Source organism: Phragmites australis, chromosome 23 (assembly GCF_958298935.1).
Source record: "Phragmites australis chromosome 23, lpPhrAust1.1, whole genome shotgun sequence".
In the NCBI taxonomy this organism is placed as follows: domain Eukaryota; kingdom Viridiplantae; phylum Streptophyta; class Magnoliopsida; order Poales; family Poaceae; genus Phragmites; species Phragmites australis.
The window spans coordinates 20,755,342-20,899,520 of record NC_084943.1 but is presented as its reverse complement, the minus strand read 5'-3'; the positions used below and the strand labels follow the sequence as shown (position 1 = coordinate 20,899,520).

Genomic DNA, 144,179 nt, shown 5'->3' with positions numbered 1-144,179 from the left:
CAATTATCCTCTACATTCTCTTTAAACCCAAAATTCCTTATTGTCTGATCAAACTTCAAGTACCACTGTCTTGAAGCTTGTTTCAATCCATAAATGGATTTCTTTAGGCGGCATCCCATTCGTTCTTTTCCTTCCATGACAAATCCTTTCGGTTGTGCCATATAAACATTTTCCTCCAAGTCCCCGTTGAGAAATGCCGTCTTTACATCCATCTGATGTAATTCTAAATCGTAATGTGCCACTAACGCCACTATGATTCTGAAGGAATCCTTACATGAGACTGGAGAAAAGGTCTCATTGTAATCAATCCCTTCTCTTTGCGTAAAGCCTTTTGCCACAAGTCGCGCTTTATATCTCTCTATATTCCCTTGGGAGTCAAGCTTGGTTTTGTAGACCCATTTACAGCCTACTGTTTTGGCTCCTTTAGGAATTATTTCTAAGTCCCAAACTTTATTGGCATTCATAGATTTCATTTCATCTTCCATGGCCTCAAGCCACTTTGATGAATGATCACTTCTCATGGCTTCTTCAAATGAGGTGGGATCATCCTCCATTTGAAATTCTTCAGTGTTGTACACTTCATAATCAGCAGGAATAGCTGATCTTCTAACTCTTTGAGACCTTCTAGGGGCCTCCACATTTGGCACATCTTCTGTTTGAGGCTGTTGTTGCTCCCCCTCATGTGTGGCAATAGGTTCTACAGAATCCTGAAGAACAGGTTCCTCATCGTCATTCATTATTGCCACAGGTGGAATAACAACAGGTGCTGGCACCACAGTATCTTGCACTGTCGGTGCAGTGACAGCAGGTAGTGAGAAAAATGGCTCATGAATCATCGGAGTGGGTGCATACACCCGCTTCTCTTCAAGGTCAATTTCTCGAGCTACCATGCTCCCCCTCATCATTTCATCCTCTAGGAAGACAGCGTGTCTCGTTTCTACAAACTTTGTATGTCTGTCTGGACAGTAGAAACGAAAACCTTTTGACTTTTCTGGGTAGCCAATGAAATGGCAACTTGCTGTTTTGGGATCTAGTTTTCCAATGTTTGGGTTAAATACTTTAGCCTCAGCAGGACTCCCCCACACACGTAAGTGGTTTAGTGAGGGTGCTCTTCCTGTCCACAACTCATACGGTGTTTTGGGCACCGACTTACTTGGTACTCTATTGAGAATATGAATGGCGGTTTTTAACGCCTCCATCCACAGGCTCAACGGTAAGGTGGAGTAACTTATCATACTGCGCACCATATCCATCAGGGTACGATTGCGCCTTTCAGCTACTCCATTCTGCTGAGGTTCGCCCGGTGTAGAATACTGGGCAACTATGCCATTCTCCTGTAAGAACCTTGCAAAAGGTCCAGGAACTTGGCCATATGGGGTATGCCGACCATAGTACTCCCCCCCACGGTCGGACCTGACTATCTTAATCTTTAAATTGTGTTGGTTTTCAACTTCTGCCTTAAATATCTTAAATTTATCCAATGCTTCTGTTCTTTCTTTGATTGGATAAATATAGCCATAACGGGAGTAATCATCTGTGAATGTTATGAACGAATCATAACCATCCACACTCTTTACAGGAAACGGACCACAGATGTCTGTATGAATAATCTGTAGAATTCCTGTGCTTCGTTTGGCATCTTTCTTAATTTTCTTTACATATTTTCCTTTTATGCATTCTCTGCATTGTTCTAAATCTGAGAACTCTAATGAAGGAAGAATATCATTCTTAACTAGTCTTTCTATTCTCCCCCTCGAAATATGGCCTAAACGACAGTGCCATAATTTCGACGACGCATCGTGAGTTCTCTTTCGTTTTCTGTTTACATCCGCAGACGAGGATACATTGTCGCACGCAACGTTCCCATCATCGCATACAACATTCACATCATCACGTAGTGATAATAAATAAAGCTCATTTTGTAAGATAGCAAGACCAACACATGCATTATTAAATGTTATCTTACATTTGCCATTTCCAAAATGGCAATCATATCCATCATTGTCCAAGCATGAAACACTAATCAAGTTTCTCTGTAAAGAGGGAACATAAAGTACATCTCTAAGTAAAAGTGTGAAACCATCAGCAAGCTCTAGAGAAAGATCGCCAATAGCTTCAACATCTGCTCGGAGTCCATTTGCAACTTTAATGTGTCTTTCTCTTCTTTGCGTAGTCCTCGTCGAACGGAATCCCTGTAAAGAATTAGCAACATGAACAGTTGCACCTGAGTCAATCCACCAAGTAGATTTCGAATACTGTATATACAGGGATTCATTTATGAACGTAATAATGTTCTCACCTTTCTTTGCCATGATCATCTTTAAGAAATCGGGACAATCTTTCTTATAATGTCCCGTCTTCTTGCAATGGAGACACTGGTTTTTCTCCACTGTGAATTTATTCTGCTGAGGCTGATGTGGACCTTTTCCCTTTGACTTTGAGGAGGAGTTAGCATTATAATTCTTTTTCTTGTTGTCTTTTATATAATTGATAGTGCCACCATTGGAAGCTTTTATTCTCTCCTCCTCTTGCACACACATAGCCATGAGCCTCTCTAAGTCCCACTTCTCGGGCTGTATATTGTAGTTGACAACAAAGGTGTCAAACTCTTTTGGCAAAGAAGCAAAAATCAGATGGATAAGGAACTCTTCCTTGAGAGTCAGATCCATTGGTTTCAGCTTGGATGCCAAATTGCTCATCCTTAGTATGTGCTCTCTTATGCCACCATTTCCAGAGTACCTCTCTGTCACCAGCTGCTTTATTAGCTGGGTAGCATATGTCTTTGAAGAGCCAGTGAACTGACTCTTTATTCTATCGAGGTACTCGGTGACCGTGTGATACTCTGGGATTGAGCCCAAAATTGCAGGCTCAATCGTGTTCTTTATCACAGCCAAACATTTCTTGTTGGCAGTGAACCACTTCCTATGCTCAAGGTGATAGGACATCTTTTGGTATTCAAAATCCCTTTCTTTAGTTGCCCAAGCGGCATCAGCCTCGTTTGTCTCCCTCACCGGTGCCACAGGTTCAGTGGGACACGGTGAGGTGACTACCCAGTCCACCTCAGCCAAGATGAAGGCCAGGTCTATCTTTTTCTTCCACTCCGTGTAGTTGTCACCTTTGAGAGTGGGGATCTCTTTGATACAACTCATCAAATTGTATCCGCCTGAAAACACAATTCATATACAGTGAGAACATAAATAATAACAACGATTGCATGCCTTGATTCCAACGTTGGTCAAAATTAAAACATACAGTTGTTTATACATTAAATCTACATCACCGTTGGGCAGAAATAGAATTAATGCATGATTAATCTCATTATAATATTGCCATTAATCAACGTTGGTCAGAATAATAACAACATTATAATAAACATATCCATTTTTCAAAATTAAATTCTCCCGTTGGTTCGAATTTAATAATGAAAATAAAAACTTTAAATACGCAGCGGAAAAATGAACTGTTTTCATGAATTTTACCCACAGGGAAAAATTATTATTATTATTATTAATATTATTATTACTATTTTTTTTTTTTTTTTTTTTATTATTATTATCTTTTTGAGCCAATTTGAAATTCCAATACCTTTTCGGCCCAACCGGCTCGGCCCATCTCGGTCGCGCGCGCGCACTGCCTGCCCAGGCCGCAACGTGGGCCTGGGCCGGCAAAGTGCCGCAGCCGCGCGCCCCGCCTGGGCCGCGAAGCGGCCCGTTCAATCTCGGCCGTCCGCGCCGATCCGACGGCCGTCCGTCAGAGTCGCGCGAACAAAAACGGCGCTCGGCCGGCTGCGGTCGAAACCCTAGCTCATTCGCCCCTCTCTCTTCTCTCTCTCTCAGCCGCAGCGGAGCACGAGCGAGCGAGCGAAGTCCGAGGACTTGGCGCCGTCGCCGGCCCTCTCGCCGGCGAGCGCGCTCCCCAGCGGGTGAGCGCGCCGCCGTCGAGCGGCCTGGCTGCGGCGCCCCTTTTGGCCAAAGCCCGACGGGCAGCGCCCCGGCTCGGCCTTCTTCTCCCCGCGCGCCGGCGAGCCGCGCTACGGCGGTGTCAGCAACGGCGAGGTAAGCCTCCCCTTCCCCTTCTTCCCCTTCTATTTGCTTCTCTGCTGCTCGGATTTAACCGTTTGGGAAATTTAGGTTTAGGGTTTCACTGTGCTAGGGTTTGGGATCTCACTGTTCTTCTTCCCCAGAGAGTGTCTGCGGATTCTAGGGTTCGGCCTTGCGTGCCGAGCCCTCCTTCTCTTCTTTCTTTTACCCAATTAGGGTTAAGGTTAGGCCGAAACCCTCTGTTCTTCTTAGACCCGCACTGGATCTAACCTTCCACTTCCTTTTCTAATCGATTCTAGCCCTTGTCGAGATCTACACTAGCAACCGAGGCTCTGATACCATTGTTGACACTATAGAAACTATCTAGGGTAGGCCCGAGAGGCTACAAGTTTCTCAATTGAATCAAAGACCTACTGAGAGACTGAGAGGAGAGGTGGAGGGACGAACCTGACAGCTCCGGAGTAGATGATCCAGATGCCTCCATCACGTTCGTTGATGGAGTCTGCGCACGGGCAGCGACGGTCGGGGACGGCGTTGGTGTAGCCGTCGACGTGGTGGAGCAGGGCGGCGTGGCTGGTGGCTTCCCGTCACTGGCTGCGCCCCTCTTAGATCGGATTAGGGTTAGGGTTTCGGTGGGGTGTACGGCTCAGTCAAACCTCGTAAAAGGAGCCGCCGGCCCCCACCTCTTTATATAGCGCAGGGTGACAGGGGCCCTCCAGCCATAGTGGGCTGGGCGCCCCCGATCAGGGCGCTGATCAAGGGCCCAACTGGGCCGTTGGGTCCAGTTAGGGTTAGAGATCAATCTAACAGGAACTACTTACCAAGATGGAAAATGCAAGACCACATGCAGGTGTGCACACACCACTTATCTGAGTTGTCTATCCTATAGGATCAAATATGCGCAAATAGATGGGTGAATGACCACGGAAGCTAATTTTAAAATTTAAATTACCCTAATCAAATATATAATTTAATCATGAAATTCAGTTCGGGACAAACAACTATCACGTCACTAAGAATCTTCAAGTTTGCAAAGCCGCAACTTGAAATGCACAGAAAAATCCAACCATTAGATTACCTTAAAACTTTTACTATAGACACTAGACAATCATGCAAAACTATTCACATAAAAATCAAGTTAATCGGATTTTTTGGATTAAAAATATAAAATTCGCAAATAGATTGTGACAGACTATGACGAAAATAAATCAAAAGTAAATAACATAAGAATTATGAAAATTTGACCAACAATTTTTTTAAGAAAGTTAACTTGATGCTCTAGGATGATTTTAAATGAATCAAACCAATATAAATCGTGACGATCACACGATACACTGAAATTCACCACGAAAAAACGAATACAAACAAGCACGGTCAAAACTTACAAAATTTAATCTTTATTACATAGAAGAGTTCACAAGATACACATCAAAACATATCTAAAAGGATTCTCTCGTTCCCTCATAATCCCCAATTCTAGAGCTAGTACTCGCTCTATATATTTGCTGGTCGCCCATAATTACAACCGACACGATCTTTGTTATATATATAATATTTATAAAATTACATATCTATTTAAAAAATTACAATAGTAGGTTACAATAATACCTGAGGCCCAACCGGGGCTGGGGCAGGGGCGGCCTTTCCCTCTATCCGCCCTACTCGCATGTCCTCCGTCTCGCTATGAGATCAGGTGATTTTTTTAGCCTGGCTCGTCTCGTGAAGTTTTGATTTTGATCTTATCTATCTCGTTCCATCTTGATTAAAATTGTTAAAAGTTTTATATCAAATTTAATTATAAGGTAATAGCTGCTACAACATACAAATTAATAAAAAGTTATATTTAAAATTCACAAGATTTAACATAATATGATAATAGTTACGTATACGTATTAATTTACTAAAAATTTGATTAAAAAAGATAATAAATTTTTAAAAAAACTCATTAAACATGTATATAACATATACTTTAGAGTTAGACGGGACAAGACAGATCTTACCCCACTCTCGCTCCACTCCGAATAGTGCCCCGCACCATCTTAACCTATCCTAACCAGTATCTCACCCATCTTTTTCTAACCGGGACGGAACATATAAAGACCCGACGAGTCAGATAAGTACTTAGACCTTCACGTGGGACCTATGCATTCGCGCATGGTGCCACCGTGCTACCATGAGCAGCACCAAACCACACGGCAATTAAACGTACTATCATTGTCCTGTTCAAAACAGTAACATGCAACCTTTTTCTTCTTATTCCACAGCACGCACACAAGCATGCTTGCCTACAATAAAAGATCTTTCGCGTCATAACCAAGATTTACAAAACCATTTAGCACCTGAAAATCGGGAGCCAGTAATTTTCTAAAATTTACGAAACCCAGAAAATTTGGTTGAAATTCGATAAGAATTCAGACAAATTCACTCAGATAAATTTGTAAATTGAAGATAAAAACCGACTGAATCGAGTCAGCAAAAACCAATCGAATTCAAAAAAACAAAACGAGCAAATTCTCCAATTTACCGAGTGAATTCTCTGAATTCCGTATTTTCCGCATTTTGAACGAATTCATCAAAAACTGGATGAATTTCCCGATTTGCTAAGCGCATTTCCTGAATTTAGTGTAGTTCAACAAAAAATCAAAAAATAGTTCAACCTTGTAAAATCAATAACTAATTTATTTGAGCTTCAAATCAACTAAAACAAATTGTGTTGGTTTCTTTGTAACAAGATCTACATAATAAAAGTATTTATACTCATAAAAAAGTTGAATATTTTTTGTGAGAAAATGTATTTGCTAAACCTAGTTAAATGTATAGTTAATTATTTGCTAATCTAAAAATCATGAAACCACTTATGTTAGTCTTGCTACATGATCCTATGTGTTTTAAAAATACATGAACTTATGAAATAGTTATTTTAACATGAAAAATTAGTGAAAATATGTTGCAATTAGATTAATTCATAACTAACCCATCACACCTTCAAAATTAGTGAAACGACTTTTATTAGTTTACTTATATATGCTTTATGTAGGAAAAATAATGTTAGATATGAAAAGGTTGATTACAGTATTGTTTTTTAACTTGTTTTCTTTATGCTGGTAAACTTTGTAAAAATTATGAAGAAATTAATAAAAATCTAAATAAAGTGAAACTAATTTTAAAGATCCATTTTAGCATGTAAAGTAAAACTTTGCATGTTAGGATTTTACTTAATATGATGGGACAAACCATCATATTCATACGACCCATTTTATCATTTTTTTCAAACTTCCTCTCTATAAAATACATATTTCATGGAGTTAGGCTGTAAGCGAGAGATCATTGGCAGGTACTACATTACCATGGCAGTACTTTTTCTCTTCTTCTCCGTGTTGGAAGAAGTGTCTTCTTCGTTGCGACCAGTATTACTCTTCTTCTTCTTCGCATTGGCGAAAGCATCTTCATCCTCACCATCATCATTCCTCTTGTACCGACTCGTATTGCACACTAGGCATCTATCCAAGGCTTCAAACTCTTTACAGTAAAGGATAAAGTAGTTTGAACACGCATGTATTTTATGCACATCCAATAACAACGGACAGATAAGCTTCTTCGCCTGATAAGTGGTGGTGGGCAAGGAGTTAGGCTTCGGAAGCATGTTTGCCAAGAGGCTCAACAGATCCGATAAACTCTTGTCAGACTATCCATTGCTGACCTTCAACCTTAGAAGTTCAAGCACCGAATGCAACATCGTAAACTTCTTATCACAGCCTTTCGATTCCTCGTACAAAAGTTCCTTCGAAGCCTTCAGTAATGCCTCAAAATTATCTAAACCACTTGTGTCCCTTAAAACATGCGATTCTGCATAGCGCAACATTTCCTCCAGATCAAAATCGGTATCATCATCTATCATAACATCAGTGTCACCTTCGACTCACTCATCATCACCGTACACTTGATCAGCAGCGATGTCGTCGTTTGGTTCGCATGTACGTTGTTTGCCATGATTGAACTAACATATGTAATCTTCGATAAAACCTCTCAAGATCAAGTGTGATTTGATTATGCTTGATTTGTCCCATAATTTCTGGCTCTTGCAGTCAGAATATGGACAATATATTTTCTTTGTCTTCTTAGTAAAAACGTTCTTCTCAGTGGCTTCAATAAAAATAGAGAGTCCTTTGATGTATATTTCTTCATATCTTGGCGTATCGTACATCCATGATCTATCCATCTTTAATTTAAACCATAAAATTAGATAAATTAATTAATTAATTAATTAATTAATTAATAAGAAAATCATAATTAATTTTAAAAAAAAGAAAAATTGGGCGTGTTATGATTATAATACGTCTATGCAATTGAATCTACATTGGAGCAAATTTATGGTCAAAATAATGTGGATTCATTATTATCTCTCTCTACATCTAGATCTAGATCTAGATAAAAAATTCTCATTCATGATAAAAGATCCTAGAGGCTAAAAACATCAAATTGAAGCTATATTTTTTTTTAAATATAATGCTAGAATCATGTGAATCTACACAATTGAATCAACATTACCACAAATTGTAGCTAATTTGGGGATCTAAATGGCTAGAACCATGAGCATCTCTAGAACCTATTCAAACCCTAAATAAGCCATAAATCTAAATCTAGACTTCAAAAGATGCTAATTCGGTATGAGATACTCTTACTTTAGATGTCTCCTCCAAGAAATTCATAAACAAAACCTTCCCCTTTGTTTTCAAATTTCGCAGCCGCCTTTTAAGTTGTACTATTCGAACAACAGTGAGCTCGGTCTGAATTGAGCTCCCCTCGAGCAGGCACTATTTATGGAGCTATTATCACATGCGGTTCATATAACTAACCGTCCGTGAAAAGTTATTTTCACAGGCGGTTAACATAAGGAACCGCCTATAAAAATAGACTCCATTATCACAGACGACTCACATAAGGAATGTGAGTCGCCTGTGATAATGGAGTCTATTTTCATAGGCAGTTCATTATGTTAACCTCCCGTGGAAACGAAGTATTCCACAGGCGGTTTATTATGTGAACCGCCTATGATAATGAAACTATTTACACAGGCGATTTTTTACACAGGCGATTCACATAAGGAACCGCTTATGGAAATTAGTTTTTACAGACGGTCCATAACCGCACAGGGCCCCAGCCTACTACTCAGCCGGATTGTCATATGAACCACATATAGAAATGAACAATATGTGTCTCGAAAAATAGCTTTTGTAGTAGTGTATGATGCAAACGATATTATTTTTGAATTTTTTCACAGAAAGTCTTTTTGTCTATAGTATTTTTGTGATTTTTATTTTTATTTTATTTTATAATTATTTTGAATTCAAATCGAAAAAACCGGTCGATTTCTAAATGTAGTGCAAACTGAATTGGCAGATATTCGCGAATACTGAGCGATTTTCAATGATTTTTCAAACCTTGGTCACAACACGATCCAATCCTCCACACCATATACAATAAAAGATCTTTCATGTTAAAACATGATCCAATCCTACACACCATAGACCACGTATCTATCTTGATACGATCCATCTCCATAACACTTAGCTCGTATATCTTCTGTATACATCTCATGGTATGATCATCTTTATGAGTACCGCTCCTAGCCCAAACATCTCGCGTGATCTCTAATCGCCTTGACCTCAATTCCTCCCTGAACCTAGTCACAGTCTTATCACCTACTACGTCTACTCTCAGGATAACACCTACACATGAACATAGCCAACAAAGGATTCTAAGCACAAGTTTTATAAACTTGACTCATGTCAATCTGCACAACATCACTCACATGCATATCATCTATAAGTATGCTACACAAGCATATCAAGCATCACCATCACTGCTGTTGATGTTCATATCTGAAGTGTAGATGTTTTCTAGGGAAAGAAGGGAAATAATGGAGCAGAATTTCCATTGGGCACAAACAGGAAAGAACATATCTCTCCAGAGATCAGGAAGCCGGATGGCGCTCAGGGTCACCAACTATTAGAGCAGGCAAACTGAACCAGAAAACTTTGAGGCCTTTCTGCTCTTTTGAAGAGAACAAGGTAGAGGTGTAATAATTGAATTAGCCACGAAATATTTGAACCCGTATACCATAATATAAGATAGTTTCACAAAGCAGAGATGCTTACATTGTATGGTAAATGAAATATGCAGCATGTCTTAGACATATTTGAGGACAAAGATAGTACGTTTGTGCAGGGTACTTTGATACTTCAACTCCCCTCCAGTTTATGATGGTCTAGATACGTAGATACATCTGACTTAGTGTATTTTTCATACCTAATCATCTACTATGGTGACTTAATTCTTCAGCAAATCTGTCGGATGCTAGTTTTTACGGCTTCACAAAAAAGTCCGGTGGTTCAATGTCTCCGAGTTTTTTTTTTTTTGGAACATGGAACCCCGTTTCCATTACCATGTAACGGAACTACAAACATTGTTCTGCCTTTCATCCATCACAGATTGGATAGAACGAGAAACAGAAAATGTTTAGAGTATCAACACTAGGCTAGACAGAAAATGGCGCTGCAATCATAAACTACCAAAAGTACTACCAAGGAAGCTAGTTCAGTCAGGGTATCATCATCTAATAGAGGTTATGCTGAGCAGATAGAACAGAATATAAAGGACTTCATTGGTTCTCGTCTTCATCATCGGAAGGGTTCTGCTCTTCCTTGCCATCATGATCGTCAAAGATCGTCACACCAGTGCTAGGTAGAGCCCTCGAACAGGAAGATTATTGTTGTTGAGCAGCAAGCACATTCATCACAGTGGTCAACAAACCTTGATCTCTTTCATCAACTCCTCCTTAATCATGTCCTTCAAAAGATCTCCCAAAATTTTCAAGAAAAAGCAAACATAAAAGATTATTTCACTAGGTTCACATGTCAGTTTTGATGTCTCCCAGTTGGAACTCATCACTTCGTACGGTTACGGTTACCCCTGGGAACCAAGGCCGCTGGAATTGCCAACCCTGTTGTGAGTTGTGACTCTTGAATTCATTTGGTTTGTGTGAATCATCGCCACTGGATCCATCTGGTAGCTGTACCTAGATGCTTGGCAGAAACGAAACTCCCGATGCATCTCAAGCCAAACTTATAGGCCATGCGAACCGGCGGTTGCCATGGATCCATGAGCTGACTCTCACAACTCAGAGCTCTTGTCACCTCTTATTTGTAGAGCAACGGAGATCGTGTCCTGCTAAATACAAAAATGAGAGAAAAGAATGTGCTACCATGTTCCATGCAATTATTCAGCATCCAAAGTGTAGTTTTCAAGCTCAATGTGCAAGCCCTTTTGGATCATAATCCGGATGTTTAAGAAAGTATCCACATAGATCACTGCTCAGATAGGCTGGTGCTCTACTGGTCAGTGGACGCTCACTTATGTTACATGCGCCCAAAAGCTGACTGGGGTATGGCCTCATGTTTTGCAATCAATCTGTGGTGGCTGGTGCTAGTTGTGTCATGCAGGCCACAGTCTTCATTGGCATAGAAACTTGAGTCGGATGATAATAAGCAAAGAAACTAAGGAATTTATTAGTTGTTACAGCTGATAATTTGACCACACAACTTGGAAAAACCCAGTATGAGGGTCGCCCACGCATGCTTCTTATTCCCACAATTCCATTCGATATAGTTCTTGTTTTGTTGGAAGGCTTTCAGATATCATTCCTTCCTAATCTCTCAAAGGACAAGCACCCCGCGCATGCACTTTCGACTTACCAGCCAAAAATTGAATTGAATGACATGAACCAATAAATCCATGCTCGTGAGTGCAAAATTTGGATTAAGAAAACTTGGATAAATATAGAAAAGAATTTGAGTTTTTTTAAATAGGCAAATTGGCTACAAGATATCAAACTTTCGACTTTTGCGATTTTCACACCAAACTTTATTGAGCATTTGAAGGACATTTCAAATTCACGGTCATTTGCTATAACACACTTTGGGCATTAAAATATTATAAGACTTTTTATGTCCTTGGGAGGTACCAAGAATTATAACTAGTAAGTATCAAATTTTGGTACCTCCGAATATATAATTTGATGGTACCGCTCATGGACCGTAACAACACTCAAATATTATTTGTCTGAGTTTTGGAAAGAGACTCTAGGAAGAGACGTGAATTATCCAATATGGTATCCGAATGCATATAGAGAGTTTTCATCACGCGTGAGTACTTGCGTTGTATCTTTAGTGAAATACGCAGCGAGTCACAGAAACATTGTTTAAAGAGGAAGAGAGTATGTTCGTGTTTACTCTGTATATTCAACTCCTCTTCAGTTTACTAAGGTCTAAGGATACTAAGGTAGTCTCCTACTATCGTACCTTTACTCTTCAACGACTTACAATGATACTTATTTTTTATGGCTTCACCGGATTATCACAGTGCCTCAGCATCTCCATTCTCCATTCTCCTTTGGCACGATGGTAAGGCTCGGTTGGTGAGCCAAACCAGCCCGAGCTCGATGCTTGGGTAACGCACAGGTTCCGATTTATTTCGGATACCTCTAGTTCCTTTGGCGTGGCGCTACAGATAGGACTACGATGTGCTCGTCGTCTACGGGATTCTCGATGGGTTTCGGTGATCTCCAGATGGACGCTTTCTTCGAGCTGCGTGTAGGTGTAGAACTAGCATGTGCGTGCGTTAGGGGTGTGTGGGCTGCGTGCGTGCATGTGTGTGGGGTGAGTTCGCGCGTTCATGTTCAGATACTACAGCTGTATTCAGTGGTGAAGAGTCAAAAAAAAAACTCAACACTATGTAGGGTAACTTGATTTTTCGATAAAAAAACTTTTATTAACTATCATCTTAGAGCAATTCTAACAAAAATATCTATAATTCATTATCTATAAAAAAAATTCCTCCATATTACTCTATTACTTGAACAGCATATACATATTTCACTCTCTAAATTCTCTCTCATTATTTAACTGTATTGTATAATTAACAATATATTTGTAATAACTATATTTTTTTAACGGCTATATTTCTAATGGATATTTTTCTAATAGTTATTTTTGCAATAATTATTTTTCCAATAACTATTTTTTCAATGATTATTTTTTTCAACAGCTATTTTTCCATTTAACAGTAAGTGTATAATCCTCCTCGCTTTGATTTAATAAACAACATCACAATGTGTCTCTTGTCCAGAAAACACATCACGTTGCATATTTTTATTAATAAATCTTGAAAAAGAAAGCCACCCAACAAAAGCATGATCTTACCCTCTCAGCACCTCGCCAACCAATCATCAAAGCTTTCTCTCTCTGCCTCTCGATCGAGCGGTGATGAAAGCGGACGGCGGTCGAGCTCAAGCTGCGGCGGCGGCACGCGGAGGCGCGGGAGGCCGACGATGCTTGTGCTAAAAGGATAACGACTCGATCTGTAGCTCTGGGAGGGCGGCGGCCGGCAATGCGACCTTGAACGGCGGCGGCGGCACGAACCCGATCTCCGGTTATGGTGCTCCTCTGCTCGATCCACCGCCACCTTCGTGTTCCACTCGTCGAGGTGATTCCGTTTTTGTACTCCATCGAAACCCTCGACGCCGATTTGTTTGGTGATTTGGTTGTGATTTGACGACAACTCTCTTCCTCTTCTCTGTGATCTCTGTGATTTGGCTGGTGAACTACCTCGATCCTACGCTAGCGACGGAAAAAAGAGGTTGGAGCGTAGCAGCAACATCAACGGCGAGGGCTCCGGAAGGTGGCGCGAGTACACAGAGGAGAAGGCAGTTAAAATTACTGGTTTTGACGATTGACACGGATGGAGGGCGGTATAGTTAGTCTATTATAGTTGCTCTTATATCTAGATGATATAACTGTATAAAAATTTATTTTTAATATATGTGTGATTAATATGTACATAACCGAAACATCAAAAATAAAAAGACCGCAAACAAAAGTTTAAACAGAGTATGAAACTGAAATTGAGGAAAATTATGGTGATGGGTTTAAAATCCATAGTCTAAAACCCATCTATACTGAGTAAGCAGTATTGGGATCACCCACTCCAAACGCATACATATAGATGTAGCATCTCTCGATCCTCGCTCCTAGAGCACTGACCAAATACGAAGCTAACACGTATATATATAAATAATCTGCATCGAAGTGCAACCTTGTGAACCGCGATTGAGCGGCGATTGGGTAGCCAGAATTGCCCTCCCTGAAAAATGAGTGCCGTGATTGAGCCTGTGTCCTCGCCCATGGATTACACAGAGGCTCTAGGTCGACTGGTAGTTGAAGCAAAACTCCCGATGCCTCCGATGCCTATCCCAGCAAGACGGTAGGACACTTGAGTTTCACATCCATATGAACAAGCGCACTCACTGTCTCTCCCAACTCGGAACTCTGGTCACTTGGTCCGCTTTAATTAATTTATAGGCCAAAGGAGATGGTAAACTGGTACGGAAAAATAAGGAAAAAAGATATGTAATTGCGTACTATCTGATTACATGTAGTTATTTAGCATCTCCTTTAAGGAAAAAAAGAAATTTGGACGCCATGCAAATAATTTTACACTGATTTTGAGCGTCATTTCGATCAAATGGCAGATCAATTTCCAAAAGCCATACAATGGAATTAGAGCTAAATAAGCCAATGCATATACTTAAAGATCCTGAACATCACTAAGTAATTAACAAATGATTGATGAGCCACGAAAACTATCAGCGATTGTACCAAACTTGTAATTAGGGTCCTGATTTCTCTTTTTGCTCGGCCTCGGCCTGTAAAACCTTTTTCCTTCTATATTAACACAAGACTGGAAGACCTCTAAATTGCCAGCTTTAGGTGCAAAAGTAATCCTCCCCCAAAACATACAACTGGATGTGTACGACTCGCCAGAGTGTAGTGGGCAGGGGAAAAAATTTGCCTAGTATATCCGATATATGGTCTACTAATGAATCCAGTAGAAAAAAATACTATATTTATTGGAATTTTGTTTGAATTTATTCAATTTTTATTTAAATTTATTTAAATTTTATCTGATATATCTGATTAATCATGTTTACCGGTGACCTTCAATAAATTTTATTTTTCGGTAAAAGAACCGATAGTGAGCTAAGGCAGGGCAAATGAGTGAAAAGGAATTGCTGGAGGCTTGAATGATTTGTACAGCCATAGTAGGTCATCTCTCGCATCTCTCTTTCTCTTCTGCCTTCCCTCTGGTACACAGTTGCTCTACTGTGTGACGGCAACAACGTAGACACCTGCTCTCTTTGTCAATTGGTGCTACTGGATCTTTGCGAACCCAAGCGACATCGAACTGCGGCACTGTTAATCAGCTGTACAGTTCAGTTCGAAGTTCAGATGAAGAAGCAGAGGGCCGTGCCTTCAGTTGCTTCCTCTTCGAATCAACCAACTTATTAAGTTTACGAAACTTTTCAGCAAGCAATCAGAAACCTTAGGGCCTCTGCGTTTTATACAATTAAACATTCGACTCCATATTCCAAAATATAAGTAATCTTACTATTACTAATTGGAGATTGGAGGCTCCTTAGAAGCTTTACAGTAATCCTTAGACGAGGCATGCTAAGGAAATAGAGGAATATTAGAAAATCTCACAAAAAGCCAAACATCCGGCCTTGATTTTTTACGTCTCAATCATACACGGAAGATCTACAACAGATATCGCGCCTAGCCACCACGAATCTGCAGTCTGTCTGGTGGCCCAAGATATGTAATCGCAATTAAAAGATTATGACCTTGACTTTGAAAGAAAAAAATACAATACTCTGTCGGTTTGTTGATCATAAATGCCATGAATTTGGTGACCATAAATTCCGGATGGTTTCGCAGAATTGACCAATGCTCTGTCGGTTACCAGAATCAATGTTCATCACTAAGATGAGAAGAAACTTGTTTCGCACTACTAGAGTTTGCCTCAAACAATGAAATGTTAAACAAAAACAAGCTAAGATTTGCCACAGATTAACTGAACCAAGACATTCTGTTTCCACGATGATCTTCCTAACCCTAAACCGCAGATCTACAACATCCCATGGTTTATGACCCATAGCCATCAACTATCAAAGCATGAATAACAGCTATTATTTACAAGCCAATGCTTTCGCAGTCAACGCATCAGAAGCATACAGCCAATTTGTTGATACCGATCACCAAGCGCCCTTGGACATATTGGATGGTAACACAACAGCTCCCGACGCCTCCCAGCCCAGCTACCATAGCAAGCAAGCACTGTAGTACCCTCCACCAACAGTGTACCTCTGTTCCCAACTGAAGAAACGTTTTCCTCTTTCACATATTGCAACACCGATGTTGTGCACTTCAATCCTTTCGGCTACCCTTTTTGTGGACCGAAAAGAGAGCAAAATATTACGTCTAGATGTACTTTTCCATTCCATCACATTATAGCCTACGATTCATTTAAATGTGCACCTACTTAGCAAAATTAACTAGATACAGATATGGATATCGAACTCAATTTGAATTCAGATGTCTAATTCGATAAAAAAAATTAGACACATAAAATACAACTCGAAATTCGATATAGGTATCGGAATCCAACTCGGATTCTAAGTATCCGATTCGATAAAAAAAAATAAACATAAATATCTAGATAACACTGGCTAGCAGTGCATATTCAACAATGAGCGACGAATCACTTTCCTATGCTCCAAATATCAACCAAACGTTTCGAAGCACCAAAAAAAAAAAATCGTACACAAACAAATTCTTAAGAGGGAGAAGGAGAAAAGAGAAACTTTGATGGCGTGGGGTTGTTTCAAACTCTGACCATGGAATAAATTGTTTCCACTCAAAAATAACAATAATAGTTTCCCGGCAATACAAATCGCAATGAAAAATCGGAGGATTTTACAGAGACAAGCAATACAATATCAAAGCATCCCATAATTTCACACTAAAATTTTGCATTCGATGATGGCATGCTGCATGCATACAGAAATCAACTATTAGCAGCAGCAAGTAGCTTGATAGGTTGCTTCAGGTTAATCCCTCCGGTTCGTTTTAGTCAGCTAATCCTCCCCCGGTGCTACTGGCTTCGTTACTGCACGTTGCTTCATAACATGGCATGCGGCAGCTGATCCAAAGGCTGGGGATTTGTTAGATTGCATCGTAGGCTCATAGTTACTGATTTACTATGATGATTTCTCTTAATTAATAACTCGGATTCTTTTTAAGCTCACGGTAAGAGAGTTGCCGTGGATATATCAATAGAAGGAGAAAAGGGGGAAAAAATTACAAAACATGCCCCGAGATAGAGACCGGACGCAAAAATAATTATACCACGATCATGTAAAGGCAACACAAATAAAAAACACTCCCCAACTTTCTAGGAGTCTAGGAACATCAGCTCCATCTCCCACAACAAGTGAAACACTATGTTTTGAAAGGTAGCTAAGTCCACATGAGGTTTTTTGATGGATGTCTTCTTTAATTAATCTTGCAACCGAGTCCGGATCAAAGACTTTTCCTTGAAAAACCTGATGACAACAGTGCCCGACTTTCACATAATAGCTCGCAGGAATGGAGTCCCCGTGCTGGTTCAGACTGTGCTGCAAGGAACACTTCCAAAGAGCTGCAAGATGCAAAACAAGCTACATTTGTGCATACGTTTCTCTTCATAGAAACCTAGAGGTAAATAATTGTGAGTAGGAAGAAAGTTTTCCGATGGCTGGCCCAATGAAGATCTTATAGTAACTGCGAGATGCAGTAAGTTTTTGCCATTAAAATTGCACGACTGTTGTGTCCATCTCTTTTCGTCGGAACTCTTGAAGGATAGAAGGATCAGGCAAGAAATTACCATCGATGCATACGGTAACAGGAGATCCCCAGATGCCTCCCAAGTCCTTTTTTTTTTTTTGACGAAAAATGCCTCCCAAGCTTACCATAGCAGGCCACTGGAATGGCCTCCATGGACATGTCGTCTCTCTTTCCACCAAGAAGAAATGTTCATCTCTTAGCTTGCAGCACCGCACTGTTGATTAATATCCTAAGTGTACTATATGATTCCATTTTCATCGTTCAGTACTGCAGTTCAGTTAAATGCGCACCTACCAGTCATTTCAGTGTCTTCGAGTTTAGACCAGGAGGGAGATGGCCAAGATTTTTTTTTTTTATGCCTTCAAGGTCATTTGATCAAGACTTGGAAGGCTGATATCAAATTGCCGATTAAAAGGCAGATCATGTACCAACAGCGTACGGCAAAATAGCCTGGCAGAGACAGATTTCATGCCTTCTAGACACGGGTATACCCGTCTCTAGATAACCTAGAGACGGTCGTCTCAAAGCTAAGGCATTGCCATGGCTCCCGTCTCAAATGCTTAGAGATGGTTTGCATAACCGTGTCCAAATCATAGAGACAATTCTAAGAGAGAACAAAAAAAAACATCTCAAATTCATGGATTAGTATCATAATTAGGTGAAATACGTACAAGTGCAACCATCTTTTTTTAAAATCATCACGTGAGCGATTATATTAGAAAGAGCGACAGAGTGGCATCAAAGATGCCTATATTTAAGCTTACAGGCCATTAGGCTGGGCCCAATGCCGAATTATGAAAAAAAAGGAAAGGCGACATACAACCCCAGAGTCGGCGGATAATTATGAATTTTCTCGACTATCTCTGAGAGTTGTTAAAGCATGGCACCCACCATACCTCGGGATATTGCCTCCTCTTGTATCATGTACAACAATGCGTCGTCCATGGGTTCTTCACCCTGAAAGATCCAATGATTTTGTTCTTTTCACCACTCCCATAGTATCAAGATAGTCAGTGTCTTGATGCCTTTCTGCAAGCTTTTTGGTTGGTAGGCTTGTTCCTCCCACAAAGTTTTGGAGTCTGTGTTGGTCCATGAGGTTGGATGCAAGGAAGGTAGATGTAGCCACCCTACTATGTGTGATCAAATGCTTTTAGTGGTCGTGCAATCGATGAACAGGTGCACCAAGGTCTCTAGATTGCAAATACACATTGTGCAGAAATATTGGTTATTGCATTGCTAGAGCTACAAGCGTTGGGCTGTCCATGCATAAGGAGCCATGCAAAAAAAAAAATGTATTTTGGTGGCGCCCATACCTTCCAAATTAGTTTCTTGTATCCTCTGTTCGGCAAGTCCGTAACTAGGCTTCATATGTTGACTTTGTTGTGTAAGTTCCATGTGCAGTTAGCGTCCAAGTGATCGTGTCCTCCACTTGACTTAATTGCACTACACTGATCCTATCCCATAGTTATACAAATTCTTCAATTAAGGGCTAAAAGTGCATCTAGGCCCCTTAGCGGGTTTTGATGATTGACGACAAATGATTAAGGGATTAATGTATTCAATGTGTATTTGAATAGGTAAAAGTCTCATTGATGTAAACGACACAACGTTGACGACCCCTAAAAATTGAAGAAAGAAAACGGTGAACTATTTTACTCTTTAAAGTACTATTTTGTTTTTGAAATTAAGTATATGACCGTCGTACTATTAAGAGGGGTGCAACGCTGTGGTTTGATCATGAACTTAGTGCTCAAAAAGATCTACGCTCAGTCTAGAAAGCGACACAAGTTCACAACACAAACACCGAGTCAAAACCTTCTCAGTGACATCGGATGTTCCGATGTTTACATCAAAAGTTCTGATGTCATCGGATAGTCCGAAATTTCAGAACATGGGGTTCTTGGTTTTGGATTATATTTAATCATCGGATGTTCTAATGTAGGTCCGACAATCTGACTTTCTCAACTATGAAGGTCTCGGTCTTGAATTAAAAATCAACATCGGCTGTTATGATGGTTGGATCGAATGTTCCGATTAGAGTCAGAACATCCGATTTTTGTGAACATAGACCTTTTTGTTTTGATTTAATTCTCCACATCAAATGTTCCGATGTGTTGTTTTTACCACGTATGGGTTGGGATTTGAAGTTCGAATCTGTTATTTTGAACTGATCGGTTGTTTCGATCATGGGGATTGAAACTTTCGATGTGGGATGAAAAGGTGTCCAACGACTAGTTTTTTAAGGAGTCTATTTATACACCCCTTCCCCCACCCAACCATTTTACCCTGCCATTTTGAATCAAAACACTCTCCAAAGCCAAAAGTCATTCTTCTCTCCCAAGAAAATGTTCCATCTTTTGAGAGAGATTTGAAAAGAAAGCTGAAGTGCTAGAAAGCAAAAGTTGATCTTTGAGCATTAGGTATCATCTCTAAGATTTTGTGTTTGTATTTTTTTCTCTTGGAGTTTGAGGGCTTCTAGATGGCAAGGAGTCGCTCATGAGCCGTCAACCCGTTTGTGGTGTGCCATAACAAAGTTTGCAAATGCCGAATTTCGCATCCGCAAGAAAAGAAATACCACAAGGAAGCCGATTAGTGATTGGTGTGGAACCTTGAGAGGAAAATGGTTGAACGAGACTCGGCTCAAGTGTGATCGAGCCCTTCAACAGACACGTAGGATCCCCTTAAGGATCCGAACTTCGGGAACAACATCGACGTGTCTCCGTCTTTTGGTTATTTCACATATTTGCTTTAATTTATTGCAAGTCCATATATTACTTTGTGTTAATGCTAATTGTTTATATCTCATATAAGATTGTACCTTGTTACTTACTTTAGAGTAGTTTTAATTTTGCATTTACTTTCATTAAGGTGGAGTTTTAACTTGTTTAAAAAAAATTGGAAAAATACCTATTCACCTCCTCTAAGCCACCATCTCTATCCTTTAAGGGAGTGATCAGATTGTGGTGGAGATCATGAATCCAATTGTTGTCTTGTAAGACATTAGCTACTGTCTAATTCTTTCTTATTGAGTGTGAGTACAGCGTCAGACTATATACAAGTGCAACCATCTCATTGTCGAATTTATGTAAATACCATTTAAATTGTAGATACAATTATATTTAACTTGACACGGTGATGCATGTCTCTATGGAGTAGGTAGAGATGGTTTTGTCCATCAACCGTCTCTAGCATATGACATTGATATATGGCAAACCGTCGCTACATCATGTTACATATTTGTTTTGATAAATTATGAATGAAAAAAATAAAGGAAAAAGTATGACTCACACCCCTAAACTTATCAAGGAGTTTGAAACTTTGATTTTCACCGGTCCTTTCCTTTTACCTTGGTTTTGCGCCACGTCACCCAGATGGGACCCGCCCGTCAGCCTCTCAGCTTCGTCCTCCTCTCATGTCTCTGGCTCTCTCTCCCCATTCCTATTTCCATGGCCATCCACGAGGAGAACCTCGCCTGCGTGCAAGAACGCACATCTCAGGAGGATGACTCTACTCTGGAACTTTTAGGCCATACAATCAGATGGCAATATAATCAACAATAATGTGGCGATCATCCAAGAACATATAGATTTACCGCATGTATATTCCTGATGTGCATGTCCCTATGAACCAAACAATTGTGCTTGTGCCGCCGAAGCTAGCCTAGCCAACAGAGCCCCTCACTCTTCCTGGTGTCAAGCACGAAGGGACGGGATCCTCTCACGTACTGCACAGCCGCTGGCACGTAGAGTCTGAGCCTGCATATCAGCAGACGTGCAATGCGTCAGATGATCACACCTAGCACGAAGGGGGCGGATTGGTGGTCAGGCAGCTGGCGACAACGAGAGAATAATCTTGATTTATGATGGAGCTGTTGGAGCACTGTATATAGGTATGAGCAGCAAGACATGCTGTGGATCCCTGCGATGCCCAGCGTTAAGCAAGAGGTGGACCTCAAGTGCAAGGTCAGATAGCTAGATCGTTTCCCGGTAGGTTTGCTTAGTTGGTGTAATCTTGGCAATTTTAATTTTTTGTGACTCCTAAGCGTTTAGGGATAGAAATTGGATCTGTGGATTCGAGTATCTACAGGTTTGGCGCCATATGAATCTGAGTTTAGATTCTATTTTCTACCTACAGATCGGATTGAGTATCTGAATTGGGTTAGATCAGCCTTGGATTTCAATTTTCACCTGCAGGTGCCATCAGATCACCGAAACAGTAGATAGCCAGCTCACTTCCGAGTTTCGATGGCCTAGCCGCCAGATCGGCCTTCGGCCATGCACACCGGACACGCCCACACACCTGGCCAGCCGTTCCTCAGACCTCCTCCGGCCATACGCCCACACGCCGCTGCAAATCTGGCCTCCTCCGGCCACACGCCCACACGCCGCCGCAAATCAGGCCTCGCCGTCCGCAGATCCGTATGAGCAGGCGACCACGGCGAGGACTCGAGGTGGGGGTGGGGCGAGCGAGTGGCGGTCGGTGGGGCCTAGGCCCGGCCAGGTAGAGCACCGCGTTGCCCACGCGTGAGTCAATCGCAGAGGAGTTCGCGGCCAACCTGCTGCGTGCTGGTGACCAGCTGCTGCTGCTGCACGTGCTCAAGGAACCCGACTACAAGCAGAGCGAGGCCATCCTCTCGGAATCCACTTATGTGCTTGCTACTCCCGTACGTGCTTGCTGCTGTCTCCATCTCGATTCTCCTACTCCCCGTGCTTTCTTGTTTGATGTGAGATATGGAAACTCAACCAGAAGACATCGAGGTAGAGGAGGGATGGGTAGTGCGGGGAGAGGTGGGGGCGCCCGAGGATAGGAATCTCCTGACTTCATGGTGTGGTTACTGACATGTGGGATTATATCCACGCGTGAGTGACGACGTCACCGACATCATGACGTTAGGGATCCCGATCTGGCATCCGATGGGCACCCGAAGTCTAACGAATATTCGACGGTTGCGGATTCGGTACTAGTTTTCATGTTAGCTATTTTAAGTCCGAGTCGGGTTGAGACAGACAAATTTTGGATTACTGACTCAATCAATTGCCATCCTTACCCAAGTCCATCATCCTGATGTTAGTCCAGGAAACCATCTTCTCTACGGAACGAGAAGGTTGTTGTTCAGAAAACATACTGTGCAGATATAAAATACTAATGTAAAAGAGAGAACCATTACTTTCAATGGTACTGAGATTTATTTTGAAATAAAATTTGATGGACAATGACAGAATATACTCCCTCTAGTTATAAATAAATGTTATTTTAGATATCGGTACGATCCCTAAAACACATCTTGACTACTATTTTTTTGGTTTAATATGTTTATATAATATAGAAAAGTTATATTATTATGAAACTACTTTTAGAGATAAATCTATTCGTATCATTTTTAAATATCCAAACTCAATATATAAAGAATAGTTTGTAGCCAAAGTTTAAAAAATATTAATTGTATGTAACCTAAACGACATTTATTCATCACTGGAGTGAGTATTAGAACTAGCCCTACAAATGCATGGGCAATTTTGCTAGTTAATGCGTAACAACTAAAAGGAAAGAGCTTATGTGCATGTGTATTCTTTCTAAACTCAAACGTGCATGCAGCAATCAAGGGGTGCACGCCATGCAATCTACCAAAATGAAGGCAACTACAACCCACTAACTGAGCCTAAATATTTGAAATCAGAAATTTCAAAATGCAGAATAAAATTAATCCTATGAAAAGATATGTTGTAATTGGGTGAAAATATGTGTGATACTGAATCTCAAATATGTATTGCGCTCACTACGATTCTATATCCAACTGAGTTCAAAATTTCCATAATAGTCTTTGAGTCAAAACCAGCGTACTTTCTACTATGGTCTAAATATTGAAATTCCGTACCAATTCAAAAAAATTACTACCAAAATTTGATATTTATTTAATTCTTAATTTTAATTATTTTAGAGAATAGAGATACAACAAGTCAAGTTATTTCATTAGTTATTTCCCTAATTAACCGCCGTACTATTAATATCAAGTGCCCAAATTATTAGTTTCCTTATTTGCTATGATATAATTGAATGCAGTAGGTAGTAGTATTACCTATCAATCGTTGGATCAACTCAAAATGGACAAACAATATTAACTTGAAGTACCTTAAAGAAGTCTTTAATCTCACATATTCATCACATGATTACAAAGGCCTCAAAGACACTCCGACAAGAACATCGGGCATCATCAAGCCACATGCGAGTTTGGCTTCTCGAAGAAACTACCGATTTCGATGAGGATCTTCCTAAGACCAACTCCAATAACTCCCGTATCCATTTGCCGCTTCACTGTACCAACTAGTCTGGTGTCCTTTTGCCTCCTTCCAACGTCCGCAAAGCTCTCCAACAGATACAGTATCAAGCTCTACAGTGTTGCAGAGTGAGAAGATGTTGCTCCAAATTTACGGATTACTGCAGCAGCCCTCAATACTGTTTATATAGTATGACTGTGGGTCCAGAGAGAAGAGAAGAGTAATGTAAAGTAGGAAATAGGGTAGCTGTTGGAGATAAAAAAAATAGAAGATGTTATCATAATATTATAGGAAATAAATTTTTAAATATCTACTGAAGATAGCCTATGCCCACGCGGAAGAACTGGAACACACTTCCTTGCAAGCCAGCGCTGCTCATTCAAGTTACCAGGAACATGCTTGAGCCAATTTATTGATCCTGTGACGAAAAGCCCCCGGGCTTCCTGGATTATACGATGTAAAACCCGCGCTCCCCATGCATCCCAAGCCTACTAACATAGCAAGCCATTGCAGTGGCCTACACAAACTGTTCGTCCCTCTCTCCATCAAGAAGAAGCCTTCATCTCTCTGTCTGTTGTGCTGCTCCTCCAGCTAAATGTACTATTTGATTCCATATGCATTGTTCAGTACTCGCAATTCAGCTATACCTACCACTGCATGTTCAATAAGTGAGCTTTACTATCCTTGAAGAGCTGTCAAGAGGTACGAACTATTATAGCTTGAGAGGTACTAAAAATTGATATGTTATGTACCTAACTCAAGTATAATTTTGGTATCTCTTGGTACCTTTCTAAGGGCCGTAAAAAAGCTCAAATTAAAATAAATTAATCACTTCAGTGACTTTATAGTTCAAACCAGAAGGCTCATGGCCTTCAGGGCCATCTCAATATCTCATCAAGCCTTGGCAAGCTGATATCAAATTGGACGTCATTTCCAAGCAAAAGGCAGATCATGTACCAACAGCCATACGTTGAGTAAAATAAATCAATGCAAGCATTGAAAGTTCATCAACATCACTGACTTCGCAATTCACCAAGGAGGCACTATTCTTTAGTAATCCTTCCCAAAAAAAAATGCAACTCAATATAGAGATGTCTATGTATTCGCCACAGAAACTCGAGAGGCAAAAATGGTATGACAAAAGCATATGATTTGTCGCACCAGTAACACGTAAGTCTCCAGAAAAGTTGTCTCCCGACAGACTAGGTTCAATAGAGATGATCCTGCGAGATGCAGCAAGTAGTTTGAAGCAAAATTAATTTGCACAACTATAGGTCCATGTCTTTCCATTAAACTCTTGAGGAACACAAGGATCAGCAAGATATTACGCTGCATTCGGCTTGTGATAGAAGAGTTCCAGATTCCACCAAAGCCTAACATAGCAAAGACATTGGAATGGCATCCACGAACTGATAATCTCTCTTTCCATCAAGAAGAAATGTTTGTAAGGAAGCGTTCATCTCTCTCAGATTGCAGCTGTGTTGCTGCAAGATGGGATCGAAGTATCGAACTGGGGCTGCTTGACAGATTGAAGAGGCAAGTTCCCTCACTAGGCACGTAACAGAGTTTCATATTCAGCGTATTCTCCATTCAATCGGGGTCATGCTTGTTCGATCAATTGTACACTTAAGCTTGGAGTTAATATATGGATACAGGTGGCCATGCCTTAGTTGTTCTCTTTTGAAATCAGTCTACTAATCAAATTTACCGAACCTTTTAGCTGGCAATCGAAAATGGAGAATACAAAGCGACGCTCTGTTGTCTTATGTGTCAGAGAGATGCGATGTGGGAGCATGACTTCGCCGATCGAGTTGTGTTGTGGCAGCGTGGGAGCAGGACTCTGTCAGCCGAGTTGTGGCGGCGTGGGAGCAGGGCTCCACCGTCCGAGTTGTGTGAGATATAGTCGTTTGGTCGGTTAGCACGTGAGTTGAGTTGGGTTGGAACTATCTGTTGTCTGGTTGTGACTCTGGTATGGGTGTTCTGTTTCAAGTTCGTATTGTCGTCTCAGAGTTGTCTACCGACTCCTTTAAACCGTACAGTTGTAAAAATTTTGGACCTGTTTTCCCTTATAAACTGGATTAATTCTTCCCTTCTATTTAAAAAAACCGGCACTGCTCTTACCGCCCTTTCAGGAAAAAAAAAACTACCAATCGAAAAATCTTAGGGCCTGTATTCTTTATCCAATTGAATATTTGAATCCGTGTTCCAAAATAAAAGATTTTCATATATGAAGCAGGGGTGCTTACTATATGATAACTGAAATACACAACTAGTACGCTTCAGAAACATAACATGGTATGTTCCTGCAATTTACTAACTCTGCTGAAGCTAGATCATCGTAATCATGCCTACCACTCTGTTCCCAAGGCCCCAAGGTACACGGAGTATATACCTGGGGCGACCCCAAGACCTAGGACATCTAATACTTCTGCTCGGCACTGTCACTTCCCACTCAGAAGAATTGTAGGGTAACCCAACAACGAATGTATCTGGTTATGTTTAATCCATCCGTGAGCTCTATCTAAATAACCTAGCGGGAAAAAAAAGACTCCCAATGCCTCCCAGACCTACCATAGCATGATAACAAAGTTTTACGTCCATACGAGGTATAAACTAGCACTCCCCATGAATCCATGGGTTCTCTGTCTCTGCTAACTTAGAGCTGTCGACATCTCTTATTTATAGGCCAAAGGAGATAGCATCCTGCTAAAAAAGTAAGGAACAGAAATGTACATATAATTCCATGCAGGCATGCAATTATTGAGCATCCGTAGCATAGTACAATTTACAGCAACTACTTCATGCACAGCCATACTCTAGCCATTCAACAAGTGAAATCTGTATTTAAGTCTCCAGATGGTGAATTTGTCTCAAGGTGGAGTTTGTTGAAGATGTTCCAAATTCATTGCCCAAGACAAAGGCCGACTTCTGACGGAGCGAAGCGGAGGCCCGTCGCCGGGAGGCTTGGGCCGGAGCATATACCCGTCGCTAGGGTTCCACTGCGACCGATTCATTCATTCTCTTGTAAGCCGCCGCACGGCGTTGTAACCCGACTCTTGATAATAGTGAGGAGTGTTTGCTGGCTGGCGCCCGTGGTTTTTCCCCTTCGAATTGGAGGGGTTTTCCACGTTAAATCTTGTGTCTCCGCTGTGATTTGATCTTGTGTTCTTCGTCGTTTATTCGCCGTCATTCACAACAAGTGGTACCAGAGCTGTGGTTGCAGATCATGACGACGTCGATGAAGTTCGATCTACCGCCGCTGGATTACAAGACTCGGTTCTCGCTATGGCAAGTCAAGATGCGGGCCATCCTGGCGCAGAAGGATGATTATGATGAGGCGCTGGAGGGCTTCGGGAAGAAAACAAAGGCTGAGTGGACTCCTGAGGAAATCAGGAGGGATCGTAAGGCTATGTCTTTAATTCAGCTTCATCTCCATAATGATATTTTGCAAGAGGTGCTGCAGGAAAAGACTGCTGCAGAGCTCTGGTTGAAACTGGAATCGATCTGCATGTCCAAGGATCTAACCAGTAAGATGCATATGAAGATGAAGTTGTTCACTCTCAAGATGAAGGAGGGTGATTCGGTGATGAGCCATTTATCTGCCTTCAAGGAGATCGTGGCCGACCTAGTGTCGATGGAGGTTAAGTATGATGATGAGGACTTAGGTCTTTTACTGTTATGTTCACTGCCAAATTCGTATTCTCATTTCCGTGACACCATACTTTTGAGCCGTGATGAACTAACCCTTGCGGAAGTTGTTGAGGCACTCCAGTCCAGGGAGAAGATGAAAGGCATGGTGCAGTCTGACGGGCAGTCGTCCTCCAAGGGCGAAGCACTGCATGTGAGAGGCAGATCTGAGCATAGATCCTCCAATGACAACAACGGTCGTGACAAGAGCTACGATGGCAGAGGCCGTTCAAAGTCCAAGCCGCCTAAAAAGTTCTGTAAGTATTGCAAAAAGAAAAGCCATTTTATTGAGGATTGTCTGAAACTTAAGAATAAGGAGAAGAGGAAAGGCAATCATGATGGTAATGCTTCTGTTGTTTCTGGTGCTGAAAATTCCGAATCTGGAGATTGTCTGGTAGTTTTTGCTGGTTGTGTTTCTCGTCATGATGAATGGATACTTGATTCTGCATGTTCATTTCATATCTGCACTAACAGAAATTGGTTTAGTTCCTATAAGCCTGTGCAGAAAGGAGATGTTGTGCGTATGGGAGACGACAACCCGTGTGACATTGTGGGGATCGGCTCTGTTCAGATCAAGGCACATGATGGCATAACACGCACGCTGAAGAATGTGAGGTACATACCAGGGATGTCCAGAAATCTCATCTCACTCAGCACGCTTGATGCAGAAGGTTTTCATTATTCCGGTTCAGATGGTGTTCTAAAGGTATCAAAAGGTTCTCTTCTTTGTTTGAAAGGTGATCTTAATTCTGCAAAGTTATATGTCCTTAGAGGAAGTACTTTACATGGTTCTGTTTCCGCTGCTGCTGCTGTTACTAATGCTGAACCTAGTAAGACTAACCTTTGGCATATGCGTTTGGGACATATGAGTCAACTTGGTATGGCAGAATTGATGAAGAGAAACTTGCTGGATGGCTGCACTTCGAGTAGCATAAAGTTCTGTGAGCATTGTATTTTTGGGAAGCATAAAAGGGTAAAATTCAACACCTCAGTTCATACCACCAAAGGTACTCTTGATTATGTACATGCTGATTTATGGGGTCCTTCCCGTAAGCCTTCTCTTGGTGGTGCTCGTTACATGCTTACAATTATTGATGATTACTCTAGAAGAGTTTGGCCTTATTTTCTGAAAAATAAAGATGATACCTTTGCTGCATTTAAGAATTGGAAAGTTATGATAGAAAGACAAACTGAAAGAAAGGTGAAATTGCTTCGTACTGATAATGGTGGAGAGTTTTGTTCGGATGCTTTTGATGATTATTGCAGGCAAGAAGGCATTGTTAGGCATCACACCATACCGCACACTCCGCAGCAGAATGGTGTGGCCGAACGTATGAACAGAACCATCATTTCAAAGGCTCGTTGCATGCTGTCCAATGCAAGGATGAGCAAGCGTTTTTGGGCTGAAGCAGCTAACACCGCATGTTACTTGATAAACAGGTCGCCTTCTATTCCACTTATTAAGAAAACTCCCATTGAGGTATGGTCTGGTACACCTGCAGATTATTCACAGTTGAAAGTTTTTGGCTGCACTGCTTATGCTCATGTTGATAATGGAAAATTAGAGCCTAGAGCTATTAAGTGTCTTTTTCTTGGTTATGGTTCGGGAGTTAAAGGATATAAATTGTGGAATCCCGAAACAGGAAAGACTTTTATGAGTAGAAGTGTTGTTTTCAATGAATCTGTGATGTTTAATGACAGTTTGTCCTCAGATCATGTTCCAGAGAGTCCTGAAAGGGAGCTGCAGTTTACCAGTGTGCAGGTGGAGCATGTGGATGATGAGGAAGGTGTGCAGGTGGAGCCAGTTGATACTCATGATGATGAAGTTGCTGATGACGACACTCATGATGATGTTCAGCAGCACTCACCTCCTGTTTTGCAGTCAGAGGAGGAATTGCCTATTGCTCATCGCAGGTCAAAGAGGGGCTGTGGACCTCCAGCCCGTCTTATTGAAGAATGTAATTTGACTTATTATGCTTTGAGTTGTGCTGAACAGGTGGAGAATACTCATGAGCCAGCAACTTATCGTGAAGCCATTGGTTGTAGTGACCGTGAGAAGTGGATTTCAGCTATGCATGAGGAGATGCAGTCTCTTGAGAAGAATAGCACATGGGAGGTTGTTCCTTTGCCTAACAAGAAGAAGACCATCCGCTGCAAATGGATCTTCAAGAGAAAGGAGGGTTTAACTCCAAGTGAGCCTCCAAAGTTTAAGGCAAGGTTAGTAGCAAAAGGCTACAGTCAGATTCCCGATATTGACTATAATGATGTGTTCTCTCCAGTGGTAAAGCACAGTTCCATTCGTACTTTTTTTAGTATTGTTGCTTCACATGATCTTGAGCTTGAGCAGTTAGATGTGAAGACTGCGTTTTTGCATGGAGAGCTTGAGGAGGATATATACATGGACCAGCCTGAAGGGTTCATAGTGCCTGGCAAGGAGAAATTTGTTTGCAAGTTGAAGAGATCCTTGTATGGTTTGAAGCAGTCCCCTCGTCAGTGGAACAAGAGGTTTGATTCATTTATGCTGTTGCACGGTTTTAAGAGGTCTAAATATGATAGCTGTGTTTACATCATGCATGTTAATGGATCACCTATATACTTGCTGTTGTATGTTGATGATATGCTGATTGCTGCCAAGAGTAAGGTTGAAATCACTAAATTGAAGAAATTGTTGAGTAGTGAGTTTGACATGAAAGATCTTGGTGCTGCTAAGAAAATTCTCGGTATGGAAATTACTAGAGACAGAAAATCTGGTTTGTTATTTCTTAGTCAGCAAAATTATATTAAGAAAGTTCTTCAGCGTTTCAACATGCATAATGCAAAGCCTGTTAGTACTCCTATTGCACCTCACTTTAAATTGTCAGCTGCACAGTGTCCTAGTACAGATACAGATATTGAATACATGTCAAGAGTTCCTTATTCTAGTGCTGTTGGGTCTTTGATATATGCCATGGTTTGCTCTCGTCCAGATTTGTCATATGCTATGAGTTTGGTTAGTAGATATATGTCTAATCCTGGTAAAGAACATTGGAGGGCAGCTCAGTGGATTTTCAGGTACCTCAGAGGCACAGCAGATTCTTGTTTGAAATTTGGCAGAACTCAGAAGGGACTTATTGGTTATGTGGATTCAGATTATGCTGCTGATCTGGACAGGCGCAGGTCTCTCACTGGTTATGTGTTTACAGTTGGCAGTTGTGCTGTGAGTTGGAGGGCTACATTGCAGTCGGTTGTTGCTTTGTCTACTACTGAAGCAGAGTACATGGCTGTTTCTGAGGCGTGCAAGGAATTAATTTGGCTGAAAGGTTTGTACGCTGAGCTGTGTGGAGTTAATTCTTGCATTAATCTATTTTGTGACAGTCAAAGTGCCATTTATCTTACCAAAGATCAGATGTTTCATGAGAGGACTAAACATATTGACATCAAGTACCATTTTGTTCGTGATGTGATCGAAGATGGTAAGTTAAAGGTATGCAAGATCAGTACTCATGATAATCCTGCTGATATGATGACTAAACCTGTTCCTGTTGCTAAGTTTGAGCTGTGCTCAAGCTTAGTTGGTTTAGTGGATTAGCCCAAGAGGCTATTTGGCGCCAGTGGTATTTTCTTTGTTATGTTCAGGATGAAGGTGTTGATTTATGCTACAAGGTGAATTTGTCTCAAGGTGGAGTTTGTTGAAGATGTTCCAAATTCATTGCCCAAGACAAAGGCCGACTTCTGACGGAGCGAAGCGGAGGCCCGTCGCCGGGAGGCTTGGGCCGGAGCATATACCCGTCGCTAGGGTTCCACTGCGACCGATTCATTCATTCTCTTGTAAGCCGCCGCACGGCGTTGTAACCCGACTCTTGATAATAGTGAGGAGTGTTTGCTGGCTGGCGCCCGTGGTTTTTCCACTTCGAATTGGAGGGGTTTTCCACGTTAAATCTTGTGTCTCCGCTGTGATTTGATCTTGTGTTCTTCGTCGTTTATTCGCCGTCATTCACAACAAAAAGTTGTCCCCCGACAGACCAGGTTCAATAGAGATGACCCTGCGAGATGCAGCAAGTAGTTTGAAGCAAAATTAATTTGCACAACTATAGGTCCATGTCTTTCCATTAAACTCTTGAGGAGCACAAGGATCAGCAAGATATTACACTGCATTCGGCTTGTGATAGAAGAGTTCCAGATTCCACCAAAGCCTAACATAGCAAAGACATTGGAATGGCATCCACGAACTGATAATCTCTCTTTCCACCAAGAAGAAATGTTTGTAAGGAAGCGTTCATCTCTCTCAGATTGCAGCTGTGTTGCTGCAAGATGGGATCGAACAGGGGCTGCTTGACGGATTGAAGAGGCCAGTTCCCTCACTAGGCACGTAACAGAGTTTCATATTCAGCGTATTCTGCATTCAATCGGGGTCATGCGTGTTCGATCAATTGTACACTTCAGTTTGGAGTTAATATATGGATACAGGTGGCCATGCCTTAGTTGTTCTCTTTTGAAATCAGTCTACTAATCAAATTTACCGAACCTTTTAGCTGGCAATCGAAAATGGAGAATACAAAGCGACGCTCTGTTGTCTTATGTGTCAGAGAGATGCGATGTGGGAGCATGACTTCGCCGATCGAGTTGTGTTGTGGCAGCGTGGGAGCAGGACTCTGTCAGCCGAGTTGTGGCGGCGTGGGAGCAGGGCTCCACCGTCCGAGTTGTGTGAGATATAGTTGTTTGGTCGGTTAGCACGTGAGTTGAGTTGGGTTGGAACTATCTGTTGTCTGGTTGTGACTCTGGTATGGGTGTTCTGTTTCAAGTTCGTATTGTCGTCTCAGAGTTGTCTACCGACTCCTTTAAACCGTACAGTTGTAAAAATTTTGGACCTGTTTTCCCTTATAAACTGGATTAATTCTTCCCTTCTATTTAAAAAAACCGGCACTGCTCTTACCGCCCTTTCAGGAAAAAAAAAACTAGCAATCGAAAAATCTTAGGGCCTGTATTCTTTATCCAATTGAATATTTGAATCCGTGTTCCAAAATAAAAGATTTTCATATATGAAGCAGGGGTGCTTACTATATGATAACTGAAATACACAACTAGTACGCTTCAGAAACATAACATAGTATGTTCCTGCAATTTACTAACTCTGCTGAAGCTAGATCATCGTAATCATGCCTACCACTCCGTTCCCAAGGCCCCAAGGTACACGGAGTATGTACCTGGGGCGACCCCAAGACCTACGACATCTAATACTTCTGCTCGGCACTGTCACTTCCCACTCAGAAGAATTGTAGGGTAACCCAACAACGAATGTATCTGGTTATGTTTAATCCATCCGTGAGCTCTATCTAAATAACCTAGCGGGAAAAAAAAGACTCCCAATGCCTCCCAGACCTACCATAGCATGATAACAAAGTTTTACATCCATACGAGGTATAAACTAGCACTCCCCATGAATCCATGGGTTCTCTGTCTCTGCTAACTTAGAGCTGTCGACATCTCTTATTTATAGGCCAAAGGAGATAGCATCCTGCTAAAAAAGTAAGGAACAGAAATGTACATATAATTCCATGCGGGCATGCAATTATTCAGGATCCGTAGCATAGTACAATTTACAGCAACTACTTCATGCACAGCCATACTCTAGCCATTCAACAAGTGAAATCTGTATTTAAGGCTCTCGAACCATTTCTATCTATCCAACGGGGTGCCAAACAGGCTCTTATGTTTAATCTGTCATTCAGTCCACCAGTTCAGAGTTGTTAGAGGCAACGCCTTGTGGTGCCTTCATATCCATCTGATCGATAAATTGATCAGATCAGTACCTGCAGTTTAGCTAAATGTGCACTATTTGATTCATATCCTAAGTGTACTGTTTGATTCCATATCTCCATCTTTCAGTACCTGAAGTTCAGCTAAATGCGCACCTCCACTGCACATTCAATAAATTGATCAGTTCAGTGTCTTCGAGTTTAGACCAGGAGGCGGATGGCCAAGATTTCTTATGCCTTCAAGGCCATCTGATCAAGAATTGGAAGGCTGATATCAAATTGCCGATGAAAAGGCAGTTCATGTACCAACAGCGCCACTACGGCAAAATATCCTGGTAGAGAACAGATTTTATGCCTTCTAGACACGGGTATACCCGTCTCTAGATAACCTAGAGACGGTTTTAACAACGGCCCTGTCTTAAAGGCATTGCCATTGCTCCCATCTCAAAAGCTTAGAGATGGTTTGCATAACCGTGCCCAAATCATAGAGACGGTTTTAAGAGACAACAAAAAGAATCTCAAAATCATGAATTCAAATCATAATTAGGGCAAATACGTACAAGTGCAACCATCTCAATTTTGAATTAATGAAAATACAATGTCAATTATATTTAACTTGACATGGTGATGCATGTCTCTATGTACTCGTACTTTAATAGATATTGGTTGAGTGCCCGTGCATTGCAACGGATCCTAAAATACTTCCTTGCTTGATACAATTAGTAGCGATTTCAATAATTTAGCATCAGAATTTGATCAACTTCAGCTCAGTTTTGGGCTGTGGCGGTTTCAATAATTTAGCATCAGAATTTGATCAATTTTAGCTCAGTTTTGGGTTGTGATTCGTATAGTTATCTCCCTTGTATTGAGTTTCGCTATGCCTTCCGTTCCTTGCTCTGTTGACAACTGATCACGGACGAAGAGTAGAGAAGAAGATGGCAAGGCAAGGAACCAAACAACTTGTCTCCCTTCCTTTGCCTCTCCTTGCCTGGCACCTTGAAGGGTTCCAGTGTTTCCAGAGTGGCGGTCTAGCGGTCTAAAGGCTTTTGAATGTTTCCCGGTTATCAATCCAAGTGATTGCAACAGTATTTAGTCATACACAAACTATTTCAAATTCCATATATTCATGCATTACCTGATAGAGAACTTGACTTGGTGACTGTTGGGACAAATGTTCTTAAGAAATTTAATTTCTTATGCTATGCATTATCAGAAGTTTGGAATTAAGAACAAACTGAGTAATGCTTATCATTCACATGCTACAATTTATAGCCTAACTGAAAAGTATTAAACTGAGTAATGCTTATCATTCACATGCTACAATTTATAGCCTAACTGAAAAGTATCTGATGTCACCTAGAGAGGAGTGAATAGACGGAACTTAAAAATTTTACAAACTCTCCGTAGATTTTTCCGGAACTTCCGCAAATATATGGAGCGGATCATTTGATCTTTTAAGCTACCTCCATGTATAATATAGCTAAAACTTCCTACTCTATAAATTGTCTAGTTATGTATATGTTTCACTCTCATCATATGTGTGCACATATATAGAGGGGTTTAGATCACTCTCATCATATTTTTGGTGGTACAAGTCACTCCTGCCACTACTGTAGAAATCTTTGTTCAGACGGTTCAAAAACCCCGTGCAGGATACTTTTTTGAACCGTCTTTGAAAAAGAGTCTGTACAAATTAGATTTATATAGATAGTGTTCGAACCATCTGTACAAATAATTAGTACAGACGGCTCGGTGATTAAGCCGTCTAAACTAGTGAAATAGTATAGATGACTCGATATAGGAGCCGTCTGAACTAGCATAGTAAGTTCAGACGACTCATTATCTGAGCCATCTGAAATGGAAATTTAGCTCATCTAAAATTCATCCCCATTTGATGATCTACCTCTCACAGCACAAATCAATCCAAGATACAGTAACCTCACGAATAAGCGAGGCACTTGTGCAAGCAGAGCAAGACTGCAAGATCAGATTCAAAAACAAGAAAAAAAGCAAGGCACTTACCCTTCTTCTTATTAAATTATCAAACCATAGAAACCCCAGCACCAACAACTACAGCTAGAATTAGACTAGACCTTACCTAAATCCAACCATGACATACATGACGCAACACTAGATACACAGAAGACAAGAACACCACCGTTACATGACTAATCAAATCAGATCAGCGCTTGCTACTTCTTGGGGGACTTGGTGGTGACCTTCTTGGGCGCCTTGTACTCAAGGACCGATGGTGAGGTACTCGAGGACGGCGGTGAGGTATACGGGAGCGCCGGTGCCCACGTGCTGCGCGTATCGGCCCTTCTTGAGGTAGCGCCCGATGCGACCGATGGGGAACTGGAGCCCAGCCTTCACGGACCGCGACACCTCCCTCTTCTTTGGGTTGCACAACTTCCTCCCTGCTGCCACTGCCTTCTTCATCTTAACGCCGGCGCCGTCCATCTTGTGGGATCCGAGGGGATTTGGAGGTGGAGGAGGGATTAGATTGGTCTTTTTTTTTGTGCGATTTGATTTGGATGGGCTTCGTTTATAGGGTTTCAGGGGAGCGATCCGCGTGATGTGGGTGGTGGTCGTTCGATTTGATGCTAAGCTAACGGTGGGTATTGGATTTTGGGGGTGCGATCCGTGGGAGGATGCAACGGGCCAATCAGGAGCAAGGGAGCGGATAGTCGTCTGTACTAATGTAAAGCATCCCACCTCCTCCAGCCATTTTCTCAGACCATCATGTTTGGAGTCGTCTGTGATATTTGTTTTATCACGGACGGCTCCAAATACGAAGTCTGTATTAATATTATAGACGGTTCTAAATTAAAACCGTCTGTGCTAAAAACGTCTCACCACTTCCAAACACGTCTCATCATCTTTGCAGATAATTCTTATTTAGAGCCGTCTATAATAATCTTTACACATACATCTTTATAAAACTATCTGTTCTACTAAATCATTTTTTAGTGCGCACTACGTGTACATGCATGGCCAGGACATGCAGGACGTGCAACTGCAACTGATGTAGGTGTCTACTCCCATCATGCAGACTTGGTCATCTCTTTCACCTTTTTTCCTTCTTTTTTTATTTGCTAGCCAATCAAAAAGAGCAGCACGTCCTGTTTGCTTTGGCTGGAGTGTGGGCCTAAATTACGTAATTAAGGAAGCAAATAATCTATTCCACTCTGCATGCAGCCATGCCTCACGCGAGCGCCAGTTCTTGGCGACATGGCAGCAGGTGCTTTTCGTTCAGTTGAGCATTTGGTCATGCACTTTGGACTATATATGACTGACCCGGTCATCTCAGTTGGTTAATCAAAAGATAACTTGGCTAATTAGTTCTTGGGGAGAGTAATTAGGAGATGTAAGCCTCTTTCAATTATTGGCATATGCTGCCCATTCCTCACGCAATGAGAGAAAAGTACAGGAATGCCTGTACATGCATGCACGCAACCAATTTTCTTTTATAAAGAGAGTTTTAATTCATTAAGATAATAAAAATATTTCAGCCTCTACATCTTTCAATATATATGATCGATAATTATTACAAACGTTTTAACTATAATGTAGACATCTATCTACCATATAATCATCACTCACCCTCCAACAAAAAAAAATTAACATAGAAAGAACTCGTTCACGACACACTCCCAACAAACGAGGTTTAACAAACAAAGAAAGTTCTTCACTATTGCTCTATCCTGTTACTAAACCTTCACCCATGTGTCGTGAAGATTTCTATTATCATCGTCTCACTAACACTCGGCATGCCGCACGCACAGTATCTTGGTCCTCCATTGTTTGCATCATTATCTAAAATCTTATTCAATATATAGCCCTGAAGATAACTAGCATAGACGAATGTATTTGGGTTTTGTCAAAAAAAACCTAACCAGAATTTGTTTTTTCAACTTTGCTCCTATCCCCCTAAGCCATCCACCCATCATATGTCTAGTACTACGGGGAGGCTGTAAGCCAAACATCATCTCTACATATCTCCAAATGAACTTAGCAAAGCTACACTCAATGAAGAGATGTTATATGGTTTCTCTTATGTTACAGAAACAACAATTTTCATTGACATGCTAATTCTGTTTAACTAAATTGTCTTTGTGAGGACTACCCCTTTTACAAGAACCACATAAATATCTTGATTTTTAGATAAACTTTCAATTTTCACATATATCGATTATGTGCTATAATAACATCATTTATAACCACTTTTTATACATTGATTGGACTGAGAATTGCCCATTCTATTGTAATGACTGAGAATTGCTTGTTGGTTGGGTGACACGTTGACGTAGACGCTACATCGGCCAGGGTATTTAATTTCTAGCCGTTGCACCATCGTCCCCACAAGGTGTCGCCCGTTGAATAGGTGAAACCTTGTTGTCGCACTTACAACTAGCGATGGTAGGCTAGATGTGCAATATTTTGAAATAGGCGTATTGAAAAATAAAAATAAAAAAAAATTCCTAACTTTAGCGCACACATGGGCTTAGGCTCCTTGCAATTGGGTCGTGTCCATAGCCTCCCGCAGTCCACAACACCTGCTCGGAAGCCTCTAGCACTGGGCCGATTGCGCCCCGCATGGGACTGGGATCCGACGCACTTGGGCCTTTGCTCCAGGACTGCTGAGCCGCCCGCCCAACCTGAGCCATCTCCTTTGGTGCTAGGCTGTCCCAAGCCACGCGCTCGAAGCAAGGCTATCCTAGCCTCGCGCGCCCCATCCGAGCCAAGCCGCTCCCGCTCTCCTTGGCCTGTTCCGCCGCCACGCTGACCGCGACAGCACAGCCCACGCAGCGCACAGCCTGAATGCGCCTGAATTCTCGAGTTTTTTTTTATCTTTTTTATATTAAATATTTAATTAAATAGACTCCTGATGACAAGATTTACATAACTAGATGTTTACCACCCTCTAAAAAAGTTGTCCTTTCATAGGACGGTAAGGATATCATAGTGACACCGTCACCTCTTACCGCCCTCTCAAAAGACGAATAAGACCCACCCCACGCTCGCCGTACTAACCATCCTCTCAGAAAGTGGATATGGACCTTCCTCATGCCCGTTAACCTTAATGCCCTCTGAAAGGCTGATTCCTCGTGCCCGTTAACCTTAACGCCCTCTGAAAGGCTGAGAGGGCTGTTAGCCACCCTTACGGTATGAATGCGCTTGAATTCTCCGCACGTCGAGAAGAATCCCGAGTAGCGTTTGAATGCGATCGGACGTAGGTTTGACGCCTCGTGCCGTGTGAGAGTCGATCTCCCCGAGTCGAAAGCCTCCGATCCAAATCCAATCCACTTGGTCCACGCATCTTGAGCTCATCTACCAGAACACATCGGATCCTTCGCCCCACAACCACATCATCCGGCAGTCGTGCCCGATTGCCACCAATGACGGACCCGCACTACGCCTGGACGCCTGGATGACGTGGCTGTCGCATCTCACGACTCTCCTCGTCTGCGTCGCCCACAACGACGCCATTTCACTAGCAACCTTAGCCACCATTGACGCTCACATCGACCTGTCGTAGCCGTTACTTGCACCATTTGTGCACATCGGTCATCGCCATGTTTCACCTTGCGCCATGTTCATCTCTCGCACCGCCCGTATGTTGCATGACACCTTATAGAAGCATAATTTGCGTACCTTTATGTGATCTTTCACGCACTGCCTTTAGATCTAATCCAAGTATGGCTCAAATAACACTTGTTAGGAAATTAACTATCAACGGATGCAATGGATACATCTATCTAGATGATACACACGATCACAAATGACACCAGATATACGATACTTGTTAACGAAGTTTAGCCGAAGCCTATATCCCCTGCAGCATGGCTATGGGCGCTCCTCTTCAACTAGCAACACCAGCCGCTTCTTGGGATCCTGACAGAACCGCTGCCCCTGCAAACCTGTCTCTATATCGTCATGATTACAAACAGCGACTTTGCTATCATATTTATGAGGAGGGATGATTACATGAGTCATACTAGGATTCCACATGTACCGTTAATACAAATCCAAGTTCTATATATAATCAATTTTGTATGATTATTCGACACATATCAACGTCCATTACTAGTATAGTCAAGATATCTTAAATGTTCTCATGACTTCTTCGCGAAAGTGGCAAACTTTCAAAGAACAACCCTGAGATATTGAGCTCATTTCAGCATCTCTATTTTTTCCTCAAATACACACAAGAACTGTGTATCATTATATTATGAGAATAAAACCGCTCAATTACAAAGCTATGGCTACGACAAGGTTAGTTTTTAGGTGTACATGCATGCCACAGATACAGAAAGATGACCTAATGCTGCACAGCTACAAATCAAGGTAGTAGAGCTCCCATGGCCCTCGCACAGCCGAACGCCACACCTTGGACTCGTTAGCAATGTCTCGAAGGATGTCTTGCACCCGAGGCTGCACATCATCGAATACACACCGATTCCTGTGCTTCCACACAGACTTCAGTCTACCAAGATCACATAGGAGTTGAACCCTTTATGTGAGTCCTTAGCCACCCTGCGTTGAACTCTCTGCCACCACTCTGGGACGTGGACGATGAACCGCACTTCCCTGTCGAAGACATAATCGGTGCAAGCCTGCAAAGTACAACAACAAATTACACTTACATCTATCTTCCCCCATGGAAATTCTCAGGAGTCTCAACTAAAATTTGGTGAGGTCAAACTTACTATGCCTTGCAAGTGCCACAAGGAAGTTGTATGATGCCTCGGTAACTAGGGCCATCCAAATCCAAGTATCCCAACGCATCAAAGACCCCCATGAAGGAACTCGGCCGGTGACCTGGATGGGATGCGGTAAGAAGTTGCTAATAGCAAAGTTTGTATGTACCTATGTCTTTCCATTAAAACTTCAAAAGGGTTGGGTAATTAACAATTTATGATGTCGCGAAACAAGTGCTCCCAGTGCCTCTCAAGCCTACAACCACAGCGACGAATTGCGATTGCCTCCTCGAATAGTTCATCTCTCTTTCCACCAAGAAGAGGCATTCATCTCTCTCAGGTCGCAACAATGTGTTGTGCTCCTTCAGGTGCTCTTTTATGGAGCAAAAGAGAGGACATCACATAAGAAATGCACTAGCATTTTATTGCTTTGCATTATTCAGTGCCTGCAATTCAATTAAATGTGCACCCACTACTGATGCTCCATGGTAAACTTCTCGGTTCAGTACTTCAAAGCATCTTCATCGAGCATGGGAGGGCCGAGATAAGGTTAGGTGGTAACTCTGAACAACTCAACTCTTGTGAAGTTTCAGCACAAAACTTTAACTCTACTCCCTCTTTTCAATCAAATGGCAGATCAAGTACCAACAGACATACGTTGAGTAAAAGTAAACCAATGCATTGTATTGAAAGTGATCAATAAGTGAGGTTCTATTCTTTAGTAATCCTTCCCAAAAACATACATCTGGGCATAAAACTTCCATATGGCTCTTCTTTGTACATCTAGCAAATGATGAGCAGCTAGCACAGTCTTGCACGCACTTAGCAACAACATTGGCTGGTAGATTCTGTTCATTTGTGTGGAATAACCCGGTCTTCATGGTAAATGTGATTTTATCTTCAATTAAAGAATTTCCGGTTTGATTCTTTCTGTTGATTTTCCTGGAGCAAAAGGGACAAAGAAAAGACTTGAACACTTGATTTTTGTGTGAGTAGCACGTGAACTCCCAATGCTTCCCATCTCTACTACTACCATAGCAAGTAACCAGTCACCAGTGCATGACATCTCAGACACCTGCAGTCCTGCACCCGCCATGAGCACTCTTGTCTGTCTGAGCTGCTACTCTCATACCTTTTATAGACTGATCAAGAGAGTGTACTTTGTGCGCATCATGCCCGGAAATGTATTATCTGATTCCATGCAATCATTCGGGGCCTAATGTCAATGCACTATATATGCTGTTTAGTACTTACAAGGAGAACAGAAGAAATTAGCTCAACTGCTGAGCAATGTTCTCGCTAAATTTCTGAGATAATATTTAATCATGTCTAAATCAATTAGAAGAATTTTTTCATCGATCTAAATTTTTATGGAAATCCATAAAGGAACACATACATTTCTTCTGACTATATGTACAACTTCATTTCCGGCATGTTGCCTGCTGACTGAATTAAACCAATGTTTAGCCCCAAGGGTTGAAAAAGAAAAGCGAAGGGAAAGAGGAAGAGGAAGAGGAAGAGCAGCGATGGTGAAACAACATTATCGCCTTTGGAGCAGATTAATACACTATGTAACGCAAGAGCTCCTGATGTCTCCCAAGCCTACGGCAGCAAGTCGTTGGGGTTTGAGTCCATGAAATACTCGTCTCGTAGCACTTGTTTTCATTCCCAGCTCTTTTATAGACCAAACATACCACCAATACAACATGGGGACGTATACATTAGATTCCATGCAATTATTCGCTGCAAGCCCAATTATATTCATTGTGCACCGGCCACTGCATGGGCGCGTAAATATAATACGGGGAAAAGGACAAGGGCGTGATTTTCTGGAGAAATGTTTTCTGATATACAATTATATATGGTTTTGGTATTTGTAAGTGCCTGATTTTTTGGCAAGTCCAAGTGATTTTTTGGCCATTGCATTTGTTCTTTTAAATGAAACAGGGGGCGCATGCCCCTACTGATTTATCCTAAGATATAGGGAGATTTCATGATTTGCCACTGAATAATTTGTCATGTTCTTTATATGTCATTGTTGTGTCCGTAACAATATGAGTCTAAGTCTCACACGTTATACTCACAATTGATGATATATGAGGAATTAGATAGTTATTCGGTAGCATATTATGGAATAAGAGGATGTAACAAAGACAAAAAGATAAACTAAAGAAACTAAACAGGAGGAGATGGATTCCAGGCATTCTTTGATCTGAGGGAAGTAGCTTGCTTTTGATCTATGGAGAACCAGAACAAACTCATGAAAAGATCTTAGATCCAATTGTTTCTAGTTGTCCAAATACTCCATAACATAAAAAAAAAATAAGGAACTGCGCACGTGATTAAACATTACAGCTTCGCGTAGGTGGGAACGGAGACGCATCACCCAACAAAATTCAAATTTAGATACGTTTTGACGAGGGAGAAGCAAAAAGGAGAAAATTTCATGGTAGCTGGTCAGGAGTTTCAAACCCTGACCACAAGAAAACCGCTTACATGCGTTCACAATCACCACCTAAAATTCCTCAAAAATTGGAAGAGGCAGAGGGAGTGTGCTCGAGCATCATCCTGAAATTTCAAACTCAAATAAATTTGGAAGAGGGGGAGCAAAAAAGAGAAGTATTCAGCCCATGAAGGGGACACTGTGTAAAGTTTCATAGCACCCAAAAATATTTCAGACCCAAAAGGATTCGTAAGAGAGAGAAGAAAATAAAATTAATGAAATAGTAATGGTGCGGGGTCATCGTTTCAATCTCTGAACACGCAGTAAATCATTTTCCAATGGTCCAAATCGCTATCGAAGAAACTGAGAAAATTTACAGAGACAACGATTACAATATCGAAGCGTCCAGCAAAATTCCATACTCAAGATTTCACGTTCAATGCTGGGATGCATACTGAAATCCGTTCTGAACTGCAGAAGCAGCTAGGTAGGTTGCCTAAGGTTAATCTCTCTAGTTTGACCAAATCCGCTACTCTTCCCTCCGTGCTACTGGCCGTTGCCTCGAAAACCTAGCATGCAGGCAGCAGCTGATCCTTAGGAATCGGGATCTCTTACTTTAGGAATTAAAGTTATTGGGACTTCAAAACATTATGAACCGTGTTCGATCTCAAATTGATGAATAAGATTTGATGTTATAATACTCATGTAAACAGGAAAATCGCTATTGTTAGAGCGCGTCTCGTATATTGCTGTTCATCATCCAGATCGGATCCTTAGGTAGAGGCGCGTCTCGCATGTTATTGTTCATCATCCACGTCCCTTAGGTAGGGGCTTTGTTACATTGCGTCATAGCTAGTGTGATGAGTTATCTTATTGATTTGAACCTAAACTATTCTCACAGCTTCCTCGAAAATGGTGCCAGATCTTCGGATGACAGCTCGCTGGCAAGGACACGGGGTGCTGATCCAGACACCGCTGCAAGGAGCACTTCCTGTGGGCTGCAAGATGCAATAAATTGTTACTTACATTTTACCTGTGTGTGTTTTCTCTGAAGAAATTCTTCAGGGAAAAAAACCGGGAGGTAAGAACTTACGATCCGTCGCACCACTAACAAGAAAGTCTCCTCATGGCTCCCAACCTACACCCATCCGACGCACTGAAGACCTCATGAAGATCTTAATGACACTGCAAGATGCAGCTAGGAATTCCAATCAAAATTTGCACCACAATCTTGTCCTTTTTTCATTAGAACTCTCAAAGAGTAGAAAGAACAGGCAAGAAATTACGCGGGGTCGAAATCATATCCGGAGAGTTCCCGATGCCTCCTAAGCCTACCATAGAATGGCCTCCATGAATATGCCATCTCTCTTCAGCCTTTCCATCATGAAGAAATGTTCGTCTCTTTCTGCTTGCAACACTTCATCTCTTTCAGCTGCCCTTACATGGGCCAAAAGGAGAGCAAAATATAACATCTGGATGTACTACTTGATACTATCGCATTATTCAGTTTATACAGTTCAGAAATGTTGGGACAATTGTAAAGAAATTATTATTTCTAGTGTTATTGCAAGCTTACCACTAGAAAAATTCAAAAATAACATTAAAACTGTCATTCGAGTGACATCCTTGCAAAAAATAAAAAACCAGAGAGATATTTACAAATACCCCTTAAATGTTCACCTACCACTGTATGTTCAAGAATAAACTGCTCAGTACAGTTAAATGTGCACCAACGACAGCATGTCCAACAATAAACAGCTCAGTTCAGCGTCTTCAGGCTAAAAGTTATCTTTCGGTGCCTTCAGGGACATCTGATGGAGCACGTGAAAGCTGAGACCAAATCAGTGATCCTTCTCGGAATGTCTCAAGTCAAATTCCAGCGCAAAATTCTAGCATCTGCTTGGCAGATCAAGTACCAAAAGCTTTATGTTGGGTTGAAGTAAACCAATGCATGAAATAGAAGTTCATCAACATTTCTAGCATCGTGATTAACAAATGAGGTACTATTCTTTAGTAATCTTTCCCAAAACATTACAGCCGGGCAGAAAACTCTACATTATCATGTAATAGATTCTTAGCCCAAAATAAAGCAAAAGTCCTAAATATTCTTGTACCATATCCCACCAGAAAGTAGATGCCAATCACTACAGGTCACAGGAGATTTACATGCACAGAAGCAGAAACACTCATGAGGAGTCAGAGAAATCGGCTCGGGATGAAATCATGAACCCTGATCGGGTAGCTATAGAACTCCTCATTTCTCGGGTCTGAGTAACCTTTCCGCCGGTGCAGGAATGGCGTGAACCATGAGAGCCCTCGGTCAGACTCATAGCCCCTAGCTTCCAACGTGTTATCCAGAACAGATGCGACAATCAGCGCAACTGTTGGGCCAGACGCGAACACTGTGTTTATGATGTCATTGAACTGCAATCATACAGATAGATTTTGATGTCAAAGATCATGTATACAGAGTTCAAGATGCAACCTGACATAACTGAAGGCATCTAGTTACAGTGCACCAATGTGGCAATGAAAAAAAATGCAAACAATGCATGCAGATAGTATAAAGATGATGCGAGTATGAAGGATTGCGCATATAACAGATGTAAAAGGGAATGCAGAATATACCCATCCTGCATTTGTCCGGGCAGGCCCACGGCCAGCAGATGAAGTATATTCACTGAAGTATTGGGGGACTGAGATGCCAAGAAACAATGAAAGCCCAATGATGTAGATGTTCCTCATTGAATTCTTGTTGGCAAATTGCATGAACGAGACTCCCACAGCAGCTGACATCGACGAGAATTCACTGATTAGACTATTGAACGACGGATACAACAACAACAACAAAGCATTTGTCCCAAGCAAGTTGGGGTAGGCTATGAACGACGGATGCTTACCAAAATTTGACTCTAGAGTTCATCTAGAAAAGGACCCAAGGAGGAAATTCTGACTCACCTACGATGCCAAATAAGATGCAGTAAATTGCGGCAAAGATTGGCAATGGAATTGATGCAAAGAAGGCCCCAAACTTCCCTGGAAGAATAGAAGTTCACAAATTTGAGCAAAAGAGTTCCCCTTTTTTCTTTGGCAACCAAAGACAAGAACAATAGATTACCAAATATGGAGAAGAATATCATAAATCCAGTTGATATCTGGATCACTCTCCTACTTCCAACTTTCGTCAACCCAAGAAGGCCAATGTTTTCACTGCATTATAGACACAGAGAATGATTTCATTTCACAAAGGTGAAGAACAAGTAGTTACATGTAACTATGTCTTTAAGAATAATCCATTGATCTCATTCAGATGAATTGTAGTAGCAATGAAACTAGTATAGTATTATAATAAAGAACTTACACACATTTTTGGGAAGGAGGGTGGAAACTGCAAGTGCTTAAATATGTTCTAGAAAATAACCCCACAGACAGGCGATTAAAGCTAAGATTCTCTTACACGGATACAGATGAACCAGCTGGAGCACCAAAGATCCCTTCCAGGAACATCCCAATGCCCTGCATGGAAACATTTTAATAGGAGCCCGGAAAAATTTGTACTAGAGTCAAAGCAAGTATACAGCACAAGAAATGATCACATCACATTAGACTGTAAGGGCTTAAACTAGAAGCTATAAAACAGATCCACCAGTCAAAACATTTTGGTAAGTAAGATATGAAAATTCCGAATATTTGCAAAGAACCAAATCTGATGTGTATGGAAAGAGTCAAGTTAGTTTAGACAAGTTATCTAGCTGTTATGGGCAGGAGACAGAGTTTGATTAGTTTCCAATTCAGCTAGGGATAAATTAGGTAAGTTAAGATTTGGAGTTGGATTTGGATTATAATTTCCCCTCTCTATATAAAAGGACAACCGCGGATCCTTTGAAGCAAGCAAGAAGAATTTAGAAAAGGGTTTTTGCCCAGATGGTTAGATTAGAGCCTCTTCTCGGCGGGAGAAGCCCGACAATTAGAGGGCGACCTGTCATTGGCATCGATCAGAGCCTCGAGTCTACAGGAGAAGCCCGGGATTAGAAAATGACCTGCCCTATCTTACCCTTGTATCCAATGTTCCTAGTTGCCATATTATTTGGTATCAGAGACGGTGTTCCTGCCACCTATCTTGTGTCCACCGCCACCGCTCTGTTCCACGACCGTTGTTGCTCTGTTTTGCCGTCACCTCCTTCCACTACCACAAACCATGGCGCCAACTCCTGTGCTGCCCTACTCTGTTTTCCGCCATAAAGCAAAAAAATGAAATAAATTCGCCGCCGCTACTCCCTACGCCACTGTTGCTCCCACCTGCAACAACTGCTACTCTACTCCACGCTGTCCGCCGCCGCCGCCCTCCTACTCATCACGCCGCCATCAACCTGCTACGCCACGTCATCGCCGCTCTCCTATTGCACAACGCCGCCGCCACCCTCCTGCTACACCAAGCTGCCGCCATCAACTTGTTGCACCACACCGTCGCCGCTCTCCTACTGCACCATGCCGCCACTCATCAACATGAGGCCTTCACCAAGGACGACAACCATGGTCACCACCACAGCTCATCGGCGAGCGGTATAATGTTATGGAAAGAGTCAAGTTAGTTTAGACAAGTTATCTAGTTGTTATGGGCAGGAGATAAGCTGGATTTGATTAGGAGATAGAGTTTGATTAGTTTCCAATTCAACTTTAGATAAATTAGGTAAGTTAGAATTTGAATTGTAATTTTCCCTCTATATAAAGGGGCAGCCGTGGATCATTGGAAGCAAGCAAAAAGAATTTAGCAAAGGGCTTTTGCCTAGATGGTTAGATCAAAGCCTCTTCTCAGCAGGAGAAGCCCGGCAATTAGAGGGTGATCTGCCCTTGGCATCGATCAAAGCCTCGAGTCTACGGGAGAAGCCTGGGATTAGAGGGCGATCTGCCCTATCTTACCCTTGTATCCATTGTTCCTCTCTCGTTGCCATAATAGATGTCTCATTTATTACTTTTATAAGATAAATTAACAGAAACGCTTTTTTTCCTGAATCCATTTTCAGAATATTCTGAATGAATCCCTTTTCTGAATCCATATATAAACTGAGAGCTATACAGCAGATCCACGCACCAAAGCATTTTGGTAAGTAACAAAGGAAAATCATTCAGAATATTTTTCTAGAACAAAAATTGATGACTCATAATTACTTGTAAAACATATATTAACAGAAGAGCTTTTTTTTCCCAAATCCACTGTCAGACTAAAAAAACAGAGCTCTTATTTACAACAGCAATAAACAGTGTAACAACACTAGCCCGTTTAAGACAAACTCTGGAATAGGTTCAACCTGCAAGCCGACACTTCGACTAAGGACATGACCTGGAGGTGGTGTAGCACCGGCTAGACGAGCAGTTGCAAAGTGTGCTCCGGTTGACTACACAGAACATAACATCTAGAAATAAGAATACCAAACAAAAAAGATATGGCAAAGGATATAAAGAAATATGAGAAAACAATCAGGCCTTAGTCTTAACCTCAAAGGCTGAAACAAGTACAGCACCCATCATTCCAAATGAATGACCCGCGGTGAATATTGGTGTACCCCATTGGAAGGGGTATGGAATTTTGATCCTACAGGAATATGCATGCGAACAGTAGATTAAAAATGGCTTCTTAAAAAATACAGTTATTGAAATCTTTTTATAAGAATCATCTTTTTGAACCATACCATGGTGCAGATGACATTAGGTAAGACCTATCTGTGCGGCAGTGCTGCTGCGTCTTTAGTGAAACATGGTTGTATGCACCAGCAGCAGTAAGGATAGCCGCAAAGGCCCACACAATGCCGATACAAAGAAGCAAAGAATACCTCTCAAACAAGAAGGTTGTCCGTTCATGGATATAGCTGAAGTAATGTGGCACATACTGCAAACAGCATATTATAAAGTTGGTCTTCTAGCTAGTTTCATAACATAACATTGATATAGAGGGCTACAAACAGATGTTTCCCTCAAAATACATTGACAGAGTTTAAGCCATTACCTGTTGCACGACCACCGCAAGAATTAGCATTGGCAGCCCAATCTCCACACACTTCCCAACCTAAATTGACAATCAAACATTATAAGGTTCCTTTCCATTTCTCTTTTTTTTTCTAATAAGCTGCTTAGTTTTGATGTAATATTACAGGAATGATACCTGGGGAAAGCCAAGTTCAAATAGTCCAAGACCAACGACACAAACAACAGGGGTCATTATTACAGGACTGAATTTCCTGCAAATAAAATCATTTGAATGTCAATTTGACAAATATATCGTCAGAGGACTAGTATTTGCACTCTAAGAACAGGTACTATAAGATGCATACTTGGCATATGCCCCCCATGCTGTGCTGAATCCCAGAATCATGTTGAGGATAGAAGCAACAATCAGAGCCCCTTGTGTTGTTCTCATTGTGTGGACAAATCTCTGCAAACGCCCTAATAGGTTACAAATATTTATATTACAATGTCAAAAATATTTAATCAGTCAATCCTAAAGAATTGATCCTGCTCCAAACAAAGTTCCCCAAACTCTAAATAAGGAAACTGGATAAGCATCCACTTTAAACCCAAAAATGTAAGTTTGAGCAAATGAGCACCACTCTACCTGGTGATTATTTGCAAAGTCATTTGAATCAATTTCTCTGGCTATTGACAGTACTGGGACAACAAATGCAAAGGAGGCATTCATAATTGTTGGAAGTCTTGTTCCAATAAGTGTTTGCAGCAGTGTATTGATGCCACTCATAAAGAGGAACGTTTGAATAACACGAGCCTTGTCCCCCTGTCAGCAACAAGCAAAATGTGAAGAAAAAAAAAACTAAATCTTCACAAGGAAATTATACTTATGTGTGATTACATGCAACTAATAACCAAAGAAATGAACACTTACAGCGTTACCACCCATTGCAGGAACAATAGCTGATGCAAGCATGACGGTAGAGCCCAACATCACAAGATAGTGAAGGAATGCAAGTGCTGCCACCTGAACTGAAGACCATGGCAACAATAGCAATTTAGTAAGCACAAAATTTTCATATCCTAATCATGTCTAGAATCCACATGAGTCATTCGATTTCCAGCAGTGCAGTTCATACATAAATATCTAAGATAGTGTATGGCTGTGTGCATCTTGGTTATGCAGAGGCCGGGAGTATCAACTTGATGTGATTGTATGAGTTCAATAAAAGCTTCCTTAATCGAAAAATCTAAGATAGTGTATATGATATCTAAAAGGAAACTCTGAAAATACTGCAGCAAATGCAGCTTCGGAATGGCTAGGTACAAAATTAGCTCATCGGATTGTCTAAAAACTAGGAATTTAGGATACTTGATGTTTCCTTTTCAACAATTTATCGATGAAGCAAATAACAACCATTTCTTTCTATATCAATTGGTAGAATGATTCAAGTCATTAAGTTTCATGTCTAACTGAACATACTACTCTATTCCCATCAGAGGCTACATTATTCTGAGGGGGAAATTTGATTATATGTCTCAAAGTTGATCAACCTTTGATAATGTATCCGAAGTTGAACATCCTTTAATCATATGTCCCACATGGACTAGTTGGACATATGATCGAAGGATGATCAACTTCGGACTTTGGGACATGTAATCAATTTTCCCCTGAGCATATTCTGAGCATAGCTACTTGCAGAGAAGCAAAATATGCACGGGTAAACGACACTCTCTTAAACATAACAGGGGGCTTTCACAACATTAATACGTCAATGAACTCAATTATACCCGAGGGAAGTCGCAAAACGAATACATCAACAGGCTGGATTAGGAAAGTCTTGCAAGGAAACATTCAGCATCAAAATTTCGAAACCCAACAGGCGCCACTAAAAATCAAATCGTGCACCTGAAAGCATCGAATCTATTTTCCAGTTTTTTTAGGAGAATAAGAAAAATGACGTACAAGAACAGAACAAAAGTTACCAGTGTACACGCAAAAGCATTGAACTCCCCTGCTCTAGTACACCAAAACAAGCATGCACGCGAAGTAGGCAAGAAGAGGCAAGGGTGCCTTACTCCAAGACGGATTGGAGTGGACGCAGTACGCGAGATGGTGGAACTGCTCGTGGGGCGGGTGGATGGCGCCGGCGCCAACGGGCGGCCCCATCATGGGCTGCATCGGCATCGGCATCGCCATCGGCGGAGGGGCGACCACCGGCGGCGGCGGCGGCTGGTTCGTCTCCCCCATTGGATCAGCAATGGAGAACGCTCACGCCTTCTCCGACCAGACTGCTGCACACAAGAAAGAAGAAGCGAATTAGAAACCTAAAAGATTCACCTTTTCCTGGAAGCTTCCCATTAATCACTCGGATTTGTGTGACGTAGTGACAGCAATTAAAAAGAAGCAATTTTGAGCGATTGGTGGGAAGAGAAACGAGCAACGGAACCGATGGGCAGAGCAGCACTCCAAAGACTGCAACCTTTTCGTCTTCAGAAAGGAAAAAAATGGCAACTTTTTCTGAAGATTGCTCAGGAAAGAGGACACACGATTTCACCTTTGCTGCTTCTAGTGTCTCACCCTAGTTTGCAAGAATGAACATACACCTAGACCTTGATGGAGTGGCATGTAGCAAGGGTGGCCTCCATGGAAGCAAAAAGATTCAGATTTCTTGGAAGATTCATGGACAAATCTTAGGGAATAAAAGGGTATACCTTTGCTGATTCCTCTTTATTACCCCACGATTGGCAAGAAAGGGACGAGCAGAGGAACGAAACCAAGGAATGGTTGATGGGAGCTTCACTCCAAAGATTTGTGCATGGTTTTTCCAACAACAACCTCTAAACAAATGCAGTGAAAAGGATGCAAGGATTGAGAAACCAACACTTGCCATCATCACAATAAAATAAGGGCAAATTAGCTACCACTAGTACCACAAAACCAAATCAGCACTCCAGAAACAAATAGGAAAAACAAGCTTACAAAATTCAGAAACTCAGGCTGCTGGTAGCTCGTAGCTCTCCCTACTCCCACCAAGCAGAGAACGTTCCAGGGAATTGAGACAGAAGGAGGGGGGAGGGAAAAGATATGCAAGAAGCAGTCAGTATAAAAGTCTTCACCTTCTCCTTATTCTTATCTCCTTTCTATGGCCCTCTCTATATATCCAGCGGCAGCTGGAGCAACAGGACAAACAGGGGTTGTAATCTTGCGGGGACCAGAAAAAAATTAAAAGTAGATAATATACTCTATGTATTTATCAAAATAAATAATATATTGTTGTATTTATAAATTTAATATATGTATTTAGCACTCATTTACCAAAAATGATAAACAGTATTATATTCGGCATCTAATCACCTGAGGTACCGAATATCATCTGAATTCGGCACCTCACTCTCAGTTTACTCTGCATAAACAGTAGCCATGTTATTAGATTTAGTTTACGCTCTCTTTCTAAACGATGTTCTTCTATTATTTAAAATTTTAAAAAAAATTGTATGTATTCCATAATCTATATGCAACTCATTTTAATTGGATTAAAAAAATTATATTTTAAACTAAAATTTTAAAAAAATTCTACTCTGGTAACTTCTAACAATTTTTAGTACTCAAATAAATTCCCAAAATATCTGAAAATTCACTAATATTCTTCTTATGTAATAGACTAATTTCTAAAATTATTTTCAGCCCGTTGTAATGCTCTATTTATATGTATTTTTATCATTAATGTGATATTCTTCTTTTAATTCAATTTAAATTTAAATAAAATTTAACTATGTACAACCTATTTTAATTAGATTCATCAAAAAAAATATTTTAAACTAAAATTCTCAAAAAAAATCTACTTTTATAACTTCTAACAATTGTTAGTGCCTCAAATAAATTTCTAAAAAATCTAAAAATTTACTAATATTCTTCTTATGTGATGGACTAGTTTCTAAAATTATTTTCAGCCCTAAGTTATATGATGAAAAAATGAGTTCATTTATAATATTTCATTTATATGATTTTTATCGTTTCATGTGATATTCTTCTTTTAATTCAATTTGAATTCAAATAAAATTTAACTATCTCATTATTTTTATCCTATTGACATGCTAACCTTTTAACTATATTTCTGAAGAACGGTGAGCGAGCTGGCACGTCTCTTGAACGGTGCAAACTAGGGGATAAAAATAATGAGATAGTTCAACAGACGCGCCAGCTCGCCCACCGTTCTTCATAAATGTAGTTAAAATGTTAGCATATCAGCGGGATAAAAATAATGAGATGGTTGAATTTTGTTTGAATTCAAATTGAATTAAAAGAAGAGTATCACTTCAAATGATAAAAATACATATAAATATAGTATTATAAAGGAACTCATTTTTTTCATCCTATAACATAGGGCTGAAAATAATTTTATAATTTAGTTCATCACATAAGAAGAATATGAGTGAATTGTTTAAAACTTTTTGGGAAGTTATAGAAGTAGCATTTTTAAAAAATTTAGTTTAAAATATATAAATGATTTTTGCGTGAATCAAATTAAAATGTGTTGCACATGGATTATAGAACGCGTAAAAAAAATTTAAAAATTTTGGAGTAACAGAAGACTACCGTTTTAAATGTAAGTGGAAACGAAATTTAATCAAAGTGGCTATTGTTCATACACTGGAGTAGACGGAGAGATGTGATGTATTCGTGCCGAATATGACATTGTTCACCATATTCGACACATGAGGTACCGAATACAGTTGATATTTGGCACCTCTGAGGTGCCGAATATGACATTATTTATCATTTTCGGTAAATGATGTGTCGAATGCATGCTAAATTTGTAAATACGGTGATATGTTATCTATTTCAATAAATACGATCGAGTATGTTGTCTATTTTTGGAATTTTTCCAAAAAAGATCACAAACAAACTCGAATATTTCACCTTTATCGCCACACTTAAGAGTATCCAAGTGTATTCTCTTCGTTTTATTCTCTTTCTAATTCTTTTTCTCGTTTCTATTTTTTTATTTTAATAAATTTCATTCAAAGATATTTATAAAATGAAAAGAAAGAGAATCTCAGCTTGGAGTTAATGTTTTTAATAATCTTTTTATGATGAGACCGTAAAGAGAAATTATTAAAATGCTAAAAAAATAAAAATTTCTTCGTAAAATGATTTTCGTCGAGCCCTTGTACTCTTATCACCACTTTTTAATCGTGCTTCTTTCAAAGCACTCCACTAATTACAAGCAAGCTAAGCAAAGTGACGCTTGTGAGCGACGGAACGGGATCCTGACTTTACCGTGGAGCTAAGTCAGATTTGGTGCTATAGTGCCTACATTACAGCACATTTCCTATAGTACCTTATCCTGCGGTCGATTTGCTACCTGTAAATTACTCCTCATCCCCTCATGTATCACTGTTCCTCTGACTTCACCCCATGAAATCAGTGACTCGGATCCGTGAGCGACTAGTATGGTGATGAAAAATAGAGGGGTTCCACTATTGGAGGCAAACAGTATTGGCTGATGGGGGCTTGGATGGATCTGGCCAGGACTCAGGACTGCGTTGAAGATTTCTTGGTTTGCGATGAAAGATGTATTGAATGCAACAGATTCCGAGGATAGGGGAGTGCCGTCTTGGCATTAATCGCTCTGTGGGCAGGGTGGTGGTGACTGGTGAGAGCAACTGCAGCAGCATGGGCGATCTCGCGGCTCCAGCAGTATGGGCAAACGGATTGCCATCCCGTAGAGTGGCCATCTCTCCGTCTAGCGTCTACGTCATCTAATACTTAGAAATTTATATTTTATAGAACTATTATAGCATCTTTATTATTGTATTTTTTATTTTTTTTTATCTCTAACCGCTACCATATTTTCTACATTCTATTATTTTCCTCCTCTCATTGACTCATAATCAACCTCTATGAATGGTGTTACGGATGCTCTAACAGTGTAGCAACAAATTTGAAGTATTAGCTTCTCTCACCAACACTGTAACACTTGATATTGTACCTACTGGAGAACTTTTTCAACCACCCGATCTGCAAATTCGAGTGGCACAGTATTTTGCGGGAAATTGTATCATAGAAAAAAAAAATCATCTCTAACAGATACTTAAAAATTCATCTTCTATAATACTATTACAGTATCCCTTAATACTATTACAGCATCCTCTAATTTTTTTATCTTCAACAGCTACCATAGAAAACTAGCTAGCTTGTGTGCATATGTGTGTTTATTTTTCCACTTTATTTCATAATTCTGTTTGTTGATTTAAAAGCTGTCTACAGTTTAAACCAATTTTTTTTAAACAACCTAACTCGCATGAACCATTTTGACAAGTTACACGCAAAAAGATTGAGCTAAATTTGAACAAAAATTAGTTAAATGGACTGTTTTGGATTTTTAAAGGTTCAAATTGACTTCCTAAAATTTTGGAAAATTCACCATAAATCTTCATCTTGATTATAGTAATTTATACAATTATTTCTAACCCTGTGTTGCATAACTAATTTGTGAGTTTCTTTACAATGCACCATTCAATAATTTGAAAAAAATAGTTGTTACAGAAAATAGCCATTTGAAAAACTAGCCGTTACGAATAAAATATAGGTAATTAGAATATAAAAAATGAGATTTGATTAGTTTACTAAAGTATGTAAAAATATTGAGAGAAAATCTTTTAAAGTAAATAGCTAAATAGAGACGTAGATTATAAAATTTGACTAATTTACTGGAGATGCTTTGAGAACTGAGGAGTGAGGTCTCAAACTTCGTATCAGTTCCACGCTGTTTCCTCCTTGGTGCACTCCTCCTAGTTCGTACAGCTGATTGGAGATTTGGAGCACACCAGCGGTGTAATCGGATTAGATAAAAGAATATCACTCATCATATATTATATTTTATAATTCTTTATTAGAATTGAAGTCGGATACAAATAAGTATGGGATATAAATAAAGATGTGAATAGTCTCGGTCACGGATACGGATCAAACATGTGACAAATTAGATGCAGATAGTGTTGGTCAAGATATTGAGCAAAAGCAACAACCATATATATTACATATGTTATAATTATTTGACCGTTTTACATATATAAAACTTAACTATATTAGAGATACAACAAGTAAATAAGTAATATACTCATATAGAAGTAGTTATGTTAGAGTAAAATTAGATAAGTTACAAGTGTCTAATATACTGGCTGAGGTTTCTATTAATTATTAAACACATATTAATATTATCAAATGAAAAAATATCAACTATAAACTTGTAGATCTCGTCAAGAGTTATAATTTTTATATAAAGATTGTCTTCATCCAACTCCGTATAAAAAAGTTATAAGCTTCGAAAAATAAATTTGGATATTTATTACATAGTCTTCAGATATATCCGATTCTATTCTCGGATATCTGATATCCGATTGTACATCCGAATCTAATATAACTATTTGAGATCCAATCTTACATCTAAATTTCTTTTGAATAACTGATATTTAAGATCTGATTTAGTATCTAAATTGATTTGGCCGATCGGACATAGAGGAAAAATCCGATCTATTTTCACTCTAGAGCACAGAACATTCCACATGATCCACGAATGCAATTGCACAACGTCCTGACATATAACTGGAATTTATCCGGAGCTTCAACTTCAATTGGGATTAGTTTTTGTAGTGGAAAGCAGGAACTTTATTACTCAGACATAATCTTTAGGTACAACAGAAATACTCCTATCCGGCTGGTTTTAAAAAAAAAACATACACAACGACCCGATTCCAATGTTGAAGCCGCCTTGGTGTCTGGCCTTCTCAAGCCTTGAAGGGAATCTTCATGTACTTCACCCTTTTTTATCAAAAGGATCTCTGCCAGGATTCAAATGGGTCAGCCAAAACTCACTCCACTCGATTGCAAGTTTATTCTTTCACTGAATTGGCACCTCATTTCGTACATGTGAATTCAAATCCAAATTAACTAGAGAGGTCATTGGATCAGCTTGTGCTGACACAGTTGAATCTATAGTCTCTACGCACAACTATACGACATCGTACAAGGACACAACACCATCAAGCTTAGGGACTGTTGTCGTAGGAGATCAGGAGGGGGACTGGCGTTACCATTTCACTGACAAGTTAAGCATGATTCTTTCAGGTAGTCTTAACCCACTGCCCGCCCATTTCTTTAGAGTGTTTGACCTAAACCGGTTGTTGACAGGCAATTTCTGTTCGGGTGTATTCGCCGGATGAGTTCATCCAGCATCTTATAAACATACTTTTTTATATAGATATCATATTTAATTTGCTCTCTAACTAAACGTATTTAAAAATGAGATAGATATCTTCTATCTAAGAATATCCACCTGACTAAACACATATTTGATGCCGTGCTTAACGGTTCAAAAGGCTCACTTGCCAAAAAAAAAGAGTAACCAAGAATCAAGATCCCATGATCCTGTCACTACACTACGAATTCGTTACGCTTTCGATCATGGGGAGAGACCTAACCTAACATTGTGCTGTGCCAGATCAGGTGAGTTGTAAGATTTGGCCATTTGCTAGGTGTAAACTGAAGTGGCCATGGAAGGAGAGAGAAAGGAGAAGGCAAAAGGTGCAGCTGCTGCCACACCAGACAAGAGCATGCACGTTCCTTGCTAGCAAGTGCTGATTTGTAATGCATTTTTCATTTGAGAAATGATGTATTTTCTTAGGATTATAATTGGAGTGTTTGTTTGATGTAGAGGGAGCAGAGCACCAAATCTAGCTTACATTGTTAGCGGAGGTGATTATATCTCTTATCTATTAGTGATCAAACTTTATATTTATTTTTTATGTCTCAATAAATGAAAAAAAAAATAGTAATAGGCGATGTACCAGTTGATAACAAAATATTTGTAGTGATTTTACCGATCATCAAACTCTGTATTTTATATCTTCAATAAATATTATATAAGTACATATATAGTGATACTAGTGCATACATGAAGCTATAAATTGTACTTAAAAAATTATAGGGAGAGCAAAGTCGGCACCGACCAGTGGCGAGGTGAGCTGTATGCTATTGGGTGTCGGGCAGTCGACTTAGTAGTCGTTTATTTTACTCAGAAAGTGATTAAATAGTACCACTAATCCTTTTCTTGGAATCAATTATTCGGTTTAATTACTGACACATCGTACACCACACATCACATCGAAACCAAAATATACTATAGGACCCTTGCAATGCAATTTACACACGGTTCCCGTATTGGCAGCCTGACGGTGACATCAACAAACGATTATTTGGGTGTTCCACTGTTGATACAATACAGGACTAAAATTTTGGCCCTAGTATCATATCCTTTCTCGTGTAAATGGAATTTGGAAAACAAAAATGAATTTTTTATCGGATACCCTGAGCAAATCCGGGGGAAAACTAGTACAACTGATTGAATCCGCCTTGTCAATTTGCCATAGAAAACTTTTGCCAAACCGTGGGTGATGCACTCAGAATCCACACCTTCGTTTGCGTAAGGGCAGCTCTGCTAGCTGTAATACAGCATATTTTTTAAATTTATACGAGTCATATTGTTTATAATTTTTCATATCTTATAGAAAAGTGGTATTTGTAAATACCTTTTAGATTTTTTATTTTTTAGGATTTCACTCGAATGACAGTTCTAATAGTATTTTTTAACTTTTTAATGATAAGTTTATAATAACACAGGAATAGTGATTTTTTTTAATTGTTTCTATAAAAAAAAAAGAGGTACTAAGGTGAGACTCACTTTGTGCTTAGAGCTATTACTTTTTAAAATTTATACAATTTGGTAGCTCTAAACATTAAGCTGCCCTAAGAAAACATAATTTTCTTTCTAAAACGTAGAAACTGGAACCAAAGTGTAGCTTCGCTTGGAATACTGGCCCCGACAATGAAACAAAAGCTGGAATCCAAACGTGATTTTTTGGAGAAAATTGCTACGTTTCGAAATTTGGCATCCTGGCCTATCATTTACACATGTGACTTTACGTGTCAGTGAGGAAAAGATGTTATTTTATCGAAACACATCTAAATTAATATAGCTGGTTAAATCCCTCATTTTCTTGTGTTTTGCAGAAACAAATAGATGTCATCAATCAGCAAAGACTAACCGTTTGTTTGGTTGGGTGTTCTAGGTTGGTTCATTGAATCGAATTAAACCAGTTCACACCGAGTGATACAGATTTCAGAATATTATATTCAGATATTGAATAGTTTCGTATGGAAAAATTGGCCAACCGACTCCCTACAGATTTTATCAACTCCGCTAATTAATCTTTAAAAAAAAGATAAATCGAAATACTTTCAACCACAGAGATCAGCAATCTTCCCAAATAGTTCAAATGATCAGGGGCAGAGCCTCAGTCTAGGCGTTTGCAGGAGCATGCCACCTTAGGCAATTAATATTGCGAGAATAACATTTAGTTCCCGTATTAACATTGAACCCAACAGGTCCCTTCGTGAGGCAGATTTTCGTTCTCGTTACCTTCAACGCTCTAACAATTTTCCTTCACGATTTCTTTCACGATAGGATTCTCAGGGTCATTCCCTTCAAGACGGGATTATCTCTACTTTCACTTCGTGATTCCCCTCGAAGTGAAGCTGTTGGAGATGAGAGGAAATAAAGGGAATAAGAACGGGGAAAGGAATCGGAAAAGAAACGAAATGAATGGAATATGGTTAAGGTAGTCTAAGAATGATCGAGCGGTCTATGTGAGCTCCTCACTTCAATTTCCTGTCATAGCTCTAGAATTATCCTGTCGGACCTTTTATTCTAACTAATTATGTATACATATTTTACACGTAATGTAGCTACACGGTCACACACAGGAAGTAGGTCCATACAGGAGCAGGTGCGATAGCGCGTGGGAGTGTAGGCGGGAAGCAGGTCCACGTGGAAGCAGGCGCAAGAGCGTACACGACGGGTGGGCCCACACAAGAGCACGTGGGAGTGCGGGTGCATAACGTGGGTCCACGCGGGGAGCGAAGCATAACACAGACACCAAAAATATCGAAAACGAAATACATACAAGTGGAAACAAAACCACTACGTATTTTTTTAAGTAGTAAAGATTAATACAACAGACAACTCTTATAACTGTCACATAACCTCCTCCGGTAGCTTGTGCTATCCCCGTTGAGGAGCTACCGATCGAGCGCTTGTGAAACCGCGAGCTTATTAACGTCACGACACTAAGATTAAGAAAGGTTTCGTGAGAATAATCGCGAGATTATGATGCCCGTGCCGTGACGACCGATCGCTCTTAATCTTATCGCTGGGCAAGTTGGCCGGGATAGGATTGGGACAGGACTCCAGAGCGAGTGAAAGCATCATGGATGGACTCGTCATCCATAGCCTCTGCGAGTGAGTGGTGACGATCGGATCAGGCACGGAACTTTCAGGCAATCACTCCGACGTATATGATTTTTTACGATCTTATTTCCATTAAATTTTTAGCTACGAGTTAGGATGATGTAATAATATATAAAAGTTGTATGTATCACACAATATAAAAGATCAGATTTAAAAAAAAATACAAAAACTTTCCTAAAAGTCACTTGAATTTTGACTTTCCCCCAAAAGTTGTTTTGTTGCAAAAACCTCCCAAAGATTTAATTTTGTTGCAAAAACACCCCTAAAAATTCAATTTTTTAAAAAAAAATCACAAAATTTTTTGAGAAAAAACTAGAGACAATTCTAAGATCTTTTGTGAAATTTGTTTTCAAAAATAACATCTTTTGTATCATATTTCATAGAGAGTAAGTTTGAAAAAAAAAGAAAAACGTGCAACTCATTTATTAGGGAAAGTCAAAATCCAATTGAATTGGTTTTTGCAGTTTTCCCTTTTTTCATTATCTTAAAAAAAAGGGATAAATGCAAACCCCCCCCCAAAAGTCACTTGGATTTTGACTTTCCCCCCCAAAAGTTGTTTTGTTGCAAAAAAACCTCCCAAAGGTTTGATTTTGTTGCAAAAACACCTCTAAAAATTCAAAAAAATTTAAAACAAATCACAAAAAATTCTAAAAAAAACTAGAGACAATTATAAGACCTTTTGTGAAATTTGTTTTCAAAAATAATATCCTTTGCATCATATTTCATAGAGAGTAAGTTTGAAAAAAAAGAAAAACGTGCAACTCATTTATTAATTCGAGTTAAATGCATAGTTAATTATTTACTAATCCAAAAATCATGAAACAAAATTTTTTAGTCTTCTTACATGATCCTCTATCTTGTAAAAATACATGAAATCTTGAAATAGTTATTGTAACGTGCAGGATTCAGTAGATGGGTTGCAGATAGATTAATTCATAACTAATCCATAACACCCCCAAAATTAGTGAAACCACTTTTATTAGTTTACTTAAATAATTATTTGTGTAGGAAAAATAATGGTAGACATGACAAATTTAAAATAACATGAGTTAATAAATGAGCTGCATATTTTTCTTTTTTTTCCAAACTTCCTCTCCATGAAATATGATGCAAAGGATATTATTTTTGAAAACAAATTTCACAGAAGGTCTTAGAATTGTCTCTAGTTTTTTTTAGAATTTTTTTAATGATTTTTTTATTTTTTTGAATTTTTAGGGGGTTTTTTGCAACAAAGTCAAACTTTTGGGGGGCTTTTTGCAACAAAACAACTTTTGGGGGGGAAAGTCAAAATCCAAGTGACTTTTGGGGGGTTTTTTGCAGTTTTCCCTAAAAAAAAACACAGCGTCGCCTTCCTTTGCAGAAGAGCCAGCAGAGGATGGCCTGATGAAAACCCTGACGGCCCAGTCTGTCGGGTGTTGCCCGTTTTCACCGACTGTAATTCTGGCCACGAGGAAAACTGGGCCCAGCTTCCTGCTCACTCGTTTTGAGCCCAACACTCACAGTAGTTTGCTTTTGTTTTTTTTTTCCTTTTTCTCTTGTGCGTGCTGATTTTTTTAAATAATGGAATAAAAAATATTACATCATGTAGCGAAAATGATCCTATTAGTTTATGATTGTGATTTTGATGATTAATGATAATATAGTTATTAGGACTAACATGTTTGTCAAGAATATATGTTAGTAGATCTCATAGATACAATACATGAAGAAGCCACCGAAGCCGGGATAAAGTTTGTTTGAATTAAAAAAATCTTAGGAGAAATTACTACATCGGATGGTCCAGTGCTCAGGTATTTTCACTCACCGGAGTATCTCTGTCAAAGGGGGACAGAGACATAAAAACCTCACTGGATAGTCCGATGACGAAGCAAGATAATATCGGGCAATACACCGGATAATGAACAGTGCAAAAAATGAAAAAAAAAAAGCAAAAGAGCCCACCGGATAGTCTGGTGATTGATTTGAACACACTAGAGGAAATCACCAGAGAATTGTTGAAGAAGGAGAAAATGCAGTGACCTCACTGGATAGTTCGTTGATGATGTGATAAGCATCGGAGAAGCCACTAGAGCAATTTACACAGAGAAGATGTTGGTTCGGATGGCTAAGGTATACTCACCGGAAAGTCCAGTGTTGAAGATGGAGTATACAACGGAGTATCCGGTGTTTACAGAGGCTTGAGTGGGGTTTCAACATCTAGTTTTTGATGAAATACTCACCAGATGATCATGTGTTAGTACTATTGTTCTTACAGATCATCCGGTGTTAACAACTTTTTAGAGTCGTTGGTTAACAGCTAGTGCGTGAGTTTGAGACTATAAATACCTATCCACTTAATCATTTGAGTGTATTGGAGTCATGAGAAATTCATGTACACCTAAGAAAACATCCAAGCCACTAAAGTGCTTAAAGTGATCATCTAAGGCGATTAAACACCAGATTGATGAGTGATTAGTGCTTATAGGCCTAGAGAGTGAGTTGCTTAGTGATTGCTTCCTAGAGAGTGGATCAAGAAGTGATCCAACAGTGTACCTCTTAGTATGTTGGTAACTTGGAGTTTTAGTAACTCATCGGCAAGTTTGTTGACCTTTCGACTTGGTGTGGAGCAGCGGCAAAGCGATTGTACGGGGACGCGGAGACCCTTACCTTTGTGACTCAAGCTTCGAAGTGATCACGGCGACGATGAACTGGAAAAGAGGCTAGTGGTGAGACTTTGTCTTAGTAGTTTGGTGGCTCATCTAGGTGGAGATCTTGTCTTTGTGACTTGGTGGCTCAAAGGTCGTGACCGGATGTTAACCGGGAGCATATCCTTTGTGAAGCTCTAACGTAGACTATGGGTGACATTCATGGCATCGATACCACGAGAAAAAATCCTTATACCGAGTTTGTTTTTTCTACCTTATTTATATTTCCGCATTTACTTACTTGCAATTTACCTTCTTAAATAGGTTGTAAGCGCTTTGATCGGTTTAGTAGATACACTAGATAAATATAGAACATATTTAAATAGAAATTGATATAGGTTTATCTTATATTGTTTTTAGAGCCAAAATGGTTCTAAGTGTCCTAATTTACCTCCTTTTAGAACGTCACCGATCCCTACATATTCGTAGATGTATGAAACTGCTTGTGCCTGTTTCTTGCCATGTGGTGTGAATGTGTGATACATGCTTACTCTCTCCAATCATAAATATAAGTCCATTTAAATGTCATCCTAAGTCAAAGAAAAAAAGCTTTAACCATCAATAGCTAAAAGTCATCTAGATTGATCGATAATATAAGTTTGATTTTACTATATTCATTTTAAGAATATATTCACGATACATAACTCTTTGTATTTAAAATAATATATTTTTATAAATATTATCAATGAAAGTATTTTATTAAAAATCATATCAATACTCTAATAGATTTATATTTAAGATCAAGTGGAGTACTGATTACCAGCACCACCAGTAAACTAGTACAGTAATACTCTACTGTTGCAACTGTACCGGGCATTTTGTAAGGTAGTAGCACGCGTGATCACCATCGAGTCTTTGACCATGGACTCCTTGCATTGGTTGGATAGAAACACGCTTTCACGATTCAGCCGACACGCTTTGATTCGTCAACCGCCGCTTGTAGAAGAAAGGGAAAAAAGGAGAGAGGAAAAGGTCATCTTCTGACTTTCCGGATCAGGTTCCGGTTTCCACACTGTTCAACAACTGGTCACCAGGAGAAGGAGAGAGAGAGCAGGCAAAGCCACTGAGGCGAGGTAGCGTGGAGTGGCCACGCGGCTCGGCCTATCACCTCTGTCCACGTGGCGCCAAAGGAGCGGCCACACCTGGCGCATGCATGCAGCACCGGGTGCTCTGCTCTCCCTGCTGCTGCCGTCGCCATGTGTCGTCCAGCACCGGATGCTGAATTGCTCATGCCGTGGGCTCACGAGTCACCACTCACCACACGTTCCATCTCTGCCACCAGTCCGGCAATAATATACATATATATATAAGAAATAAATTTTATAGCATTCTGTCTAAATTTTTTTTTGTGAGATCTTATCTATATTATTTATTTTGTGATTTAATAACTAGACTGAAGAAAAGAGAGAATGAACATATATTATTACGTAGAGAAGATTTTTTGTAAAATAATATTCTATAAAAATTACTTTTATATATGCCTATAAACTTATGAATTACTACACTACAGTTAGTTAGGGCGCTTGCCTTCGGATATGCAGCCGGCCTACTCGTCAGTGGTCACCACACATGACACCTAATCGCTCTTGAGGCCATGACGTCACGCCACACACATGACAGACGTCATCTCCGTATCCATACAGTTGGCAGTTGGGCAGTTGACGCCGCCCCTCGTTCCCACACCAGTCCATGCCGAATTTTCCATCCTGTGGACTACACCTGGTCCTCTGCGATTCCCTTCTCCTCGTACGTAACCCCTGCAACCTGCTCAAGCAAGCAGTGTTGAGGCCAATGCAAGTTTCCTCCAGACAGTGCCCAAGCTAACCCAACTAATCCACCGCTCTTCTACAGCTACCTAGTCTTCTCTCTCCTCGATCAATCCTCTCATGATAGCTTAGGCATGTGTCATGCATGATCAAGACCTGGAATCGAGTTGGAAGCATCCCATCCCCATCCATTTGAGTGTTTGACACCAAGGCTCTCTTCTCCTCTTGGTCATCCACTCATCCCTCATATAAAGCCACTCCCTTGCCCTACTCTTCCACTCACTAGTTACTCTTCTAGCTCTTTGCTTCGTAGCAAAGGTAACCTTGCGCCTTACTTGTTCAAGTGTTCAAGAAGTGGCTGCCATGGCTGTGGAGGCGGTGCTCGACGCGGGGGCGCCGAGCAGGGAGGTAACGGCGACGACGAGCACCGAGGAGGGCGAGGCGTCGACGGCGCAGGAGGTGGAAGGGTGGGCGAAGAAGAGGCGATCCAGGCGGCGGCGGCAGTGCGCGCCGGAGCCCACCGAGGAGGAGTACCTCGCGCTGTGCCTCGTCATGCTGGCGCGCGGCCGCCGCGACGTCCCCGCCCCGGCACCCGCGCAGGAGCACACGTGCTCCGTCTGCGGCAAGGCGTTCCCGTCGTACCAGGCGCTAGGCGGCCACAAGGCCAGCCACCGTAAGCCTCCGGCGCTGGCGCCGGCCTCGGCCACCGGCGCGGATCACCAGGAGGAGAAGGTGCCGTCCTCGTCCGCCGTGTCCTCGTCCGCAGGCTCAGCAGGCGAGGGCTCCGGCAAGGTGCACGAGTGCCACGTGTGCGGGAAGGCGTTCCCGACGGGGCAGGCGCTGGGCGGGCACAAGCGGTGCCACTACGACGGCACCATCGGCAGCGCCGCCGCGCCCGCACCCTCGCGCGCCACGGCAGCTAGCGGACCTCCCTGTGTCGCGACTGGCGGCTTCGACCTGAACCTGCCGGCGCTGCCGGACGTCGCGGAGCGGTGCACGCAAGGGGCCGGGGCGGAGGAGGAGGAGGTGCTCAGCCCGCTCGCCTTCAAGAAGCCCAGGCTCATGATCCCGGCCTGAATTGGTCAAAAAATCCATTGTCCAAGCCAGTAGCCCCTGTTGATTAGTTCAGTAGCTGTACCTAGCTTGCTGGTAGTGATTAGCTTGTGTACATAGATATTGCATGCTCATTGTTCATCATTCTTCATTGCATATTCATCTTTTAGCTAGGCTAGAACTAGAATTATGGGTCAATTCTTTCATTGGTTCAATTGGAGTGTATGTGTATGCATGTATATATGATAAAAATAATAATAAAGGATATATCGATTAATTCTTTCTCTGTATAGAAGTATATATATATATATTGTATTGTAGTATCTTATAATTACTAATAAAGTATATTTAAAGTGATAAAGAAATATAACACACGTGTAAAAGTGGTATATGAGAGGTGGGAGTACATACACCCAGAGTACGTACTAGTTTTCCTATATATATATATATATATATATATATATATATATGCTTTCTTCTCTTTTTTGAGAATAGTATACGAGTATAGGTGGAATGTGTTAATTGTTGGAGTGAGATAAGCTAGGCTGTTGCTTACCGTGTCAGCCTGGCAATCAAGAGATGTATCTCAGCAAAGTACTTAGCTTGTGTGCACACCTGGGCAAGCTGTATAGGATTTGTCAAAGCAAGCACATGTATGTGTACCCTAAAAAGAAAGCACATGTATGTGTGCATACTGATACTACTACTAGTCGTCCCAAGTGACCAAGTTGATCGACCATTCCAGATGATGAGATGATTACTTGCAAGGAATTGAGGAGATGATCCCAGATCCAGTGCCGAGTCGCTTCTTGGTTGCCGGACGAAAAGACCAAGTGCGTATAGTACTGTAGTATACGGCAGAAGATTTGAGATTTTTTAATAATATTATTTTATTAGAAAAATGCAAAACTATTATTCAAAATGGGAAAGTTGCAGAAATAGGTGATAGTCGGCACTCTAATTGCTGACTAGGCTGTTATAGACAATTGGAGTGCCGCCGACTAAGGTGTTATTGACAATTAGAGTGCGGATTGACACATATATCTGTAGTTTTCTCATTTTTAAATTATATTTTTACAATTTTTTAATAAAATAATATTATTTCAAAAAAAGGAAGATCTGAGGCGTGCAGCGGGTGATTAGCAACCGATCGACCGAGACGGACGGACAGTGATCAGTCCTGGTTGGTTAGGTTTAGTTGGATTAGTAACGTAATTGGTTTGGTTGACAAGTGGTTCAGTTAGACTTGGCCTTGCTTAGATGTTTTCAGCGTGTATAATCAATTACCTAGCTGTGGTCAATTCCTTGCGGCTGTATGATAAACGTGTATCACAAACTTGACTTCACACACGGGTAGTTTATGGGAACAAGGAAATCGAATATTATGACTCGCGATATGAATAAAGGGAATAGCATATACTCCCTTTATTCTTTTTTATTGACGTTCTACGATCCATGTCGTCAAACTTCCTAATATTTGACCATCGAAATGTCTAATACTATATAAGGATTCTTTATAGAAAAATTATATTTCTGGATTTGTCTCCGTAAATGTTTGCATAAGAGAATAATTTCATTACTACAAACTTACATAAAGTTATAAGGAGTAGCAGTCAAAGTCGGTTCTTGGGAACGGAGAGAAAGTTTGCGATCCTTTAGGAAACAGTCATCTCATGATGCAGCGGTTAGAATTGAACACCCTTCCATTATCTTTGAAAAGTGAATTAAAGGAAATGGCCTGTCTAGTTCCGCTAGGCAACAAATGCGCAAGGAGCTGTATGCATCCGAGAATAAAAAAAACCAGAATTATTTCTTTTATCTAAAAAACAAATGCGCAAGGAAGGGCTGGCATTCTCGATTCCCATTCTAAAATTATATATATATATATATATATATATATATATATATATATATATATATATATATATATATACACACACACACTGTATGTATATTCTGCAGGTATGCTCATTGTAGTTCATGTCTGCGCACATCTCACAAGTTATAACTCACAGTATTTCAGGTTGTAAATCACAGTGTTTCGGATTGTAATTGGGGGATATGCGCAGTGCGAATAACAAGTTATAAATCACAGTGTTAGTTTCTCGTGTTGCAATTATATATCTATGGACGTAAAATTGTAACTGATCTACCTAACAAGTTGTAACCCACAGTGTTTCGAGTTGTAACTGGGGATGTGCGCAGTGCGAATAACAAGTTGTAACTCACAGTATTAACTTATCGTGTTGCAATTATGCATTTCTGTATGTGAAGTTGTAACTGTCTACCTAACAAGTTATAACTTATAGTGTTTCGGGTTGTAACTGGAAAATGTGCGTAGTGCGAATAGCAATTACACATAGACGCAGAATAGCCTCACCACCCCCCACACATATATATATATATATATTTGGAAATTCTTCCACATATGAGCGTGGGATGAATCCAGTCTTCTGCATAATGTAAAAGAAGGAAAAGGAACACTCTAGGAAGCTTAGCTAGCCCAATTCGATCGATCGGTACGATCGCCTTTTCTCGGGGGTGATTAGCAGGCCTAACCGCCTCTCAGGGGGTCATAGGCGTCTAGTTTCGTAATTTTTTTAACGAGGAATCTATTTATTTAAATTTTTAATAAAAACATAAAAAAATAAAAAATCTCGGGACTCGAATTCTTTCGGCTCATATTCAGCCCATGGGCCAGCCACAGAAAATATCTAAAGCCCAAAGGCTCAAGCCACCGACCCACCTGCGCTTCCGAGCCCGTCGAGAGTCGCCGTCGCTCTCATCGCGTTGCACCAATGGCGATCTTGGCCGGCCTCCTCGCCCTCCTCGCCGCCGCGCTCCGGCGCCTCCTCCGCTGCCCCGCGCCCGTACCAGCAGTGGGGTTCTTCCACCCGTACACCAACGATGGTGGTGGCGGGGAGCGCGTGCTCTGGTGCGCGGTGCGCGCCGTGCAGGAGCTCCGCCCGGGCCTCCCCTGCGCCGTCTTCACCGGCGACGCCGACGCCTCGCCCGACGGCCTAGCAGCCCGCGCGCTCGACCGGTTCGGCGTCCGCCTTCTTCGCCCGCCACAGGTACGGCGCGGCCCGATCGGTCGGGGTTTGTTCTTTGAAGTGAAAAAACAAAAAAATTGGATCTTGGCTGTCTGCCTGCTTGTTTTCCTGTAAATTTAGATCAATTTAGTTCAAAGGATAGATCTTGGTGGCGGTTGATTAGTCGTTTCTTTTTAATTTGGTCTGGATTAGCTCGCGGTTTATTCTAGTTGTCCATTGCTGCTTTGGAAGTCCAATAGTATGACCTGCTTTGTCGCAACTGTTGGTGGCACAACTCTCCATCTTCGTTAGCTTCTGTTATTCTTGGATTTGTTTTGGATTAGGTCTCCTTAGTACGAATTATGCGGCAGAGTATAACTTGCTTCCTCTGCATAAGTTAAACATTTGGTACTTTATGTGCTGTGGACTGCTTATGTCTTGATGGTTTCGTTTCGGACATGGGACAAATAGAGGTATTGTACTAGAGTTAACCAAATATCGGGTTTTAATGTGTAGTTGATAAGATCACTCGCTGTGCAATGAGTTGAATTAAGATTATGTTGCTTACGATTATACTGCAAATTACTCCTTACTGGGTAAAAGTTGGATCTTGATTTCATTTTTAGCTGCTATTGTTTCCCAATTTACCGGGAACAGGCTTATAATAGTATCCATTTTGCAGATACCAACTAGTTACCTCTTAGAAGCTATAATCCTAATTAAGGCTATATTTTTGGGGAAGGTCTTATTGGTTTGCTTGATGACTACAATGACCTATGCCTAGATCTTGCTCTGTTCTTATTTCTAAAACAAAGAATGTTGTTACATGATTAATTCTTCTATTGGGCTATAGTAGCTGTTGTTGGTCTAAATACATTCTATGTTTTTTTTTAAAAAAAATAGATCTTGGTACTCGGTAGCTTTAGGTGGAGACAGCTCATGGAAAAAGTGAGATTATCTCCCTAGTCTGAATACATTGTGGATAAAATTAGAATCATGGTAAACAACAGTGATGCCAAATCTATTGAGAAAAGGATGCAATGTTTTAAGTTTTCCATTATATATTTGAGTTGCAAAGTGAGTGTGGCGCCTCTACTGTATATAGAGATTTAAAGCATTTTCCAACATCCTTTTAAATTAAACAGAATGTGCCTTTATTATCTCCCTGAATGTGGGAAATGTGTGTTACATTTTGTCCTTCATATTAATGCATACTATTGCACATGCCATTGTGTTTCCGAAATTAACGAATTTATTTTTGGCAGATGTGACATACTGGCGCTATCTCTAAATTGTTTGGGTTGCATTTTTCAGGTTTTTCACTTGAATAAGAGAAAGTGGATCGAAGCAAGCACTTATCCCCACTTCACAATGATTGGCCAAAGTTTTGGCTCAGTTTATCTGGCATGGGAGGCGCTCACTAACTTTACCCCCCAGTTCTACTTTGATACGAGTGGCTACGCTTTTACATATCCACTAGCTCGGCTGTTTGGTTGTAGAGTCATCTGCTACACTCATTACCCTACAATCAGTTCTGATATGGTTGGACGTGTTAAGCAGCGCAGTTTTATGTACAATAACAACTCTCGTATCACAGGAAGGTATGCACTACACAGAGTAATTCGCTTTGGTTCTTCTTATTGGTGTACCAATATATGTACTTCAGCAAACCATGATGCATTATTGTACCTGGGAAATCAAAATCTCACTATACATGCTAAAATAGCCAACAGTGTATTAGCTAACCATGCCTGTTCTCCTGAGTCCTACCTTAATCTATCTTATTCTCTTTAGTAACTCATGTTTCTTCCCTCTTAAGATATAGTAATATGGATTAACAGGATCGTGTAATACTTCATTAATAAATTATGTCCACTTATTGGCTTAATATTTAATCAACATGACTTAACTTGGTTTAGTTTTGGCAATCTAAATGTTTTTTGCAGCTGCCATAGTTTGACATGAGATCTTAACTATCTTTGTTACTCTATATGTGAATGGTTGCTGTTTTTTTTCCTTGTGTAATAATATCAACCATGAAAACTAACTGGGTACTCATTCGACTGTAGCATTTGGATGTCACGATGCAAAATCCTCTACTATACTGTATTCAGTTGGCTATATGGTCTGGTGGGTTCGTGTGCACATCTTGTAATGGTTAATTCCTCATGGACGAGGTCCCATATTGTAAATATTTGGAAGATCCCAGAGCGTACTAGGAGGGTGTACCCTCCATGTGATACTTCTGCTCTTCAGGCATGTCTAGACTCCAACCATCTATGTTGCTAAACTTTTCTTATCAATCCCAATCAATCAATTTTATGTGTTATCATCATCTGAACACATTTTGGAAGCAAATTAACTTATTATTTTTCATGCTAACCTACTATATAATTAAATGGAGTTGATTCGGTTGGTACTCGCGATGATACCATTGGTACTAATCAGAGACATTTGATGAATTAAACAGATGCTTCCCCTGGAAAGACCGACAACGCCTCCTATTCTTATATCAGTTGCACAGTTCCGCCCAGAAAAGGTATTTCAGCTTAACATCGTGTGAAATTTCTAGCACAAGAGCTTTTCTACCACTATCCCAAATCCCAGTTCAGAGTAACATGTACCTATCTTGCTCTTCAACCAGGCGCATGGTCTTCAGCTGGAGGCATTTGCACTTGCTCTTCAAAGGCTAGACCCTGACTTTCCTAAGCCAAAGCTTCAATTTGTCGGTAGTTGCCGGAATAAAGAGGATCTGGAAAGACTACAAAAGCTTAAGGACAGATCTACTGAACTACACATAGATGAGCTTGTGGAGTTTCACAAGGATATCTCTTACAGGTATTTGTGTTCAACCTAGTACTAAAAAATTCTCACCATCCATGTTCTTTTATCAATTAACAAGTGTGTTCATGTATTTAACAGGGACTTGGTACAGCTTCTTGGAGGTGCCATTGTTGGGCTCCATTCCATGACAGATGAGCATTTTGGAATTAGTGTTGTTGAGTACATGGCAGCTGGAGCTATTCCAATTGGTAAGTAACTTCCCGAGTATCCTATTGATCTTTAGTTGATGTCCTCAACTTCATTCTCCCCAAGGATAGTGTTGGCAGGATGCGTTCCCAGTTCAAGGGTTTGGTTGCAAGTTGCAGTTATTTGAAAAATAATTTCTATTTTTGCTCTGAACATCAAATCCACATTTCAGTATATTCCTTACTGCAATTTTTGGGTTAAATACTAAGGGTAATATGGATTTTTAAAGCCATGAACCAAACACCACTGCAGGTGGGGCTAGACACGCATAGGTTGGATTTTCGATGTCACCAACTAAGAAGACTGGTGCATAAGTCATATCTTTGATGTGTACATTAATCTTGGAAACATAACACTGCCTACTTTCTGCAGCTCATAAATCCGCGGGACCAATGATGGACATTGTACTAGATGAGGACCGCCATCAAACAGGATTTCTAGCCTCCGAGAAGGAAGAATACACTGAGGCAATTAACAAGGTCTTGAGGATGCCAGAGCCAGAGAGGCAAGAAATGGCAGCTGCGGCACGGAAGCGTGCTCAAAGATTTTCAGAACAAAGATTCCATGAAGATTTCACTGAGGCTATCTGCCCAATTTTGTTAGCGGAAGCTTGACAAGCCGCTGTTTTCTCAAACAATCAGAAAGCACTAACAGTTTGCACATGATAAAGTGATTCTATCTTCTGAGACTGAAAGCTGTATCTTGCTTGCGTACTGCATATGCAGAGTTTTGGTTTGAGCTGTTCCTTTTTCTAGATGGCTGAAATGTGCATTATGTACCACCACTGTAAAGAAAACAGATCGCAGAAATGATATCGTTCACTTTGTATGGTACTTTGATTAGCAACAAAACAGTGACGAAATGGCGATCACGGATTCACGGCCCACACTGTTCTGAATCTTTCTAGCAGCATTCCAGTCATTTGCTGAGTTTATTCCTTCAATTTTCAAGCTCATCATTGTGAACTTGAATGCTTCCATTGTACATGAACTTTGAGCTGAACAAAATCCTCTCGTGTAATTGTGCCACAGACTGGTGGGCCCCAAGTGCACTCAAGGAACTAAATGCTCCATTTGTCAGTGGTGATTTTCAACGAATGCTATGAGTGGTGTAACTCCATAATTGATGAACTAAACTTACTGTTTTCTTGAACAAACTAAATGGGTAAGCAAGTTATCACCAGGGCTTCTTATCTGAGTGATTAGCCATGCATGTAACAAACGAATACCACAAAATCTCTAAGCTGATCAAACTATGCCATTTAGCAGATGGGAGCCAAGTCCAGGGAGCTCCACAGCAGCACGTCGCCGTCGCCGCCGCTTGCCTCGGATGACGAGCGTGCCGTCTCCGGGGCGCCGCTGCCGCCTGAATACTCCTCTTGAACCGCCTTGCCATGCTCTGCTGTTTCGGCCGCTGGTTCTTGTTCTTGATGGCGCTGTTGAACTGTCTCTCGCTGCTTCTTCCGGCACGCCTCCCTCAGCCCGGAAAGCTGCTCTCGCGCCGCGTCGCTGGCGTCGCCGAGACGCATCTTGAGGCACTCCGAGACGCCGCTGAGCGCGTAGAGCGACGCCGAGATCTTCCTCTCATAGTCCATCCTCCTCATCAGCTCCTGCACGGCCGTCGTGGGCTCGCCGTTGTCGGCTTCCACCGCGCTGCCGAGCTCCGCCGCCACCACCTCGAACGGAGAGCAGAGCCCGCACTCGCCTCCCGCCGCCGGCGACGCGGCGTGCGCGTCCATGAACTGGAAGTCCAGCTCTTCCTGCTCTTCCTCTTCCTCCTCAATTTCTTGGGAGCTATTTCCGTCGCTGCCGCAGTCGTAGCTCAAGAAGTCGTCAACCTGGAAGCCGCACTCGTCGCCGTGGCCGGTGCCGTACGCTTCTTTGCACGACGGCCCCTGCAGCATCGCGGTTTCTTGCGGTTCCGCGGTGGCGTTGAGGTGCTGCTGGTTGCGGGCCCTGAGCCGCAGGAGCAGGAGGTTGGTGACCTTGGACGGCAGCGCCGGCGTGGGAGCCGCCGCCGGCACGGGATGCACTGCGGCGGCGGCGGCTGGCGTGGGGCGCGGCCAGAAGTTGGTGCGCGTGTTGGCGCCGCGGAGGAGGCAGGCAGCCTCGTCGTAGGCGCGGGCGGCTTCCTCGGCTGTGTCGAAGGTGCCGAGCCACACGCGGATCTTCTGGATGGTGTCCTTGATCTCCGCCACCCACCGCCCCGACGACCGCTGCCGCACGCCGACAAACCGCTTCCTGCCCCGCTGCTGCTGTGCCGCGGCCACCGCCACCGCCACCGCGGCCATGCTGCTACCCGACGCCCATGCACAAGCTTCCGTGGACGCTAACAGTGGCGGCGGGTTGAGCACGTCGTTGCCGCAGTCAATGTCAGAGGCGGAGTGGGAGGCCTTGCGCTTCCTCGCCATGGACGCAGTCGATCGAGCTCAGCTTGGAGGAGGGAGGAGATGATGAACAAGAGTGCTACTATATATAAGGGAGAAACGGAGGGATCGGAGTGGAGACAAGTGAGGAGGAGGCCTTTTTGTTGCTTGCATTGTGCATGGTAGTTCATTTGTTCATTGTTTATTTATTGTGTGTATGTGTGTAACCTATGTTGTTTTGTTGTTGTCTTTGTTATCCTTGATGATAATGACGATGGATTGGCATTGTATAATTTTGGTGCTAAACATATGTACTATGGAGGGGAGACAAGGAGATCTAGCGAAAGAGATCGGATATCTTGTTAATTCGTTGATGTTTAGGAACTGATCTAGAGTCCTCTTTAACACGTATTTGATGCGTATGTCTTCTCAATAAAAAGCCATCTACTTTCTCCTAGTTTTAGCGAGCTAAGCAATAGCTTGTTGATAGAGCTTACAATTGAGAGGCTGTCCATCTAAAATCAAAACTAGCTACTTGCAAGTCATAGAAGTATATCCATAAAAGATTTAGTACTCCCCTTAAAGACAAAGTGAGGGGACGTTTTCTTGCGGTGGTCGAGTTTTTTTACTAGGGAAGTGGTATAATTCATTGATGTTCTTGTTTAGTTCTATCTCTTTACTAGAGAAGTGATCTTTGTTGCTTACCTAACGACGAGGGTTTGGTTGTGTTGGCCTAGTCAGCAGGTGGATATGACATGTACGAGATTGTAGTAGAGTAAAAAATCGAGCACTTATATTACTGCGAAAATCTTATGTGGTTTTTTCATATTCAAGGTAAGCAATTGAGATCTTCATGTTGGTGATAATTAAGGAGAATCCAGCCCTTGGAAGTCGGCAGAATTGTATGAAAAAAATGACACGTAACGTTTGGAACACTATTTTGTGATTTTTTTACTTCAAATAGATACATACATCTAGGATCGTAAAGTAGGATTCGCATAGATCGATGTTGGCTAGTGTAGTCTTGTTGAGGTTCGTAAAACATATGTCCCAATTGATATCCCAGAAGATGACAGAGGAAAGTCCGCGAGTAACCACCCAACCTGTCGTTGATGGAAATCATCGTTTGGTCTTCAGCAAAGAGCTGAGGTGATTTTTTAACGTACTAATTCGATGTTACTACCTCCAATCAAGTAAACTTGACGTTTATTTAAACCACAGTACCAAGATATGGGACAAAGAAGTGGAAAAGGCATTGAAAGGTATCCCATCTAGCTTCTATATATATATGCTGCCTTTGATCTGGTCCATGACATCCAGATATCACCTTTTGGCCATTAGCTCATGTCTTACGTGCTAATCAGAGAGCTTTTAGGTTGATGTAAATATGGTATATACTATATAATTGGTGACTTGTAGGTTTGAATTGATCAACCAACTGGCTAGTGTAAGGCACCTTGTCTCACTCTTATCATTTGCAATGTCAAACTTGATATCACGGTTCTCGAGGCATGTTTGATGGTAATTAGTGCCTGTGGATATGAAAAACCTATATGTTGAAAACCATGGCCTATATTGCTTTCTTAATCCCCTGATTAAAACGTTAACTATTGTTAGCTGTAATTTGATTTTCTTCTCCTCCGTTTGTGTTTGTCATGTATGACAATGACGGTGTACCCAATGCCCCTTTACACGTCCTCTTTTCAGCGGAAGCTTGCTACTTGGTCTCTCTATTCTATTTGAAAGAAATTGCAAACTAGAGTATATCTTTATAGCACATACCTTGATGTCTCTTATCACCTATATATGCATGTTGTGTTTATGTATATGTGTCATTTTGTGCATCTTGTGATTGGCCCCATGTTAGTAGCACTGTTTGAGCTTACTAGCTACATATTAACCGAGTGTCTATTTGCTAGCACAATTAAAATTTGATTATATGAGGATCTGTTTGGAATATGGAGGGTTTGCTTCTTAATCCTTAATCATTAGCTCAAATTTAAACTGAACCCCAAAAATTCCTAAGGAAATTACCCTTAACCAAACATCTCCTAAGATACCCATAATTTCGTAACCACCTGGGCCTTTTATCACCCTTTCTACTTCCTATCTTTTTGGTCCTGGTCAAGTCTTGCTAGTGATCACACGGTGTGACCAGGTCAAGCTAGGCAATTGCAATTGCCCTGGATCTTGGCCAAGAACATACAAATGAGAAAAGGACTTCAAAATCCAACATTCCCCTTAGGTTTACATCACAACACCTTTTCATGCTTTGTGACCAGGACCAAGAAAATGTCAGCAAATGTCCACAAGTTTTAACGAGTAAATTAAATGACAGCGACTTAATTAGAACAAAACAAGTCGTGATAAATTAACAGAGATGTCAGGTGGATATGATGGTCTATATTCTATCCAAGTTGGCAGAAAAATATCACCAGCATATCAGGGGTTTCTAGTTCGTACACTCTTCCCCTCAAAGAAAATAACTAAGAAATTAGGATCCACACTCTTCCTATGAACAAGACAAATGGCGCAACAGTGTTGATATGGTTCTTGTGAACATGGATTCTCACATACCACATTAGGATACACAATCTTGTACATTTCCTAGGAGCAAATAATAAGGATGCCAAATGGCACGAGGATGTTGGCAAGGATGACTAACAACACCACTACAAGTAACAAGCGTCTTTAAGATAGATCAGAATACCACCTTTGTTCCAGCTCCAAGTGGCGATCACATATATAAGGAACACAAATTAAGCAGTTTTTCCGCATTCGGCCTGATCAAAGAATAACAGGTTATGAAGCAAGGGTTAAAGAATTTTATAACAAGCGGTTAGTGCATCATGTTTCTGTGCATCAGTTGATAGATCCACAATGTCATTCTGGTTGGTGAATAGTCACTCTGGCATCAGCTGTTATCACACATACGTTCGCTTATGCAAAGCAAATCTTTGTTGGATCAACATTTGAGGGGAATAAAACTGCAAGTAAAATAGCAGCAAGACACTTTCAAAGTCACACGGTGACTAACAGAGTGCCAACTTGTCAAATGATCTCAGCATATAATTGGGCAAACAATAGCTACCACATCATGATCGATTCCACACTATTTGCAATTTATTGTATTCAGGAAAACAGAACTTTTGACAGTCAAGCCTATATGGTAATATGTATTCAGAGCGGCGAAAGAAAAGTCAAGTAGAACCTAAACAAAACTGAAAACAGAGATAAAGCAGCTGCACCTCATCACAAATGCTCAAAGTGGCAAGCAATCACCTGCTGCATAAGGTGAAATCAATGCAATATTGACGTACACAACCAATTATTAAAAAGGATGATAAAATTTTGAAGATACAACCCAGCACACAAGAAGCTTGTATTGCAAACACAACATCAAAGGGGCAAGGCAACAAAACTTGGTGTCTAATGTCTACACAACAAACTCCACAACAAAAAGGGAGAAAACATTGCACAACAGACAACAATTAAAACTATGTATGTACAGTGTAACACACAAGAAGTACACCTGTACTGTTGCATATGAGATCGTCAAAGCCAAACCAAAATTCACACCTCAGAAGGCAGCTGCCATCTACGATTTATCTGGATCTAGATGGAAGACAAGAGTGGTGCAGTTTGTTCATCTGAGTTTGAAGAGCGTTGGATAGGTTTCAACACCGGGTCAGAGTATGCCGTTACAAGTTTGCTGAAGAATTCTGCCATCTCCGGTTTGCTCTGTTCTTCTCTATCTTTCTTTATCAAAGACTGCGTGCACAAAAAGTGAAATGTGAAGATATTGCCACATTACAGGCCACAGAAGTGACAACGGAAGGACGAGGTGACAGAACAGTCATCAGTGTTAGTAAATAGTAAACGGATCCACAAACTAATGCATATGACGTACACCTGTACAAACACACAAAAATAGTACCTCAGTGGAGTATGCTCGAAATAAAGGCAAAAATCTGTTCCGGCAGAATTCATTGAAAAGAAGGGTAAGCACTGGAAGAGGCACCAGCAAACTTGATGCGAGAGGAAGTTTCTTTAACCCAAATACTCCAATAGCAATTATATGCATCACCACCAGAGAAAATATTGTTGTGTTGTGCACGATGGGCCAAAATCTTCCTCCAGTATCATACTTGGGCCAATACACATTAAAAAGCTGCATTTGTGCCATTCGAAGTTACACATTCTACAACATATAAAGTAAAACACATGCATACTGCAAATATCTAGTGGAATGAGCTGGACAAGACAAAGCTAAGGTGTTTCTAAAACGCATATACTACTATTCTGCTAGAACTGCTTGACCAACTACACCATGAAAAGAGCATTTGAAATATTAAATTGAAGATTAACTATATTTATCCAGTAACAGAATATTCCACTCGTCGAATGCATGTGTTTCATATAGGAATTTTAACATTTCGAAATAATACATTGTGTAATCACTTCTCTATTATCATAACTGAAGTAACTATATCCGCAAATACTTCAAGAGATCCACATACAAGCAGACATTGACATTCAAAACAAAATAATATAAATCTGAAGTTTCATGCCTAAAAGCTTCAACACATGTCAGTTACATGCAAAACGTGTCACAAAAGTTCATCACTAAATGGTCTAGATTACCTTTTACTTTCAGGAAGCACAGTGTCATTATATGCTACACATCCTTAGAACCTGGCATTATATGCCTTACACCCACATTATCAAGATTTCATGACCGCCTCATGCTATAGTTTGTGAACTTATCATAGTAATTCACACCCAAAAAATAATTCGCCAAATTCTTCAGTGAACTCAAGCAAATTCCAGTAATTTTCCAAAATATGAACACATCTTTTTTTTTTGTTTAGGAACTGTCTGCCTTCCGAAACATGGACACATCTAGATATCACTGTTCTTTCAAACTTCATGCAGGTTATATGACTGTATGTTGCGTAGCAAAAAGACAGATTAAAAACTAAGAAAATAAACCGCAATGTTCTCACCTGATTACAATATATAAAGTAACCAAGGCAGAAGTAAACCAGTACAAATGGGAGGATAAGGGGGGCTACAATAAAATATGTGAGTCCAAGAAGTCCAAACAAGAGAATCCGTGGAATTTCACTATGATAAGGCATTGAAGGAGCTTTGGAGTTATCCCTCTTGCAACATCTTGCACACTTTCCCCACAAATGACACAAAAGGGGAGCAGTTTGAGTGAGTTCAGATGTTATGCTTGTCCATGACGTCACCACATATGCAATAAAGAAAGAGGCCTGCATAGCAAACACAAGACCAATGACAATTTAGCAATGCACAACTAATATAGAGACCAATACCATACTAAATAAACGATTATTGTGTTTTACATTGAAGGACTCACAATACAAATATGTTTACACAGATAGCATTTATATAGGCTATGTTTAAGCTTATATGCTTGTTACTAAGGCTATTAACTTAAGAAACAAAGACATTATATCAATGTAAGTGTATCATGTCCACTGGAAAGAAAATGTAAATGCCGTATGAAGCATAGAAGGAAGAACATGTTTCCGGAAGTAATTCCTGATAACTTTCTCGAATAACACTCCAAAAGATGGACCAAACATACGTTGTGTCATGATTCATTAAGATAATCAAGAAATCCATGAGCTACCTGTGCTGGTACAACAACTGCAAGTTTTGAAGGTATTTCCTTTGGATCAAGGAAAATCTCGAATTGACCTAAGACTGAACCAGTGAGAACATTGGCAAAAAACACAGTCCATATTGTAAACCGAAGCATCTTATTGCAAGCACTTCTCTCAATCCTACTAACAGAAACAAATCCTTGCATAGTTGAAAATAGCTTCATTATTGAAGGCACATAGGAGGAAAGAAACTGAAGAATGACACTGGGAAGATATCCTGTAACTAGTTGACTCACAGCAGCTCTGCAAGGATAAAACAAAAATAAAGCCCAGATAGTGAGTTAGTGGGGCTACCCTTTAACGCACTACATTGGATAAAGTATTCCAAATAACGAGACACGGAATCAGTGAAAATATAAATACAAATCTATGAAGGAAACTAACATTTCCAGTATGTTCCTCAGGAAAGGCAACCATTTCTCTAGTTGTTCCAGATAGGTGAGTCCTTGAACAAATGCCACAACTAGGAGAAAGACAAGTATCAGGAGAATTGAAGCTACAAATACTACAAACTTGGAGATCCATCTTTCCATGAAGGATGTAGAAAAGAAAGGCCAATAAACATCATGAGGATCAGGAGCATGCTCAGTTTGCCACTCAGTTGGATTGTCTGACTGCCTAATGTAAATTGCATTTGCAGCACCATATCGAGATTTGAACGAAACAAACGCAGCAGGAATTTCCTGAAGAGATATGAAACAGTAAGTATAGATCAGAGACTCGCAAAATGTTTGTGCCTGTATACCATGAGCCCATCTAGTTAGTTTTCGCAATACCAAATAAATACAAAAATCTGTACCTGTCTCCTAGTAGCATCTGATTGTTCCATTCTAACATTCTCTTCTAGGTCCTCCAGCCTTTTTTGATATTTTCCAAGAAGATCATTTCTACCAAATAATCCAAGAAATTTTCTAGGAGGGTTTCCAGAAGACCGTCGTACATATTTTAAGTTGGTAAGCTTTGTACAAATATTCTCAGCATCATTCTGGACAGAAATGCAACAATCGGAGTTAGTGAAACCAGATCCTAAATTCAGCAAATCAGAATGAAGAAATTGTGAAACTGATTCGATGTAGGAACGGAATGATTTAGAGCCTGCCAGGTAGCAAGGCAAACGAGCAGCAATTACAGACGCATCCAGGATAAATGAAAATGTATTCTGTGAAAAATGAAATGCTAAAAAGGTGACGGGAAAATGATGCACCAAATAAGGATGACAACCATAGACAACAACAACAACAACAACAAAGCCTTTGTCCCAAGCAGGTTGGGGTAGGCTAGAGAAAAAGAAAAAACCCATGGAATAAGCTATATTCTTCCTTCCACCATCTTGGCATTCCTTTGGAGCAATCTGGTATTTATATTACAGATTTGTGAAACCATGGATCTAGAGAGCACTTCTCCAACCTAACACAATGTCCGATGTATCATTTTTGGGGGAAGACACCCAATGTACTACTTCGGAACAAAATCAGTACATGTATATGTTGTCCAACATATTGGTCTTAAGAGCACTGTGTACAGTAAGCTTGTGACAACTTTTATGTCGTAATAATTTGAATAATACATATCTTGTATACTGAATAAACATCAATGCAAACAAAATTGCAACTTCAACTATGCTGTGCTGCTATCGTTATAAGAAATACAAGGAAACAAACTAGTAAATGAAGTCAGAAGGTAAAGACTGGTTAAAACTGGAACAAAATGCAAGTCCAGTACACTTAATAGGCTAATTCTAGGTTTTTTTTCTCTCATGCAAATATATCGCCAAACGATCCATTGAAAACACACAAGAAGTCAATCAACAGACACCCCATATAAGTATTTAGAATTGTCGGTGGAGTGAAGGGTTGTAGACATCTATTCATAATTAAGCAATAGAAAGTAGCAAAAAGAATTCAATCTTACAAGAAGACGGCGAAGTTTGCCAGTTTGATGAACAACTGTGTGTGACAAGTAGGTGGATGAATGATACTCTTTGAAGAACTGATCAACAGCATCACCCACTGAAACACCATCAGATACTGGAATAGCTCGAACAAGAACTGTGAAATGCTGAGGTAGTGGCTTTGAAGTCATAAAATACTCTAGCCTCTTGCTAGAAATATATTTGTACTCCTGCAAAGAGACAACACGAAAAATGTTTATAAAGACATATAAGATCAGTAAAAATTAAAGAAGAATTTTACAGAAAATAGTTGTAGGATCAAATGCGGAAATGCCAGACCCAATGAGTATGCATTAATTAAAAAGGACAATGAGCTGTGATGAACTGTATTGATACTAATATATTGGGTACTAGGGACGTATCCTGTTGAGCAAAAAAGATGTATACAAAAGCGTCTACGAATATAGAAAGAAGGTAACCAAAGGAAACAAAAATATTAACTTACTTACATGATACAGTAGGTAGCATGAAATTCCAGTTATGATATACACAGCAGAAAAATGAAGCCACAATCTGCAAACAGAGTTACCAAAGGTAATGAGTACATTTCTAGCTCATGAATAAAGATTTTTTGGGGAAAGCTCAAGAATAAAGATAATTTGTAATACATCATAAATTTACACTCCAGCCAAACAAATGCATCAGCATGAAGCATTAAACACTAAGCAGACACTATGGACAGAGTGTAACCATTGCATGTCATCCGCACCAAACTGTAAATACCGCAAACAACTTTTCTTTTTCTCTTCGAGGGAGCTAAAGCATGTTCTCAATCAGAGCCTTGGTTTTTCATTAAACTAGCCATTTAGCATGATGTAATTCATCAGATAAGGTAAATCAAGATCATCATGCATCATTCTTATGAACACTAGACGAGCACTGGGGAAAAACTAAACTTGTTACCAAATTGAGCAACCTAAGCTAATAATTGAGCCTACTACTAGCACAAGACCACATTCCATGAAGCTAAAAGCCTATAACACCACGGAATCAAGAGTAGCTCGGGAGTCCTAACGTAATCAGGGCACAGATACAACCTCAGTTAACGTTAAACTATACAGTACACACCATGTAGCTAATCAACCAGTTAAATGAACCAGTTATTTTGACCTTGGTTCACTAAGCAGAAGACCAAAACCCTCTAAGAAACACAAATTTGCATCAAATGAAGCAACAAGAAGTTCGAATTCCTCACTTGCTGGACCCGTCCTGGACGTTGGAGACGCTGAACAGATCGACGGACTTGTTGGGCAGGTCGGAGAAGTCAATCTCCCGCAGCTGGTCCCCCAGGAAGTTCACCGGCATGAGCACCCCGACCCCAAGCACCGAGGCCGCCGCGAAGAGCCTAATGCTGCACCACCCCACGAGCTCACTCGATTGAGCAAACAAACGAACGAAATCGGGAGCACAGAGGAGAGGCGACGGCGAGGAGGGATTTTGGGGGGGGGGGGGGCGACCTGAAGGCGAAGATGCGGACGAAGACCACACCATCGAGCCCCGCGGCGGCGTGGATGTCCTCCTCGGTGCGGCGCCACGCGGCGCCGAGCCACGGCTCGAGCGGCGCGTAGGGCCGTCGCGGGGAGTAGACCTCGACGTACTGCGGGCGGCGGCGGAGCAGCGAGTAGGCCGCGGCGAGGACCACGGTGAGGGCCAGGTTGAGCCCCACCGACGTCGCGAGCGCCGACAGGATCATGGCGCCTACGGCGCTGGGGAAAGCTTCCCGGAGACAAGACGAGATCGCGATAGGCGTTGGAAAAGGTAGGGACGGTTATGGCGTGGGCCACTAATGTCAGTGAGACACGTGGCGCGCCTGGTGTGACGCAGTGGTCGGCGTGGGTCTATCCGGAAGGGGGACGCGTGGCACCCGGCTGCCGTCACGTGTATTCCGGCAGTATATACGTGCGCGCTGCTGCCAGGTGGCAGGTAATAATATACATATTTTCTTTTTTTCTGAAAGATAACATAATATTTTCAATAGACTTCGCTGGTTTTCAATTTGATTTTTCTCTCTCATTTCAAAGCACATAAGAGATTTATGAGTTGTTTGGACGGTGACATTCCATTCCACTGCTGAATTACGGAATCAGAAGACTTTTCTTACCCGAGTGTACCAAATACCCATCCATCTAAAAATACAAGGCGTATTTTAAACTTATAAATATATTTAGTGTATAAAAAATATTCAAATAGATTCATATTTTTTAAATACTTTCATATTGTATTGGTTTTTTAGTTATAAATGATATATGTGACAAGAAAATAATGATTAAAGTTTAATTTCAAAAACAAGATCTAGCCGTTGATCCAGCTTTTAAATCGGAGATTCTACATGCAAACACACCAAATGGTATTCTATTTCATTCGAAGAAGAAGTGGTACTCTATCCTTTATTTTTCTTTCTTATATATAATATCAAGCCTCTCACGATACTAACAATCAGTCGAATATGATTTTACTGAGCTGGTCTGATTGGAGACACGACATCCTCTTAATAAAATTCTAAGGGGATATCCTCCCCTTGGTGCTCATTTTTTTCTTATACACACTATAAACATTTCCCTTCTTAGTAATTAAGGTAGAACTCATGCCATTAAAAAAACAAAAGAGGGGAGGAAAAGCGGTATCCTATCGCCGTTAGTCACCATGCAGCAAATGAGGGCCTAAGCATGAGAAAACTTGGTACACAGAGGCCAAAAAAGCAGCTAGTGTATTACCTGATCTTTTGCAGGAACCAAAGCCCAGCTACCGGAGGAAATCGGAAAAGCACTAACGTAAGCAGAGCAGAAAATCGAAGGTGGAATGGTTCGATGCCATGTATTAGATAATGAGCAAATAAACTAAACCTAAATTGGCAGATGTGGCCTAGCAATCCAGCACAAAACGCCCCATACAACTTGCATACAACGCCCCACCGGCACATGATCAAACGATCCAAGCCCATGCTAGCTCATATTTCCCACGCCACGTCCAGACACGAACCCTACAGCAGGTCAGCGGCTCTAGGACTCCTGGTGGTGGCTCCACATTAGTCCATCTTGCTCTCTACCTCCACTACTCCACAAAAAATCGATATGGAGGACGGCGGCGCGGGAACCAGCGTGGGCGGCGGCGGCGACATGGGCGATGGCGGCGTGAGCGGAAGCAACGCGGGAGCCAGCACAGGCATCTGAGCGAGTGGTGGCTGCACGGGCAGCAGCGCGGGCGGCTATGCGGGCGCAGGCGGCTATTATGCGGGTAGCTGCGGCACGGGCGGCTACACGGGTAACTATGGTGCGAGCAGCGGCTCGGACGTCGATGAGGGAAGCAACGGTGCAGGCGTCAGTGGCGTGAGCAACAGCGGCGCGGGCAACTGCACTGGCGATGACGGCAATGCAGGTGGAAGTGGCAACATACATCCAAAATGATCGGATGTATGCGTCGATTTATATCTATTTGGTTTGATACCTATAATTGGATTGAGTATAGTGTGGATAGAGAGGCTACATTTTACTTTGTTTGTTATTTGTTTAAGGATAATAGTCATGCGGGTGGAGATACTTTTGTGAATGGGGGATTTAAAAATTGAAACCATAAAAAGATGTTAACGAAATATGTTGGTGATATTAATAGTGCCTATAATCAAGCTCAAGAGAAATATGATTTCTTTGTGAAACCTAAAACATCAATTAAATAGTCATTTGCTTTGACAACCAAACAGTACAAGTTTCTTTACATAGCCCGCTTAACATGGTCACTTAGGTGCATAAGGTTTCTCTTGAGACAATGGTTGGCTTTTCGTGGGCATGATGAAAGTGAAGATTCTAAAAATAAAGGAAATTTCCTTGAGCTTTTAAATTTTCTAGCTAATAATTTTTAAGAAGCTTCTAAAGAATGCTCAAAAAAGTAAAATGATAGACCACAAGATACAAAAGGATCTTATAAGCTCTTGTGCCAAGGAAACTATCAAGCTTATTATGGAGGATTTGGTAATAAATATTTTTATACTTGCTGATGAATCTAGTGATGTGTCCTTAAGTGAACAATTAGCTCTTTGCTTGCGTTATGTTGATAAAAAGGGAAAGCTAGTTGAGAGATTCCTTAGTGTTGTCAATGTTGAAGACACTACATCTTCAACACTAAAAACTGCAATTAAAAATTTGCTTAGATCCTCAGTTGAGCTATTCTATGATCCGTGGATAAGAATATTATGTAGCTAGTAACATGAAGGGTCACATTAATGGTTTGAAGAAACTTATTATGGATGAGTCTCCTTTTGCTTTTCATTGCTTTTCTCATCAACTTCAATTAACCCTTGTTGTTGTTGCTAAGGAGAGTGGTGATGTCAATGGTTTTTTCAACAACTTTCATATTTATTAAATATTCTTGGGAATTCTTGTAAGAAGATAAGAATGCTTCGAGTGGTTCAAGCCGAGTATATTATTGAATCATTGGAATTGGGTGAACTTGAAACCGGTCAGGATTTGAATCAAGAGATGGACTTGGGAAGGCTAGGTGATACAAGGTGGGAATCTCACTATAAAACTATATTACAGATTATTACTTTGTATCATCCAATTCGAAAAGTTCTCATCAAGATTGGGGAAGACTATAGTGTGACGGAGGCTATATCGGCTCAAACTATGGTGACATTATTTGAGTTCATTTTCATGTTATATTTGATGGAAGAAATATTTAGGTACACAGATGACTTAGGCAATGCTTTGCAAAAGAGAGAACAAGATATTGTTAATGGTGTTCTCTTGTTTATACCACAAAGGAACAATTGCAGTTATTGTGGGGGATGGTGGATGCCTGGATGGGATACTTTCCTTCAAGGTGTTATTTCTTTTTATGTGAAGCATAATATCAAAATTGATGATATGGATGGTCGCTACAAGCTGGTTGGAAGATCTCCAAAGTTCTATGGTAAAGTTACAAATAAACACTGCTTTCATATTGATATGTTTAGGGTATTATTGATAGACAACTTCGAGAGTTTAATGACCGGTTTGATGAGGTGAACACAGAATTATTTATTTGCATGGCATCATTCAATTCTAATGATTCATTTGCTGCATTTGATAAGGATAATTTGGTTAAGCTTGCTCAATTTTATCCTAAAGATTTCACAAAGGATGAAATGTTGAAACTTCCAAATCAACTAAGAAATTATATTGCAAATGTGCAAAGTGATGAGAGATTTAAAGATGTGAAAAATCTTACCGATTTGTCTATTAAGCTTGTTGAAACAAAAAAGAGCGACACTTTTGAAGTTGTTTACAAGGTTCTTAAATTAGTGTTAATTCTTCCTGTAGCGATAACTAGTGTTGAGAGGGTGTTTTCTTCAATGATTTATGTGAAGAATAAGCTAAGGAATAAAATGGGAAGTCTGGTCGCATTTATTCAGCGGGACTTCTTTTTGCACATTGAGGATGATGCCATCATAGTTGCGTTTCAAAAGATGAGGAACCATAAAGTTGAATTGTAATTTCGATTTTTTTTTTAGAGTTTGGATGTTGTCATTATCATGAACAATTTTACTTTGGAGATTGTATCTCGACGTTGTTTAATATTTATGGTTATAAAAAAATCCAGGTATATATAATACCATATGTATACACAAATTCAAAAACCTGGGCCTACCACTACCCCACACACCGCCAGCAAGCTCCTCCGTCCAGCGACTCCTGCCGAATTCGCCTCCAACTAGGGATAAGATTCATCCAAAATAGGTATCATATTTCTCAATGATTTCATAAATATCTTTATAATTAATGATCAGCTAATAATTGATTAATTGCGGTTTGTATGAGATATATTTCTTTTTGTCAAACCTGCAACAAAAGGGTGTTGGATATGATCTCAGACCCTCTCTCTCCATAATGTATCCCAACTGATGGACTGAGAGTTGGGGGGAAGATCGACCCATCTCGCGCCCTGATCGGGGACGTAACCAACATTGGTTGTGGTCCCATTCTCGTGCAATGCGTACATAAATAAGGGAGAGCTGGCACCTCACGGGATCCATCTTTCCCGTGAGGACTAGCCTCGCCCCGCACATCCCAAAGCCCTAATCCAATCCTAATATACACGATGAAATGGAGCAAAGATCATGTGAGAAACCGACTAAATAGTATTCTAATTGATCATCATGATCATCTGTTTAATCATGACCACAATAATTAACCGAAATACCATCCCAGTAGTCATGGCACGTGTTTTGTGCCTAAGATCAGAACACATGTCTTTCTAATATATAGCATCACAACAAAGCTTAAGAAAGAATGAGTAATTATATTATATTACAAGTTCTTAGGCATTCAACCATTTACAATAATTTACATCAAAAACAAGCTAAGAAGATAAAGAACAGATCATCTCCTAATCATAACTAGAAACTACGCATCGGAAGATTAACATCTACGAACCAACAAAAACTAGATGAAGCCATATACCCTTAGGCTCCACCCAAAAACCTCGCCACACAAGCCTAGGGAAAGAAAAATACTTGAGCAGATATCAGTAGATGTGATTGGACAGTTTGCATCAGGTTCAGCCCCACGACCAGTGGGGCTGGTCGCGGGTTGAGGCGAGGTCCCAATGAAGCTAATCGTGCAAACCTCGTACTGGTCTCGTACTAAGGAATGAGTTGAGAAGGACAAGTCTACATTCCGACGATATGTACTTGCCCATCCAACCACTAAGTCTTTTCTCAAGTCTCTCCTCAGCACCTTTCCAATCTGAGTTACAAAGTTTGCGATAGTGTATTGGAATCCTCAGATAGCGCAGAGGGAGCTCTCCCTAAGCACATCCGAATAAATCTTCATATTGACTCACACTATCTGTCGCTTCACCAAAATAGAATAATTCACTCTTATGAAAATTAATCCTTAAATCAGATAATTGCTCAAAAGCGCATAGCAAGAGTTTTATATTTTTAGCCATTTTAAAGTTATGTTCCATAAAGAGAATTGTATCGTTAACATATTGAAGGATAGATATATCACCATGGACTAGGTGAGAAACTATTTCTTTTACTTGACCTGCTCTTATCGCTTTCTCGATCATTATTGCTAACACGTCCACCATAATGTTAAATAATATCGGCGATAGGGGATCTCCCTAATGTAAACCTTTTTCTAGTTTGGAAGTAATGTCCGGTTGAGTCATTAATTTTGATGGCTACATTTCCTCCAAAAACAAATTGCTCAACCCAAGAGCATCATTTCAGTAAGAAACCTTTCATCTGGAGGCTCTATAGTAGGAAAGTACATTTAACTTTGTCATAAGCCTTATCAAAGTTAATTTTTATTAAGACCCCATTTAATTTTTTTCAATGGCGTTCATGTATAGTTTCATGCAGAATTACGGGCCCCTTCAAGAATTTTGCGACCACGCATAAAAGTTATTTGGGTGGGATGGATTATGTGATCCGCTATGTTATTTATGTATAGTTTGAAGCTGACATTCAAAAGCAAATTAGCCTATATTGCTGAATGCGATATGTTCCCTTAGTTTTTGGTAAGAGGATAATTTCCCTGAATTTAGGTTAAATAGCGAAAGATTTCCAGAATGTAACTTATGGAACAATATCATCAAATCCTCATTGATTACATCCCAAAAAGTTTGGTAAAATTCCGTCCAGAAAGCATCGGGGTCGGAGGCTTTGTTGTGTGATATATCATCGGTCCATGATTCTCGCATAGAGAAATTGTTCAACACAGGTGGTCTGAACAGTTCTTTATAGTAGTTTGTTATGTATTTCTGCAATTCAATTTCATCCTCAATTTTACATCCATCCTGCTCTAGGTAGGGAATTCTTTGTTTTCTGTGTTTTTCATTTGCTATTGTTTGAAAGTAGCGAGTGTTATTATCTCCGTACAGGATTTTATCAACTTTTACTTTTGATACCATTTTGTGTCCACTTCACGTAAAAGTTTGACTAACTTTTAGTTGGCCTCATTTTTTAGCTGAAGCTCCGATTCAGATAGTGTATAGCCTATTAGACCATCTCTAACAGTTACCTTAAATTTTCATCCTCAAAATACTATTACAGCATCCCTTATCACTATTATAGTATCCCCCATTCCTAATACTGTAGCAGTACTGTATCACTGGATACAGAATTTGTTGGAGACGAATTTCCAGTACTACAGTACACCGCAAAGTACTGTAGCACTGGAATTTTCAGTTTTGCAGATCCTGTTAGAGATGGCCTTAGCCATTTCTCATAGGAAGCCTTCTGTCCAGTGCATGGCCTATTAGCCCTTTTTTCATGGCTTTTGTTTTTCCCTCTATACTCTATTATTTGTTTCTTGTGATTTAAATCAAATACAATTCAAAAGAATTGACTTAGAAATTAGCGAAACCGGATTCAGTAATCAGTAATTTGCGAAACCAAAGGCAACAATTTGCAAGATGTATTGAACTTTAAATGGGGACTTTTCGGTACGGTGTGTTTCATTTGTTAGGATGCTATATTTGAATTATTGTGTTTTTTCAGAAATTATAAAACCAACCATATATGCCATATGGATCTTTTTCCTTACTCCAGTCGTGAACAACGTCACGATCTAAAGCAATGGAGTAGTATCAAGTCAGTCTCAGCAATGTCTGAAATCGATCGATCAACTGCACGTAAGAGAGAATCCCTCGACGGTAGCGATGAACAGCAAGTGCTAGACGCTGCAGCTGCCAATTCCAACTTCCTTCCTCCACGGAATCATCGGCAACCTCTCACTCACAGATGCTCTACCTGTCGGTTTCAGTAACTACCCTATTTAATAGAGCTTAGTTCCAGATCTACTTAGGATTTAGAATTTATATAATGAAATAAAATAAAATAATTTAAATATATATTTTTATTTTAAAATAAAAATAAAATATATAAATTAAATATCCATAATTTATTTATAGTTCTTACTAAGATTTTTTAAGCTGAAACTCTACTAAATATGCTTATGTGGAAGAGCTCAAGCTTTGAAACTGTATATTTCTAGCTCAAAAAATTTATAAAGCTAAGACATATAAATACAGTATTCGTATTTAGATAAGTTTTTTTATTTCTATTTTAATCTAAAATAAAGACTTAGATTATTTTTTAATCTCATCTAAAAACACAAGATAGCCGGAGGCAGAGCTCATTGGCTGGCAAGCCTGGCATCTTGTCGCTGTGACTGCACTACTGTACGAGTACGTGGCTACAGTACGGGCCGCACAGTTGCCAGTCATGGACGTGGCGGCCTCCACGGGCGTGGCGAGCGGCGACCCTCGCCTCCTCGTCGCCGTTGGTCTCGTCACCGTTTTTTTGCTCGCCTCGGTCCTTGCTGCTGTCCGGTCGAGGCGTGGTCAGGGCGGCGCGCCGAGCCCGCCGGCGCTCCCGCTGCTCGGGCACCTCCACCTGCTCGGCAAGCCGCTGCACCGCTCGCTGGCTGCGCTCGCCGGGGGCGCACCGCTCCTGTCCCTACGCCTGGGCGCGCGGCGCGCGCTGCTCGTGTCCACGCACGCCGCGGCCGAGGAGTGCTTCACCGCGCACGACGCCGCGCTGGCGGGCCGACCGCTGCTGCTCGCGGGCGAGCGGCTCGGGTACGGGTACACCACGGTCGTGTGGGCGTCCCACGGCGACCACTGGCGTGGCCTCCGCCGGTTCCTCGCCGTCGAGCTCTTCTCGGCGTCCCGCCTCGCCGCGCGCGCCGCAGACCGCTGCGCAGAGGTCGCCGCGATCGTCGAGAACCTGCTCCGCGACGCCGACGGAGGTGGCTCCCTCGCCGCAGTGGCCCTCCGCCCCAGGCTCTTCGAGCTGGTGCTCAACGTGATGCTGCGCTCTGTGACCGGCGCGCGTGGCCACGCCGGCGACGTGCGCAGGTTCCAAAAGATCGTCGAGGAGACCTTCACGGTGAGCGGCGCGCCCAGCACCGGGGACTTCTACCCGGCGCTGCGGTGGGTCGACCGGCTACGCGGCGTCGATGCAGCGCTAGCGCGTCTGCAAACCAGACGCGACGCGTTCGTCGGCGGCCTCATCGATGACAAACGGCTAAGGCGTGAAGCCGGTGACCGAGACACGGAGAACAAAGGCGCCATTGACGCGCTCCTGTTGCAGCAAGAGATCGATCCCGACCACTTCACTGACACCGTCATCAAAGGCATTGCCTTGGTGAGTAGTCTCTGCTGGTTGCAATCTAGCCTGTACATGATTCGTGTCTAGCCTATGGCATAGCATCAACATGCTGGTTTATGTGCAGGTACTACTCACCACTGGAACCGACACATCGGCGCTGACCACGGAGTGGGCAATGGCGCTGCTGCTGACACACCCGGAAGCAATGCGGAAGGCGAGGGCCGAGGTCGACGCTAATGTCGGCCCGGCCCGGCTGGTGGAGGAGTCCGACATCACAAACCTTCCATATTTGCAATGCGTCGTCAAGGAGACCCTCAGGCTCTGCCCCGTCGGCCCGATTATCCCGGCGCACGAGGCCATGGAGGACTGCACCGTCGGCGGGTTCCACGTCCGGCGCGGCACGATGATCCTCGTGAACGCTTGGGCGATCCACCGGGACGCCAAAGTCTGGGACGCGCCCGAGGAGTTCAGGCCGGAGCGGTTCCTGGACGCCGGCACGGTGACCGCGGCAGTCAGCGCTCCCATGCTGCCATTCGGCCTTGGACGGAGGCGGTGCCCCGGGGAGGGCCTGGCGATGCGTCTTGTTACCTTGACGCTGGCGGCGCTCGTGCAGTGCTTTGAGTGGGATGTCGGTGACGGTGGCACCGTTGACATGGCCGAAGGTGGCGGGCTCACGATGCCGATGGCGACGCCGTTGGCAGCTGTCTGCCGGCCCCGGGAGTTTGTCAAGAGCATGATCTCTGCTTCAACATGATGAACCGAACTCAGGCTTCTGAAGGAAAAACAAAATTGGATAATACTGGATCATGTTTGTTTCAGTATGCTACTAGTAATACTGGATCATGTATGTTTGTTTCAACCGTGGTTTTTAAAAAAGCTGTTTTTTTTATTATGAATTTTAAAAAGCTGATTCTAAGTTGATTGTGAGATTAGCTTTTGATGTGAATGAAATGTATATATATATATATATATATATATATATATATATATATATATATATAATATCATGTTATCAGTTTTAAAACATGGTCATTCAAAATCTACAAAAGGACCTTATGGCCAACTTTTGGATTCTTAGTTATAAAAACAGCTTTTGATTATCAGAATCGCTTTCATTCACATCAAAAGCTAATCTCACGATCAGCCTTCTAGAATCAGCGTGTTTGTTTTACCTTTTTATCATGGGGCAGAATCCAAAATTAAAAGCTGAAACAAACTGGGCCTAAAAATACTTGCAGCTAGATTCCATTAGTTGGTACAGTACATGATCGCACCAGGAGTATTGTTGCTTATCTCCACTCTGCATTTGTTCATGAATGAAGCTGATGAAAAATCATCGAGTCAATCATGAGGCTCTTTCACAGAATGAGCATTAGAAAAAAGCTTCCATTAGCAATAAGATTTTACAACAAAGAAAATATCAGGCAATGCGGTATGCTCACCGAGATCATCCATGATTTCAGTTCCCAACAGCAGCAGTGCCCTCTGCTCCAGCGATTGAAGCCATTGAGGAATGCTTCTGAAGTTCTGATGGTTCACATTAGCCTCCTGGCTCCTGATCCAGATACCGATCTGATGGTTAACATTACCAGTGTGGCCTCTAAAGTCCTGATTGTTAACATTAGCTTCCTAATTCAGAGATGGAGACAATCTGATGGTTAGCATTACCCTTATGAATTCTGATTCAGCTAATATTTCCGTAGTGTCCCATTTTCACACATTAGCAATATAAAAACCTCAGTTCCGCTTGCTACAGCATGGCAAAAGAGAATTCATCGAGGTGCCCTTCCTGTCTGCCATCAGTATCTCACTTACCTCCATTCTTTTCATTTACTGAGAATTCATCGAGACTCTATCAAGCTTGAGTAAGGTGGGAAGATGATGCCCATTAGAACAAGTGAATTTAGTTGCTTATGAAATACTCCATATCAGAGAAAATACAAAGGTAAATACGTAAATACCTAGTACTTACTAGCACCATGGGGAAAAGTAAATAACACATGGGTAAAGAAGTTACTAACCACGGGAAAAATGAAAAATAATCTGCATATGAAAAGCAACCTCCGTAGTTCAGATTAGCCGAGCAATCTGCATATGAAAAATATCCTCCCGTGTTCAGATTAGCCAATCGATCTGCACATGAAAAGCGTTAGCATGTAGTGCAAGACTCGGCTTCTGTAACCTTTAACAAGCGTAACTGTCACTGAAAATTACTGTCCAACGTCTTCACACGCCTCTGCATCTCATCCCCAATAGCTGCATGCATCTTCAGGGAGAGGTCCATGTTCTTCCAAACAATCTCAAGCGCCTATAAATCATAATAAGAGAACGACGTGTCCGTCCTTAGCGGTTCGAGACTTCATGAATCTTTTCAATAGACATATCTATAAATTATAGATCTAGCGTACGTCTTATAATGTATTAAGTGTACATTTGAACGTTAGGTGAGGTACTATAACTAATACTTAAGTGTTAAGGAAAAAAAAAATGTCAATGTCTTACCAGAAAAGCGGCTAATATGGACACTAGATCGAGTTAGGTTCATGGAGACAAGCCTGATCAGGTCCAGATTTTCTTGCACCCATGTCAACCACTCTGTACTTGGCTGCACTGACCAACCATGCACCACGTCGCCAGTAGACGTCTCTTGCCTCTTTTTCCCTGCGTCTAGACATCCATGAGGTCTTCTTGTTCAGGATCCATCCTACGTTTGCTGTTGTGGCTGAACATGATCCAAAGAGAGGAGACTTTTATATGACTATATGCATCTGCTACCATCGGTGCAGTGTCTGATGAGTCACCAATCCAGCACATGAAATGGCAGACAACAGTAACTGTCGAAGAAACTCCGAGAAAATAGAAATTTTATCAGGGACGAAGCTTAAGCTGAAATGACACTGATGTCAATTCGCTCTATGTTTAATAACATATACAAATTTATATAGTCGATATGAGCATGCTACTGGTAAAAAAAAAATCACTCCAGTGTCGTTGCACCACCCAAACTATACGGAGATTCGCCTCTGATTTTATGTGCCTTTGGGAATAAGAAATTTGACCTATCCTCCCATTTGCTCCCTGTTAGGAATAGTTTTGCTCATTTATCACGTGGGCTGACGTCTAATCAGTTTGGAAAAATTGAGCAATTGCCCTCCCTCCGAAGATAGTAATATCTAGAAAAAAATCGGATTTTTTGCCACCATCACATTCAGGTTATAGCACCCTAGACGATCACAACAACAGCTGGAGTTAAGACCATGGTGCAAGTTACAGGATTGAGGATGGCAAGTTGATAATGATACCTGAAGAAATGACATCAGCGCAGCACTTGCAACAGGGTAATCAAACGACGTGTTCCTATTCAGGCTAGAAAAAAGCAATGATCAGGAACAAAGACAAGGACCTCACCTCACCACAAGTAATGATCAAATAAAGAAGCAAGGAGAGTGGACAAACAAAAGGAACTAGATACCAATGGGTCCCTGAGAAATTGTGCTTGAAAAATGCACGTAGATCTGCATAATCTTACAGACAGCGACACATGCTGGTACTGCCCCCTGCAGATATGGTTAACTATGTGGAAGGAAGGAACCCTAGGTGCCTCTCCTTTCTATCTCTTCATCAAGTTGACTCGGTATCAAGCATAAGCTCTATCCGTCCCAACAAAGCATCCAGATCCTGACATCATCGTCGCCACACTTGCGCAAACAATGGAGAGCAAGATGGTAAGAACTCAGCTTCCAGCTCCTCTGCTACCTAAAAAGTACAGGTGGTCAGCTTCCAGTGCACTTGCGACAGCAACAGTCCCCCACTAAAGCAAAAGAAAATGGACACCTGATTGGGAGAACAGCATATGGACACAGTGCATCTGCAGTATATAACTCAATTATTGGGTCTCAAAGGGATAACACTATCATTAAACGATACTATTGGCCTCACCGTTCCAGCTTTAGTTAGTTCTCACTTTGTGAGATCAGATGGTTATAATATTGATAGGAGAAATCCATAAAGCGTGTATGTTTTTAGAACACAATCTTTGAATAATAGTCAAGAATAATGATAAGGTCAGTAGTATTACTGTTGTCGCCTGTTTGGCTTATTGTGGGTTCTGACCTAACAATCATGCTGTTAGTGCAAGCAATTGGTTTCCAGAAAAAGTTAGCTATGTCATCGAAATTCAAAAGGTAGGAGAAAGATTGTGTACAACTGTTTCAGCAGTGTACCTCACACAATGTTCAACAATAATGCATAAGACAAGATTGCAGTTGCAGGATTGCCTGTTATGGCCTAACTTAGTAGTCATTCTAGAGTCTGAAACTGTCGGCATTCCTGATAAGACAACCCCGAAATCCTAACAAGATTCATGACTTTGTGAATGGAAAATCGCTTTCATCACCCCCTGCGGAATAGCCAGATGGCACCTGTATGAAGCATACTTGTCAATGGGAGAAAACTTTGGAAATATCATGAATTGTACTGCCATTCTGTTTTCTTTTAGAAATAGAATAGGGGTACACACATCAGTTAGTGATATGGTGTGAACCTAGATATCAAATCACAATGGCAAGTGGAGGAAAAGATGACAGAAGCATGCATTGCCCTTCGACATGTAGCACCACAACAATATATATGCATGGGCCAGACAGGAAAGGAAGAGGAGATAAGCAACTAGATAGATATCCACTAACTCCAAACAAAGTTCTTTACCACGAGATTCCTCACAAAGACACTCCACAAACCTCAATTATTACCCCCCAAAGAAAAATCCCTGCCCCTTCCTACTCCTACCTCGTCCTCCTTTATAAAAGAAACTGCAAACGGGTTTCGGTGCACCATACATGAGCTGCGACCTAAAGCAAGAACAGGTTGCAAACCTAGAACAAAAGCCAAAAACACTTGCATGGTAGGAGATGGAGCAGGCAGATGAGGCATCAGTGAACAAGGAGAGCTCAGAGCAGCTTACCAGTGAGCAAGATGATGGCACGACATGGCTGAGCCTCACGCTTGGCGCCAACGGATCACCGGAAGCGGCAGTAAGCTGCTCCGGGTCTGAGCCCAAGCCTTCTGCTCCACACAAGGTGTTCTCCTGTAACTTCTGCATGAGGAAGTTCTTCAGCTCGCAGGCGCTGGGTGGGCACCAGAACGCCCACAAGCGGGAGCGCAGCGCCGCGAAGCGCTCCTACCTTGCTCAGAGGATGATCATGGGGCTGCCACTCGAGGCGCACGCCGCCTTTATGCACTCCCTGAGAGTCAACCCGAGCTCGGTGATTCAGAAGACAAGCCAGCAAGCGCAGATCAGGACGGGAGCAAGATTCCATGAAGGTGGCATGACTTGGGGGGCGATTTCCTTCGAGGAGGTACCGAATTCGGCATGGCCTGGGAGTTTCAGGTTAAGAACGCAACCTTCAGAGAAACCATTAGAACAAAGTAAGATAGACTTGAACCTCAGGCTTTGATAGGTTGGTGTACCTAATTTGACCAGTGCATAAGCTCCTCAAGTTTATCTGCTGAATAAATTGGTTTGAAGATGTGATAAGGTTCCAGCTCATCATCAGATAAAAAATCATATGGTGGTACTGAATTTTGAAGATACTATTGTTCTTTGTGAATTCATAGTTGAATTATTTGATGGTATTGCAATGAAATGCTCCTGTAGCTAGAAACTTTATTTAGTCCGGTTGACATCAGTTTAAAGAACCCATGTTCGGCACTTCCTATTAACAGCATGTATCATATCCTCATCAATTTTATGCCATGTCACTTTTTGTTTCCATTACATAGCAAGACCGGAGTATTATCCTCTAGAAAAAGGATTGAGTACAGTAATTGTGCAGAAACTGTAAAAATTCTCATGCCTAACAATTTAGGATCAAAATAACACACATATAAGACAGCTCTTGGGCAAAAACTGCAAAAGAAGCAGGAAAACCTGAAATTAGAAAGAGAGTCACATAAACTTTAGTTATTTTAGACATAAACTTATCACAACAATGTGGCGTCTGAATTCATGTCCCCATTTACGGCAGAACAATAGCAGGAAGTTAACTGAATCAGTTGCCTTATAAGAAGAATAAGGTATCTTGCAAGAGTTGCATACTGGCTATTGTCAGTTCTGAATCCAAATGCATTAGGTAAACGAAAAGCATGTTCAATGCTTCATATACACGGAATAAATGATAACTGACCACAGATCACTGAAATCTCACAACAGCACCTTAACAGAGACAATGGTCTGAACTCTGAAGCAATTTGTGCAAATTTTGTTATGTTCACAACATAGGACGGCAATTCAACCTGTGATGTTGTATGACGCTGAATGTTAACCAACTAAAAGGTGATATGTCCAACAGTTAAGTATATCAGAGATGCGTATGTTGCGATAGATTTATGGACATACAAGAAAGGATCAGATTCGAAATAACGATATACGTGATAGGGTAGGGATAACCTAATTGAAGAAAAGTTTATCTAACATCGGTTGAGATGATTTGAACATATTCGACGGAGGCCTCTAGAGTCACCTGTGCATAACGGGATACTGAAGCGCGCTGATAATATGAAGAGAAGCAGTGTTCGATCAAACCTAACATGAGAAGAGTATGTAAAGAGAGACATGAAAGAATATAATATCCTTAAAGAACTGTTCGCGGATAGAAACGCATAAAAATTAGCAATTCACGTGTCAGAACCATAAGTTATGCTTCAATCTCCTTATACTGTTATTATTTTTTACTATTACTAGTATCTTTATTATCATTATTATTTTCTTATCATCTTTTTAGTTAAATCTTATAGTTTTATCTCTAATCTACCGTAACTTGTTTGGAACAAAAGCTTTGTTATTGTTTGTTATGTTCACAGCGACCATATTCCAAACCAAGGGCGGAACTGGGTTGGCCCAACAGCTGAGGTCACTCAATGGATTTCTTCAGATATGCATCTAAGCTACAACCTAGACCATGGCCTAATTGTGCCACTCGGTGCAGTTGGCCACGACTTGGGCCATGGCTCCAGTTGCTGGCAAATCCACCCCTGTTCCAGGCACACAGTCAACACGTCACTTGAGATATATTCCAAAAGGCCATTTGTCCCAGCGAACTAGCATGCACAACATTATCACAATAATCAATATTGGCGTTGCAGTAAGCAGATAATTGTGCTGCAGGCCAACTGACAAACATCCATGATCCATCTGAGACCAGCATCTTGTCTACATATCATGCTTCAAGAGCTACCTCAAGAACTACTAATCTGCAATACATCAGTGTTCACTTTCGAACATATCCATACAATTAAATGAAAACTGCCAATAATTTTCTAACCATAGTCATGCAGAAGCTCCCGACAATAGGTTATGTGCATGCATTAATGATTAATCAGCAATGACCAGAACTCTAGGATTTTGATTCAGAAAGAATAGTTACAATAATAATCGGCCATATATTACCACATTGTCCAAAACACGCATATCGCCGAAGTATAACAGACACTCTTATTCTTACATAATGTTATTTAGGCCAATTGTTAATTCTGCCCCTGCATATAAGAAAAGGTACTTTACACACTTGACTGGCAATAGACGTTGAAATCAATCAGATGGAGGAGCCTAACATCATCTCCAACCGATTTCCGTTAGAGTTCAAAATCCCTTCACGAAGAGATCTTTTTCACTTCAACGCTCAAAAATTTTACTTCACGGTTCTCGTCATTAAGAGATTCCTAAAACAGAATTCTCTCTACTTTCCCTTCATAAATCACTTCCAAGGGAAGCTATTAGAGATAAGAGAAAATAAAGAGAATAAAAACAGAAAGGGGAATCAAGAGGGAACGAAATGAAAGAAATATGGTTGGAATGATCTAACATATCGAACATTACAAATTTGTGGCCAACAGGCCAACGCAACACGTTCTAAGATATGATACAAAAGTACAATTCACAAAACAAAAGAATGCCTGGCTCCTAATAGTGATTCAGTGACTCCTAAATGAACCCCCAGCATCTAAATAGCTTTCAGCACCCTACGTCACTAAGAAGCAGCTCCTTGACAGTAGTTCTCCCCTATCCCTAAGAGCTCAAGAGAGCTCAGATTGTTTGCCTTACAGTGGCGCAGTCCAAGAAATGCTACTCTGACAGGTCTTTGAGGTATGAAGTAGGGATCACAACAGGAGGAAGCAGCGTTGATACACATTTGAACTGTTCCAAATGATTGCAGAATTAGACCAACACTGCCGTTATGACATTAGTATTAGAAAGATTACATGACTTCAGGTGTGCATACCTTGTGTTGCTTGTACTTGTCTCGAACTGCCGTTGATGATGAGCATCTCCTATTGAGCTGCAAGTCATGTATGGCTCTGATGCAATCCTTCAGATCTGAAACCTTGTAGCCTGTCACCTTTTGCAATTTCTTGCTCTAGAACCACATACGACAATTAGCCTTGAGAAACAGAAAATCCATGGGTAACATTTTAGACATCAAGAAGATACTTCTTATTTCTTACCCAAGGATTGGTGTCTGGATCAATGGTCAGCCTAGCAACGAACACTGCTGAAGCAGCAACCACTGATGGCACGAACCGGAGACAGCCATAGTCCAGTAGACTCAGCTCAGCAAGGTAACTCCCCAAGAACTCCAATAACAAGATAGAGCGCTGCAACAAGTATGTAACGAATAAATCAGACATCGATGTCCCGATGAAGCAACTGAGCAAGAACTCAAATGGTTGAAATATGACAAATTTGATGGGTCAGTAAAAGGACTCCATGGCAACACCTCCATGGAGGAGTGAGCCGGTGGGGGTTTTCGATACCCCCACCCCGCACCCTAAAAGGACTCCAAAGAAGTCCGCGCAGTGGGGAGGCACTTGTAAAAAAAAGACGGGTCAGTAACCTTTTTGTCCTCAAGGGAAGATCTCGTGAACCGCCTGAAATCAGCGATACAAAGGAGAAATAGAGATTTCATTAGTCGCGTGTTCAGACGAATGCAATCACTGACAGAAACTTATGAACTTCTTGGTCAGCTGGCGTGCCACCTTAGGAAGGTCTTGATGGTAGGATTGCCCAACTCGAACTTGAGGAGCTTGAGTATGTTGCTCTCCATCTTGACAAGCTCCTGCTTGGTGTAGGTGTTGTCTGTGATGTAGCAGAAATCCTCCACGTGCGGCGGGCTGATCTCCTCGTACTTCCTGCGCCACCCAAACAACCACAACCCGACTCAATACTCAAGACATTTCGAGTTCCAAACATAAGCAAAGCAACCAAAAGGTAGGCTGTGCTTACGCAGCGATGAGCGTGGCTGCGACGCCAAGGAGCTGCAGCTTGTCGCGGCTGAGTGCATTGGCAGAGAGGAAGCGGTCGATGTAGGAAACGGCGAGGTAGAGCGTGTCAGCCACTAGCTTGTACTCCTCGGCGACCTCGACGAGCCAGTCGACGAGGATGGTGCGCATGTTGGCCGTGACGTCCACCTGCACCGCCTCAATGTAGTCCGCTCTTGGCCGCCGCCGTGGCTCCAGCTGAACCACCAACCCCCCATCCAGAGCAAACGACCGTCAGATCACTCGAACCCAATGCCGAGAAATCCAATCGGCCCAAATGCGAAGAAAGGAAAGAAGAGTGGAGTACCTCAAGGGAGCGGAGGTAGGTGTAGATGTCGGAGGCGTAGGACCCGCAGAGTTGGGGATCGCCGGATGCCGCATCGGCGGCGGCGGCGGCGCGAGGCGGGGAGGACGAAGCGGAGCGGTCGGCCTCAGCTGCGGCGGGGGCGCGCAGCGGGGAAGAGGACGAGGAGGAGTTGGAGTCTGTCATGGCGGAGCGGCGGGCCTCGGCAGCTGCGGCGGAGGCGGCGGCGGGCTTACGGGCCTCCCCCGCGCTGCGCCTGGCGGGCTTGGAGGGCTTGACGGGGTGGGAGGGCGCGCGGAGGACGCCGGCGTTGGAGAGGGTGGGGAGCTCCCCGAGTGCCACGCGCTTCCGCTTGGCGGCGCCGCCGGCCGCGGCCTCGGTCTCAGCGGCGCGCTTGGCCGCGGCCCGGGTGAGCCGTGGCCCCGCGGCTGCGGCCGGGGCGGCATTCTCCTTGTCGGCCATCGTCGTCGGCGGCGGCGGGCTCCGGCTCCTAGGGTTCGGTCTTGGGCGGCGACGGGGGAGGAGGGGAAATGGGGAACGGATCGAGGCGGCGGGGGAGGAGGAGCGGTGGCCGCCAAAGCGCGAATTCGAACTGGAGGGGGGAGGAAGCGGCGGTTCACTGGCCGCTCCGTCGCCTCTGACCTGAAACCCGGCGGGATCGAGCACGAGGGTTTCGGCTTTTCGGCGACGTGGGTTTAAAAATTAAAAATTCGGGAGGGGAAACGTGCGAGCGTTTAGGCGGGGCGGCGGGCAAAAATAGAATTCTGAAAATTCTGAGGCGCGTCCACAGCGTTGGGCTTTCGGAGGCCCGGCAGCGGGGGGGCCCACGTGCCCATCGTGGGCCCGAGCAGAGTGGGCGAGTGAGAGGACAAGATACGCCTTTTGAGTCTGAAGGCGGACACTACATTCCGAAAGCAATCTAAAGGTGTTTGGACAGTCATACATAACGATAATCAACAGCTTCGTTGCTTCAGTATCAACTAATCATCTAATATACTTATATTCGTGCACAATCATCTAGCCCTTTACTGTGCTGGCGCACTAGGGAGCCCCCGAGCCTCCTTTGGTTATGATGGTGAACTTACCACTTGATTTTAGATTTTGTTCATGTTTGAATTTATTTTTATTCAAATTAAATTAAAAAGAGAATATCATATTAAATAATAAAAATACTTATAAATGGATCATTACAAAGAAACTTACTTTTTCCCCAAATAACCTGGGATTGAAAATATTTTTATAAATTAGTACATCACATCAGAAGAATATTAGTAAATTTTTCTAGATTTTTGAGAATTTATTTGAGGTATTAAAAATTATTAGAATTTATAAAAGTAAGCTTATTTAAAAAATTAAGTAAATATCGGCTCATGCTTTTTAGATTAAAACAGGTTGCCAGTGAACTCTAGTTTGTTTATAAAAACGTTTAGAATTTTTAGACTATTTTTTACTGTCAAATAAAATCGAGAATTAAATAAAAATATATAAACACACGTACTAGCTTGCTTATAGCTTCCTTCCTTCCGTACGTTTCGTTGCTGTCTGTGCAATGTATTCAGCACCTCAGGTACCGAATATAGTCTGTTTTCGACATCTGAGGTGCCGAATACGATACACAGTGCCGTATTCGGCACCTAGATGCCGAAACTATATTTTTGGTAAATAAGATACTGAATACCCATACTAAATTTATAAATACGGCGATATATTATCTATTTTTTAATATATGGTACATATATTATCTATTTTTGAATTTTGGCCGTATTATGTTCTGATGTTCTGCATGCTTTTTATCTTGATGGATATGTATTACTGTTGATAAGCTTGATCATTGGCCCGCTATTGCATTTGTCCTCTACTAATTTACCGTGTTTGTGTAGATCTCTTCTCATAAAAATTGAAGAATATTATACTAGTATAGTAATGGAAGAATATTGAGCTCAACTTAGTGATATTCTCTTTTCTTGATGTGTTTTGCATTTTTTTACCACTATGCTTATGTAAAATATTGTTTCGAAGTTTAAATTAGATGATTATTTGTTTAGTTTGTTGAGGTCCAACCCCCTCTAAAATTTTATATTAGATGGAAGTTAAGTCTCAAAGTCGTGGCCGTTCAATAGATGGAGCAGAATCTAGACCAAAATACCCCGGTGGTCAATAGGAGTGCATTACTGGTTAGGGGTATTTTGGGGACAATCTAGAAAAAATAGGAATTAAGTTTTCTATGCTATAAATAGAGGAGGTTGGCTGGTTGAGGAGGATGATCCATCCTTTTTAGAGACTAGAGCTATGGTTTTAAAAGGAGAGAGATATGTGCTTAGCCTATGTATTATGTGAGAGTTTTTGAGAGAAAATCTTCTTATAATCTGCTAAAAGAGGGCTGACCTCTGTGGTTCAATGAAGGAGAAAGATTTTTAAATGCTTGTGTTCATCTTCTTCTAGTCTACTTGTTTTAGTTCCCTTGCTTTGTTGTGTGTTTCTCTTTTTGGAGCGATTTTAGTTTTTCTTTTGGGCTGCAGTTTTTCTACCCTTATGAAGTTGATTTTCTGTTGCTAGGGGCATAAAATAACGTGTACAATAGCTCAAATTTGGATATCGTATTCTCTTCCCTTTTAAGTCATCAATTTGGAGCGTTTCTTCACCTGGTGTCCATCTTTTTGAGTTTCTTTTAAAGTTGTAATTATTGACTCCAGAGCTACGGTAATATGGAGAAGACAAAATTGTTTGAAGCACGCACAGAACCCGCCTAGATTCATAGATTAATCTTAAATATAACCATGTGTTCATATCTTATCCATAAAGTCACAGATTTTTTTATTCTTTCCTTTGATTCTCAAAGTTTGCTTTCGCTTATGTGCTTTGAGGTGCATTGGGTGATTCAATAGTAAAAGACTATCAAAATTTAGAAAGAAATTTTGTAAAGTGACTATTCACCCTCTCTAGTCGTCATTTTTAGTCCTACATGTACATATTTATATTCATATAAAATGGATGAGTCAATGATAGATCCAAACGATTCTCGTCGTACATCTTACATGATTAAACAATTTATAATCAAAGTTGGTCATGTCTCCTCCCCTCTCAATTGTTTAGAAATCTCTAATCAATTTAAAAACATGTAATTAATAGACACTATCAGCATTAAAAAAAATTAATACACCATTATTTTCTTGTATCTATATCGAATAACTTGAATCAATACATTATCAGCTTTTTGTTTTTCAACTAGTTTTTCTCATAACTTTTTTTGCTTCTATCCTAATATTATCGATTTCATAGGACACTAAGAGAAGGAAGTAGAACGTATCTAGTCGAGCTCCGATCAACGCTATCATTAGGGACCTATTGCTTACCTATTTGCTTTTGAAGATCGCCAACACGCATCGGATGTGAAGTCATCCACACTGCCAGCAACCATGGCGACCTGAGGGATATCGCTTTGGTCCTTCTCAGTGAAGAATTTGGCCTCTACCTATGACCCATGGTAGTTGCACATTGGTTCTGCTCAGCGCATGTCCAGTCCAGTTGTTCAGGACTTGGTGTGTGATGGGTCAAAACTTAAACTCGTCGGTTAAAGATCTCTACAAAATGCAAGTTGTAACAAACCTTTGCTTCCCTCCTTAATGCAATGACACACAGTTATTATACATATTCAAGAAAAAAAAACTTGCAGATTAAAGTTTAGACTCCAAATGCATGAATTGCGCCTTAATTTCCCTTTGGGTTTCGATCACGAAACATCAACTGGTTTGGATGAGATGATGATCCATTCCGTTGCAGATCAACAGGACAACAGGGCTCTCCTTCGAAACTCACAATCACATGACAAAGACATCAGCGTTTAGGCGGGGCGGCGGGCAAAAATAGAATTCTGAAAATTCTGAGGCGCGTCCACAGCGTTGGGCTTTCGGAGGCCCGGCAGCGGGGGGGCCCACGTGCCCATCGTGGGCCCGAGCAGAGTGGGCGAGTGAGAGGACAAGATACGCCTTTTGAGTCTGAAGGCGGACACTACATTCCGAAAGCAATCTAAAGGTGTTTGGACAGTCATACATAACGATAATCAACAGCTTCGTTGCTTCAGTATCAACTAATCATCTAATATACTTATATTCGTGCACAATCATCTAGCCCTTTACTGTGCTGGCGCACTAGGGAGCCCCCGAGCCTCCTTTGGTTATGATGGTGAACTTACCACTTGATTTTAGATTTTGTTCATGTTTGAATTTATTTTTATTCAAATTAAATTAAAAAGAGAATATCATATTAAATAATAAAAATACTTATAAATGGAGCATTACAAATAAACTTACTTTTTCACCAAATAACCTGGGATTGGAAATATTTTTATAAATTAGTACATCACATCAGAAGAATATTAGTAAATTTTTCTAGATTTTTGAGAATTTATTTGAGGTATTAAAAATTGCTAGAATTTATAAAAGTAAGCTTATTTAAAAAATTAAGTAAATATCGGCTCATGCTTTTTAGATTAAAACAGGTTGCCAGTGAACTCTAGTTTGTTTATAAAAACGTTTAGAATTTTTAGACTATTTTTTACTGTCAAATAAAATCGAGAATTAAATAAAAATATATAAACACACGTACTAGCTTGCTTATAGCTTCCTTCCTTCCGTACGTTTCGTTGCTGTCTGTGCAATGTATTCAGCACCTCAGGTACCGAATATAGTCTATTTTCGACATCTGAGGTGCCGAATACGATACACAGTGCCGTATTCGGCACCTAGATGCCGAAACTATATTTTTGGTAAATAAGATACTGAATACCCATACTAAATTTATAAATACGGTGATATATTATCTATTTTTTAATATATGGTACATATATTATCTATTTTTGAATTTTGGCCGTATTATGTTCTGATGTTCTGCATGCTTTTTATCTTGATGGATATGTATTACTGTTGATAAGCTTGATCATTGGCCGGCTATTGCATTTGTCCTCTACTAATTTACCGTGTTTGTGTAGATCTCTTCTCATAAAAATTGAAGAATATTATACTAGTATAGTAATGGAAGAATATTGAGCTCAACTTAGTGATATTCTCTTTTCTTGATGTGTTTTGCATTTTTTTACCACTATGCTTATGTAAAATATTGTTTCGAAGTTTAAATTAGATGATTATTTGTTTAGTTTGTTGAGGTCCAACCCCCTCTGAAATTTTATATTAGATCCGCCACTGCACATATATATAATAAAAGTATGATATTATAAAAGAGCTTTCAAGACAAATCTATATATATAATTTTTTATATTTCTAAATTAAATATTTTTAAAAGCTATTGATGGTTAAAATTTCAAAATTTTGATTGAATCTTAATCAAAGCATGGAGTGTTTGTAACCGTCAAAGCCAGCGCATTATCCAGAAGTGGACACATGTGCCACAGCCTACAGCAGGCTACCACCACCAGTGGGCAGTGGCTGGCTTCTCCAGTCAACCTCGCATGATGCGTTGACCAGGATTCGACATCAAGTTGGTTGCTGCTACCTAGTACTCTTTCAGGCGCACACAATCGCAGAAGGTTGTCATGGTTTAAGGAGAGAGCTGAAGCAGCCCTCTCCTCTCCATGGCATCAGTTTCAGCAGGGTACCTTTCGTCTGGTTCGAAAGGGCAGGCAATGAGCAACACAGTAGGTTGCGCCGGCCCCTTTGCCATTTTTTTCCGAGGGAATACGGCAGGCTTGCGCCGATTTTGTATTAAGATACTAAGTTGATATGTATCGTATTTATGTATAACGAGTGATTGATATATGTGCTGATTTAGTTTGATATTTGTTTGAACTTATCTATGTTTGAAACTGATCGAAGTTAGAGTTGAAGTTGTTTGTTTCAGAGTCTAGGAAAAATATGCTTATCGGACAATCCGGTGCGAGATAAGTTATTCTCACCGGATAGTTCGATGCTCTGTGGAAAGACACATCGGAGCATTTTTATCCGGTGGTAAAATTTGAATGTCGCACCGAATGGTCTGGTGATGGGCTTAGAGAACACCAAAGCATTTAACAGAGATGTAAGTTTTTAATATCAGAGCTAGTCTATTCACCGAAAGGTCCGGTATTGAGAGGTTTTAAACACCGGACTATTTAATATAGATGTTGCAAATTGGTCTGTCTGGTGTTGTACACACCAGACAATCTGGTGATGGGTATAACTGAACACCGGAGCATTGCTGGAGCATTTTTTTAGAGGGGCTTCAGAGCAAGAGGGAGAGTACACACCGGATGGTTCGGTGCTTATACTGATGTAAATGTCGAACCATCTGGTGACCATATTTTTTTGTTGTGATTTTCTTTTTAGTTAGGATTTAATTTGGACTAACTTGTGTTGCAGTTGCATAGATTTGGATATGCATGTTTGATTGCCTAATGATGTGCAAGTATATGCAACTTGGCGATCGACGATGAGGTGATCGGGGCTAAGTGAGAGGTTTGGTGTGAGATAATCGAGGAGGCCAGTGAAGTCAAGAGTGATCCTAGCAGTACACGTGAAGGTCAAGCAAAGCACGAGGGGAATGTTGAAGAGGACGTGTTAACAAAGTCAATCGAAGGGGATACCGGTGCAAGTGACATAGTGGCCCGAGGGATCAAGAGCGGAAGAGACTTGCTGGTGGTCAAGATTGTAAGATGGAGGACACGCGTCGACATTGAAGCACTTGCTTGAGGCAAAGCAAGTGGCAGCTAGTTATGCTTTGAGAAACGTGCTAGGGTTTCATGGTTTGATCTCAAAACCGCGGGAGGACTGAAGAATCACGTGGCATTATCGCAAAGCTTGCGTCGAGGCGAAGCTAAGTCGTAAAGTTGTGGCCGTTCGATAGATGGAGCAGAATCTAGACCAAAATACCCCGTGGTCAATAGGAGTGCATTACCGGTTAGGGGTATTTTGGGGATAATCTAGAAAAATTAGGCTTCAAGTTTTCTATGCTATAAATAGAGGAGGTTGGCTGGTTGAGGAGGATGATCCATCATTTTGAGATACTAGAGCTATAGTTTTAGAAGGAGAGAGATGCGTGCTTAGCCTATATATTATGTGAGAGTTTTTTAGAGGAAACCTTCTTATAATCTGCTAAAACAAGGCTAACCTCTGTGGTTCAATGAAGGAGAAAGTTTTCCAAATGCTTGTGTTTATTTTTTTCTAGTCTCCTTGTTTTGGTTCCCTTGCTTTGTTGTGTGTTTCTCTTTTTGGAGCGATTTTAGTTTTCCTTTTGGGTTGCAGTTTTTCTACCCTTATGAAGTTGATCTTCTTGTTGCTAGGGGCATAAAATAACGTGTACAATAGCTCAAATTTGGATATCGTATTCTCCTCTATTTAAGTCATCAACTTGGAGTGTTTCTTCACCTGGTGTTCATCTTTTTGAGTTTCTTTCAAAGTTGTAATTATTGACTCTAGAGCTATGGTAATATGAAGAAGACAAAATTGTTTGAAGCACACACAGAACCCGTCTAGTTCATAGATTGATCTTAAATGTAACCATGTGTTCATATTTTATCCATAAAGTCACAGATTCTCAAAGTTTGCTTTCGCTTATGTGCTTTGAGGTGCGTTGAGTGATTCAATAGTAAAAGACTATCAAAGTTTAGAAAGAAATTTTGTAAGATGCCTATTCACCATATCTAGTCGTTATTTTTAGTCCTACACATATATATCTATATTTATATAAAATGGATGAGTCAGTGATAGATTCAAACGATTCTCGTCGTACATTTTACATGGTTAAACAGTTCATAATCAAAGTTGGTCACGTCTCCTCCCCTCTCAATTATTTAAAAACCTCTAATCAATTTAAAAACATGTAATTAATAGACACTATCAGCATTAAAAAAAATTAATACACCATTATTTCCTTTTATCTATATCGAATAACTTGAATCAATACATTATCAGCCTTTTGTTTTTCAACTAGTTTTTTTTCCATAATTTTTTTTCTCCTATCATAATATTATTGATTTTACAGGACACTAAAGGAAGTAGAACGTATCTAGTCGAGCTCTGATCAACGCTATCATTAGGGACCTATTGCTTACCTATTTGCTTTTGAAGATCGCCAACACGCATCACTGCCAGCAACCATGGCGACTTGAGGGATATCGCTTTGGTCCTTCTCAGTGAAGAATTTGGCCTCTACCTATGACCCATGGTAGTTGCACATTGGTTCTGCTCAGCGCATGTCCAGTCCAGTTGTTCAGGACTTGGTGTGTGATGGGTCAAAACTTAAACTCGTCGGTTAAAGATCTCTACAAAATGCAAGTTGTAACAAACCTTTGTTTCCCTCCTTAATGCAATGACACACAGTTATTATACATATTCAAGAAAAAAAACGTGCAGATTAAAGTTTAGACTCAAAATGCATGAATTGCGCCTTAATTTCCCTTTGGGTTTTGATCACGAAACATCAACTGATTTGGATGAGATGATGATCCGTTGAATAGGACAACAGGGCTCTCCTTCGAAACTCACAATCACATGACAAAGACATCAGCTCCCCGTGTTCTTTCACTTGCAAGGGAAAATTCCACAACATGATAAGTACGTGTCGTCTATTTTGATCGTGTATTTATGTTGAAATTTGTATTGAAAGGTTAGGTGAAGAAAAAAAAGCATAAAGTGGATGATATAATCAACTGATGAATGAGAAAAGATGGACAATCGAATTAGATGATGCATTTGTTGTGGTGTTGTATTTCTGTCTTCACTTGCTGTGCTCCGCATGCAGTTGTGCGCCTGCACGTAATCTGGTCCAACTCCCCAGAAGGAAACAGAACATCACAAAGTCGTGCAGTTTCAGGTGGACGGTTTTTTAGCCTTCTATTTTGGCATCTGTAGTTCAGAGGTCTGTACAATCTAAAATTCGGAGTCCTCTGCGAATCTATCATTCACATACTACCGTGGATTTCAGGGGCCTAAATCAACTGAATGGAAGCTCACGCATGGATCCGACATATGAAATATCTTGGTTATACAGGATAATACACTAAAGGATAGTACGTGAAGTATTTCAGTTAATCAATTTAATCGGGGAAATGGGATTGGGCTTCCTCCCCTCCCCTTTTCCCTTTTCATGCCAATACAATGCCCCAACCTCCCAGTCCCTTTTCGTAGCTGAAGCGTCACCAGTCAGGTGAGCCTGGTCCAGCTTTTGCAGCTACACGTCCAAGGGAAAAGACGCAATTGTCATCTACTGAACCACCCTGGAATGGAATATGCTTCTGAACTTGTCAAAATGTGAGCACATTATGCACTACCAATCTAGCATAGCATGTGAGTACCATTTGGCTCTTGGGCGAGCACAGAATCGATGCTCACTGGTCAATAGTCACTAGTCACTACCCTTTGGGTTTTAGGTGTAATGGATTAGTCATGAGTTAATCTAGTTGTAATATATTTACTCAATTCTGAATGTTACAATAACTATTTCATGATTCCATATATTTTTAGAAGACAGAGGAGCATGTAATAAGACTAAAAAAACTGGCTTTATGATTTTTGAATTAAAAAATAATTAACTATGTATTTAACTAGGTTTAGCAAATAATTTTTCTCGTAGAAAATATACAACTTTTTCATGAGTATAAATTTTTTATCATGTAGATCATGTTACAAGAAAACTAAAAAAATCGTTTCACTTGATTTTAAGCTCAGATGAATTATTTATAGATTTTACAAGGTTGAGCTATTTTTCTGGATTTTCTTGAACTTTACTGAAATTCAATAAAAACCGAACGGTTTTCGATAGAATTTGAGCGGTTTTCGACCACAAACGAAATGCGAGAAATGCGGTCGGTTTTCGACATAATTCGGTCGGTTTTTATAGGAATTTGAGCGGTTACCAAATGATCGATTCGATCGGATTTTGCCTTGGTCAAACTGGTTTGACCAGTTGAATTTGGTCAAATTCTCACTGATTTTTTACTTCATTTCACAATATTTGTGAATTTTGGAAATTTGCTGGGGTCTGGTTTTTGGATGTCAAACAAATTTGTGAACCTAACCCAGGATACTCTGGTCGTGGCGCTACGTCGTCGGACCTTTATCGTTACCCATGCTCAGGAGGGACTATGCCAGAGTGCAGATGGCCGATGACTTATCATTGAGATCAAGAATAGATAGCAATATATATTAGAAAAGACAATGAGACTATAGAAACTAGATAAAACGAAAGGTAATATAAATTGTGTTTGATCGATTGGATAATGATTCTCAATCGATCACGACTCTCTCATATTTAAAGGAAGGTAGATCTTAGCCGTAAGATATCAGGACTTTTAATTCAAACCGAGCAAGACTTACAGATATGATTCGACTATGCCACGTCACTTAATCTCCAAACTTTCTATAACTAACATATCTTTCCCAATCAATCACGTAAACTCCTATATATTTACCCAAGTATCATTTATTGCAGTTCAACCTTCTTGATTCGACTACATGCTCAACTCGAATATCTGCTCACGTACTATCTTCTCGATCTGACTACCTGCTTAGAGACCAATTGCTCGATGCATATATGTGATCGAATCCATCCAATTCGTCCACATGTTCGAAGACCAACTGCTAAAATTCACCATGTTCATGAGATCATCGTGGTCGTTGGTCACGTTCACTTACTCGAAGATCACCTCCTACGTATTTTACCAGGTCCAAAAATATCACGTTGAGTCAATCATCATTATAATGATCACTATAGATATCAAATCTCGTCATCAATAAGTTCATTGATATATCTCTAGTTTTAAGTTTGTAATTCAGATGTGATATTGAATTAGAGAGATTTCAAAATATAAAACTAAATTCATATGTCTTTTAGGATTCGACACTCACAACTCAATGACATGTGGGGTCACTCTATGTCAATAACATGCGGTGTAGGGTGTCAAATCTTGAAAAGCGCATGAAATTAATATTATATTCTAAAATTTCCCTACTGAATTAATGTCTAAATTATTATAGGTAAAATATGCAAATACTGCTCCTGATTCTTGCGGTGAAATTTGCATAGACTCGTGAGGAGTTCTTGTGTTCACCACGTTCCCGGGAATCCTAATACCGTGGCTTTGTTCCAAACTCTCTCTCCCCAACATATCTAGCTTCTTAAAAGCGATGGCTAACAATCCACCAACATATAGAAAAAGTGCCATTTGGTACTTCCCCATAAAGCTAGGACCCCAACGCCGGGATTTTTAGTGGGACACGATTCAATTGGGACTACATTTGTCTTCTTTTCTGGTACATCATATAAATGTATGTTTGGTGATATCTACGTGTACATAGGTCTATCCTTGTGTTTGACACGATACAGTACAATTTGACGTTCCAAGCGGTCATAGGTAAAAAAAAAAGCTTAGCATCAACCTATATTTCTTGGTAAATTGAATAAATTGCACGCAGAAGCCACCGGCTATAAATAAATAAATTACTCCATCCAATTCTAAATATAAGTCCATCTAACTATATTCTGATTTTTTAGCTTTGATCATCAATATGTAAAAAATCATATAAATTGATATGCAAGATTGATGTTATTAGATTTATCATAAAAAATACATTCATAATATATACTCTCTTCGGTCACGAATATATGTTGTTTTAGAAAAGATTTGGCTAAATTTTTAATTTTTTTACTAACAATAGCTTTCAAAATATTTAGTTTAAAAATCTTAAAATTATATATACATATTTATCTTAAAAATAATTTCATAATATTACAAATTCAATAACTTTTATAAATATATTTTGATAAAAAATCGCTATCCAAAACGATATGTATTTATTACCAGAGGGAGTAGCTATTTCTACTTAAAATAATATATTTTTATAAATATTATTAATCAAAATATTACATTAGAGATAATGTCTATATGATAATAGACTTATATTTGGGACTAGAGGTAGTACTGAATTACAGAACTTGTAAAAAATTCAACTATGCCAAAGTCCGAAGCTAAGGCCCTCTCCAACAGGATCTGCAAATTTGAGGATTCTTAGTGCTACAGTACTTTGCGGGGTACTGTACCACTAGAAATTCGTCTTCAACAGAGTCTGTATTCAGTGATACAGTATTGCTACAGTGTTAGGGATAGGGGATGTTATAACAGTGATAGAGGATGCTGTAATAGTATTTTGAGAATGAAAATTTAAGGTAATTGTTGAAGATGGTCTAACACAGATTAGGATTAAGGCCCGCATAAGTGACAAGTGTGTTACCAGTCGCATATAATCCTGAAGCGAGACGGGCACGTGGTCCGCGTCCGCGTCGCAAGCCGTAGCGCATCTAGATGGCCGCCCCCACCGGCGCCGGAGGCGCCGGGTGCGCTGCCGCCTCAGTCTCCTCGGCCAGGGCCGACGAGGAGGCGCGCGCCCTCCTCCCGGCCTCCGCGCCCGGAGTCGACGACGAGGCGCGCGCCCTCCTCCCGGCCGACGACGACGAGGACCTCGAGGAGCGCGCGTACGAGGCGGAGGAGAAGGTCATCGTGTCCATATCGGACGGGCCCGACCCGGAGCACGGCGGCGGTGGCGAGGCGGCGCTCTGCTCGGCGTCGGGGGCGGCCCCGCCCTTCTCGTGGCGGAAGCTGTGGCTGTTCACGGGGCCCGGGTTCCTGATGAGCATCGCGTTCCTGGACCCGGGCAACCTCGAGGGGGACCTCCAGGCCGGCGCCGCCGCGGGGGACACGCTGCTGTGGCTGCTCATGTGGGCCACCGCCATGGGACTCCTCGTGCAGCTCCTCGCCGCGCGCCTCGGGGTCGCCACGGGGCGGCACCTCGCCGAGCTCTGCCGCGACGAGTACCCCGACTGGGCGCGACTCGCGCTTTGGCTCATGGCCGAGGTCGCCATGGTCGGCGCTGACATACAGGAGGTCATCGGCAGCGCCATCGCCATCAAGATACTCAGCAGGGGGTACCTGCCGCTTTGGGCCGGCGTCGTCATCACCGCCTTGGATTGGTGAGTTCAGAATTTTTATTAAATTTGGGGTTTTTATTTGTTTGTACTGTTCGGTTCCAGTTCTTGAATTGTTGGAGCTTTCGCACGGCTGGCGATTGGTACTGAACGGCAGTATAGTTCCAAAGAGTTTTTTTTTTCTTTACGGAAAAAGATTGAAGCTCTTTGACCGGCATAGGAGAACTCGCCATCACTGGAGATTTTTCCAAGGAAAATGAAAGAGAAAAGATCACAGCTTTTAGGCTGAGTCATCGGTGCTAACAGTTTGAAGTTTGAAATTGGATCATTAGGAGGATTTGTGTCAGGTTTTGGTGGGAGTGAAGGTGTTAGATCTCAGTTAGTTAGCAATTGCTTGTGATAATTGTTTCTTCAATTTGGAGGAACGTTTTAATTTTTAGGTGAGGTTGTACTACAGGAATCTCAGTCACCAATCACCATTGATGTTGCACCTCTGATCCACTTTTATTTTTTTGTAACCTATGGCGTAGGAAGGTTGGAGACACGTACCTACTTTGACATTCGAGATAGCAAAAGATTTCACTACGTGTTATAAGTTTTAACTTCCAAGTTTTAAGTTTGAATTTTCGTTCTTTTTCAACGGACTACCATAGAAATTAAAATTTTCTGGACCAGCAAGATGTATCAGAGAAATTTGTCGTGGCATTTGATTCATGGCCTTAGATTTTGGTGGTCAACTTTTTATTTCTATATGGAAACATGGCTCACGCCAGTTTCTTTTATAAGAAGTAAAGAACTCTAGACCACTGTTTAATTTTGAACACCAAAGTTGGGTCTGGCATTCGGGTCAAGTATTATTACTTAAGATAATGATTTTGAGAATTTCCAACTACCGTTACTCAATTATGTGGATGTTTTCTGTCAATTCACTTTGCCTTACCATGTTAGATTCCGCTCTCCAAATAATTGGTTCTTCTATCTTAAGAAAAGATGCATTACGATAAGCTTGTGTTTCCTTATTTTTTTTGTTTTTTCCTGAAGTAGTTTAACGTAAACTTATGAAGTGTTGTGCTGACCTTTTGCACAATGAATTGATGCTGCTGACAGCTAGATATCATACTTTATTTCACAAAAGTTGGAAGAATGCTACTACGTGTATGTGACATCCGAATGCATGTTTTTTAGTGTTTGACGCTCATGCAACTTTGTGATGGGACCTTTGGTCTTTGCTGCTTCTGAGAAAAGTTGGAGATGCTTTGATGTTAGAGTTTTTTTTAATCTTGTTCCAGAGTTTTCTGAATAATCATTGCTTTGCTTATAAAGTGACTTATCCAATTGCCCAAATGGCCTCAAGCTCACAATTAAAACCGCATTCTTTGGAGTATAAATAAAACTGATGTTGTCTGTGTGAATTTTTGCATTCTGTTTTGCACCTGGATGGTGATATCAATATACTTAAGTTAATGTTTAATTAAGTGCCTTATGACAGCTAAGTGTCTGTTATTATGTGGATCATTTACTTACTTTGTGTTACCTTTTGTCAGCTTCATTTTTCTTTCCCTTGAAAACTACGGGGTGAGGAAACTAGAAGCTGTATTTGCATTTTTAATTGCAACGATGGCCATCTCCTTTGCATGGATGTTCACAGATACCAAGCCCAACGGGAAGGACTTGTTGATTGGTAAGGATCTCAGCTTCTGATGCTGTAAGTTGTTTCATGCATTCTTGACCATTGATCATACATAATTTGTATCATCAGGTATTTTGGTTCCCAAATTGAGCTCCAGGACAATAAGACAAGCGGTTGGGGTTGTTGGCTGTGTTATCATGCCCCACAATGTGTTCCTTCATTCAGCACTCGTGCAATCAAGGAAAATAGATCAGAATAAGGAATATCAAGTCCGTGAAGCATTGAGATACTATTCAATAGAGTCGACTGTAGCATTAGCTGTCTCCTTCATGATAAATCTCTTTGTCACAACAGTTTTCGCGAAAGGATTCTATGGCAGTAAGGAAGCTGGTAATATTGGCCTCGAAAATGCTGGACAGTATCTACAAGAGAAGTTTGGTGGAGGATTTTTCCCTATCCTCTACATTTGGGGGATTGGACTATTAGCGGCTGGCCAGAGTAGTACCATAACAGGGACTTATGCTGGACAGTTTATAATGGGTGGATTTCTGAACCTGAAGTTAAAAAAATGGACCAGGGCACTGATCACCAGAAGCTTTGCAATTGTGCCAACTATAATTGTTGCTCTGTTCTTCGACACATTTGATTCTGCGCTGGATGTTTTAAATGAGTGGCTCAATGTGCTCCAATCAATTCAGATCCCTTTTGCGCTTATCCCACTCATAACCTTGGTTTCGAAGGAGCAAGTTATGGGAGTCTTTAAAATTGGCCCTAACACCCAGGTAAGTAATCACGAGATATGCCTGTCCCTTTTTTCAATACAGTATTGAGTGCCATCTAGTCTTCGTTTTATGACATAATCCATGCATCACGAACCTCAAACCTTGTGTTAGAAGCATTACTCAGTCATGTATCCAAGTTACACACCTTGATGATTAAGAGGCACCTAGAATAGGTGCCATTTATGATTTGGCTAGGGTAATGGTTTGTACATAGGCAAACTATTAATTTCATAGATCACATTTAGTATTTGATAGGGTGTTGGTTTGCAGATAGTCAAACTAGTCATATTCATAGTCCATCACGCAAATTGTAGAGCCTGATCGTGTTCTTGTTAGTACGTGATCACGTATTTTGCTAGAAGCTTTATTGCTTCATGCTTTCACAAAAAACCCTCGTACTAAATTCAGAAGCCAGTAATATTGTAGGACTGATGATTTATTCATCGAGTACTTGAGTTATATGAGAACATTTTTGTTGAACGAAATCTACCTTTAATCACATGCTCCCTACCTTGTGGGCTGATCAATTAATCAAATATTATTCTACTGACATTGTCGTTTTGATTGGGCACGTTAAAGTTCAAAAGTGATATTGTCCTCACTTAGCTTCAACGTTTTTAACTTTTTATGCAGGCCGTAACCTGGACAGTGGCCACACTGCTGATCACAATCAACGGCTACCTATTGATGGATTTCTTCTCTTCTGAAATCCAAGGCCCTTTATCCGCCACACTTCTCTGCGTGGGGGTCCTTGTCTACGCTTCATTTGTACTGTACCTCATCTTGCGGGGCACTGAGCTGCCCGGGAAGATCGTCAAAGCCATACGCACGAGTTTATCATGACAAAGGTGACCAGTTTTGCTCTTTCACACCATCTTAACAACAAACGTCTGGACGAGAGAGACGTATAGAGAGTAGTACCAGACTCAGTCTGGAGACTGCAGATTGGATCCAGCACACCGCTGTACAGTGACATTGAAAGGGTCATCAGTTGCTGAGAGGGACTGCAAGCCCGTCTCTCTGAGTGCGTCCGGTCGGAAGTGACACATACAGATAATTGAATTGCTGATGCTGAACATTAAGGGTGGACAATTTTCTTTGTAAACAAATCTTTTTATTATCAATGAAGTAAGCATAGAGAAAGAGAACAGTAGGAATGGAAGAACTTAAAGCAATGTATTTCATTTGTACATGAGAGCACCGGAGCATTCCTTGATGGACCTCTCTGAAGCCTGGATAACTGAATGTGATCATCCAAACCTTGCTGGTGTTGTTCAGTCCTGAAGTCCTGGACTACCTGGCTATATTTGATGGGCCGTATTCAAATTTGTTTTGGGCATTTGGTCCAGACGAAATTTATTTTGGGCTTCCAGCCCAGCTCAATCTAAGACTTCTGTACTGCCCAAGTCGGAAGCTCGTTTGGCAAGTCACCAGTGCGACGAGCCCGCCTGCATTTGAGCTCCCACGCGTGCACGTTTCTGCAAACCGGAGACTTTGAGCCTCTCAATCTCTTCTACTGTGCGGATGAACGTGCATGCGTGTATACGCGTGTGATGGGTACGTAGTGTACGTCCTGCGTATCCTTATAAAAAAGCTAGTAGTGTCTAATAGGAACTTTTTTTATATTTTTTAATATTTGTAAAAATACATGCTCATTTTAAAACAATATATATCTAGACTATCGTCGCCTGCTGGAAGGGCGACGACAAGTTGTCGCTCCTGAAAAATAAAGATGTCGCCTTCTCAACGGGCGATAGCTCAAAAAAGACTGCATTTCATTGCACTCAGAATTCAAAGCACTATCGAAATAATTATAAAAAATTCTAAAAAAAATATTTGTTATAGATGATGCTATAATTTATCTCTCAAAAAATCAACTCAAACACTGACTGTGTATAATAAAATTTGTCTTTTTTTTCTCATTATACAAATCAATTTTTTACCTAAAACTTTTTTGAGGGCTAGATCATAGTATCCTCTACAACATATATTTTTTAGAATTTTTCATGATTATTTTCATAGTGTTTTGAATTTTGAAAGCAATAGAAGTAATATTGTTTTATTTATTGGATGGGTGACACCTTGCTAAATAAAAATAAAAAAATTCTGCCTACCAGGCTATATTAGAAGGCCGTATTTAAAGATGGCCAACTGGGCCGGGCCTAACGAGCTAGCCCGCGGCACGGGAAAATTGGCCCGGCCCAGGCACGGCACGGCACGAAAGTAAATGGGTCGGGCCGGCACGGCACGGTTAGGCGGGCCGTGCCTGGGCTGGAGCCGCGGCACGTCGGGCCGGCACGGCACGGCCCATTTAAGTTTTTCTATTTTTTTTAAGGTTTTATATAATTTGTTTATCCCTAATACATAAAGAGATCCTTAACAGGGTGGTAGAGTCATTGCTTCCCATGTATGAGATCTTAAGTTCGATTCCTATATTCGGCGGTTTTTTGATATTTTTCGGGATTTTCACGTGTTAACGGGCCGCCAGGCCAGAAAAATATTAATGGGCCTATCGTGCCACGGGCCGGCACGGCATGGCCCGATCTTAATCGGGCCGTGCCTGGGCTGCAACCATGGCACGTGGGCCGGCACGGTACGGCCCGTTTAGCTAACGGGCTGTAACGGGCCGTGTCCAAAACGGGCCGTGCCCAAAACGGGCCGTGCCTGACTGGGCCCGTACCGTGCCGGGCCGGACCGCCCATTTGAACATCTTTAGCCGTATTCTTAAAATATGGACCGCCGGCTGCAAAAATAGCCCATTGCTGATCAGCCAATGCTAACTCTTTTGAGATTGTACTCATTTCTCAGAAAAAAGCGGGAAATAATCAAAACTAGGCTACTCTACACAAAGGATCGTTTTATATATCTAGAACCTAGGGGCAACTTAGTTAACGGACTTGCTATTTTACAGCCGACAGAAAACACCTTTCTTTTCGGTCGACGAATATCAGTTGCCGGATCATGATCCAACCGCTCGAGCATCACCTTCAACCTTCGGTTCTCTTGTTCCTCATATCACGATTTTATCTTACCTGTTCATCCCTATAACACCTGCATTTGCGTCTCCAATGGCTCTCCCACCGCCGACACCTCCCACCAGCCATCGTCTGTCACTCGTGGCCGGTGGAGCCCCACTTCGCTGCCTCGATCGCCATCCTTCGCCACCGCGGAGCTGATCACCTCCTAAAGCCATCTGAGTAAGGCCGAAGAGACTGAAAATGCAATTCCGCATACCCTTGCGTACATATGGTCTATCTTGTACATCCCTCCTATCTAATACTTATTTATCTGTTGATTCTCTTATCTGTTCTGTGATTTTTTTACATATCACTCTAGCACGAATCTCAACGCAAATGAACCATCCTGATAAACCATGTGTTCGCATGCCCTAGTAGAATTTTCCGCTGGCCGAGGAGACCTCCTGGATTTGAACCCCTTACCGAACAAAACTCCATCTTGAACAAGAACCGCACCGGCGTAGTGCAAATTCGTCGACTGAAATCGGCCTCAATTTCAGTGGCCTGATCATTAGGAAGAGTGCTTAATTAATCTGTCCATTTGCTGTTGGCTGCGAGCTCGATCGTGGAAGGGGCCTAAACGATTCATAGGTCCTTCGAGACTCGAGATCACGTATGTATATATATAGGTATATATATACACATACATACATGTGTGTGTGACTGCAGTCACTGGCTCGTTGTACGTGTGTGTAAGTCTTTGATCTGTAATTACCGACCCACGTCCAACGATTGCCGCTGGAAAATATCCCAACGTGTACATGCACACAGGGACGGAGCCAGACTATTTTGTTAGGGTAAGCAAATCCTGATGTTTTTTTTTGCAAAATCAGTAAGGTATCACTGTTCTGTATTGTTCTACTATGATGACGATCTCGGCCTATAATGATGAAGACCCGACGCTATTCTCGGCTGGTTTCGCCCTGCATGCACATCACCTTCGTGCATCCCTGCATCATTCATGCATGTATCTACGCGTAACACACGTAGTCGATGGAGGTTAGCGGAAGAAGGATGCATGCCGGAAGCAAGAATGGATGTGATCTGCGTCGTTCCTTGTCCGCTCAAGTGGCACGTGGCTTGGCATGCATGACATGTGCGTATATGCATGCACGCGGTAGAGCAAGTTGCTCGAGAAGGTCGGATCGGATCGATCGCTAGCTTGCTTTACCTGCGTAACAGTTTCGTTGTTGGACCATGCATGCATGCATGCATACAACTGGTAGATAGCGGCTGCGGCGTGAATCGGTGCCGACGGGAGAGATCCAAGGATGGATGTCATGCAGCAGGCTTCAACTAGGAGGAGGCTGGGCAGAGGTAGAAGAAGCACGCGGTCCGTTGGATCTTCATCCAATGGCTGAGAGAAGTGATGGAAAGTCGTCATATATATTCTCAGACAACTCAACGGCGCAGACGAACCCTTCCATTCATGCAAGTACTAATTACAAATTTTAATTTGCTGGATAATGTCCTATACATATATCCACTCGATCAACAATGATACGTCTGTAGTAACTTTATCGATCTTTAAGTTTCACATCTTCAGTCTTCAGTAGGCGTTATGTGAATATATGTATATGATGGTATGAATATTTGCGTGTGTCTACGAATTATACCAATATTTATAAAAAAAAATAGGCGTAGTAGTCTCATTCGTCTTCACAAACTCCCAGCCGACAATCCAAAAGCATGCATGCAAAAAATATGAACCATGCTTTGTCTGTGTTTTTAGACGACGGTTATGAGCCGTTGGATGGGCATCCAACGACTCACAGTCGTCTTCAACCTCACACTGCACGTGCCTGCGCCCAATGCCGCTCGCCCTCCTTAGACTATCTCCAGCGGTGATCTCACCACCGGATATGTAGTCGTTGCCTCTCCCTCGCTAATCTCTCGTTTTCGCTCACCCTCACCATGGCCTCACCCACCGGTCATCTTCCGCTGTCCACGGCCGATGGCGGGACCCGCCATCCTGCCCCGTGGCCACCTCCCTCAAAGCTTCCTTTAAACCTGTTGTCACCTAGAATTCACCACCAGGAACCTAAATCCTAACCCCGTTGTCGCTAATCTATCACCTGAAACACTTCTCAGATTTCAACATCTAAAATTTAGAAAGTGTGCAAAAACATGGAGTAAAACGCATGCACGCCCCGCAGTAAATAACTGATCCTTGCTAGCTCCGGCCAGGCCAGGGCAGCCACCTTGCGTTTCACCCTCTTTCGCCAACCAAAACGATGGAGCGCAACACGACAACAGGCTTCCGTTTCACTCTCACTGATCCACTCTTTTCTGAGCTCACCGTGCATGCATGGCCTCACTTGGCCAGTTGTACGTTGCCTCCTCGGTCTCCTACATACATCTGTACTGGCACTAGTACCACAGGCTACATACAGCTACTGCACGCATGCCGTAACAGCACCAGCCACGCATGCAGTACCTTGCTGTCCTAGCTTCCAAAGTTGCAAGTAACTTTGCAAGTACAGTACTGGAGTACATCACTACTTAAGAAACCTAGCTTGATAGTTTTTTTTTAAAAAAAGTTTAAGTATGCATGCACTGATGAGGCAGAACAAGTCTAATAATCTATCGATCAAAAGACTAAAAGTGGATCCAGCTGACCGTCGCGTACTGGTAGTTCTGTTATTTTTCTTTCCAATCTAGTTTAGAAAAAAATGCATTGCAATTTGCAAACGTACGTGTGTCTTCTTGTGCATGCAGAATAACGCCTGACATACACACGATCTCTCCATTGTTTTTTTATTCTCTACGTTCAGATTTAGTGGGCGTATATTTTCTAAATGCTTATTCAGATTCAGTGGACGTATTCATTTTTCAAAACAAAAATGTAACGCTATACCCCTTATTAAACCATGCGTATGCTAATTACTCTTCTTATTGCTTCCCAAAGCGTTTCGATCGGGATCCTTTGCAGTTTCAACTAGCAACCGCAGAGGACTACAGTAAAATACATTAGGACCCTTCTCAACCGTTAGATCAACGGATCAGATCAGATACTACAGTATGCATTGCCTTCTCTACTGCAGAAGATCGGGAATACTGTTGCTACATTATTTTGTCTACAGTACCACTGCAAATCACTGTTTATCTACACATTTTACTGTTCCCGCTGCTACAGTATGCATTGCCTTCTCCACTGCAGAGTATCGGGTCCGAAGCGTTTGCACTTGCAGACACACGTGCATGCATGCATGTTGTAGCATCACGATGATACATTTAAAGAAGCCCAGCACGCGAGAAAGAAGAAGAAGAACGCCGTGGTCAAGATGGTGAAAGAACCCATCGGCAAGGTGGCTGCGGACTCCGTCGACAAGTACAACAGAGACAAGGAAGAAACCATTGGCGAGGTGCCCGAAGACTCCGCCTACAACGCTGACGACGCGAAGGAACCCAACCGAGATGTGGCTGAAGACTTCGTCAACAATGATGACGAAGAACTCAAAGAGGTGGCCGAAGACTCCGCCGGAGGTGACATCGAAGAACCCATTGGAGAGGTGGTCGCAGACTCAATGGAAGACGAACCCATCAGCAAGGTGGTTGCAGACTCAATGAAAGACGAACCCATCGGCAAGGTGGTAGTATATATCCAAACAAAATGGTCCCCCAAAATTCGGTTGGATCTCTTCAATGATCCCATAAGCTAGCAGCCGGCCATTTGGTCCACTATTGTTCTACCGTGCTTCTAAGTACACGACTGAAAACACCCAAAAGTTAAATCGCGAGGGGTTAGCGGTGGGGGTCTAGCTCCGGTCGGAGGGGCGTTCATCGTAGCCGGGCCTACAGAGATGGGCTTGGGTGGTGGCTGGCCTAATGACGGTGATGGAGGAGAGGGGAGGGGAGGGGTAGCCAGCTGCCGGTGGCGAAGGAAGGCCGGCAGGTAGTGTCAGCGGTGAAAAATGTTGTGGTTAGCGTGACGGTTGGCGACGGGAGTGGATTTAGTGGTGAGGGAGCCAGTGAGGTAATAAGCCAGCCTGCTGGAGCATGCATGATCTGGCACGTGCTTTTCTTCGCACGCATGATTAGATTCGATTTTTCGTGCGATTTTCACAAGTCACTCGATTTTTTTGGTAAAATATGCGCGCGTACGGTTCGTGGTGCTCGAACCCGGAACCTTTCAGTTTGCACGATACGTCTTTACCATTCTAACACAGAAGTACTAGTAATACCATTAGCATATTCAATCATTTTGATATCTTCTGTATGAAACTTTAAACGATTATTTAGATATCTAAATGATATCAAATGAAAAAAATCAACTACAAAATTGTAGATCACGTCGAGAGCTACAATTTTAATATAATGTTTGTCACCATCTGATATCGTATGAAAAAATTATGAATTTTTTTAAAATAAGTTGTCATTCACTATCACTGTCGGCTCTAACCATGAACCGACAGTGATACTATCACTACCGGCTCTAGCCACGAATCGGCAGTGATTATCAAGTTTCACTGTCGGTTTTATTCGAATGGCCTTTTAGTACCGGTCCTTAATATGAGCTCATAAGAAATCGATAATTGATAGATCGATATATAAATTTATTTTTATAATAGTGACAGTAGAACAATAGTGGACCAAATGGCCGGCAGCTAGCTTATGGGATCATTGAAGAGATCCAACCGAATTTCGGGGGACCATTTTGTTTGGATATATACTACCACACCCGTCTAACGTCTTGTAATCGTCCGGTCTGTATTATTCTTGGCGTAATTCGTAGCTACACCTGCATGAATGCCGCCAAACCTAGCTAGCAGTACCGACCGGCTCTAACTCTCGATCGCCGGCCATTACTCGATGGATATCCTAGCTAATTACATTTTTCAATGAAGAAAATTTGAGAGTATATGTGTACGGTTCTGCACTAGGCGAAAAGCGTTTGGTTACGTTATACACAAGATAAGAAATGGCTAATTTATCGGAGCGTGACTGAAATGTTCTTACTTTTCAGTGGCTCACGTATCTTATTTCTATATGCAGTTCAAAATTATAATAGATTTATACTTAAATTACATATTCATGGCACTGTAATGTATGGTAATAAAGCAATATGCAATTTTAGTTGACCGAGGGATAAAAGTTTTTCAAGCGACCGAGGAATAGTGTTTCTCAGTATATATTATTAGGTTTTCATTTTAATTGTTAGGACGAGTAGTTGTTGTCCTGTATCAATCAATTTCGGCGTTAGTTGATGGCTGGGGCCGTAAGATAAGAAAGAGGTAGTTAACTAACTACTTAATTCACGAGTTGCAATCAAACAAACCCTATTGTACATGACAAATCAGGCATGGTCATGCTGCATGCATCGGTGGATCGATCCATCGATCGACCTGCTGTACGTACCTCTCGTCAGATACAACGTACTGCAACGTCAGAGGTTTCTGCTGGCTGAATTTGCCGGTTCCTACTTGATATGTGTTAACTTCCGATTGTATCATTACCGGTTCAAAAACAACTGATAATAATAATAATGTATCACTATCGATTCATGCTACTAATAGATAGAATTAATCATTATCACTGTCGATTCTTATTACGAATTGACAGTAATATTCAAATTAGCACTATCGATTCTAGCTAAGAACCGACATTGAAATATCTCTGCTAGTTCATAATATGAATCGACAACGATATTAACTCATCAAAAGACATGTATTTTATAACCGATAATGATTATGGCTATCACTATCGGCAGCGATATTTAAAATTTGCATGTCTTCCGTGCGCGACTGCCTAGCTTCACACACCAGGCTGCTTGGCTTCCCAGCAACTTTAAATGTCGATGTTGCTCACACTATCACTCGCTTGCTCTCTCTCACACACTCTCTCTCTCTCACCGTCGGCCGCCTCCACCTCCATGGATCCGCTGCCGCCTCCACTGCCTCCTCTAAGGACGCCTCCTACACCTATGACCTCGTCTGGGGAGAAAAAGGCGCTCCCAACCTCTGACTCCGGCATTTTGCCGGGATCCCCCTCATCGGACGACGAGATATGAGATCATTTCATTGACGGGCCGAGGGCCACAAAGGCCTGAATGAGCTCGAAGGAGGAGGATGGTGACACCGAAGATGACAGCGGCGACGGTGACGGTGAGGACGACGACTTCTGTTTGTGGGTTGAGTTTCATCTCAGCCGCGGGTAGTAGACCACACACATGTTAGGGTTTTTTTGTGGGATTAGATTTTTGTGTGTTGTTGTAAGCACGATGACTTGATATAATTAGTTTAGTAAGAGCTCTATTAATATAGTAATTATTAGTATTAATCTAGTTTTAGTATTATTATTAATGCTTCTTTTTTTATCCTGAATTGAGTATTACTATCGATTTGTAGTTGAAATCAGTATTGATAAATATACAAATTGAATGAAATAAGATAAAAACCGATAGTGATATATACTATCACTATCTGTTTTAGAACCAGCAGTATGCTGCTTATTCACTATCGGTTAAAAACCGATAGTGATATTAATTTTAAATCAGCGATGATAATCTCTTAGTCGGTCAGTATTATCACTGTCACATCTCGACCTGTGCTGGTGACAGCGGCAGACGTCGAGCCCAACACATTATAGCTAGGTGAGAAAGAGAGAGAGCTGGTGCAGGTACCTATCTATCTTTCTGTCTCTAGATGGTCCCTCCGATTCATGCAGGACCATGCATGGTAACAAACAGACATGCACACCTGTGGACGTATAACAAACAGACATGCACACCTGTGGACGTATAAATCTTATCTACGCAGACAGGACCATGAGAAAGAGAGACAGACAGAGATAGAGTTACGTATAACTACATATATATGATCATTGGAAGCATGTCAAATCCGTAGTTACGCTGTAATGGGCCCGGACAGACGATGTGTACGTGCGACGTGCGTGCATGCACGATGTAGAGTTTCTTAAGGAAAAATCATCGGCACAAGTATTTAGAAACATCTTTTAAGATGAGGTGAACACGACTCATGCATCCATTAGGGTGTGTTTGATTCTTCAGATATGATTTTATAAGTTATACTGGATAGTCTGATTGAGAGAAAGCAGATTAAATGGAGTTATATTTATTAAAAAGAAAAAAGTTTAGTTGATTGTATCTATCTGGACAGACTAAACTGAGTTTCTGTTTAGTTAATTAAAGATAATTTTGTGACACTGACAAGTGACCTCAACTGTATGAGTGAATGTATGAGCATATATCCGTTAAGTCAGGATGCAGAGTGAAGCTTTAATTGAGCTTCACTCTCAGACAAGGCTAAAATCATATATTTGCATCTACCGGACCAGACTAAAACAGTGGATACGGAAAATCAAACACGCTCATCCCTGAGCTTATACGCATCCAACATATTAGAGTGGGGCAATTTCAACAAAATTAGCAAATTGAATTTCATGCTCCTTATTTAGCCTTAACCTTTTCATGCTCCTTATTTAGCAAATTGAATTTGCATAATAATTATTCATAATTAGAAACAAAAAGGTAGCATGAATGTCATTAAATATATTGAATTTTTTAAGCTCTTTTGATTGTTTCTTAAGGATCTTTTGTTGCTCATTGATCAAATGAAGGAGTTTATCATAAACGGGAGAATCCTCATCAGATTCATCATCACTTACATCACTATATATACCTTTAGCCATAAGACACTTGTGAGATGGCTTGCGAGACGACTTGTGTGATGATGATCTCAGGAAGAGCTTATCTTGGAGGAGTGGATGGTGATACTCTTATCACTTGAACTTGAATCTTCATCATCATTCACCCATCTTCCTATGCTTGCGAATGTTTTGGCTCTTCCCTTTGTCTCTCTCTTATTCTTGGTCATTTTCTTCTCCTTCTTAATACGATCAATTGTTTTAACCAAATCCTTCATAGAGTTTGGGTGATAAATCTTGCCATTGATGTTCTTGATGTTCTTCTCCACTTGTGAGATGAGCTTGGTAACTTCGGAATCCATCTCTTCATCGTTTGAGGTGTTTTTCTCATCTTCTTCATAACTCTCTTCATCTTCATCTTCATCATCTTCACTTGAGCTTGACTCTTGCTCTTGTCTCCTCATCCTTACCTTCATATGTTGATATTTAGCTTGCTTGCTTGTAAGAGCAATAATCTTGGTGTTGGATGAGGAAGAAGCTTCCATCCCATGTTCATTGTCATCTCATGGACGGTGATCTTGCCGAGCACTTGACTTGGAGTTATCTTCTTGATGTCATTGTTGTCGTAAATAATGAAGACGATCAACTTGTACTTTGGTAGAAGAGATTGAAGTATTCTTCTCACCACTTGATCATCTTCAATTGACGTCAAACGTAACCCATTGATTTTATTTATAAGAATATTCAAACGTGAGTATATATCATTAGCACTTTCATGGGGTAGTTGCTTAATACCATTAAGCTTAGTAACAAGCACATGATATTTCTCATTGCGCACATCCTTTGTGGCTTCATGTATTTCAATGAGACTATTCCAAATATCATATGCACTAGCGAGAGAATAAACACGATTGAATGCATCAACACATATAGATGATAAAAGGTTACTCTTTGCCAATGCATCTAATTGTCTCTCCTTGTTGGTGATGCGAGGTTTCATCTATTCCTCGGTGACTCTCCAAACATCTAAGCCTCTAGCTCGCAAATAAAAAGATATTAGAATTTTTCAACGTGAAAAATTTGTGACATCAAAAAGTGGAGCACTATGAGAATCCATCCCAACCCCGGACGTCACAACTCTAGGATTTTAAGCCTATCAAGAGCACGAGACTCTGATACCAATTGTAGGGATCGGTGATGTCCTAAAAGGTGGGTGAATTAGGACACCTAAAACTATTTCAGCTCAAAAAACAACACAAGATAAACCTATATCAATTTCTATCTAAATGTGCTCTATGTTTATTTAGTGTGTCTACTTTACCGATCAAAGCGTTTGCAGCCTATCTAAAAACGTAAATTGCAAGTAAGTAAATGCGGAAACATAAATAATGTAGAGAGAGCAAACTCGGTACAAGAATTTTTTTTTCTGTGGTATCAATGGCATGAATGACACCCCTAGTCTACGTTAGAGTTCCACAAAAGATATGCTCCCAGTCGACACCCGGTCACGGCCTTTGAGCCATCGAGTCACAAAGATAAGGCCTCCACCCGGATGAGCCACCAAGACACCAAGGCCACCAAGACACCAAGATAAGGTCTCACCACTAGTCTCTCTTCCGGTTCCTCGCCGTCGTTATCACTTCGGAGCTTGAGTCACAAAGGCAAGGGTCTTCGTATCCCCACACAACCTCCTTGTCACCGCTCCACACCAAGTCGGAGGGTCAACAAGCTTGCCGGTAAGTCACCAAGACTCAAGGTGCCAGCGTACCAAGAGGTACACTATTGGATCACTAATTGATCCATTCTCTAGGCAGCAATCACCTAGCAACTCACTCTCTAGTCCTATAAGCACTAATCACTCACTAATCTGATGATCACTTTAAGCACTTTGTGGCTTGGATGTCTTCTCAGGTGTATATGAACTTCTTCGAACTCCAGCACGCTCAAATGACTAAGTGGATGGATATTTATAGCCTCAAACCTACCAACTAGCCGTTAACCTAACAGCTCTAAAAAGTTGTTAACATCGAATGATCCGGTGAGAATAGTAGTACTAACACCGGTGAGTATATCCTCAAAAACTAGCCGTTGGAACCCCACTTAAACCTCTGTGAACACCGGATACTCCGGTGTATACTCCATCTTCATCACCGGACTTTTCAGTGAGTATACCTTAGCCATCGGAGCCAATATCTTCTCTGTGTAAATTTCTCCAGTGCCTTCTCCAGTGTACATCACTTTATTACCAGACCATCCGGTGTGTTATCCTCAGCCAGCCGAGCCAATGCAACACTCTCTAGAAAATATGCTCCGGTGTACAAATCTTCAGAGCACCGGATATTTCGGTGAGGTCACTGTATTATCCCATTTGTCAACAATGCTCCGGTGCATTCCTCCGGTGTGTTCAAATCAATCACTAAACTATCCGATGGGATCATCTGCTTCTTTTTCATTTTTGCACTGTTTATTGTCTGGTGTATTATCCGGTGTTAACTTGCTTTGTCACCGAACTATCCAGTGACGCTTTCATGCATCTGTCCCGCTTTGATAGAGATGCTCCGGTGAGTGCAAATATCTAGAGCACTGGATCATACGGTGTAGTCATTTCTCCTGAGACTTTTCTAATTCAACTAAACTTTCTCTCAGCTTCGGTGGCTTTTTCATGTATTGCATTTATAAGACCTACTAACATATATTCTTCATAAATATGTTAGTCCCAATGATTATATTATCATTAATCACCAAAATCATAAAATATGACCTAATAAGGTCATTTTCGCTACAATGTGATAATATTACCTGTCACTTATTACTTATCATAAATGACGACTTATTGCTTGTCATAAGTGACGATCATATTACGATCCGTCACTCATGACTGATCTAGTGAGACCTATCACCTATGCCAAATTATAAATAACGGATCATAATACGACCCGTCACTTATAACTGGTGCAGGAAGCTTCATGACTTATGATCATGTTATAGATGCCGGTGTAGTTATTATCTATCATTTATATTATATGTAACAGGTTATAGTATCATATTTTATCTAATATTTGTGACGAGTTTATATATACCTATCGTGACCTAAAACGATATACACGATTCCTCACTAAATTATGTCGCTTTTACTCTTTTTCACATAGTATCGGCACGCCCTGATCACACCTGCATAGTTGTACGCTGCCACCTCGGTCTCCTGCATCGATCCGTGGTACGACGACAGCTACTGGCTACTGCATGCATGCCGGAACAGCAGCTGTGACCTGCCAGCCAGCTGCTGCTACCCTAGCCAGCTTGTAAGTTTAAGTATGCATGTACTAGTCGATCAAAAGATTAACATGTCGTATAGTACTGCTAGCTTAACTTGCAAATACATCGTAGTAACTATGTATGGACTGATCGATTTTTTTTAGAAATACTAGTATAACTTATAAACGTATGCAAACACTTGTTATCACTACGTACGCACTGAGATCGATTGATCTGATCGGCCCTGAGCAACGGAAAGAGTCTATCGAACTAAAGTCACCGTACCAATGATCTGATCGGATCCATTCATAGCACATATCGGTCCATCTGAGGATGCAATTAACACTGCACGTACGTACGAACTCTTTTTCTTTTACCTTTGCTTCGAATCCAAGCACCATATCAGGAAAAGTAGAATGGAGAGGAGAGGAGAGGACGAAGCAGGAAAAGGAGACGGGCATGCAGGAAGATCTGTCGCCGGCCGGGCCGAGCAGCTTCGTTCCGGCGAACATGCCCACATGCATGAACGTACGTACCTGAGAGCCTGCATGGCCCTTTTCGATAAATGCACTCACCTGAGCTGTCTCATTCTCTCACTGCTTGTATGCCGAAAGCACGCACGCTGCTGTGTGTAGCCACTTGATCCACTGACCCTTTTAATTTAAGTTTTTTTTACGATAATCTATATTACATATATACAGGAGATAATATGAATTTAATCTGACTGTCCATATAATTAAATATTTCTGTAATTACGATAATAATATTAATATTTATCCACCATAATATTGAAGAGCACTGCGATTTTTTTTTATATCTAATTCTCAAATAATCGTTCAACCAAATAATCAGCATTCAGGCCAGTCTAAACATTAAATTATGAATTTGCACGATATAACTATCATGCTATTTCTTTTTTTCTCAAAAATACCTTTATACTACATATACTCCTCTCATATACTTACTCATACTACCTTTAAATAATAAATAGTATTCTAACAAATCTAGACCATCGGATTAAAAAATAAAATGACTCAAACTTCTTTGAAATCACCGTAAAAATTTTCTTTAATTTTTGCCCTTTCACGGAACAACAGTATAGTTGCGTTAGCTGGGAGAAGGGATAATATCCATCATATATAGCTCCTTTCCGACACCAAATACATACGCCTTGCGAGATCATGCGTCATGGAAGAGGTCGGTCCAATTCTAAACTCATATAGAGGTCGTTTGCGCTGGATTAATTTGTCGGTTACCACTTGACGCATGGCAGTATCACTATCACCTCGAGCTAGCTGCATGCTGGTGATGATGGAAGAGTAGACGACGATGCAGTACGTACGTCCACCGGGCCCATCACATTGCAGCTAAGCTAGCTCAGCGAGCTCAGAGTGAGTGTCAGAGCTGAGACCGGACAGGAGTCGCTGGCCGGGCGTTAATTTTTTTTGTGCCTTCTTCGTGCGACGCGAGTACGTCCCGGTACCTTTCTCCCTCTACATTGGCCCTGCGATCCACGCAGCACCATGCTTGACATGGAAGATTTATGCATTAATGACGAAGTAACCGTAACATCGATGTCCGTTTGACTAACACACCTATATAATATATAGGTATCTCTTCTACGCATACCGGACCAGAGAGAGGAGAGGACATACCTCTTATGTCTGGTCTTCGCCTCGTTCCGCATAAGTGCATAGACACCTAGACGGTGAATGTTTTAATCTGGACGGTCCGGTGCAAATCCAACGACCCAGGATGAGTTTTTTTCCCTCTCTTATCAACCTGATTTTTTCTTTGGTGTATCTACCACGCTTCTTATATAAATTACTACAAGAATGATTAATAACGATTGTCCCGATTCCACCAATGTAAGACGTATTTTGATTTGAAAAGGTCAATCTTTGCAAGTTTTGACTAATAATAGTCAAAATATGTGTACCAAGTTGCATCCATAGATTCATATTCAAAATGCTTTCAAGGTGATGTTGTTTTTTAACAATTTGCGATATATTGCAGGAGAAATAGAAGATTGAAATTTATTTTTGATGATTTTCTGATCTCAAAATACGACTGACAGAGTAATTTTTTTTCCTGCACCGACCTCTGCTGAATCCTGCATGACATTAATTAATCGATCATCAGCTGGAGTAAGTGCTTAGCTAACGCCGCACTGACCTACCCGCATACGTAACATACGTGCGTTACCCTAAATGAGCATGTAGGACGTACTAGATATATGTGCTATGAGTACAGTGATCAGTACTATAGAAGAATGGAGACCAACTTGCATTAATCGATCATCTGCGAGAGTGAGGCTACTAATTAATTAGTAACTGATTATAATTAAGGGCCTTCTCTGTAAGGGGTTGTTGGGATGAACTAATTTCTACTCCCTCGGCGTCCTTAATATAAGTTTATTTATGTTGGTCCTAATTCAAATCATTTTAGCTTTGGTTATTAGTGGTTAAAAAATTTATAAAGATTGAGAGTATAAAGTTGATGTTACTAGATTTATTATAAAAAATACTTTTATAATACACATATCTTTCTATTTAAAATAATTTATTTTCACATATTGTTAGTTATAATATTGTATTAGAGACCGGGTCGATATACTAATAAACTTATATTTGAGATCGGAGCGAGTATTATGTAACTGTATCCTAGTCCTCCTTTCCAAACAGGTCTTTATTAACTGAAGTAGCTCTAAGGCTAACTCAAGGATTGTTCTTATTAAGATATTAATTAAGCTAGTTTAACAAAATAATTGGATTGTATAGTAGTTCTAAAGACAATTAACATTGCTTTTCAAAAGCACAGAAAATAGCTTAAGATGTTGGGGAAATTTTCGGTGCAAATAAACTTTTCAGTGTAAAAGTATAAAATTAATTCCTATCCATCCGATCCTGATCTGAATGCAGCTTTTTCTCCCACTATACATTGATTTTTTAATTGGGGCCGCAGATAGGTTTTATGTAAGATATTAGACAAAACAATTTGTTGGCTGTCGGCGATGTTACTGGCCATCAGCTACCTTGTCAGCTCTAATTTGCATTATTAGTTGGCCGTACTTAACCGACGCCCTGGTACGTACGTAGTACAGATGAACAGCCGGGCATCTTAAAGGCAAACGCCAGTAATCGTACGAGCCAAGTTGGTTAGATCAATTAAATCTCGTTGTTTCTTCTACAGTATCATACCGTACGTGACTGCATGCACATTATTCATAATTTGCAGATTAAAACCTATGTATATATAGGTGATTATTGGTGCATTATTGATAGGAACCTGCCTGCATACAAAAAGTCTTTCGTACATCGAGATGGTTAATTTCGACAACACAATGCAAATTTGACTACTAGCTAATTCCTATTGTAATATATTTACAAAACATGACAAAAATTATGTCACGATGAAACTACTTTTCGAGATGAATCTAGCTGTTTTATTTTGTGTGTGGGGTTAATGGAGCTGTCATGCATGCTAAGAGCTTCATTATGGTCTTGATGCTTCATCACTCGATGCACGCGACGCTCCCGGTTAGCTAGCCTGAAAGTGGCCTCCACACTCTCGAGAGCACTACACCCCTGAAGTGTCAATGGCCTGAGGGCGACCAAAATCTGATACAGTTGGGGCTGAAATAAATCTGAACTTATTGATGATGACCGTGATCAGCACCCACACCCACACAGGAACCACATGATGGATCATTGTCGCTCGATCTGTCATTGCTGATGTCAAATGATTAATATTTGTGTGAAAAATGAAATAGATTTGCAATTTTATTGTGTACGTGCACTTTAAAAAAATTTACACTTATATACAAAATAGTCCCACTAGTCCAAAATAAATGTCGTTTTGGATTGCATGCAATCAATTATTTTAAATTTTGATTATAAATTACTTTTTATGTATTGAGTTTGGATATTTGCAAATGACACGGGCAGATTTATCTCAAAAAATACTTTCGTAATATTACACTTTTGCTATGTTTTATCTATATATTACAACAAAAAAACACTAGTAAAAGTTGTATTTTGAAGACTGTGTTGATGTCTAAAATGACATTTATTTTAGGTCGGAGTGAGTAAGATTTTTTAAGATTGCATTAGTTGTTTACTTATGTCGAAAATGAATATAATATAGAAACGTTAAGAAATTAAAATCATCACTTTTTTGTTCGCAACAAAATTGTGGCATATGCATGGATTATAATAAATTGAGCAAAATAAATGAATGTGCCATTAACCTTTTTGTCTTTTCAAACAGATTATTTTTGGCATTAACAGGCGTTGATTTTGGATGGCGTTATAATATTTATCTGATTAATTATATATGGACAAGTAAATGAAATAGAAAGATTCGATTGAAATGCTTGCAGGAACTACGGTGCAAGTTACCGTTGTCCGTCCAATAATTTCTAATTAGTTCTAAAGTAGCTCTATCTAGCTCTCTTCTATGTTAATATTGAAAGTATCTTGGATATCGTTAACTATAAAATAAATATGAGCAGAACCAATGGATGTAATTGTCTTTGTATCACGTTTTCTCTTTTCTAACAATCCTACAGCTTCAAATGACATTGGTTATGGACGACACTTAATGTTAATCTAGTTATTTTTGACAAGCCAATGAAATAGAGAGATATGATTGAAATGCGCGAAGGAACTACATTGAGAGTTACTACTAACTAAATATTAGTGACTGGTTGTAATTTTGACCCGTCACTAACGGCTGATGAACATTTTTTTGTATTTTTTGACAAAAAAAAGTCAAAAAAAATATTTTTTTCACCCGAGCCATCCCAACGCAGGCTCATCCCATATGCCTCACAAGCCACATTTTTTTCATATTATTTTCAAGTTTGCGTTCTATAGGAATCAAACCCATGACCTCCTACTCACGCATGTAGGTACCTTACCACCTCTGCTATCACGTAGTTACGATAAAAACCGGATATTTTATCCTTTTAACCTTCTTTGCCGAAGATCATTAGTGACGCGTAATAATCATGACCTATCACTAATGACTAATTTTGCCAAATTTTGTCGAGGGTTATAATTTGATAAGTGACCGGAGTGCATTTGGTAAAACGGGTATTACTTTTGCATATGGACATCGATTTCGATATTTTTTGACTCTACGGACATTTAAAAAAAGTTACATCCGTTTCTCCCCGACTTTGTCGGGTTCGAAGAATTTGTTAGGCCAAAAACGGCTTGGAAGATTGAGTTCTCGCCCTCGAAAGTTTCTACACCAATTTCGGAACGCGCACTTGTGTCCATAGCCACCACATCTTACATCAAACTTGAGCAGAAATATACAATAGTTCCTACTCTAGTGCTGCTGAGGTGAGAAAAATAAGAGAAAAATAAAATAAAAATAAAAAATATTTACGAATACCGTCATTAGTGACTGTAGTTGGTCATTAGTGTCGGGTTACAAGTTGACCCAATACTAATGACTGACATAGGACGACCCGTCACTAATGAGTGGATCATTAGTGACGGGTCAAGTTGTGACCCATCACTAATGACTGACCTAAGACGACCCGTCACTGATGACCTTATCATTAGTGATGGGTCAAAAATTGACCCGTCACTAATGACTGGCCTAGGACGATTCGTCACTGATGACTTAGTCATTAGTGACGGGTCACAACTTGACTCGTCACTATTATCATTAGTGATAGATCATGTTACGACCCGTCACTAATGATCACTCATTAGTGACGGGTCTATATCTGGTTCCGATCAGAAGAGACATTAATAATGTGTCCTTATTGGACCCGTCACTAATAGGACATTAGTGACGTATGTTGAGCAGACGTCACTAATATGGTGTCTCATTTGCTGGTTTCTTACGTAGTGTAATGGTGTGATTGGTTGTCTAGCTTAGTTTTGGCCTGACTAGGATCTAACCTAGATCCGACTGCATTGTGAAACTTGTGTTTGGTTGCCTACAGATCGGGTTGGGCCAGCATTGCAAAGTGCAACAGTTGATGTTTGGTTGTTTGGGTTAGGCTGCTTCAGGTCACCTATTCTTGGTGATGGGTGAGAGTATTGGCCCAATTCTTCCTTTTTACACTGGGTCAAGAAACCCTAGCCACAATATTCCACTGAACACACCCTCCTCTACAAATAGATAAGATCAGCGAGCATACCATCACCGCATAGTCCTCGTCGTCGCCGCTAAGATGCTAGGCAAGTGATGCGAGAAGGGGAAGGGCACCAGCAGAGGAGGATCACCAAGCAGGAACGATGAGAGCCTCACAGATGAACGATCTGCGATTTCAAAGTGATCGGGCAATGAGAGCGGGAGATCCATGAGCTTGGAGTCCTCAGACGGTTGTGGTGGAAAATTCATGAGCTCGGAGATGTCGGGTGGTCGTCGTGGACCCATGAGTAGGGAGGACATAATTGCAAAGAGCTCTTCGTTGACACCGGTAAGTTGGTTGGGTAGTTTAAGCTCATATGAAGGTTTAGGGATAGGTGAATTGATGTATTGATGGCTACTAATGGTTGAATGTGTCGAATCATGAGCTAGGGTTATAGAAATAGATGTGGATTTTAAGTTTTGGGCTTAGGGTTTTTGTTTTTTGCAACCCGAATCCATGAGTGAGCTTCCCACGACTCTCAAAGTGTCTGATTGGAGTGGAGTGAATTGGCTCATTAGCATGCGGTGCCCCCATGGAAAGCACCCAAGGAGGAAGGTGTGATGGGAAAGCAAGCATACTGGGCGCCAGTAGGGACAAATGTCATGGTCCTACAGGGACATCTTGAAAAAGGCCAATGCAGATGCCTTGTTCACTGTTAGATGACCAATGGCACATATCAGTGCTTCCCTAGTGAAGTCAGGATGCTCCATGACAACCTCATAGACTCCAAGGGTAGCCTCAACATGGGTTGCTTCTGAAACAATTGCAGCAAAGCCCTAGATAGCATCAGTTAACCCAGTCATCAGAGTACCTTTCTCATCATTGACAGCCCTCTTCCTCTTTTCTAGGGTTAGCCATCTGTCTTTCGTTTGGTCTCATAGGTCTCAGCAAGTTTGACCTCATCTGTTATTTAGCATCCACATCTATGGGCTCTTAGGGTCTGCTCAGGTGGCTAACCTAGGGCCTCATTTGAACCCATGACAAACCTACCAGTTGTTATCCCACTGCCAAAGATGATCTGCATTGTCATGTAGTTCTCTATAGGCACATTAAGGAAATCAGCATTCTTTGGGTGGTCCTAGATTAGATAAGGGAGTGTTAAGAGATATTAGGATGCACTACGTGAAAAAAAGGCTAAGAATGACGGGTCATAACGGACATGGGTGACAGGTCCTGCACCCGTCACCCCAAACGTGTCACTAATAAATAGTTATTGATGATGGGTAAGGACCCATCACCAATGAAGTCATAGTTGATAGGTTGTAATCGTGATCCATCACTTATGTTAAGACATAAGTGATGCACATGGGTGAAAGACATAAGTGACGGATAACATTTTCACCTGTCACTTATGTCCTAATATAAGTGATGGGTAACTAAATTACCTATCACTTATGTCTTTCACCCATGTGCTGGGAAGAAGACATAAGTGATGGATAACATCTTCACCTGTCATTTATGTCCTAATATAAGTCATGGGTAACTAAATTACCCGTCACTTATGTCTTTCACCCATATGCTGGTGAGAAGTCAAAAGTGATGAGTTAATAAGTCACTCGTCACTTATATGAACACATAAGTGACTGTTAACAAAGTTACCTGTTACTTATGTGTATTTTACCCTGCATGATTGTATTGTTTCTTGGCTGCATCCTGAAGCATAGCCAGGATTTACCAGCCGTCTTCTATTTGCAAACAACAGCAACGCAACTAAATCTATCTTGACAAACACACTTATATAAGAACCCATTTTATCACAGAATTGCAAAGTTACAAAGTTTTCATCAATTCATTACTGAATCATAAATGTTACAAAGTTCTAATCAACTCATATTACATAAGACCTCTAGAGTTTCTATAGCGCAACTCACCGTGTAGGTTGATGACTTTAGACATCATGAACTCAGCGATCCGTTGTCGAATCCTCGGGAGTGCACCATTATCGAGAAAACAAGCTGAAAAATCCTGCATAATTTGACGTGTAACCAATGTCATGTTATCAGGAAATTAAACTAATTACGGAAATTAGTATTGAATAATCTTGTATTGAACTTACATTAGGGGATTTGATATCCTTTGATTAGAGCATGAGAAGCATGTTCCATGTAACATAGAATCTACAGGTGTTGCCCGATGGTTGTTGGTGACACTGCGGAAAAGAAAAATTATGTTTAGATCTAAAGGGGGAAAAAAGCTCAAATGTACATCTATTTGGTAGCACTTACCACGAACCCGTCTTGTGTGTCAGTCTACGGCTGTCTGACGCGTTGTAGTCAAGATCAGCTCGAATGTACTTGTCAAAAGTCATGCATAAAGACGAATCAATTAGAGAATATTTGAATGTTAGAAAAGTTAAATATGTAAACTAAGTCAGATAGAACTTACACGTTGAGGAGTTCTTTTACAACACTATAATCATGCTCTCTAGATTTGTCTTTTGGTCCTACTAGTCTTGATGAGTCGAGGTACCACACTAAGTTTCACTTGAGGTAAATGACCAGTAAGATCCAATAACCACCAGTATTGTGGGCACCCAATAGGTAGTCCATTTTGGAATAATGTTCCATTGCCTTGGCCCCATAGTATATAGCATAGTTAGGGTGAAGTTGGATAACCGAGATTGTAATAGCCTCATGGTCAAGAAATATGAGGGGTTCATTGTTCTTCCTTGTTTATTTGATCAAGTGCCTACAAATAAGAATATAGTTAGATTAAAAAATTAGTAGTATTAATTAATAAATGTCCAGTTTAAAGGACTTACAATGTGAAGATCCGTAATAACGATATGTCCACGACATCAAGGTTGAAGAGGTCGTATAAGTTATTAAAATCCACAAGAAAGTAGTCGTCATCTTTTAAGATGTGTCATTGTTTGTACTATATGACTATAGCTTGAGCATTGGTGTCTCTAGAAGTCTGCATGTAATAATTATACAAGTCGACACATGCTTGTTCTGATCATGTTAGGTCATCTACCATCAGCGAGGGTTTCCCATATTTGAATTTCATGTGGGCAATATTCCACGCTGCTCCAATGTCCGTGGACTTCTTCACCGGTACAATGGCCTTCAACCTCTTCGGCATCTTAGAGCCTTTCTTCTCGGTCTTATTTTCCTTCTTCTTTGGGCTCTTTGAGGGAGACGGAATTAGAGTTGAAAGCAAGGCTGCTGGATGTGGAGGGGAAGGAAGTGAAGCTGGCTTCTCTGGAAGAGGAGGAAGCACCGGAGACCACGATGTTGCCACTCTTCCATTGGATCCTTTGCCGAAGAGCTTCACTCAGAGTTGTGACTTCATCATTGGGGAGGAGCTTCAACACATGATAGGTGACATTGCTATGTACATATCTACCGTAACCACAGCATAGCCAGTACGTATCAGGACCATATGTAAGATACAGACATCTGGAAGCATTTAGCCCCTTGCAACCTCGATGAGATACCCGTAGGCCTGATTATAAGGCTACAGGGCGTGAGCCCTTCTAGCATGTCAATAGTTTCTGGTTTAGTCACGACAGCAACTAGCTACTTGTTGATCGATCTCCTTGGAGGTGCATCTACTCTTCCTTGCAATTTTGGAGCTAGCTTCCGCTAGGATGGTAATCTCTATTCCCTGTGCTGCAAGCGTTTGCATGATGTTTGTGTAAACTTTCTAGGTGATGCCCTGTGTCAATGCATCCACGTCTACTGCACCCGACCTCTTTCTCTTCTTGTATATTTCAAGGTCTTTGTGAAAGTCGTATTTCCAACCTTGGAAACTTGATACACCTCGCACTCGACCTAGGTACTCTGGATTTCCCAGCACCACTGAGAGAACATCATGTTCCCTGACCCCGGTGAAAGAATATTGGCTAGATTCGGCTACATTTTCTTTTACTTTTTCTGCGATTGGGTGAGTTTTGTTGTTTCTAAATGTGATTTCTCCACTTTCAGATAGCTCACCCCTTGCAAGCAAATATGGCCGCGATTGTCCTGGGAATTACAACCAAGGATTCTCACGGTCTTCTTTGGCTAACTTTTCATCCTCTACCTGCTATTTTGCCCTTTTCCCCACGTAACTGGTTGCGTCAGTCTTGTGGTTGTGCTTGTTCCTAGCTCGAAGTTGCTTTTTCTCCCCACTCTCCTTTTTGAACTGCTCTAAGTTCTTCATCTGCACAAAAGCATCCCAATCTTTCTCTTTCAAATGCTTGTAGCTCTCGAAGGGTGCCACCTCTTTAGCTAAGAACAGATTAACAAGATTGCTCTTAAAGCTTCGGGGAAGTTTCGTGATCGCTTTCATTGTTGCATTGACTACGATGATCATTTAATGCTTACTCATATTTTCAGGGTACTTCAGATACTCCTTGACGATATTATTGAACAAGTCCCTCTTAGCCTCGTCACTGAGGTCATCGAATTTACTCGTTATTGGCACTCACTCCCAGAGATGGCAAAATAGGCCAGTCGGGCCGGCCCGGCACAGGCCTGGCTCGGCATGGCCTGGCTACGGTATGACCCGAATGGCCCGACTACTGTAACAGGTTGTGTCGTGCCAGCTCGCGTGCCTCCCCCTCGGCCCACGACACGGCCCGTCGACCAGCGTGCCATGTCAGGCCGGCTCGGGCACGATTACGGCCCAACGGCACGGTCGGCCTGGTGGGCACGACGCCACAAGAGGCCCAACGGCACATGGGCGGCCCGTCATAGCCAGCCTGATAAGATAAAAAAATTGCTACAAAATTAAAAATATATATAGAAAATAGATAAAATGAGATAAAAAATATAGAAAATAGATAAAAATAACTACAAAATAAAAAATAAAAAATAGAAAATAGCCGAGCCCATGCCTGCCAGGCCGGATCGTGCCTGGGCTCGGGTCGTGCCGTGCCTGGGCCATATCTACAGTATCGTGCCTCGGGCCGGCCTAGTAGGCACAGCCTATTTGGGCATCTTTACCCACTCCCGAGCAATGAGCCGTTCGAACATCCGGAATCTATTCAAGACCTTTTCATCCGTAGGTGGCCCATCAGTATCGATTCCCGTGATGATAACATTGTCTACCAGCCACTGTGTTTGTGACCTTGACTTTTAGGCTTGTGCACCAATACCAGTTATTTGGCTTAGAGAGTGTGCTTCCTCCATCTAGAGAGAAAACAAGGTGAGTTGATATAAACAAAATATATTCATGCATTCAAGAAGTATAAAATGTATTGACTCATATCAATACCTCTTTGGTGGGATTGTATTCTTTGCTACTGGCTTTTGCTGATGTTGAAGGAGGGCGACAGATGTGGGCTTGAGCTTCTATCCGCCCCATCTTGTGCAGGGGCGGTCTCTAGTGCTACCATCCTCTATGCTTGTGATTTCTGAGGCATGTCAATCCTCTTTTACCCTATAAAAATCAAGTGTAGTATATTCTATTCTTAATAGAGGAAATACAATGAATCAAAGTTAAGAATAGGGTAGCATCAATCTAACTATAAGAGGTGTAGAAACTCTACAATCAAGATTAAGAACAGGGTAGTACCGTACCCTCATCGGGCAACGTACGGTGCATACCGGTACAAGTTGCGGCTAGCAAACAACGATATATTACTTCATATGAGGTGCAATGCAAATGAATGCATACATAAAGTAAAGTGTTCCTGCGCCTAGAACCGTCGCTTATGAAAAAAAAACAGCAAATATTGCATTCGTTTAAATGCAGCAGTATTGCTTGATTTTTTTGTATTTTTTTCCTACAAAAGCTATGACAGCAAAAAGGTACATTTTGAAAACTACAGAAAAATATCTACAACTTTAGTGGAGAAGCCGTAATTTTATCTGACCTCAAAGACGGTCTAATTCTCATTTGAAAACAACGAGCATAAACTGTCGGACAGAAAATTACAGCGTGCTTCTCCTTTTTTGTTTTTCACTAGAAGCTAGAAATTTTCATAAACTACAACTTTACTGTACATTTGTTTTTCAGAAAAAAAATCATTAAGAAGGGCTAAACCTTATCTAAACATGACCGAACTTTTCTGTCGATAAAACAAGAAGAAGATTAAATGGCCAAAACTGCAGTTCTACTCATCTTTGCGCTGTTGGAAAGATTATGAAAAACTGTACAATCTTACTTAAGACATAGTTACCACAAGTGAACCATCGACTAATTATTTCTATGCATAATTAATACATGCAAGGCCCTCGAGCACAAGTTCACCACCTCAGATGATGAGTGCAAGCAATATGGATGTACAGTATACATGTGAAACGGGCGCTTAAGTACCGAACAAATAATCGGCTAGTTCAAATCAATGTGAGACGCGCGCTTTCAGTTTCCTACTATTTAACGAAAACCTTCCGGTGTATTGTTTAAGGAACTGTAACAAGACTTCATACTGAACCAGGGCACTTGAAAATACAACACAAGAATTGGGACACAGTAAATATATATCTGCAGTCACCCTGATCTTAAAGTTCGTTGCTCTTACCTTTGTCTTTAGATTCATGGAGCTCTATTAATTATTTTGTTGGTCCGACTTTGTGGTTTGCGGATTATTTTCCCTGTTACCAGTATAAGTTATGCTAGTTAATGCAAATTCCAACTACTTGATGTATGCTAACTAAGATGGAAATGCTTGTTGTCTAACTCAACCTGAGGTCAATGTATGGGTTCTTTCTATTAAGCAAATTAGCAGAAGCAGACCTCTTTGTTTTCAGTTGATCAATATCCATTTCATTATCTACTAAATGATTATTGTTGAATTCAGGATCTGAGTTGGTGGCCGTGCAAGGAGCCGAGGTCATCGCCCGCTGCCAGCACCCAGTGGAGGCTGAGCACAACTTTTTTCCATCATATATAATCTGACAAAAGGTTTCCCCATTTTTTTGCTGTAATTTCTCAACTATCAATCTATCATATCTATGGACTATGATCTATAATATCTAGCGACAGCTTGTAGAAATGGGCATTTTATACCTTTTGGTTCTGGCGTTCTGCTGAGTGCCACCTATGGCAGTGCGGCCTACCTGCCCTGCCGAGTGCCCTGCCTGTGCGCGCCTCTGCGAGCCGGCCGTCGCCAACTCTCTGACTCGCCCACACCGGCCACAGCACAGATGTACTGGCTGCCACCCAGGAGCCTGCCTGCGGCCTCCCTGGTGCCGATGTTGAGCTGCGTCCGGGACGAGGAGGTCAGGCGGCAGGTGGGGATGAGTGCGGCAGAGCGCGGAGGAGAGGGCGTCAACGGAGGCCGGGTGCTCGGAGGTGTTTCGGGGTCGATGGATGCGCGATAGAGGGCGGAGGGTGGCGGAGGGTGGCAGAGAGGCTCTAGGGGGCTTTGAGGCACGGTGGAGACAGGCGGCGATGAACTCATCATGTTCTCGCAGGAGGACTTAGGCAAAATGAGATGAAAGAGGATACGCGGGGACATATACATATATGGTCATAGGTGACGGATGAAAAATGTAACATGTCATCTATATTATTTACCCATCACCTATTATAAGTCATAGGTGACGAGTGAAAAATGTAACCTGCCACCTATATTATTCATCTCATCACCTATTAAGTCATAGGT

The 144,179-nt window shown here is 41.1% G+C and overlaps 9 protein-coding genes and 1 long non-coding RNA gene across 17 annotated transcripts; 5 read left to right on the top strand and 5 right to left on the bottom strand.

Moving 5' to 3' along the window:
- Nucleotides 1-44,614: 44,614 nt before the first annotated feature.
- On the bottom strand, nucleotides 44,615-51,768 carry LOC133906788 (nucleobase-ascorbate transporter 3-like). 8 transcript variants are annotated; one of them, XM_062348799.1, is made up of 17 exons: nucleotides 51,607-51,764; nucleotides 51,339-51,464; nucleotides 51,182-51,266; nucleotides 50,703-50,918; nucleotides 49,558-49,655; nucleotides 49,273-49,449; nucleotides 48,992-49,092; nucleotides 48,823-48,898; nucleotides 48,667-48,726; nucleotides 48,353-48,549; nucleotides 48,159-48,255; nucleotides 47,972-48,058; nucleotides 46,120-46,178; nucleotides 45,781-45,872; nucleotides 45,621-45,698; nucleotides 45,291-45,451; nucleotides 44,615-45,086 (listed from the first exon to the last, which is right to left on the bottom strand). In XM_062348799.1, the coding sequence occupies exons 4-17, from the start codon at nucleotides 50,872-50,874 to the stop codon at nucleotides 44,859-44,861; spliced, it is 1,683 nt and encodes a 560-aa protein (XP_062204783.1). In that variant the 5' UTR covers nucleotides 50,875-50,918; nucleotides 51,182-51,266; nucleotides 51,339-51,464; nucleotides 51,607-51,764; the 3' UTR covers nucleotides 44,615-44,858. The 8 variants fall into 8 exon arrangements, with proteins under 8 accessions (XP_062204783.1, XP_062204787.1, XP_062204782.1 ...); XM_062348803.1 differs by having other exon boundaries at nucleotides 50,703-50,915; XM_062348798.1 differs by lacking the exon at nucleotides 51,182-51,266.
- Nucleotides 51,769-64,393: 12,625 nt separating this feature from the next.
- On the top strand, nucleotides 64,394-65,775 carry LOC133905674 (zinc finger protein 1-like). The gene has a single exon (XM_062347438.1). It carries the CDS (start codon nucleotides 64,809-64,811, stop codon nucleotides 65,520-65,522), a length of 714 nt encoding a protein of 237 aa, XP_062203422.1. The 5' UTR covers nucleotides 64,394-64,808; the 3' UTR covers nucleotides 65,523-65,775.
- Nucleotides 65,776-68,229: 2,454 nt separating this feature from the next.
- LOC133906513 (GDP-Man:Man(3)GlcNAc(2)-PP-Dol alpha-1,2-mannosyltransferase) lies at nucleotides 68,230-72,446 on the top strand. The gene is made up of 7 exons (XM_062348439.1): nucleotides 68,230-68,572; nucleotides 69,845-70,131; nucleotides 70,600-70,786; nucleotides 71,001-71,069; nucleotides 71,175-71,368; nucleotides 71,453-71,562; nucleotides 71,933-72,446. The coding sequence occupies exons 1-7, from the start codon at nucleotides 68,297-68,299 to the stop codon at nucleotides 72,172-72,174; spliced, it is 1,365 nt and encodes a 454-aa protein (XP_062204423.1). The 5' UTR covers nucleotides 68,230-68,296; the 3' UTR covers nucleotides 72,175-72,446.
- Nucleotides 72,447-72,481: 35 nt separating this feature from the next.
- On the bottom strand, nucleotides 72,482-74,228 carry LOC133906514 (ethylene-responsive transcription factor ERN1-like). Its single transcript, XM_062348440.1, has one exon. The coding sequence runs from the start codon at nucleotides 73,968-73,970 to the stop codon at nucleotides 72,822-72,824; it is 1,149 nt and encodes a 382-aa protein (XP_062204424.1). The 5' UTR covers nucleotides 73,971-74,228; the 3' UTR covers nucleotides 72,482-72,821.
- A 3,008-nt stretch (nucleotides 74,229-77,236) lies between these two features.
- LOC133906163 (CSC1-like protein HYP1) lies at nucleotides 77,237-83,315 on the bottom strand. Its single transcript, XM_062347969.1, has 10 exons — nucleotides 83,030-83,315; nucleotides 82,768-82,923; nucleotides 82,022-82,085; nucleotides 81,533-81,742; nucleotides 80,421-80,606; nucleotides 80,006-80,304; nucleotides 79,588-79,864; nucleotides 78,932-79,204; nucleotides 77,863-78,096; nucleotides 77,237-77,696 (listed from the first exon to the last, which is right to left on the bottom strand). Exons 1-10 carry the CDS (start codon nucleotides 83,263-83,265, stop codon nucleotides 77,541-77,543), a joined length of 2,091 nt encoding a protein of 696 aa, XP_062203953.1. The 5' UTR covers nucleotides 83,266-83,315; the 3' UTR covers nucleotides 77,237-77,540.
- Nucleotides 83,316-90,704: 7,389 nt separating this feature from the next.
- On the top strand, nucleotides 90,705-92,595 carry LOC133906164 (cytochrome P450 81Q32-like). The gene is made up of 2 exons (XM_062347970.1): nucleotides 90,705-91,704; nucleotides 91,793-92,595. Exons 1-2 carry the CDS (start codon nucleotides 90,781-90,783, stop codon nucleotides 92,420-92,422), a joined length of 1,554 nt encoding a protein of 517 aa, XP_062203954.1. The 5' UTR covers nucleotides 90,705-90,780; the 3' UTR covers nucleotides 92,423-92,595.
- A 90-nt stretch (nucleotides 92,596-92,685) lies between these two features.
- LOC133906166 (uncharacterized) lies at nucleotides 92,686-94,951 on the bottom strand. Its single transcript, XR_009907740.1, has 4 exons — nucleotides 94,171-94,951; nucleotides 93,883-93,976; nucleotides 93,111-93,801; nucleotides 92,686-92,990 (listed from the first exon to the last, which is right to left on the bottom strand). It is a non-coding gene; the product is annotated as an uncharacterized LOC133906166 (long non-coding RNA).
- Nucleotides 94,952-96,338: 1,387 nt separating this feature from the next.
- Nucleotides 96,339-97,444, top strand: LOC133906165 (zinc finger protein 7-like). Its single transcript, XM_062347971.1, has one exon. It carries the CDS (start codon nucleotides 96,579-96,581, stop codon nucleotides 97,122-97,124), a length of 546 nt encoding a protein of 181 aa, XP_062203955.1. The 5' UTR covers nucleotides 96,339-96,578; the 3' UTR covers nucleotides 97,125-97,444.
- A 2,043-nt stretch (nucleotides 97,445-99,487) lies between these two features.
- Nucleotides 99,488-102,068, bottom strand: LOC133906311 (cyclin-A3-2-like). The gene is made up of 7 exons (XM_062348179.1): nucleotides 101,291-102,068; nucleotides 100,949-101,181; nucleotides 100,702-100,854; nucleotides 100,560-100,593; nucleotides 100,171-100,320; nucleotides 99,948-100,082; nucleotides 99,488-99,862 (listed from the first exon to the last, which is right to left on the bottom strand). The coding sequence occupies exons 1-7, from the start codon at nucleotides 101,747-101,749 to the stop codon at nucleotides 99,791-99,793; spliced, it is 1,236 nt and encodes a 411-aa protein (XP_062204163.1). The 5' UTR covers nucleotides 101,750-102,068; the 3' UTR covers nucleotides 99,488-99,790.
- Nucleotides 102,069-113,521: 11,453 nt separating this feature from the next.
- On the top strand, nucleotides 113,522-117,947 carry LOC133906453 (metal transporter Nramp6-like). Its single transcript, XM_062348368.1, has 4 exons — nucleotides 113,522-114,241; nucleotides 115,741-115,877; nucleotides 115,956-116,608; nucleotides 117,242-117,947. The coding sequence occupies exons 1-4, from the start codon at nucleotides 113,577-113,579 to the stop codon at nucleotides 117,449-117,451; spliced, it is 1,665 nt and encodes a 554-aa protein (XP_062204352.1). The 5' UTR covers nucleotides 113,522-113,576; the 3' UTR covers nucleotides 117,452-117,947.
- The last annotated feature ends 26,232 nt before the right edge of the window (nucleotides 117,948-144,179 follow it).

Excerpts from the sequence above, each read along its gene's own strand:
- LOC133906788 (XM_062348797.1), bottom strand. The coding sequence starts at position 50,874 with ATGGGGGAGACGAACCAGCCGCCGCCGCCGCCGGTGGTCGCCCCTCCG. Across the intron at positions 48,727-48,822 it reads TTGAACTTGGCTTTCCCCAG|GTTGGGAAGTGTGTGGAGAT; the intron begins GTATCATTCCTG and ends TTGTCAATTTAG. Across the intron at positions 45,873-46,119 it reads GCTGGTTCATCTGTATCCGT|TGAAAACATTGGCCTTCTTG; the intron begins GTAAGAGAATCT and ends TCTATAATGCAG.
- LOC133905674 (XM_062347438.1), top strand. The coding sequence starts at position 64,809 with ATGGCTGTGGAGGCGGTGCTCGACGCGGGGGCGCCGAGCAGGGAGGTA.
- LOC133906513 (XM_062348439.1), top strand. The coding sequence starts at position 68,297 with ATGGCGATCTTGGCCGGCCTCCTCGCCCTCCTCGCCGCCGCGCTCCGG. Across the intron at positions 71,070-71,174 it reads CACAGTTCCGCCCAGAAAAG|GCGCATGGTCTTCAGCTGGA; the intron begins GTATTTCAGCTT and ends CTCTTCAACCAG. Across the intron at positions 71,563-71,932 it reads AGCTGGAGCTATTCCAATTG|CTCATAAATCCGCGGGACCA; the intron begins GTAAGTAACTTC and ends TACTTTCTGCAG.
- LOC133906514 (XM_062348440.1), bottom strand. The coding sequence starts at position 73,970 with ATGGCGAGGAAGCGCAAGGCCTCCCACTCCGCCTCTGACATTGACTGC.
- LOC133906163 (XM_062347969.1), bottom strand. The coding sequence starts at position 83,265 with ATGATCCTGTCGGCGCTCGCGACGTCGGTGGGGCTCAACCTGGCCCTC. Across the intron at positions 81,743-82,021 it reads CATGCTACCTACTGTATCAT|GAGTACAAATATATTTCTAG; the intron begins GTAAGTAAGTTA and ends GTCTCTTTGCAG. Across the intron at positions 79,205-79,587 it reads CAGTTGTTGTACCAGCACAG|GCCTCTTTCTTTATTGCATA; the intron begins GTAGCTCATGGA and ends TTTGCTATGCAG.
- LOC133906164 (XM_062347970.1), top strand. The coding sequence starts at position 90,781 with ATGGACGTGGCGGCCTCCACGGGCGTGGCGAGCGGCGACCCTCGCCTC. Across the intron at positions 91,705-91,792 it reads TCATCAAAGGCATTGCCTTG|GTACTACTCACCACTGGAAC; the intron begins GTGAGTAGTCTC and ends GTTTATGTGCAG.
- LOC133906165 (XM_062347971.1), top strand. The coding sequence starts at position 96,579 with ATGGAGCAGGCAGATGAGGCATCAGTGAACAAGGAGAGCTCAGAGCAG.
- LOC133906311 (XM_062348179.1), bottom strand. The coding sequence starts at position 101,749 with ATGGCCGACAAGGAGAATGCCGCCCCGGCCGCAGCCGCGGGGCCACGG. Across the intron at positions 100,083-100,170 it reads ATCCAGACACCAATCCTTGG|AGCAAGAAATTGCAAAAGGT; the intron begins GTAAGAAATAAG and ends ATGTGGTTCTAG. Across the intron at positions 99,863-99,947 it reads ACAAGTACAAGCAACACAAG|TTCAAATGTGTATCAACGCT; the intron begins GTATGCACACCT and ends CATTTGGAACAG.
- LOC133906453 (XM_062348368.1), top strand. The coding sequence starts at position 113,577 with ATGGCCGCCCCCACCGGCGCCGGAGGCGCCGGGTGCGCTGCCGCCTCA. Across the intron at positions 114,242-115,740 it reads GTCATCACCGCCTTGGATTG|CTTCATTTTTCTTTCCCTTG; the intron begins GTGAGTTCAGAA and ends ACCTTTTGTCAG. Across the intron at positions 116,609-117,241 it reads AAATTGGCCCTAACACCCAG|GCCGTAACCTGGACAGTGGC; the intron begins GTAAGTAATCAC and ends CTTTTTATGCAG.